We start from the raw sequence: 129,816 nt of genomic DNA on the forward strand, positions 1-129,816 counted from the left end.
ATCATTTCCGCCACATGGATCTGTGCAGATGGTCATCAATAGCAGTTACATCACTGCGTTCTGTCCAAAAACTATAAACTTTTAATACTGAATTCAATTGATTTGTCACATGAAATAATAAAAAATGTTTTCAGTGAAATGTAGCAGTTGTCAGTCAATTTTAAGTAGTTGTAACAATAAATAATAATACAATAATACAATCGAGGACACATGTTATGTTCTCTGTATGCTTTTCTGGAAATTTGGGGTTTGTCGCAACCCAGAGTGAGTTCTTATTCTGCCGTTAAACCTATAAATGATGAGTGTCATCATGGTGTTAACTCATGCCCTATAAGAGAAGGTTGCACACCACACAACCAATTTCTTTCACCATCCAACAATAACATAGATTTGTTGTTGTCGATAGAGTTGTAGTACTTGTTGTTAGGCAAGGTTGGAATAAATTGGACATCCATCATTTGGCCAGTCCTCGCAGTGGGTGTTCGTTTGGATGATTTGAGTAGTTTAAGACTCAGTAAATTTGACTACTTTTAGGCCAACAAAAACAAAATAAATAAATCATGAAGGACTGAGAATCTTTTCACCAGAGCTTTAGTCTTGGCAAGGGTGGAAACAGCATTTAGACCTTCGTGTTGAGAAATGAAAGGTACAGAAAATACAACTGAGAAGTTTACTGAATAAATAAAATGTGAAGAACACTAAGAGTGTTGTGGAATGAGCCCTCGCAGACTTCAGTCGTTTGCACTGTGAAGTGTTCACCATGATCACATCAATTTTGCAAGTGTGGGGTGCCCAGTAGCTCAGTGGGTAAAGCAGGCATCCCAAGTACAAGGGCAATGTCATTGTCGCAGCGGCCGTGGGCTCGGCTCCAACCTGTGGCCCTTTGTCTCTCTCCCCCTTTCACGCTTAAAGCTGTCCTGTCAAACTAAGGCAAAGAAACCTAAAAAAAGAAGCCTTGCGAGGCTGCAAGGCTATAAAAGCCGCTAATAGACAGGCCTCAAGGCAACTACAATCATAAACATAGTGATGGCTGCAGTATTGGCCTTATGTGATTGTCATACTCCTCACATGAGACCCAAGGCTGAGGATTGTTTTACCTGAGACAATCATTCAGACAGTTTTCCTAACCTGTATATATTTGGCATTACACGACACTGATTTATAGGGTTAACTGCAATGATAAAAATGTAGTCTATACCTCTGAATATTTCTGTATAATAATGTAGTCGAACATTATTTCTGACTTACATGATTCAACTAGCATTTTAACACAGTAATTGTTTTACACATTCATAATACGTTTTGGGTTTTTTGGGTCCACAGTTGGAGAAACTACAACATCATGTCTGTATCACACTGAATTGTGGGTAATTCAATCAGTGAAGTTTGGTGAAGTCTCAGAAAGCCCCTTGTGGACTGGATGAGTTGTGGATTTGGACAGCTCTCAGCACGCGTAGACTTCTATGGGAATGCACCCGCAAAGTCCAAGAGTCTGCAAGTGCAGTGAAGTCCAGACATTTGCATTCCCCCTCAGTGCTGTAGTCAAGACCACCTAAACCAAGACCAGATCAGTGTGAGTCCCACACAACATGACACACTTATGATAAACATGGAACATGAAGGCACTCCTCAAATTGAGCTGAATGCTCCACATGCATAGAAACACCCACAGAAAACAAATGAAGCCTCTTTATTCATCTCCTTTATTGCCATATGCTGAATATATGTGTGAATAAGTGTACCATGAGATATGTCTTGATAAAATAATCAAAAGGCATTTTACGGGTGAATTCTATGTGCTGGAATTGTCCTTTGTTTTATATGAGCAAACAAATAGAAACAAACCCTAAGGATCTGAAATCAACTTATCCATCTTTATTCAACGCTTGTTTTTGCACAGGCAATTTAGTGAGATCCACATAGTTGTGGTCTTGACTGGTCTTAAAAATTAAATCCAGAGTCCTTTTTGTCTACGACCGAGACAAGGCTGAGTAAAAATGCAGTCAAGTCTGAGTCAGAGACCTTCAAAAAGTGGTCTTGGGACAGATCTCTAGACCAAAACCAATCAATCAAGACCAAATGAGTACTACAATACTGTCCCTGGGGGACCATGAATATCTGCTACAATTTTCATGGCTATCAATCCAGTAATTGTTTTTTAATATATGGACTCATAAGTCCATATATTAAAAAATGGGTGGGGTGTCTGCTTGGGAGAAATTGGCCCTCTGAAAATCATGGCTACAGCTCTAATACTCTGGATCTTGCTGGGGGGCAATTCTGCTTTTATTTATTTACTCATTTCTTTTACTTAAAGCTACAATTGTTAACTATTATGAAATAACTTTTTGTCCGATTTGTTTAAACTGTCATTTCCGTAACTGCTTATCCTGTTAGGGGTCGCGGGGGGCTGGAGCCTATCCCAGCTGAACCTGGGCGGGAGGTGGAGTACATCCCAGACAGGTCGCCAGACTATCGCAGGGCTAACTGTTGAAACTATCAATATATTCTAAAAGGGGAGTAAAAAAAATCATGTTCCTCCTCCTCCTCCTATTGCTTCTAATGGCAATCGCTAGAATCATCAACAACCAATCCGAGCCAAAGAGCCTCTAACGCAGCTGTCAATCTTGTCAATCACTTCTCGTGAACTGCGAGTCAAACTAGGCAGCGTTAAGCAAATATGAATCAGGATTCTGTTACTACATTGCCTATTTCTCACCTCACATGTTTTCAGAGACATGTTTTAGTGTACTGTTTAGCTGTAAAATGAGAAAGTGTCTGACCCAGCAGCCAGACCAGCTCTCTCTCTTTTTACATCTTAACAGTACACTAAAAGATGTTTCTGAAAAAACATCTAAGGCAAAAAAAATAGACAGTGCAATTACAGAAACATGATTCATATTTGATAATCGCTGCCTAGTTTGACAGTTTGGCTGCAGTTCATGAGCAGTGATTGACATGACTGACAGCTGCGTTAGACACTCCTCAGCTCTGATTAGTTGTTTTTGTTAAGGTGTGGAAAGGTACAATACGAGGGGGGAGAGGAGCATGATTTTTTCTTCGTCATCTAACCTGCTTCTGTGTAGACACAATGACAGTTTCAGCAAATATGACAGTTATTTTTTTAAAAGTTCCCAACTACAGCTTTAAGAGTTGGCATGCATGAATACCGTGGAGGTGAGTCTGCATGTACTGATTCACAACTCCCCTACAAAATGTTAGTGCAAGCTTATATGGGCATAGTATGTATTGGTAAAAGCAGACAAAAAGGGAACAGTCTACTGACTAGAGTTTCATTTTATTTTCAGTTATAAAACAATACATATTTGATTACAAAAAATGACACATATTTAACCCTCTAGTTAAAATCCGGGGGCACGAACAAAAGCTGAGACAATGGCTGTTCAATGAAGTTACTACTGAGCATGTGAGAAGACCAAACAACACCACAAGAACACTGGGCTGCATGTAAGCTGTCCACCTTCTCGCCGCCTAACAATAACGGTGTCGGTGCAGCTTGGCACTTTAATTAGCATTCATTTCTCGGAGACTGACAGGCGACGTTGTATGTGTTTATGAGAGAGACAGAGTGAATGTGTGAAAAACAGGCTGAACACAGTCAGACTGTTCCCGTGGGCAGGAAAGAATGAATGCTGTGAAAGAGGCTGTTGTGATTCACTCTATCTCGCTCAATCTGTGAATAGTATGTAAGAGCTGCTATCTGGTGCATGACGCTCCTGGCACACCATGTTCAGACCAAATTTGTCTGCCGTTTCCTGTAAGACGAAAGGAGAATCCCCAGGAAACTCCATCCCCCATTGGATGTATGAAGCATTACAGAGGAGGAAGCACTGCCATGTATGTATGCTCCCCGTGACACTGATTTCCATATCCATGGCTGCACTGCCGGCTGAAGAGTTGACTCTGTGTCGTAATCTTGTAGTATAATCTCTAAATAGAAACACTGGCTCCTTTTCAATGACTGTAAAAGCGCATTCAAGCAGATGACTTGCTGCATTTCATCAAGAGTGGCCTTCATGTGGTGTGGTTTGTGAGTCAACAACATTATGTGGGACTGTGAGATATTTTTAAATATCTTATTCTATTCATCTTAAACATCATCCCCAGTTTCCTCTCTTGTCTTTAAATGATCTTCCTGGTTAGGGACTGTACAGAATTAATAGGGGGGGGGAGTCAGAAAAGAGGATTTATGTATGTATTTTGGGAGAGCGGGAAGGGATCTTTTGTTGTCTTTATTTTCTTGGCCAAGATTTTTTTAATTTCATCTTTTTCTTGTGGGTTTTACTGAAAAGATCATAAAGGTGCATTTTAAAGGCCAACTATCTAAAGCCCTTTTTCCCACTGGACAAAAACCTATTAAGACTCACTGACATCTAGCTTTTGTCTGTAGCGGGAAAGGTTACAATTGACATTTGCTTGCGGGACAAATGACTCTGTAGTAGTCAGGTATTTATCGGCTCTAGCACCAATTGACTCCGATCAGCAGGGATGGAAATGTGGCTTCCCAGCCTGTTCTTATTCCCAACTCATCAGATACTACTGCTTTGTCAGTGATTTCAGCATCAGACACCAACACAAAAAGGCATCTTTCGCAACGGTATAATGAGGCATGGTACATATCATACAGCTGGATATCATACCGCAACAAGTGGTGCGTCAATTATTAACACCACAGGACAGTGTCAGTTTGAAAAATCGCAAGATATCAACACAACTAAAGGAGCTGGAAAGTCCCTATACTGCTGGCAGGAAGGGTAGTGGATGGGTCCAACAAAACTGGACTTTCACCCAGGAGTCTGGTGTTCGCTTTCTGTACGAATGTTGAGCTAAATCATATTTTTTTCTAAATCTAACCATGTGTGTTTGTTGCACAAGGAAATAAACATAAATACAAGGTGTTTTACCAACATTGTAACTTTACTTTGAAAAAGATTTTATATATCTAACGAGAAGAAACTCTACACCCCCTGTGAAAACTGAAGAGTATTTTGAGAAGACACAACGCATGTAACAAGTGTAAATTCACACAGTGTCCCAGAACATCAACAGCAGACACATGATTACACGTATCATGTCATATGTAGACATGAAAGTCCCCTGACCAAGCGGTGATTTGTGACGAGTTGGGATGAGAACGAGAAAGTGTTGGACTTCCAGATCAAGATGCTAGTTTTAGCCCCCATTTCAGAGCAATGCTATGAAGCATATCGCCTCTGTTGGTAACCTCTCAGCCACAAATTCTACCCATCTCCATCTGAGTAGCGCTCGAACATCATTGCACATTGGTCAGCACCAAGTTTGAAAGAGAGATTGGCATGACATGGTATGACAGATATGAAAAAGAAGTAACCACCCTTTTTACTGGACTCCAGGCAGCTTTCTGCTGTTACTAATCGTGACACACCAGGAAAACAACGAGAGAGCCATACTTGTCTGCATGGCTATGGTCTACTGACAAAGGGAAAGGTGTCTGTTGTCTAAAAAAACAACAACACACATACACACGGATTTTGGTGGAAAAACGGGTATAACTATAATTATACTGCACAACTGCAAAACAATCTGTATAATTAACAGGGATTAAACGTTAACTATATACACTGTGTCATTTCTTCAATACCCAACAGTCATCTTTGCTTTATTCTGCATCTACCAGAACCGTGATGAACTTAAATGTATCATGTAGAGTTAATGTATCCAATGATATAACGCATGTTTAGCACAATCAAACCTGTTCTGCTAATGAGTGAGCTAGTACTAAGTGTTCATTTGATAGCTGTTGGTTCAGCGATAGCGAGCAGCTTGAGTGTTCTGCCAACAGACAACACATTTGTTGTGTTTTGAGGAATCTGGGGAATAATTCCACTTCTGATGTGTGACTTGGGCTGTGTAAAGATTATTGTTCCATGCACATATTTCTAACAGGGCCAAGTTACTGAGAGAAGGGTTTTGTTTTAATCATTTTTGTACAATCCCTTATTATGGACTCATCAGACTCTAGAATGATCATAAAGAAATAGTGTATTATGTGTCTCATAAATCTTTCATTTGTGTATGGATATGTAGTTAACTTGTGAAGCATCAGTGCCCTTAGCACTTGGCATGTTTTGTGTTGAGAGCGTAGATTGTATAAAATAATGGACATAGTCAGATGGACGATGTCACCTATTGGTTGTTTTGAAGCCTCATGTTTGGCATTTTGGCCATCGCCATCTTGGATTTTCGGGGCCAGAAGTGACCATATCTGGACAAGAGGGTGGAGATAATGTTAATGCTAGCTGCTATAAAGCTTGGTTAGCATGACTATGGTTTTAAAACTGTGTAAGTCCTAAAACCCAGAAATGAGTTAGCATTTTAGCACTCCCTGTCTCCTTGTCTCAAAGTCAATGGATTTTTTTAAATTAGTTTTTGATTAGATGGCTAAAAATAAGGTATGTGGTTAACACAAGGCTGAAGAGACTTACATGTTCTGTTCTACAACAGAAAACATGTCAGTAAATACACTACTTGTGAATTCTGAAGCTTTTTCGTGTCGTTAAAGGCGGTTGCTAACAAGTGGCTAAATGAGACTACTGAAATTCAACAACACAGAGGCTTTACAGCCTCATTGTGGTGGCGATGTTGGTTTGTTTATGTTAGCTTTTTACCTCAGGATATTGCATTTGTTTGAGTTATATAAAAACCCATCCCAGTACAGTTGTCATGAATGTTGAAATTATGGGGGTCTATGAGAACTGACTCGCTCTTGGAGCAGGCCTCAAGTGGCCATTAGAGGAACTGCAGTTTTCAGCACTTACGTGTTGGCTTCTTTTTTTTAGCCCCTGAGGTTGCCACTTGGTTGAGAGGCTCCTGAGCTGTCTGGAAGACAAAAGGTCCACCTTGATTGAATGATGTGGGATGGAAACTGTACAAGGCTGAAATGATTGCTCTGTACTTTGAGTTCTATCTCTGTCCGTGCACATGTGCTGTGCCAAAGGCTTCTCTGATATCAGATTTATATTGTCATAAAACTTATATTTTCAAGTAACAGGAACTCAGTCTCTTTGAGTTTATTTGTACTTTTTATCAAAACGAAGATTGACAGTACAAATTCTTCCACATCAATTACTGTTTCTGGCAAGGCAATCAGCATCCTTCAGGCAGTCAACATGATTTTAAGGTGATATCTCGAATCTTTCGCAGGAGCAAGATATGTGAACACTCACCAAACAACACAAGGTTTTTAACACATTTCAATTACATAACTGTAAGCTGCCATTTTCTTCCACAGCTGTTGGATATTAAATGGCTCATTTGCATTGGTTTGCATCTATTGTCTGTAGCACTATACATAATTGCTATGCAGAACTGCGGGGGTGGACACATTTACATGCACACCTGCACAACATAATGGATACAGAAACCATTCAATAAATACAGCCTCTGTAAAGCGCATTGAACTTTCCAGCAAAACTCCATTAACAGAACAGTTTGAGTCCAAATAATTTCCAGCTTCAGAAAATAAACCTTAACACATTCGGAGTGTCAATCAGTGGTATTTGTTTAGGGTTATAATTGGCTGCACTTTTGTTTTGAATTCTGTTGAATAACAAGCACATTTTCTTCTCCCCCACCCCTAGAATACAATGCAATCCAATACAACACTACAACAAAACAGGGGCCTCAAAAAAAGATCTTAACTCATCTTTTCCTGTGCTACTCAGTGGTGGAAAGTAACTGTACAGGAGTATGTTATGTTACTTCGTACTTCTACTACACATTTCAGAGGGTAATATTGTATATTTTACGCCACAACATTTATCTGACAGATACAGTTGTTAGTTACTGTCAAGAGTAAGATTTAACACTAAAAATCACATATTGAGCTTATATAATAATCTGTGTTGTTGAAGATTAAACCTTCCCAACATTTTTGGCTTGTGACCCTCTTAGAAAAACAGTAGTTGGGGTCCCTTGACACAATTCAGATATAAGTTGATAGCAGTTCCACCAAAATGAAAATTCCTCCCTTTCAAATGGTAAAGCAGGACTTTGTTTTTTGTTTTGTCATTGTAGACACCAAGGATAGCTGCTGCAATGATGTAGCTATTAGGGATCCTAATAAACTACACTAAACTAATTCTTTCAAACAACACCTTATCAACACCTTATCTCAACACCTGTCAGATTTATCTTGAAGGGGGCCCAATCCTTAGGTTGGGGGCCACTGGACTAAAATACTGAGATGTGAGGTAGCCTACTTAAAACAACTGCCATCATAGGTGGATTAATGTACTGGCCTATCGGGCACAGGCCCAGGGGCCCAAAATGTCACCTCTGATAATGGTTTATTCATTTAAAAACACATTGTGCTCATTTAGCACACTATTTCATGTAGTTTTTATCTGCTGGAGGGTCGCGTAGGGGAGCGTAGCGCGACAAAAATATTAGAGCCGCGTAAAATAGAGAGTTGTCGCGCCGCTCCCGTTGCCGGCTGTAATTAGGGACTTTAAGCAATGGCAGATTTTGCCACGGCTCCGGCTCCCGGAAATAAATCTCTCCTGGCACTGGTACCGTAGCCGTCAAATCCACAGTAGTCATTAGTGTTGCACGGTATACCGGTACTAAAATAGTACCGTGGTACTAGAGTATTCCAAACGGTACTATACTGCATTTGGAAAATACCGGTACTTTTTAAATTGATTCAATTCATTAATTTATTTAATTCATTTATGCACACAAACGCCTTCCTTGTTCCTATTGGACCACATATTGCGCAAGTGGTGTGTATGACAACACCTGTATCAACATTCGCAGCTGGCACACATGAAAAAAGACAAGACAAAGTCTGCCTCGCAAAGGGAGACAACACGAGACAACACAAACTTGGTGAAACATTTGAGCAACCAAACCGTGACGTCCGTATCGAGGTACTTACCGAACCATGATTTTTTGGTACCGTTACACCCCTACTATTTATTGTTCTAAAGGTTTGTATCCAAAAGGACTTTTCCTTAGGAAAAGTACCGAAAAGTATCGAAAAGTATCGAAATTCATATTGGTATGGGTACCGAAACAAAGATTTTGGTATCGTGACAACACTAGTAGTCATTAAGCAGGTTGCTGCAGTAGCTGTCAGGTCGGAACAGCTGATCACGCACCACGTGACAGGGGTGAGGGTAAAAACACAGCTCAAGTGAGCTATCTCAGTTCGGTCAAAATGTCTTTCAAAAGGGCCAGAAAGGAGTTGTTCTATGCATTAGATGACAAGTTAATATCAGAGGAAGAGTTTTTGTTATAATATGACGTGAACAAATCTAAGAACTTAGATTTACCATATCAACACTATATGTGCGTTTTCACCTGGATGAAATGGAGGAGGATGAATGTCTGGCGGAGCTCAGAGTGAGAAAGTGCGACCTTCCAGTGTTGGCAGATGTGCTCGGGATTCCAGACAAGTTCATCTGTGATCAGAGAAGTGTCGTGGGAGGGATGGAGGGCTTATGTATGCTCCTAAAGAGGCTGGCATGAAGGAATGGAATAAAGACTAATGTACATAGTATTTATAGGGTATACTGAGAAATTATATAGGCTACCATATGCAATGCAAGGATGAGGGGAGAATATAGCCTATAGCAGAAAATAATGCACTATGGTTTTTATACAGTGAAATATACATAGTATCCTGCGTCTGTGGGAAAGGATCGCTGAAACATGTAATATATAGTGTGTCACTATCAATTGTAGAACACATTTCATTTCAGAAATATAATGAAAACCATTTAACCACGCATTGTAGCGACTACTTGAGATGCTTTGTTTTCTCGTAGTGAGTCAGCAGGCTATGGCAGGCAACACGGGCACTACGACTTAAGTCTCGATCAGCAGAGCGCAGATCTATTTCCGGGAGCCGTAGCCGTGGCAAAATCCACCGCTGCCTAAAGTCCCTATTGATTAACAGGGGGGCGAGCTGCTACGAGATTCGCGCTGCAGACGTGTCGCGCCGCTGACGTGCCCGGTGGAGCCCGGCCGTAAGTTTGCGTTTCTTTCTTCTATGCAAGCGAGGTGGTGGGGCCCTTTGCATAATTTTGCCCAGGGCCCCATTTTCTCATGGTGAGCATATGGCAGCCAAATCTAGTGTTTTTTACAAAAGTGCGTTAACTGTAGCAGCTAGCCCTGGACTCACCAATCAGAAGAGCTGCAGGTGATGCGTCTTTCCTCAGGACCCTGTCCCTCCTTCATTCGGGTGTGAGGTCCCTTTCTAATGCCAACTGCTCCAACTGGACGGCGCATGGATAAACGCCGCTCAGTGAAGACGTCCCTCAAGATTGACGGTGAATTTTCTCTCACTTCGTAGATCATTTTGGGGGCTGAAGTCGTGGTCCACTGACAGTATCAACCTATCCCCCGGACAGCGATGCAAGGCGATGCTCCAGCCGCAGGGCTAACGTTACAACTCGGCCTCCTTTCGTGAGTTCGCCCCCTCCTTCTAACACAACGGGTCTTCCTCCAGTTCAGTTCCAAGCCGGGCGTCGGCCATCTTAATTTTTTGTCGGTTTAATGTTCTTTCACTTAAAGCCACTATCTTATATCCATGGTCGCCAACTATACATTACTGTTGGCTAACGCTAGTTCCTTTGCGCTGCACGGTTCACCCTTGACCTTTGATCCTGTGGGTCATCCTGAATCTCGCGGTTATGTGCGAGATTTGATGCTTGACTGCCTAACTCCTGAATTAGACTGCTAAATCCATACCTAAAGTATCCCTCAAACTACTCTAACATGCACTTTCTTTTCTTTTTATTAGGAAATGTTGTCAGATGGAGGCAGTGGCGTAGTGGTAGTTGATGAGGTGAGTGTTCTACTGGGTAGATGGGGAGGTTACAGAGGAGGAAGTAGGCAGGTCTGTACTCTTCTATATTTTCCAGTGGCTTTTTGGCTGATAGGTGGGTATACTGGTAACAGCCAAAAAAAAGAGGTGGCTATACCCTGTATACCTGCCTATGTCCTCTACTACACCAGAGGAGGGAGGGGTGCAACATGGCACAGGTGGATGGGTAGGCTACAGTTGTGGGGCACATACCCAAGGGGACCAGTGCATCCTTAATAACAATCTGATAATGTCATATGTGATGATTACAGTTACAGGGCCATGTCCCTGCCTACTTTTGATTGATCAAGTACTTTTTGTGGATTATATTAGGCTACAGTGCTTTTTGGATGCAGGACTTCACCTTAAATCTTTTAAATAAAAGATCTGAATAGCCCACTCCTTCCAGCACTGCTGGTGCTATTTTTGATTTATTTGCATTAAGCTGTATAGGCGTTTGTTTCATTGTGTCAACCTCATGACTAAACCTGAGTGTGGTCCTTCACATAAGAGTGTTTGTGTCACTGCAGATCTATTGGCTACTTAAAATAGCTGTCCTGAAATACCCCCACTAAAATGAGAGACATTTGTTCAATCATCTGCATCCTCTCACCCACAGCAAAATTATATAGCATTAATATTTCAGACGCATGGGCTCAGACAAAATGGACATAAAAAGTCATCTGAGGACAGGGGCTCCATCAGTGAGCAGGTGACTGTCTGGACTGAGTCTGGGCAGACAGCAGGATGTTTTAACTGCATGTCTGGTTGTTCTGTTCAGTCTGTGAAGAGACAAAGAAAAAAAAAGCACTCTCTGTACTGAGTCGTGACTGTCTGCTCGGCTCTGCTTTCAAGAACTCCGGAAGCAAGTCTAGAGATGGAGAAGGAGGCTGCAACATCCGCGTGATCATCGCCCGAGCACCAATGGCGTTGCACCGTGCAATCTGAGGACACCGGCATCCCCTGCCGCGCGTGAGGAAATGGGCGGATCCGGGGAAAGCTCGCTCACCGCTGCGTGGGTGGGTGAGTGGATAGTAACGGAGCTGCCGCGGTGGTATTTAACAGAGAGCCGAGGAGAGCTCAGACAGGACGAAGCAGTAGCTCGACAAACCGGCGCGGTTTCAGCACCTGGACAGCGACACTTGTAGCCCTAAAGCAAACTACTTTTTACCAGCCATCATGGTTCTCATCTGGACTCAGTTCGGTGTGAAGCACAAAAATGTCAATGTCAAGTGCAAAGTGCGGGTTATGCACAGAGGTGACAGCTCAGGCTCATCATCATCAGCGGTGAGTACCTTTTTTATTAATGTATTTTTTAAAATGTTTGTCTTTTCACTAAGTAAATCATCAGATATTCAAATGATAGTATGTTAAATACACTGCTAGAATTATTAAATTTCATACAGTGTAGACCTGCATTATATTAGAAAATATTTGGTTTTAAAAAATCTTTCATGTAGTGGACATCCCTCAGTATCACTGACTTTATGTCTGTTGCTGTGGATCCATTCAAAATGCAATAGTCGCCGATTCACGCTCAGCCAATCGCTGCAGAGCATCTCGGTCGTTGGGGGAAATCTTTTGCCCCTCACGACTCCCCTCCTCTCTCTCTCTCTCTCTCTCTCTCACGTTGTATTGTGCACCAGCCTGTAAAATCTATGGATATGCAGCTGCACAGCAACACAGAGATAAGGGTGTTTTCCCAGAGAGTGTCTTTGCTGGAGGGGTAATTTTCTTGCATATTAATAGATATGTGCAGCAGCTAGTGTGGAGCATGTCCAATACATGAACCTTCCTGCTTTGTAGTGTAGTGTGGTGGATAAATATTTAAATTTACACCCTCATGACTTATTCATCATCAGCCTTCTTGCAGCATGCACCATTCGAGTTCATAAAAAGTGCATTCTTTGAAGAGGTTTTTTTTTTTTGGAGTGGAGATATGATAAGTAAATGATCTAATGTCTGATTGTCCTTGTGTCCACAGGAAGGCACCAAGTCCGAGCAGGACACGCCCTGCCTGGCCATCAAACCCACAGGCAAGGACTTCTACAAAGTCCTGGGTGTCTCCCCTGATTCCAACGAAGACGAGATCAAGAAGGCCTACAGGAAGATGGCTCTCAAGTTCCACCCAGACAAGAACAGTGATGCGGACGCAGAGGACAAGTTCAAAGAGATTGCAGAGGCCTACGAGATCCTGACCGACCCCAAAAAGAGAAGCATCTACGACCAGTTTGGAGAAGAAGGTGAGATTTTAATGACAGGAGTTAAATGGCGCAAACTGTGACTGACATCTGGTTAATTACTGTCGCACAGGCGGGTGCATTGACTATTCATGTCTTCATTAAGGCTAAATACTGATGTGCAGTGGGAGGATCATGACTGAAACACTTCCACACTTATTAAAGCTGCTAAATATGTGCAGCATAGACAGCTGCAGGGCTGATGAATTATTCAGCAACCTTAGAGTTTTCCTGAAAACTCCTAAATAGCAGATGTTTGGGAAACCTTCTGGAGAGAGAGGCAGACTTTGCATGAAACAAGCACCAATATTAGAATAAGAATGAATCACTGTGTAAAGCTGCGGGTTTTAATGAATTTAAATGAACTTTTTCTGTTTCTGTCTGTGTTTTTAGGTCTTAAAAATGGAATGTCAATGGCCGGCCAAGGCAGCGTGTTTCGCAATAACTTCCACACTGACCCCCACGCCACCTTCTCCTCCTTCTTCCACGGCTCCGACCACTTCGACATCTTCTTCGGCAACGACAACGACGCCGAAGATGACCTCTTCAACCCCTTTAGAAGGTTCCCCTTCAGCCACGTGGGCGGGTTCTCCGGCGGCGAGGGTGGGCTGCGAAGGGGCCAGCGGCGGCTGCAGGGCGACGAGGTGGTGCACGATCTGCTGGTGACCCTAGAGGAGGTGATGCAAGGCTGCACGAAGCACGTGAAGATCACCCGCAGCCGCCTCAACCCTGACGGCCGCAGCGTGCGAACCGAGGAGAAAGTGCTAAATGTGGTGGTGAAGAAGGGCTGGAAAGCGGGGACCAAGATCACCTTCCCCAGGGAGGGAGACGAGACGCCCAACAACACCCCCGCAGACATCACCTTCATTCTCAGGGACCAGGAGCACTCGCAGTACAAGAGAGAAGGCTCCAACATCGTCTTCACGGCCCAGATCACCCTCAAGGAGGTGAGTTCAGTGCACTGATGTCAGGCTCAAAGGTCTGGTGTTTGACTCCTACTGAGGCCATCACACCTAAACTTATTATGAAACACGTCACAGGTTTATAAGTAGATATACTATGTAATTGCCAACACCTCACACCTACTCAGAGAAAGGCGTTCATCCATCCACCACTTCTTATCCTTTATGTAACCGTAGAATGATGCATCTTCTGAAATACCAAAAACAATTGATTACAGAAGGGCATCAATAAGACAGAAGGTTCGATCTCTGCCAAATCCAGAGAAGGTGATATTTTTGATTTTAGTGTCAGGACAGAACACGGTGTTCTGCTGCAGGCATCTGAGCCCCCAGCTTACAATGGGCTGACAGACCCCCGCTAACAGAACAGCAGCAGCAGCCTGCCAACGCCTTCGTTACCTCATCGGCCCCTGCAGAGCGAGAGAGAGCAGGAGCTAAATTTAGCCACAGTGCTGACTGCCCCCACGAATCACACTTCACTCTGCTTCTCTCAGCTACGATGTGTGCCGCAGACTCCTCTGCCTCTACATGGCAGGCAGAGAGGCCGCTTTTTTGGCAGGCTCCGTCTCTGGCTCTCACTTCTACCGACCCACGCACAGATTAGCAGGGTAGCAGTCACAGAGAGTGGCATTTCAAAGAGCCCCCTCCATCTTCCTATGGCTCCCTTCAGTCACTGAAGCATTTAACTCCCACACAGTGCCTGCAAATAGGGCAGCGATTATAACATCTGTAACACCGGCTTGTTGCATAACACAGAGAATCTTTATGCTTTTTGAAAGACAGACACTCTATATTTATCTGTTATGCAACTTGACACATTTAAACATCAGGCATTTAATTGATTTTTTTCTTATGATCCAAATGTGCTTCACACCAGTCATAACAAGGCCACTCAGGAAGCATTATGAAACATGCTCTAAATATAACAAGTCAACAAAACTAACTTTTCTCTTCCTTTTGTCTCACCAGGCTCTCTGTGGCTGCACAGTTAATGTCCCAACACTTGACAACCGGATGATGCCTCTACCATGCAGCGATGTTATCAAGCCAGGTGCTGTCCGGCGGCTGAGGGGCGAAGGCCTGCCCCTGCCCAAGAGCCCATCTCAGCGAGGCGACTTGGTGGTGGAGTTCCAGGTGCTCTTCCCTGACAGGATCCCACCGCAGTCCCGCGAGATCATCAAGCACAGCCTGGCTCAGTGCTAGTCTGCTTTCATTCACTGACCTGATTTGACACAGCTTCACCATGTGTGTATGTTGTTATCAATTCACAAACACAGCCTTGCCTGAGGTGCTAATTATCACAACCAATCACAACCTCTTATTGTGTTTGGGAACGGCAAGTAGCGCTTAAGTGAGTTGTTGTTCAGCGAGGAGGTGACTTTCTGCAGGCACGACGCACAACACCTACGATGCCATCTGAGCAGTGAGTGTAGAAGTGATGAATGGGGTCTTTGGTATCTGAGGGCGTCCATTGACTCAATAGCCTTTATCTTGAATAAAAGCGTTATCTGTACTGTTATACTTGCAAGCCTTTAGCAGGATATCAGTGTGCTATTCAAGTCTGTATAGACTTCCTTAAACCTGAATGGTAGAAGAAGAAAAAACTTTATTATAGTTATATGGTGCTCATATGACCGATCTTTTGCATTGATTTATTACAATAGCATATATACTTGTGTACAAGGATCTACTTTGTGTACAAAATGCAAACATATTGTCTCTAAGAGAGACTCATCTGTCAAATGTTCTATTGAATTATTTGAAAATGATTGTATATATTCTGCGAGGAGCCAGCAGTTGGTGTATGATTATTACCTGATATAGAAATGTTTGGAAGCATGAAAAATAAATTAAAAAAAAAACACAATTTGACTTCTGTTCTCTGCTCTTCTTTATGACAAATGTCCAGTGTGCCTGTATAAGTGGACTGCAAGAGTCCTCAGCAACACTGAAGTCCATAAAATCACAGTTCAGAGCATGAATATGATCACTGCAGCACTTTCAGATGCAGTGAAGCAGGAGTCCACCTCGTGCTGCCATCTAGCGGCCAATCTTTGCCATGACAGCGCCAAGCATCCTGCACATAATAGGGCACACCTGTTGATCTGTAATTCATGTGGCTGCCAACTGAGAGTGGGTTGCATAGTCGTCTCAGATCAAGCCTTTGCTTTGTTAACACTTGACAGCGTTAGTCTATAATGATGAAGACAAGAGAGATGAAACACTTCGTTCCCACTTGGAGACTGCATGCATTTGAGAAGAAGGCTGGCATGTTGCTGCTGGATCAAAAATACTTTCAAACAGTCCACATTGATTGACACACCAAACCACCTGTGCGTTCAGAGACGACGTGCAATCTCAGTTGAGATCAGCGATTTCTGTAAAATTCACCCTTCATGTCCTCTGGAATGAAATGTCGCAAACAAGTCAGACCACACCTTCAAACCTGACAGAAGGTTACCCCGTGACAAATCTGACCTTAGTGGTCCTTTTGCTCATACCCTGTGTGGTCATTCTGCTCCTGCTGAACTGTTTCTTCCTGGTTTACAAGTTACTGATCCTGTCAAAGAAGAAGAGCAACAGACAGGAGCGAGAGGACGCAGAGGAGATGCTTTTGCAGTCCACCCTGCAGAGAGTCAGAAGAGTATCCGATGTGGTTTTCCCCTCGCTGCAGGACGGGAGGAGAGCTTACATGTCTGTATCGGAGCCCGTCCTGCCCCATCCTGTCACCTCCTCCAGGGCTTCATCCAGGGAGAGGGCCGGGGTGGATCACAGGAACCGGCTCCTGAGGCCAGATGGCGCCACCGGCTTAGGGTCCCTGAGGGCGCCGAGCACCATCCGGGCCACCCCCTCTGCGGCTGGGTTCACCTCGAGACTCGACCTGCCCTCCGGGTCACGGACATGCAGCATTAGTAAAACGGGATGGTGTAAAAGCGCACCAGTTTTACCGCAGTCCAGTGAGTCAGAGGCTGAAATCAGGGTGAACCTTGTTCCGCCAAATTCTCCAACGGTGAGTGGTCCACTGTGGGTGTACATAACTCTAAATAAGGCAGGGGCCCAATGAGTCCTGAGACATTGGGAAGTTATTATAAAGTAGTAGAGATTGACTAATTAGTGGATATTAATTCAAGAACATCTGCAGGAAACATGGACTAAACATACACCTTATCCAATAACACCAATATTCACATTTTAACGATGCCTTAGGCCAGTGATGCCAGATTCTAGTGATTCTACTCAAACAGCATGGCCGGATTAACTTGCCTTGGGGCCCCAGGGCAAAAATGAGCCACTGGGCCCCTCTTAAACACCCTGTTATCGCTCATTTATCCTCCCTTTGCTTACTAAACTATGTACCTCTTTTTCAAACGTTGTAAACATCACTTCACTCATACTTCCAGGCATCCTTTATGATGTCATAAATACAGCTTATAGATGGCACTAGAAGTGAGAGTCAAAAGTTCCTGGTGACGATAGACCTGGTCTAATATCGTACCTTTCAGTGGAGGCATTGTTGTAGACGATGGTGGTCTGTGAGGCCATTATACATCACGGCATGTGGACGAAGAATTCTTTTCACTACATTACAGATTTGTTCTGTTTCACCGAATTTTAAATGTTTTCGTTGTCTGCTACGGTCGTATCTTGCTTGAAATAACCTACACTGCGCCCGGGATCTCTGGCGGTACCGCTGTATTTCATCTGTATCCATAAACCTTCAGAAAACAACATGCAAATATCGACGGAATATGAAGGAATCCAGAGTACGAACAGAATGCTTCATTCATCTCCGTAAACATATCTAATACTGAGCATTTTGTCTTCAGTATTCCTGGAATAATATCTGGCCCCAGGTTTCCTGTGTGGTAATTTGAGGTAGATTTGAGGTAAAATAGTAAAAGTGTTACAAGTAGATTTTGTCATCGGGCCTTAAAATCAGCTAATAAAGCAGAACCCACCTTTAGGGCCTTATTGTGTCAGGTAATATTTGCTTTAGTGCCGCATGTTCCCATATTACCAAACAAAGTCAGAGTCCATAAAACTACCACAATTGCCACACAGTAACGTTGGGATTTTTGAGGGCCTCTGGAGGTCTGCTGTTGGCTGTCATTACTTATACTAACTCCCCCACCCATCTTATTTGGTTTATTCCAGACAAACAGGACAGATTAAAGCAACATCGTGTTACAATAATCAGCAAAAAGAATAGTGAGCAAGAAATCTGTACAAAATTGTAAGATGATTACTTTAAAAATAACACAAATGCATGTCCATCCAGCTGGGTTCCCATAGTCATCACATTTTCCAGGCCTGGGAAAGTCATTGAATGGGTCTAATTTATTGAAAGTTTTGGAAAAGGCATGGAATTTTGTTGTTTAATGAAATCGTTACAGTAATCTTCTATGGATAACCTTCAATGTAATGTAACATAAGGGGAAATTAATTTTCTGTAGCTTTGGACATAACATAGCTCTAATACTGTATGTGTCAATCTGTGATGCTTTGTTTACCATTGCATACATTTTGTCATTTTCTCCCTGGGTTCATCTCTCCCTTCCTGTATGCCAGCTAGCTGAAATTATATATGAATAGAGTTTGAATCTGGTATGTTTCTAAAATGCTGGGCAAGTGACGCAAGAAACAGAAAATGCTACATTATGGATCCTTGAAAAGTCATGGAAAAGTTTGGAAATTTTGTCCATGAAAATGTGTGGGAACCCTGAGCTAAGATCCAACATCCAGTATGAAGCAGAAACTCTGCTCCTAATTCAAAGAGTGAAGTCTGTATTTCTTTCCTCTGTTCTCAGCAGGAGACAGAACATGTGGGCCATCTTCATCGCAGCAGCACTTATGATATGCTGACAGATGTGAGCCCAGGTGCTGCAGTGCACGTGTTTGACAAAGTACACACAGAGTGTGAGTGCATCAATCCACCCTTAGAGGCGTCCTGCCTGAACACATCTGCAGTGGGTCCTGGACTTGACAGCGATTTTGGTGCAAGTGCAGGTACGCTTTGGTCTCCTTCAGCTGCACTGTAATCAATATGACTGTCATCAATAACTAATACTACCACTGCATCAAGACAAGTAGACTGGGGGAACAGTATGAAGAAAAAACTTCTCTTAATGGGTCATCTTTTGTTGGTTTAAATTAATGGAAATGTCATTTATTTTTCTTTTCAGGTGTCTCCCTGCGGATTCTGTCGGACAGTGACGGTCTGTCCAATGGTGTTCTGGCTTCAGCCCTGGAGTGGGATTATTATGACCCCTGCTATGTCAAGCAGAATAATGTGCCCAAACATAAACACCACAGACCTGCAGTGCACACCAAACAGTACTGGGTGTAACATGTTCCAGCTGTCAGTGGTTTTAATGTTTATTTATTTTTATTACTTATTTATTTAATTTAAATTATATGTGCATGTTTTACTTTTTGGAAAGACACAGAGTTGTCATTTATTTAGTTTGTCTCACTAATGATCACTAGTTTAAATTCACTCAATTTTTTTTTATACAAATGCACTCTGCCACTGAACTTGTTCAAATTGTGAAATATTTACTGTGCACCTTCACTTATGCCATCATGAAGTATATATTATGCACTTCTTCACTTATGTTCATCTAAATTATAGTCACTGTTTCATGTCAACGGAGGCTGTTCAGCCAGTTCTGGATTTCATAAACATTCACATTGATTAACATTCACTGCTGCTTGATTTAAATGTTTTGATTCACCGTGAATAATAAAGTCTAATTTATAATTTAGTTAAGTGCCTCTTGGTTATCTTTCCATTAAAATGAATAATTGTCACACAGGAAAATTGAAATTTGCAGACATATTAAAAGTAGTAGTAATCAGTATGGGGAAAAAAACATATTTATGGGGTTTGAGCAAGATTAATTTTGTTTGTACTGGCCTGTCCAACCCTATCAAACATATTTTTAAATTACAAACAAATCTTATTAGGATTTTTCAATTTGGACATCTACCATGTGCTTCTTCACCAGCAGAGGGCATGATAGTTTTAGTGTTTGTGGGTTTCACGTTACAATTTTCCCCCAGTGCAAATAGAGATGCAGGAGATTACTGATGATACTGAGCCTTAGCTGCAGGCTTAGACTACATAGTGGTGGATTAAGAGAGATACACTGATTCAGTGCTTGTCATATATAAACTAGAAGTGAAGAAAGCACTGTGGCTCCAGCTGGATATAGAATAAACCACTGGATCCCAACCTTTTTATTTAAGTGATCACTTTTATATCATTGAATAAACCTATGGCCCCAAACTAAGTGACATACTCTCAGAATACTTAATATTATATTTAATGCGTAACAATAACAGTAGAGAGCAACAAATAAACTGTACAATTAAACAAAATAGTGACACAAGTTGTGTAAGACTAACACTTTTTTTTTTTTAAATTTCATACAATACTCACGCATTTATTTTTGAATTTTTAATTATCAGACATACTAGGCCTCTCTTTGGACAAATTCAGTATTTCCTTTCCCTGTCACTTGGCTATGGTTCTAGCTTTTTGGTTGTTTTAACTGCGTACTTTTCTAATGCAGGACAAGGCTGTTCAGCAGAGAATGAAGGCTCTAAATATAACACGTTATAGCATGTTCAGGTCTTCACCGTGCCCTTATCCCGTGAGATTACTTTTAAGTTTATACCTTGAATTATAATCTAAACCTATTTGGAATTTCATTTAATTTTGTTCACAGAAATAAATGAAATCCTGAGATATAGGCCTACTGTTTATTCTTCTAAAAGTTTTCTTACACCATTTTAAATCAAGAAGGCCTTGCAACCCCCTGTGAAGCTTTGGCGACCCCTAATGGCAGTTGGGCCCCTAGGTTGAGAACTGGTGGAATAGATTGCCCTTTGTTGGTCAAGTAAGTGGTCACCGAATTGATTTGGCCCTTAATAATGCTGAGACAATTCTTTGGATTTGTTGTTGGAGCACACCATCATCTGCTCCCATTGTTTTGCTCAATAACTAAGATGCAGGATTTTGAAAGAATAGTTCACAGGTATGGCTGTGCACCATATCAGCACTGGTTTCAGTATGTGTTATAGTAGGAAACTTCAAAGTGTGTTCCATCGAGATATTAAAACAGAAAGTGACCCAACAACAGTGCCCCAATAACAAAAACAAGCAATCAAGTCAACTCGTTGGAATATTTTATTCTCTGTTAAGAGTTATCTGTACATTAAAGTTCAAGTGCCACTTTTTTTTTTAAGTTCATAGAAAGTATAACTCACGTTGCACTATGTGAACATGAAAACAACCAGATCAGAAAGCATCACTTTACTCAAAGCTGGAGAGGAAAGTCAACACAATTTGCTTGAGTTTAGCGTCTGATGCCTCAGAGATTTTGCCATCAGCCCTGCAATCAAGAACAGATTGGTTACAACGTATGTTCCAAACATTCATTTCTATGCAAAAGTCTAAATGTCGAGAAGCTGTTACACTTACCTAATAGCTGCCAGCAGGTCTTGGTGCTGACTCAGTATGTGCTGCAGGAAGGCCTTCTCGAACTTGGTGATCTTGCTAGGCTCCATTTTGTCCAGGTGTCCCCTCACACCAGCATAAATGACTGTTACCTGTTCTTCAATGGCCATTGGAGCTGAAATATAAAAGCACACAGTCACCATACATAAACACAACTGCAGAATGGATGCATTTTCTGAAAGAGAGAGAGCTAATACGAGGAATTTGATACTGAATGTAAATACTCACAGTACTGTCCCTGTTTAAGGAGCTCAGTCAGACGGACACCACGGTTCAGCAGCTGCTGGGTGGCAGCATCCAGATCAGAACCAAACTGAGCGAAGGCAGCCACCTCACGGTACTGGGCCAGCTCCAGCTTCATGGTACCGGCCACCTGGTGATGAACAAAGATCAATTGGTCAGAATCAAAGACATTAGTTGCAATAAAAGCTGAGAGATGGGTATTTACAAGGAAGGCTAACCTGCTTCATGGCCCTAGTCTGGGCAGCAGATCCGACACGTGACACAGACAGACCGACGTTGATGGCTGGACGAATACCTTTGTAGAACAGCTCAGTCTCCAAGAAGATCTGAGTGAGAAGAGTGCATTTAGTGGCTGGTTCAGGATTTCAACTGTGATGCAAACAGTCAAGGAGTCACACGCTCACCTGTCCGTCTGTGATGGAGATGACATTAGTGGGAATGTAGGCTGACACATCACCAGCCTGTGTCTCGATGACGGGAAGAGCTGTGAGGGAGCCGCCGCCAAAGTTGTCGTTCATCTTGGCAGCTCTCTCCAGCAGACGGGAATGCAAGTAGAAGACGTCTCCTGGGTAAGCCTCACGACCGGGGGGACGACGGAGCAGCAGGGACATCTGGCGGTAGGCGACGGCCTGCCGAAACATAACACAAGGTTGTTGGGTATCTGCAAACTCGATTTGTTAAAATTCTCAACAGCAACTGGTTTCTCTGTGATAACTATCAAATTAAATGAAACTCACCTGCTTGGACAGATCGTCATAGATGATCAGGGCGTGCTTGCCGTTGTCTCTGAAGTACTCTCCCATGGAGCAGCCAGAGTAGGGAGCCAGGTACTGCAGCGGAGCAGCATCAGAGGCAGTGGCAGACACCACGATGGTGTACTTCATGGCGTCGGCATCAGTCAGCCTCTTCACCAGCTGAGCCACAGTGGACCTCTTCTGGCCGATAGCCACGTAGATGCAATACAGCTTCTTCTTCTCATCAGTGCCGTCGTTGAAGCGCTTCTGGTTGATGATTGTGTCGATGGCGATTGCGGTTTTGCTGCAGCACAAATTTAAAGACTGAGCACCGTGGATACACCGACAGAGCCATAAGTGAATCTTAATCTTGTGCTTTGGGGCTCAATATTCTCCAGGTTTAACTCATTCAAATCCCTACACCACCTTCAAGCGCATATTAAAACCTTTAAATAATTACACGCACAGTTTAAAGCAATCAGTGAGATTACTGCACTATGAATAAGTATCAGACAGGCGGCAGTCGTGATGAAACATCATGCAACACACCTCAATAAGTATGATTTTTACTTTCAAATATGCACAATGTGTCCATATTAAAATAAGCCAGTAAAAACGGCTATGAACGTACAAAAGGCTGAACATCCAGAAATCAGAAGGATTAACCCTTGAAAGAACACATTGCTATAAGCTATAGTCATGATATACTGCATATTTGGCCCCAGCCCTTATCAGCATTAGCACTTCCAAAGCTGCAAAAGCATTTCAATGGCACTGGGAATAACATCAAATGCTACCATGTGTTAAAGTATTCACTTTGAGCAGGACCCTCTTACCCAGTCTGTCTGTCTCCTATGATAAGCTCACGCTGTCCACGACCGATGGGGACCAAACTGTCCACGGCTTTGATGCCAGTCTGCATTGGCTCCCTCACAGAGATGCGGGGGATGATGCCAGGGGCCTTCAGACCCACACGCCTGCGGGTGCTGGAGCCAAGGGGACCCTGTGGGGAACAAAAAGATCAGCCATCAGCGAGTGCAACTGGTAGTGCTTGTATATAGCCCGATTAAGTGCTTTTATGTATAGCGTTTTATGCATTAATCCTGCTATAGAAATACAGTTTATCAATATTATCATTTACCTTTCCATCGATAGCATTTCCCAGAGCATCGACGACACGGCCCAGGAGCTCCTCACCTACAGGCACGTCTACAATAGCACCTGTTCTCTTGACAATGTCGCCTTCCTTGATCAGCTTGTCGTTACCAAACACCACAACACCAACATTGTCGGGCTCCAAGTTCAGAGACATGCCCTGGGTAAGAAAAGATATAACAGTTATCACATTTCCCTTTAGTGGAAACAGGCCAAATTACTGATAGCATGACATAACTGCCAAGTACATACATGAAACCAGAGCAAGTTCATATGCTGTACTAATAGTCCAACAGTCTTTAATACAGTATATCTACACATCGATTCTAACTTGCCAGTTACCTCTGACGACTCATAATTTAAAGGCTGGATAAGTGAATGCAATCTTCTCAAAAATTCAAGTTTTCAGCATTAAACCATTCAGTAAAAGGTCATCTTCTAAGGTTTACATCATCAGTCTTACCTTCAGACCAGAGGAGAATTCCACCATCTCCTCAGCCTGCACGTTCCTCAGACCGTACACTCTGGCAATACCGTCACCAATGGACAGCACGCGACCAGTCTCCTCCAGGTCAGCACTGGTGTCAGCTCCCATGATCTTTTCCTCCAGAATGGATGATACCTCGGCTGTGCCTTTAATGTTAATAAAAGGTAAACTAATCAACAGCTTGAAAAGACTATTTTGGTAACTTTGACAATTAGATTATTTTCTTAAGCAGTGGATCAATTCAGGTCTCCCAAAATACAGACCTGTTTTCTGCAGCCATGGGCGGGTGGTGTGTAGATTCTTGACTCCTACACATGCTGCAGCGACGTTCTTGGATACCTTCAAGACAATGGGACAAGTACACAAATCAATTTTACTCAGAACAAATACCTGCAGAATTTTCAGTTTGAATAACTTTTTTTTTTTTATATCAGCCAAATCAAAAATAAAAACAGTCGCAAATTTATTAGGCCCAACCAGCTCAAATTAATGCAATCTAACAGCCCTGCAACAAATCTTTATTTCATGATGGCTATAAGGTTCAATTTATGTTGAAACTGTGAGTTTAACATGTCTGTGTCAACATTGACAACTGAAAAATGCTGAAACACAGCAAAGAGAAGAAAATATAACACGATAAAAATTTGTCACTAACTTTCCCAGTGATTTTGTCAAAGTGCTAAGAAAGCTAGCTCAATTATAACCCCCAATTTGGGCCTTTTGTGTATTACCAATACACTCACTCTGTACTCTGCCATGTTTAAAAAAGATCTGAGAATAGATCGGTTTCTTATTCTAAACAGAAATGGGAACCATAAATTATGTATTTGCCTAATCAACACAACATGGACCAAAATGTATTAGTAATATTATGACATATATTTGCCCAAATGGATGCTACTATTATTTCAAACTTTAATACAAAATAATGCAGAATTATTTAGGATACAAGTCATTACGGACTATCTGGATAGGAAACAGCTGCAACTTAGGGAAGAGGTTATAACATGTTTTCATTGTGCAGCTGACTTTTTCATTCAAATGAGTCTGAAGATTTTGGAAAGTCCTTTAGAACAGCAAATAATGTTGCTGAACAATGTTTTGGGTTTTTCAACATCACCCAAGTATTTATTTTTTTCAGAGAAACAGATATGCATGGCTCTGTTACTAGATGGAATTCAGTTCATGAGACGCACACTGCACTTAATCAAAATATAGAGTTGATATGAGTAATTACCACTCACATTTAATTGTAATTTACTATTAACAGCTAAAAATGCGATATATGAATACATTTGAGAAGGGCCCTTGGTCATACAGTCTGCAGGGTCACAGGCCAATCTACGCCAGTTACAGCTACTAGCCAGAGCAGTATTATGTCCAGCCTAATGTCACCCTGAATTACTCCAGCTTTGCAAACTATAGCCTGGTAAATGCATTTACAGTGAAAGCTAGCAGGCGCAACTGAAGCTAAAGTGAGACAAACCTGACCTTCAATACCAGATTACATCCGTCATTACTTCACTTTAGCTTAGTCATATCCATTGACAGTGTACAACAACCTAAGACAAAGCTAAGAAATTAATAATATCGGCTAGTCCGCCTTACTAATGTAATATTACAGCACTAGCTTGTGAGCAGCTTTGTGCTATGTCTCTGCCAGCTACTGAAGTTCACAGTGAGAACCAGCAAAGTGAAGGGCCCGGTGTCCTCCAGTGCAAAGACGTGTGCATGCACAACACCGCCATGACTTTTCTATCTGAATAAACTCGGGCTTTTCTGGAGGAAGTCGACACAAATCTCATCACAAATTAAGTTAGAGTTGCTTACAAATCCAGCCCGTCGAGGCAGAGTGCGGGCAAGAGCCGCTGCGACGCGTACTGACAGCATGTTGGTGTCCTGCGGGGTCTATCCTGCTCCCGGAGCGGAGAGAGAAGGATGGCGGACACGGCAACCGCTTTGTAGAAAGGTCACAGTGACCCGGAAGTACTTCAAAATAAACTTTGTTTCTCTTTTTATCTTCAGTTTTTAAAATAACATTTACTTTTAGTAAAAAATGACAAATACTTTGACTTTTAAAAAATATTTTATTAATATTTATATTTTAGCCTATATTTCAACGGGAACCACTATGACATTTTTTTCATACTCAATCCATGTCTTAAAGAAATATACTCATACATATTTTTTTTAAAGGACAAAACAAACAAAATATCTATATACATAGGGGTATCATTTAACAAGCAACAAAGACACTAAAGAAAAAACATTTAAGGCTTTACAAAATTCTGTTGTTTTCATTGCTTTAATATTCTTCAATTTATATGATGTTTCAATACACTCTTATTTCTATTTTCAGTTGTTTTATGTGGGGTATCGTTTTAGTTCATTTGCATTTGTGAATTTAATTTTTTTTTTATAAAAAAAACAAAATAAAGAGGTTCAGAATCAATTTTTTATTATGAAAAAATTTATTATTCGAAATAAATACTTGAACCTGTATATATGTCTATGCTTGAACCAATCAACGTCTTACAGAAATGTTTTAAATCTATCCAAAATAATTTTACACAGACATCAATAAAATAAGTGAGTTTCACTATCATAATTACAAAACATACATTTCCATCAACATCATCTCTGAATCAAATGTATGATTTTAACGAGACTTCTCTGATTTTGTTGGTGACACAAGATTTCTTATAGAAATTCCAGACAGATTTCAATTTAATATTCTTAAATTTAGAGTACCAAAATAGCTTGTCAGGAGGAGTCATGGACCACTGGCAAGTCTCCTGAGATGACTATTGGTATTTTTTTTCTTTCTTTTTTTAAACTGATATGCTATTCAGACCTTGTTAATACTTGATTTTCTTTTTTTCACAGATATTTAATCAACATTGTTGGATGGAGCCTGAGGCTAATTTTCATTGCTAATAATTGCTTTGCTTGAAGACCCTGCATTGGGTAAAAGGTATATTTCCCTCCGAAACATAATGGAGTAGGAAAAACACGGTAGCATAAAATTAAAATACTTAAGTTAAGTGACGTTTTCTCAGAGTTATTACTGTTATGTGGGGGAAATTATAGTGGCATTTCTGTGGGGACCTTGGTTTACATCCAAACCAGCTCTGTCCCTCTGTCCATGCTCGTCATGCCGTGTTTGGCCCTCCTGTAGTACTAATATCCGGCCCACAGGGGCGCTCGACGGAGTGGATGAGACCGGAAGTGGCGCATGTAGCTTTGTGAAAGACGGACGGCTGATGGAGACATTTTAAAATAAACACACAGCTAACCGCTAAAGGCTAACAGGGCTCGCGAAGGTGCGAGCGCACTGCGCCAAAACACGTTCAAATACTTCCAAGTTGTAAAGTAGTACAGTATATCTAGCAGTGCATCGTTTATGCATCGTAAATCAAAGACGCTACAAATTACCGAAGATGTTGAAAAGTCTGACACTGGGAAAAGAGGAATATAACTAACACCGCGGTAAGTTGTGCAGAGCGCAGCCGATTTTAAATGCTAGTTGGCTACCGCCTCGACTGAGATAACGTTAGCCCGTAGCTGCTGACATTATCCTGTCTGTTACGCCTCTGGATGGGTAGATACTGCTTCCATTTATAGGATCTTGTGAAGCAGCTGTCCTGCAACCGGAACATTTTCCCATGACTTGTGGTCTTGTTCTCGCCAAGTTTGCGTAGTGTAAGGTTATGACCGAGGTTAGCTTCACTACGCAGCTAAAAGTAGTATCTGGATCCGAGCCTGTGCTAGCTTCAGCTAGCTACAGACCCAACTAACTAAAGCCATTAACTCAAACCGCCAGTAAATGTTTCACTGGACGCAGACTTGGTGTAATGTGGCTGATGAGGTTTAATAGACATTGAAGAAATCATTTTCAGACAGAAGTCTGAGACGTAACGTTAAGGTAACACCAAAACCCAAGTAAAAGTAGCGTTCATCGCACTCATAAGCTAACTAACGTAAATTTCTGACCAGTTATATCGGTAGTGGGAATTTATGGCCAAATTGCTGCTAAAAATTACATTAGATTATTTGTTGTTTTTGGTATGTGAACAGTCAGTGGTTATGCAACATGTTAATCCAGTACAAAATGTACAGAATAAGTTTAAAGCTGCATTTTTATCCGAGTCATTGAAGGAGGAAAAGTACCTTGAATATGCTACTGTTGTAAACCAGTAAAGTTGAACAGGAGAGCTAACATTAAATGTTTAATGAGAAATATTTCATTTTGATGTCACTATAATAATATTACTGAATTTCCACAGTGTGTAAAATTGCCTTTAGTTATTGCCTATGCTGTCAGATACCCAGCCCTTTTGCACTGATGCACAGACTAAGCCTGTGAAATGGAATTAGTGATGTGTTTTTCTTCCAGCAGGTGAGCTCCTGTCCAGGCACATTGGTCCATGTTTGTTGGACCTTTGGGCTCTGGGCTCAACTAGCATGAAGATGGCTGACTCAGAGAAGGCAGAGGAATTAGTGTATGCTGAGTACCCCCCGGAGTGCCTTGATGAAGCACAATCAGCTACAGGCTCTGCTCAGGGAGAGCAGGATGAGCATCTGAAAACGGAGACCACCACCAGTACCAGCTCACCACCGAGGGAGAAGGAGGCAGACAGTCCCTTGAATACAGAGGGCGAGCAGAGTCTCCTCTCCATGCCATGCCTGATGAAGGAGCTCCGCCGAGACTCCCCAGAGTCCCAGCATGCCTCTACAGGGAGTGACAAGCCTGTATCTCGTCATATCTATGAGAGTGACTCCTCAAACCCCTGCATGCTTTCCCCATCATCCAGTGGCCACCTTGCTGACTCAGACACACTCTCCTCAGGGGAAGAAGGTGCTGCTCCTCCCACAGGAAAGGAGGAAGATGGCAACATGGAAGCCTCAAATGATCCTGGGCAGGCAGCAGGAAGGCAATCATCTGCCACCGCTACAGGGGGCAGAAAATCTCGGCGGTCACGATCGGAGAGTGAGATGCCGCCCAATGCAATGGCTGCAAAGAAAAACCGCTGTCAGCCCACCTTGGTAGCAGCTGGAGGGCAGGAGAAACAAACCAATGGCAAGCTGGCAAAAGTGAAAGGTCACCGGAGCCAGAAACACAAGGAGCGGATGCGTTTGCTGAGGCAAAAACGGGAGGCGGCAGCACGGAAGAAATATAACCTGCTGCAGGACAGCAGTACGAGTGACAGCGAGCTCACATGTGACTCCAGCACCAGCTCCTCTGAGGACGACGACGATGACACTTCAGGAGGTAGCAAGACAATCAAGACAGATATTTCAGGTAACATCCAATGTTCACAACACATGCCTATAGCACAATACTACTACCACTGTGTAGCAGTACAGGGTGACAGTAGCAGCCACTTAGATAACCCATGTAAAACACTGTCTCACATAGCAACAGAAAAACATAGGCCTGCAGTGTATGACTACCAAAGATGACTAGCCATCAGACTCAACCATAGAGCACTTGACAAGTAGAGGCTGCCTGCATAACTTAAAACTTTCAGGCAACCCAACCAAATTGTACACTTGCCACATATAGTAAGAACATGTAGGGCTGTACAAAGCCTTTGGAATATCAGATCAGTACAAGCACTGCTTTGTTTGTGTTTGTTTGATCGTCACATTCTCTTTTTTCTTTGGTTATTTTCTCACTCATCATCTGTCTTCATTCACCCTGTTTTTAGATACTTAGATTGTGTGTTTAGGAGGGCCTGTGTCCAGTCACTTGTAGTAATACAGTACATGTTTAGTTGGAGCTTTGTCTCATCGTTTGCATGCTGTGGAAGTCTAGTGGACATTCTTCAACTCATGTAACGATACAAACGGAGTTGTGTTAATCTAACCTATATTACAAGCTCTGCAATTCAACAAGTGAGCCATTTATATCCTCAGCCTTTGCTGTAAATAGACAATGAATGGTGTATGATCACACTGTGTTAGTCTGAGTTGCAGGACTCTGCAGTTTCTGCTCAGTGTTGGTGTGCTGGTAGGAATATAGACTCAAAATCATATTTTATGTGCCATTTTATTAGAATGCTCAAGAGTCAAGTTAAAAGATTTATATCTATAGCACCCAAAGACTACTAGACATTTAGTAGCCTATATCCTGCTTTCCTGCTGCTTTTGAATATTCCTTAGGTCTATCATACTTGTCACTCTACACAGGAAGCTTTTTAGAATTGCCAACAGGTGGTTCTCTTCTCTATAATGGGTGCTGTGGCACCTTGACAAGTCACATAACTCTTGTGTCCAGAAAACACTAAGGCATACAGCTCTGACTGAGGATGTCTGTATGCTGAAAACTTAACTCAGGCACAGAAGTGTCTAATACGAGTAAACACTGACATTATTGGCCCTGTGTTTGTTCCTTTAGTTAATCTAATGTTTCCTGATGGCTGTAGAAATCTCTCGGGTGAGTTGAGTAAGTAGTTACTAACTGGGTGGTATTCAAAGGCTCGCTGCTGCTGTTGAAGTCACTTTGTTAACTTTAGGCTGATCTTTTCACTGTGATTGCATTTCCTAGAACAAAACCTTTTGGGTTTGCTCTGGTAGGCAGTTTTTCTTTTCTGTGAACTTCAGAATTTAGCTGGTGGGGTGTCAAATGATCGTTTAGGTCACTTACTGTGTTTCCACACTGGAACTAGTTTATCTATTCTTAGATTTTTGTCAGGAGCACCATAGAGGTGTTTTACAAGGAGCCTATTTTGGCATATACTCTGACGCATATTTATTTCAAAGAAAATATTGTTAGACATGTACGTTGCCCTTCATGATAGGTTTGTAATGACTTTCCCTCCAATGGGTGTTTCTAACCTCAAAGTCTCTCCAGTTAACACATTTTCCAAACGGTCACTGAATGAGTCGCCTGAGACATCTAGCAGTTATTTTCCTTTAGGGATCCGTACTACATGAAATGTTTTCAACCATTTTTACATCCCGCACACAGATTTGAGTGCTTCAACTGCATGATGTAGTCCATCAGCATGAAAGAGTTGATCTGCACGTAACCAAAAACAAACTGTCATTTTTCTCTTTAATACAAAAGTCCACCTCCGAAGCATGAAAGTGCTACTGTATTTTCTTATGGCTTGGCCTCAATGTCTTTAAAGCTGGCTTCAGACGTGCATCGGAGAGATCCAGAGTGGGCGCCCAGATTCATGGGCTGCTGGACACCAGTTCGTGGGACAGGAACGGCATCGGCAGCGTTCTGGAGGAGGCCATGACGCGATTTGCCGTGATGCAGCGCCAGACTGAGGAGCGCTTCCGCATCTGGATGGAAAAGCTCGCACACCTCGACTCGGACAACGACTCGTCCAAACGCTCAAGTGATGCCGTAGAGGGGCAGCATCCCTCCCAGGGGGCACGCCCGTCCCCACCCAGCTCCTTTTTGCCATCATCAGAGTCTGCAGAGACTATGGCCGCCTACATGTTGGCACGGGAGAACAACAGTCTCACCTCCACCCCTATGAACAACAACAACATCCTACCTGAAGTGGTCACTCAGAATGGAAATCTAGGCGTTCCAGACCCTGGTCTCTTGAATGTTTAGATTTCACTTCTACTGGCCGTGATCTTACCAAGTGTAGAACTAGTTGATGCAGAAAGCATGGCAGTGGGTATTAACAGGTAAATGATGCGAGGTCACTAAACGGATACATCATCAACAGCAGCTGGGCCTGAGCTGGTGATTTGAACTTGACTGTGTGCAGACCCGAGGCCCGGTGCATCTGCTGGCACTGAATCACTGTGAGATTTGACATTCAGAATAATTCAACTCACCTGTTTGATTTCTGCAGCGTCTGTTGACACGGACACGGGGCATATCTCAATAGACTGTTGAGTCAGGGCTCTTATTGTATTGCTTATCGTATGGCTTGTTTGTTTTCGTGTACCAGCTGTACACACACACACACACACACACACACACACACACACACACACACACACACACACACAGAAGCCGATTATGTCATTCATACAGACTCTGCATTACAGCACCTGGGCAGCCATCATGACAATGCTAAGTGGGGTGCTGCTGCTTAATAGCATGTGCCTTGTCATTCTGAATTCACGCTGGGAATGATAACTAGAGCATCACAGTACTATTCCTTTAGGTTCAACACACTATCCTTTCTCCCGAACTATGTTTGCACTTTGCTTGTAAGTGGTTCAGGACTCTTAAAATCTTGTGACAACCTTTATTTTGGTGGTATAGCTTTACTAACATCAACACATTTACATAACAATATAGATTTGCCTATAAATATAAACACAATATACTAACACACACGGATTCCTTGCTTTTTAAAAACCCTATGACGTAATTAGATTAGATGTGTTTACATTTTGTAATGTTTGCCTTTCTGTTACATTTGCTGCTATCGCTGCCTTTGTGCAGTAACAAGAAACTAGTGAGGGGGGAATAACTCCCAATGTTTATTTTTAGTAGCCTATGTATAGATTATGGACATTAGATAAGGCATAAGGCTCCTATGTTGCGGCTATCAGCTGCAATGTCAAGAGCCTCAAATCCTCACTCGTTTAATATTTGCCTAGTTAACTTTTTATTTGCACTGGTCCTCCAGCTTGGCCTGTGTCTCCACAAAGGGGCCACATGTCCCGCAGCTCGACTTTAAACTAAAAAACCCAGGCATCAAACTAACAAGTATACAGCAGTAATACAGCTGCAGTATGGTGCATGGCAATGTTTACTGATTTCTTAAAAACGGACTGATCCAAGTGATCAAGTGGCCTTCTCTGGTTCAGATCCTGTGGTCTTTGAGGTGGAAACACTCCTCCTCAACACTCCTCAAACTACTTTTACTGATGTAGAGGACCATGGTGTCAGAGTTTTTAACACTGCTACCACTGTCTATCCATCACAGACACTGATGAAGGAATCTTTGGCCTAATCATATTTATAGTTAGGATGTTTAAAAAAAAAAGTGTTACATTTTCTGTATGTGTATATGTAGCCCTCTGACTGTCGGTTTTACAGAACGTAATGCTGGAGGCATCGTTTCCCCACCTGTTTGCATGTGTTTATATTAGTATATAGAATGTGCAAGGCCAAATTAGTTTCATTAGCAGCATGTGTGCAAGGTATAGCTTTGCTTATGCTGATAAATGGTGACTGACAGATCATTTTATCTATTTAGTTGTTTTCTCTTGGCCTAAAGATTTTGTTTCAAATTGTGTGAATATTGGTGTTTTCAGTTCACGGTGCATTCTTACTTACATTTGGGTTTAAATGGATCCAACAACTGCTGTTCTGCTTTTGTTCATGAATTACCTTTAAATCAACTGTTTTGTCGACATGGTAAAGGGAGCCTTATGCATACAGTCACAAACTGTGTGCATTATAACCAACACTAAGGACAGTCCATTGTTTACCAAAGAGACTATCCTGGTTTACATCAGTCCTTTTCTATCTTTAATAACATGGCCTTTACATTGGCAAGTCCTCGGGGTTGTCTGGTAACCCTGGTACCTGCCTGTTTCAGCCCAATCAGCTATTCATAGGCAGTGTTCTCTCATAGTACATGCTGTCCAGACGAACCCCCTCACACACACACACCCACAGACACGTCTGGATGATAGCTGTGTGTGTGCGTCTCTCCCAGGGACTCCTTTTACAGGGTAGAACAAACATACATGTTTCCGCTCTTCCACTGAGTTATTCTTGTTTGGCTTTTATTATCCCACTGCATTTCACTCACGGAATAAGATAATTTTGAAGTGTTTTGTAATGACTGTATTCTAGTGTAGTTTTTATGTGAATGGCTGTTATTTTAAAAGCAATAAATGGAGAGAGAGAAAAACATGCTGCTGCTAAAAGCTTATTTATTTACTCTTATAAAGGCCTCACTGGTGTGGCTTTGAAAAGTGATGATAACTTTATTCACAGTGGGACGTTTCTGTAAGTGTTGATGTTTCACAGCAGAACTAGTGCTATCAAATTGAATGAGCCTAAATATTTCATTTTATTTTTGGTTTTGGGGAAAATCGGATATGTTTCCTTGTGTATATTTTCGATGCTGCAGTCAGCAGGACTGTGGATGCAGTGTCCTGTCTCTTTTCCAAGCAGTCCTACAGTTCCAAAGCATGATTTGAATAATGAAGTGTTCTCTTTGTTTTCTGCAGACGGGCTTCCAGTAGTGGGTCACTATGATATTTCAGACACTGATTCTAACCAGGAGAGTATGAGTGTGGAGACAGTCCGGCCCACGGTGATAAAGCATGAGCTAAAAACACACAGAGGCCAGGATATGGCAGCTCACTCTGGGTGTATAAGAGCTCTGTGCTCTATCTCAGGTCAGTTACAAACCCGCTGAATCCAAACTGATAATTTCCACTCCTCTCAGTGAAGACAGGACATTTAGAGGCATGGGTGCAGCGTGCTATGTGGGGGAAACGGTCTTTTTAATCTCAGCAAGGTGCTTTTGAAATACTACTGCCTTCATCCCACACACTACTGGCTTGCATTGGGTGCTGTAAAAACTCTCTGCCTTGCTTCAAAACAAAAAAGATGACCTGTCGTGACTGACTAGCAGGCATTGTCAAAACATGAATCTAAAGTCCACAATTTATGTTTTGTCCAATGTGTCACTCCATGCTATCCAGTCAGCTTTTTTCAAACACAAGTGTCAGATTCATCATTGTTTTGTTCTTGTCTGTGTCAAAGCAGCTGCAGCCTTTATGTGTCAGCAAGGCCTGAAGCTCTCTACTGCTCTGGTCCTCCTCACAATGTGTGACTCTGTTCCTCTGATTTGTTTCAGGCAACGCGGAGGCAGAGCTGTCGCACAAGGAAAGTTCTCAACACAACAAGGGCCAGATTAACATTGCTTCCTCTGACAGCGAGGTAGAAATAGTCGGAGTGCAAGAGAAAGCACGGTAAAGACTTTGAGAAACTGTATCTTTTGAATTTTATTATTACTTCTGGTTTTACAGCTGAATTAAAATATTAAAAATGATTTGTTTCTAAATCCAGATGCGCCCACCCATGTGGAGGGGTGATAAAGAGTCTGTCCACCTGGAAGGAGAACTCAGTGGAGCAGTTAAACAGCACAAATCAACCCCAGCTCTGGACTACTGTTTCCCCTCAGCCCAACTGGGTGTCCCCACCCGAAGTGGTGGACCTCACACTGGACGAGGACACCGGACAAAAATACCTACTTTAAACAACCCGTACACTGAAGACTCCTTATCTCTGCCCCCTCACTCCTCCTCATCCCTCTTGCCTTGCCTCCATGTTACGGCTGAAATCCTTCCTATAGTTGCGGCCTCGCCTGTAACCGCTCCTGGACTCTTCCTGCTCCAGAGCACTGTTTTTGTTTTTTAACTTACTGTCAAACAATCATGTATCAAAGCCATTCTACTGACGTGATTCCCTCATCTTGGCTTGTCAGTTCTGAATTTAGTTGTAATAAAATGGCACAGCACTTCAAGTGCAGGTGGAAATGTACGCGAGAGTGATTTATCTGTTAATGATAGCAATATCCTACCTTCATTTAATACCTCAGTTTCCCCTTGACAACGGATGTAGGTTGTCATTTTGTGTTGTGTGCTTGCAAGCTGTATAGTGAAAACATCAAGTTGCTGCTTGAGAGCAGGTCAGTATCACGACAGGCTGTTGACCTGCTTCACTACAGACTCTGAACGGCATATTTTCAGATCCGGCATTTTTACATGTAGTCACCTGCAGTCGAGGCATGAACGGCAGCTGGTACACTTTAAGTTGTACAGTAGACCACAAAGTTCGCTTAGTAGTGGTCTAGGGTCAGTTTTGTTTTCAAGAGTCTCACCACTGGTTTCACATTTAGTTCAGTTTGCATCGATGGCTTTGCTTCTCTACACTCTGTCCGGCATGGGTCAGCCTGTGCTCTGGTGCTGCCGAGGAGGGTTTTGGTTTATTTTACAACAACAGTTTGACATTTTGGGATTACACTTATTCGCATTCTTCCTGAGAGTTAAAGCCTTTGCACACCAAGTCTGCTTTTTTCATATGTTTTTTTAATTCCGTCATACAGAGAAAATGTAATGCGGAGAGACCTTGCACATTGAGTTCAACATGATTTATTGTTTTATTCGTTGCCAAAATTGGCAACACAAGAATGTCCTCACTGTCTCCACGCCGTCACTCAGTCTGTCTGTGTGCGATCAACATCCCCCTCCTCCTCCTCGTCATCATTGTCCACGTGTATATTACTGTTTGACCTGTTGAAAGTAGGCTATCTGAGTTCTGAAATGATACTGTGCACCCCATTCCTCTCTCGTTTTCTTCACTGCGTCTTCGTTAAACTCTCTAAAGGTTTTTCACCGATGCGAAAACATGCATAAATGACAGATGAAAATTTCAGTCTGTGTACAAACATGAGTGACACAATGTGAAGTCGTATTTATTTTTAAAACTGCGACAATTTTGCATGAAAAATACGGACTTGGTGTGCAGCAGTCTTTAGAAGGGAAGAGTGATATCACCTTTATATCTCTCCTTAAATATAAAGCTACAGCCAGAAGCAGGTTAGCTTAGCTTAGCTTAGCTTAGCACAAAGACTGGGAACAGGGGGAAACCGCTAGCGTGGCTCTGTTCAAAGATAGCAAAACCCTGCTACCAGCATCTCTAAAGCTCACTAATTAACACTTTATATCTCGTTTGTTTATTCCACACAGAAACTGAACTGTAAAAATTACATTTCACTGTTTTTGGGGTGTTACATGACAGACTATTTCTTGGCCAAGAAATAGTAAGACAGAGTGAGGCTAGCTGTTACCCTGTCTCCAGTCTTTGTGCTAAGCTAAGCTAACCTGCTGCTTTGGGTAGACATGAGTGGTACCAACCTTCTCATCTAGCGTTAATTCTCTATCAAAAAGCGAATAAGCATATTTCCCAAAATGTCTTTTTATTTAATCACAGCTTTGTTTCTGTCACTACCATATTACAATATTTTTTCCTTTTTAATGTAAACATACAGAAAACCACAGGTTAAACTCGGACTCTGGTTGAAAAATACAAACACACTACAAAATACGACTCATTTCCACCACAGCACTACTGTATGTGGTGGCGTGTTGGCAATACAAAATATGTATGGTTTTATTAAGACACATTTTATGTTTGAAGCCACAGAGTCTGCTGTGTTGCTACAGAGTGAGTGTCCCAAGTGACGTAGTTATCAGTGAATGTATGACCCTGCAGTGCTGACTGGCTGCACCTATTGTTTGCATGCTTTTTCCTGAGTGGATGCAAACACCTTTAAACCTCTGGGGACCCCTTTATAACAACTGAAGAAATGTATCTTCCATTGAATACTGCAAAGCAAGATGGCCTGAATGCCTTGAAATGTGCACTATTTTCTTTTAGAATTGTATAAAGCTTATTCTTTTACCTTACAAAGCAGTGGATTTTGCTATCTCGACAATAAATATTTTAATAATAGATGTGAATTTAGCACACACACATAAAGTATACGTGGTGTTGAGTTTGTACCCACATGTTTGGGGCGTTTATAGAAGAAACTTTTACTGTATGAACTGTTTTTAACCCTGATCCTCAGGGCCTGCTTGCTCTCTTTCCCTGTGGTCTTATTTCTGTCTCCATGCAGTACTGCAGCCAAGCTGGTAAATTTTTTATCAATGATCCCACTTCACACACTGTTTTAACACGTATGATTTATTTTATTTAATATTGAATAACATCTACTTTTCTAAGTGATGTTTGAGAATTGTAGAAGCAAATTATTTGACTTCTGCTGGTCACAGAAGGGAAGGGAAAATCCTAAATATAAGGAACTAAACCAAAGTCTAAATGGGATTAATGTTTGAAGTTTTGTTTTATGGATTTTAAATTTGCTTCCAGTCTTTCTTTTTAATTTGCTCTGTAAGTCTAAATCTTTTAATTTGGAAGTCAATGCATTTGTTGTGAAATGAGGTGACTTGAATTCTGTCTCAAACTCAAGATACAGTTTAGTATAATGTGATATTTTTGTCTTTCCTTCGGCCAGTTCTTTCCACTATATGCAGCTACCACTGTAACGACAATTCTTTTTACCAGACCACTTCTGCTTGCAAAACCCATTTTGCTATTGTTCTTTAGAGTTATTATGACATGTTAGTGAGACTCATGTCTTTAGTGATAGAGGTTTGGTAGAAAATAAGGGCAGAGATGCTCGATTATGGTTGCACATAGCATGTTTGGTCACATCTTTAACCTCAAGTCAGATATTATCCTCATTACCAGTAATTTAGCTTTGCTCTTCTGTTTATTATTGTTTTCATTTTACTGTCAGTATTTTAAATTAACAAAAAAAGGTGTTTATTTTGTTGCTTCTGCAAGTCCTTGACTTCCTTGAAATTATGTCTGTAGAACAAAAAGAAACTATTTTAAAACTAAATAAATAGAGCGTTATTTAATGACCCTGTTGTACAGCAGTTTATTTCCTCGGCTTTAGAGAACGCTGAGTCATTTTACAAGCAGTCTGTGTTGTCTTTGTTCATGTGCTGTGACTGTTGGCATGTCAAATGTCTAATGTCAAGCTAAGGGAAGGAAAACTAAATTGGAGTATTTTCTTGTTTTATTTTAGTCTGATGAATCTGTGTTGCCAAATTAGCATGTCAACAGTTGTATGATTGGGACTGAAGACAATGACATTTGTCATATTTTTCATCTTCTCAGACAACTTTAATTCAACTTATGCAAACAATGTCCTTTAAAATCTGCCTCAAATTGTAAATATAACAATGGCAACACAAAGTCTTGTCAATCAAAAAGTGTTTCACACATCTAAATTCCTGTGTGTGCGAGTGAGAATAACTGCCATCATAGGTATAATACTTAACGACACGTCTCATTGTTGTCTTTTATCCTGGGGCCAAACAGTCTAGACAACTGCCTCGCAGTGAACAATACAACTTCACCGTCACCCACAAAAGTGGCATGCGGGGTCAGGGGTCACACCGTGACACCTGCCGCTAGGGGGACATATGGAGTTCACATGAAGAGGACAATGAGGGTGTGGAGCAATGCAGTCTGCGGGGCCCTCCTCTTGCAAACCAAAGCTCTTCAGCCAGCTCTTTTCACCCCTCGGGGCCAGAACATCAGCTGTATGCTAATTTTTACAGGCCAGTGGTGGCCTCACAGAGCAGCGAGTGTGCTGGCTCACTCTCAAAAGCCAGAAATAAGTATCCTTCCTCTTGCAGATGTCTTTTTAGTCTGAATGATGCAGCTTTAGATTCTGTGTTGTCCAAGTGCTGTTCTGGGTTTATTCAGACTGACAGCGCGCTTGTTAATGGCTGCTTCAGCCGCCACCAGAGGGCCTTACACCAACAAAATAATGCATGTGTCTCCCTCTAATTACCAGTGAGCACAACATAAATACCATAACTTTCTTCTTTCATAGATCTTGATCATTTCTGTTGTGGGAAGTTAAAGCTCTAATGAGCAAATGTTAAAAATATTTAGACCCTAATAGAATAATAAATTAGTCAACTATTTTGATGAATGATTATTTGCTGTTTTTCCTCAAGTAAAAATAGTGAAAAAAGCAGAATATTTTTTTGGTTATAGCTTCTCAAATAAGAGGATTTGCTTCTTTACTTTGTCATATATCACTGTAAACTGAACACGTTTGGGTTTTTTACTTTTAGTCAAACAAAGCAAGACACTTGAACATGTCTCCTTGGGCAGTGGAGAGTTGTGATGGGTATTATTTCACTACTTTTTTAAAAACATTTAATAGATTAAATGATAATTCTGAAAGAAATTCAATAATTAGAATAACTGTTAGCTGCCACAAAATATTGAATTTTTAACATGTGGCATTTTAATAGCAGGCAATGTGACTTGTGAACATAAGGACAGAAAGGAATTCATTTTTCAAGAAAATCAAACAGTGTACCACTTTCTTCACATTGTGTATGAAATAGTTTTGTAGTTTAAAGTTATAGGTCTGTTATTTGTGAATGAAGGGATCTGATGGCAGTAGTTTGACCTGCACCGATGGCAGAGCATTGTTAAAGGCTCTTTGTGTGGCACCGCAGGCTTAAAGCATTAGATGGTGGGAACTGGAGGAGGAGGACATATGGGACTAAGAGTTTTGTGACCCCCTCAGCCTCACCATGCCCATCTGTTCCTTCACCCTTCAGGCTTAACACTTAAGGCAGAGAGGTTTTCAGGACACAGACAGTTTTGAGCATAGCTGCTGCGCAGGAAAAATTATACAACACAGAGAGAGGCTGTTTTTCAAAGGAATTACGATGAGAATTAAATATTATTTAATGATCTGTAGCAGATTATTCAGCAACATTTCCCTGATCGCTGTTTTACTTCTCACTGAGCGGTTCTGGCTGTGACAATAGATTCACTTAAGAAAACTCTAATGTCTTTTCTTGTCATTAAAAAACCAGATTCTTATTACATCCTATGTAGTATTTGCTCATGTATTAAGACTGGAAAAGGAGTGTCAGGTGTCCAGTCTGTTCAGGGAGGGGAAATTAAACCAGTGAGGTTTTTTCCATGCAGTTACAATGAAGTCTGATGAATGAATAGAAACTTCTTGTAATGTCTCCAAAAATGTGGCTTTGAGTGTGGATTAAAACAACCCTGTGGTATGCAAGGCCTTTAATCTTACATAGTGAATCATATTATATAAAGTGATCATATGTTTTGTATGTAACATCAAAGTGGTGGGTATAGCAAATAAATGTAGTGGAGTGACAGCATGAAAAAACATAAATTGTAGCACCTCAAAGTTGTACTGAAGAACAGTACTTAAGTCTCCTGTTTTTGGGACCCAGTGGGTCATCTGTCCCAACTATGATTCCTCAGTGAGAAGTAACCAACACTACCATTAGGAAATATTGCTGAATAATGTGTTTCAGATTATTGGGTGATATTTGTTTTTCACTTTAATTCCTTTGAAAAGCAGGCCCCCTGAACAATACCTCACACAGCCACATTTACTAGCTCAGCTTTAGCTAATAATATCCATAGCTGTGCATGGACTTGTCATTTATTTGGCCCCAAGCATGTATCTAAATTGGGTAATATTTATTTTTTACTTTAATTCCTTTAAAAAGCAGGCCCCTACTTCTGATTTACACATGCTAATGCTAAATATGAGATTGGTGACAATGTTAATCCCAGCACATCTCTGTAAATATCCACAATAATCCACAATAATTGAAACCATCTGTGTAACATAAATGTACCATACTAATATATGAATTTGTTTTGTAATATAGCCTATGTAAAATCAAGGTAACTGTGTGCTATGGTTGGCAGTGGTGGATCTCCCAATAGGGGACGTAAGCAGCCACCCATGCATGTAAAAATAAATAAATAAATAAATGAATGAATAAATAATGTATGTATATATAGTTTTGACATTCAAAAAAATTATAAAAAATTATTTAAAAAAAAATCAAACATATGGTAAATGCCATTTGAGGCTCTGTACAAAAATAATGACAAGATGAAATCTGCAAATTTGCACATACCGTATTCTCTTATTGTTTATTTATTATAAGCATTTGTTACCAGTAAGTTGCTTATTTGTGTTGATTTCTCATTAGCTCTTGTTCTTGTTAGATTTAATACAATAACCATTAATATTTTTTAAATGAAAAAATATATATATTTGAGAGGGTTGGGGGGGTCGCCAGGGGAAGCTTGCCTTGGGCACCAGATGTGGTAGCTCCGGCACTGATGGCTAGTTAAATGTAGAACAATAAATTGCTAAATAATTTGTTACAGATTAATATGTCATTTTAATCCCTTTAAAAACACTTCAGTGATAGACATGCCAAAATCTTAATGAACAGCTGGGACAAAATCTTAGAGGGTCTCTCACAGGAAACCAGCACTACCAAGATTACCTTATGATGAGGACTGCTTGCTTCAGTCATGTAGGGGCAGGCTGTCCAAAACACAGACAGCCCCGCCCCGGGGCTCACCCCATTGGTGGAGCAGGGTGCCAAAGCTGGAGGGTCCTGATCGGAGGGGTCCAGTGATTGGCTGCTCGGGTCTGTGTGTGCTCGCAGCGCAGCCTGTCCGTTTGAATGTGCTCGGGACTGGAGAGGGTATCATTTCCATGGACCATCTGTCTCACTGGCTACACACACAACAAAGAAGGACCCAGGATGGTGTTAGTACATGTTGGATATCTGGTTCTCCCCGTCTTCGGCTCAGTTAGAAATAGAGGTATGACTAGCTCTATATATTTTCTTACCCTATCCCTAACAAATTTCTCGGCTTTTTCCTTCTTTTAAATGTCCTCAAATGATGTAAACAGAGCTGACACCTGCTAGCAAAAACCCGAGCCAGCATAATAGCGACAGCCGAGCGTAACGTTAGACAACATTTAGCTATCTTGCTAACTGTAGCGTCGCGTGAAATTAACGTTAGCCGTTAAAGACTGCTAGCGCGTGGCTAACGTGACTGAAGACGTTTAAAATGATATGAGAGCAACTGTCGTTTGTTTTAGGATGTTTCAGGGCCTGTTACCCGCATCAAATGACTGCAGCTGTCAAATGGCAGCCCCTCTTTTCTTTCATCCTCAGCTGTGCTAGCGCGGTCTGCTGTATCTCTCACCTCGCGCTGTTTACGTGCGTTTGCAGCGTTTTTTTGTGCAGTCACCTCTAAGCTAACGTTACTGAACAATACCAGTAGCTTCACACAGCCACATTTTACCAGCTCAGCTTTAGCTAATAATATCCACAGCTTTGCGTGGATTTGTCATTAATTTGGCCCCCAAGCATGTATCTGAACTGAAGCTGACAACTGACAACATGACAAGGGGATGTTTGTCCCTTTGTGTGCAGCTGGCATGGAGTCTGTTGATTTACTGAGCTCATTTTACCCCGAGTTAGTCTCAATTAAGGCTTCTCCCAGGTAGTGTAATGGCCGTAGCTCAGATTAGAGGCTATGGCTGGCTATTTAAAATGGTATCAAATGGTGGCATTTTGCCTCAAATCCTCAAAAAGCGTCAGATGAAACCTTGAAATCACGCTGCAGGTGCAGTGCAAATCTGAAGAGCATAAATATGAATGATGACACTCGCTGAATTGGCCATAATAACTATAATCACCCTCCATTGCAGCAGGCTATCTGTGTTGATTATGTAATAATAATAGTAATAATTTGACGTGCATTGTTAAAACTACATGCAGTAGCACCAATGATTTCATTGTGCTTTTATTTGTGTTCTTTTTTCCTGTTCCATAGTATCGAGGCTGGCTCTACATTCCGCATTTCTCAGACCTTTGTCCCCCTCCATTGTGTAGCTAACGATCATCTGCTGCTGTCTGCCGTAGCCTCTGCCTGTTCTCTGCATCTAGCTGTATTGTGAACCCCTTCTTCCTCATTTCCTCTTTCCATCTGAAGACGACATTGGCATTAAAACCGAGTTCCCACTCATACCGTATCCTTCTGTGTAACAGACTAAAGAATAACACCTTCTGTAGAAAACAGTTTGTCTTTATTTAAACTGTCATGTTGCTCTTCAGTGAATAACCCATTGTAGCATTAGACTTTACTACAAACTGTCATTGTGATTCTCCCATTCAGTGTGGATAGACTACATTCTGCTGTAAATTTCTGTAAAGTGGATACATTTTGATCCTCCCCGATTCGATTACAGCCAGGCTTGATCGAACTCTTTCAATTTTGTCTCCATCCCCCTATTTGCAAAGGTGCATTGTACCAGCTTTTGTAATCATTAAAGCCTTTGTATGATCACCTTTTTCTAAATAATCACCACCAATAATCCTTTTATCCTAACGTGCACCAATTGGCCGATACCTGTAGTGCTAAAATCATTTGTGTGATGCTATTTTCACTTTTGATGGTCCACTGCACCTGTTCTAGTGGCGTCCAAACGGCTGGTCATAATCCTATCCATGTGTGAAAGCCTTTGTTCCTGCTAGCTGAATTGATTTTGTCAGTCACAATAAATTGGCGAGACTCTCAGGTCTAACTCATCTTGCCATTTGAAAATCCCCCACTATCATGCACAGCCCCCCCAGTCAAGTCTTTTCCTCAGACACCTCCAGAATGCTATCCATTTTACAGGGATGTGTATATCCTGCACTGCTGTAGAACTCCTTTTAGAATGAAAATGTCTTTTATTCTTTGGTTGTGGTTTTCTACCTTATGTTCTTGTATTAGATCCTAATGCATGGTCATTTTATACTTTTGTTTTTCCACATTGAACAGCAGATTCCAATGTAAACTTTGTGTAGAGATGTCCCTGCTATACTGAAATGTGCTGTAAGCATACACATCTACTCATTGGATGCTGCTTCTGTTCTGTTAACCCTACAGAGAGCATGGTCGGGCCTTGCCTTTGGTCTTTATTTGCATGGTATTATTATGGTTATGTAGGATATATTACTCTTATTATTACTATTATCACACAGTGCCACACATAACTAATATTTTCCAATAAAGACTGTAGTTTTCTTTCTAACCTTCAGTGTGCTTTTTGCTGATTTCCATGTGGTCCTCCCCTCCTCCCTCCACACTGTGCTGTCACTGAGACGGTCCCCTCACTCTTAATGTGCTCTCATTTCTCAGCTGTCTTTGACAGAGTTTCTTCAAGTTGCTGCTCTGCTTACTTTGGAGTAGGGGCAACCAAATTTTCTATCCATATGAAAAAAAAAAAAGAAGCATGTTTATACTGAAACACACCAGCATTGATTTTTAATGTTACATGCTGTCATTCACTCCTTATCCAACAAAACACAGCCTCCCTCACATCCACTCATTGGTGTTCATTGGTGATGAGTTAACATTGAAACAACTTTGTGCGAAATGGATACAATTCTCTGTCTAGGTATACATTATTTTGTATTTTGATGAAAATATATATGGTGACACTCAATTTTCTGTTAAAAATCAACAACTACAATGTACGTCTTTGGCTAATCCAGCAAAAATCATATAAAAATCCATAAAGAACTTGATTTGCAGCATTGCCTAAAATGGCCTGATACACCCAAAGATATGAAACTGTACACAAGGGTATAAACACTATTGTAAATGGATGGTCTCATGGTAAATATCATGATATCATCCAACTCTGCCTCGAGCTATTGACTGCTTGGTATTTTAACACAAAGACCTTTGATATCTCTCCTCGTCCCTTAAGTACTGGATTACATACTTCAGTAGATTGCTTAGTTGTTTTATTAAAGGAAAAATTCAACATTTTGGGAAATACTCTTATTCTCTCACAAGCAGAGAATTAGTTGAGTAGATTGACACCTCTCATGTCTTAGGGTAGCAGGATAGCTTAGCTTAGCACAAAGATAGGAAACAGGAAGAAACAGCAAGACCAGCTCTGTCAAACGGTAACTAAATCCACCTACCAGCACCTCTAAAGCTCACTAATTTACTAATTTACAGTATTTTGTTTGTTTATTGCAATAACTGTCTATAAAGATGGACAACACGTCTCCACTTTCTCCCACTGTACAATAATGAAGTCAAAATATTCCACATATGGGCACTGCCATCTTGGAGCTTGAGTCTTGCGCAGTTGCGATCTCTGGGGTGTCGAGTTCTCGTCGTCCAACCAATCGCAAGCACACAGATTCGGTCAGCCATTCAGTCAGTCATGACTTCACATCCTCTTTTTATAGACCAAACTTACCAGAAAAGTGAACAGTTGAAAATACATTAGTGTGATAAGAACTACCTAAAAAGACAGAGACCATCTTTTTGGAAAACTTAATTTGATGCGTGCTGTCATTTTTAGTTTGGCCCATGTCCCATCCGCTAACGGGGCAGGTTTTATGACCTATACTACAGCCAGCCACCAGTCAAGATGTTTTGACTTCACTTTTGGGCAGACCCCCAAGATGCGCACTGGGCTTTAAAGGCAATTCATAGCAACCAAACAGTGGCATTACAATGTCTGGGATGCACTTGGGCCCAAAAAGACTGTCTCCCATAGACTTAATTGTGAAAGAGACATCTCTAAATCAGTGGGTAGCCTACTTTTTTTTTTTTTGAACGCCACAACCCCTGCGAAATGACTCTTCCTCTATCGGAATTTGATCCATTTGGTTCAATAACATCTTGAAAGTCTAGAAGAGCTGCATGGTTAAATACTTTGATCCCCATTCAAGTTAACAGAGGGCTTAACATGATGTTAGCAGCTTGGCTTGTGAAAGTCTGTTGTGCACTTGCTCTGTGGGCCCAATGATGCAGAAGATCTGGATAATTTCACATCTGGGAAGCTGAACTTTTTGGCTTCATGCGCCACTGAGCAACTTTCATACAAATGAACAGAGCCCAGCCATCAACACTGTATCAGTTCTCTTTATCCACCATATTTTGGGGAACTGTCATGTCGCCCATCTTCATTTTACAGTCTATGGTTTAGTTCTTTAAAAAAAGTAAATTAGCAGTTGTACAGAGGGGTTATGTGACAAACTATTTATTGGCTGTGAAATAGTCCTCAAGAAATAGTCTGGCACATAACCCACCATCATTTTTCTATTAATTTTACAAGGAGAGATAACCTGACAGATATAAGAGTGGTATCCATCTTCTCATCTAAATCTCTCTCATTAACAGTCTCCAAATATGAAGCATAATTAGAAATCAATTTGGCTCAATCACCGAATGGCAACTATGTCATCTTTAAAGTGTTTTATCTTTGTATGTAATGTTGTGAAAATACTGGCCTCTTACATAAAGTCCTCTTCTCATTATTAGTAGAACAGACCTTGACACAGTTATACACATAAAATCACAGAAAGAACACGTCACCACTCACGGTTTTAAAAATAAATTTCTACAGTTATACAGTCGTGCCTTTGTTGCTCATGATAACAGCACAAATGCAGACAAGGCTTCTGAATATTTATTGCAGGAAGTCAGTAATATTGTTAAATTGAAGGCCTTTTGTAAATGAATAATAGCAAGACACTTTTATAACAAAAGTTCTGGATGTTTCTATTGGATCTAGAAAATAATTAGCTTTTTAAATCCTTATTTTTCCTGTGTTTAAATGTGGTCTTGGTTTAAGAGTTGCTCTCACTCTTTAACTTTAAAAGTGGGTAAACTGGTCACAACACAGCGCAGGTGACGATGTCATTAATTGCGAGTATTACATTGCACATTTGAAATATAAACTCAGTCATTTAAATAGTTTCAGAGTCTGGGACTTCTTTCTGTCATGTTCCAACCACTTGAGCCTTACATCTGTTCACAGTGTCTGAAATAGTCAGAGTTATTTATGTGCTGACACAAGGTGTGTCTGAGACCCAGCCATATGCGCATGGCAACTTTCTCCAGCGACTCCAGCAACAGACCTTTAAATAACTCAACAGCTTTAATGCACAAGTTCTCTGACAGTAGCTGCACTGGTAAAGACCACATTAATATCAGATGCTTTGTCTTCCACCCTGTGCCCAACCTGTCCTTGTTTGACTCGTGTAGCATCAAGGTCAGTGTGTTGTGTGCAAGCATGTGCCATGTGGAGCCGGTTGTATGCAGACTTTCACTCCAGCTGTGAAACAAACAATCTGATTTCACTCATTAGTCCCTCATTCTGAGTGTGAGCGTGCCAATCACTGATATCAGCAGGTGTGGTGATGATGGGCTTCAATGAAAAACTGCATACACAAGACTCTCAGCGTCACATGACAGAAGACCACCACACCAGCATTGAGACAGGATTATGTTAGAGGGGAGGTGTGATTGTAAAGCTGCAGTGATGGAAGCAGGAGGGGTTGGAGAGAGGGAGAGAGAGACAGGTTCGATGTCAGACTGCTGCAGTCGCGGCTGGGCAGGGCTTACGGGCTGTCACTCACGCAGGGACACCATGCCGCAGCCACACCGTGGGGGAGGGGCTGCCTGTGCAGCAGCTCAGGGGTGAAAAGAGGTGGATGGGAGTGTATGAGCGTGTGTGCTTTATGCGTGTGTGAATGGGTGGGGGTCTGTTCTGCACCAATCAGGCATTTTATGTCTGCGAGTCAAAGTCGAAGCAGAGACGTAACAATAACAACATCAGGGCTGTTACTGCAATATGTCAAATATTAATGTCAGGGATTCATGCTGGGAAAGACAATTTTATATTTACTCTGAGCTTCACATCGAGTCCAGTCATGCCGGGTCACAGGCTTCATACAAAAGTGATGCACAGCCTTTAACCAATCCAAACCAGCGGTCTGCCATTTCTGCTCTACTTCCTCAGCCAAATGTTGTTTTCAGATTGCTCATGGCTCTCAAGGTTCACTGGCTTCCCATGTCCCGAGGCTATATGCAACGAAGCGAAACAGCAGCCATGCATGTATGTCATTTTAGCAATAATTGAGGAATAGTTTGACATTTTGGGAAATTTGGCTTCTAGTGGAGAGTGTGATGAGACGATTAATACCACTCTCACATTTCACAGTGAAGCTTAGCACAAAGACTAGAAACAGCCAGCATGGTTCTACATCACGAAGTTACAGCTTTGCTTTTCTTTTTTAATTACATACAAAAAAAATACCCAGACTACTTCCTGGCTTGGACCAGTAACTTCTTGGAGTCCCTGCTGGTAACTGCTCAAAGCCAAGAAATTGTCTGCCACAGAACGTCTGTGAAATGACAGATTATTGTTTTGACACTTTGGTTTTACATATTAAACAAACAAGTAAAACACGTTAAATAATAAGCTTTAAATGTGCTGGTCGGCATACTCTATAATCAAGGGGTGTTTCCAATCTTTATGCTAAGTTAAGCTAACCAGCTGCTGTCTACACCCGGCAGCCGGTTAGCTTAGCTGGTAAAATAGATTAGAGAGTGGTATTGCTGTCCTTCTCTCTTGCGTCAGCTCTGGACATTTCGGGGTGACATGTTAATTTACCCTTGTTAAATCCGTCATCTCTTTTCAAAATAAACTTCAGTTTTCACAGGAAACATACTGTTTTCTGCTCGTTGAATGCATACCATCTCTTTTCAACATTAACCTAGAACGTAGGTACAAAAGTTCAGTTTTAAATTTTACTTCCTTAAGTTAAGCAACAAAAGCATGTGGTTAAATTCAGAATAAAACATCGTAGTTTGACTTATAAATATGTGGGTTTGTTTCAAACATAATTTAGCATAACATGACATACATCATATATACGTCAAATAGCATAGTATAGCATATTATGGTACATATATATATATATATATATATGCGAACACACTATGTTAGAATAACTTGATTTTCGGTTTCACACAATGAACAAACAGCGGTCTCCTGAGTGAAAGTCCGGAGTTTGTTTGACCCTTTCACCTAACCTCCTACTAGCCCTATGCAAACCTTCTTGCTCTTTATATAACTGTTGATGCCCAGTGTCAAAAAATGCCGCTGCCCAGTGCATGTCATTCTGCCCCTGAAGGGTGTCTCAGTGCATCAATGTCTGACACCAAGAGCCACTGACCAAGCGTTGGTATTGGAGAAGTTGGGAATGAGACTACGTTGAAATCTCAACTCAGTGCAGACTATTTTAAACAATGTGCTATTTGGATGGAGACGGACAGTGTTTTGTGTATCGCTCCAGAAAAGGGGCAGAAGTTAGCATCTCCAGCTGGAGCTGATACATACCCATGACTATTGCAGAGTCATTTATCCCGGAGGGCTGCTGTTTTCAATCTTTCCAGTTAAATACAAAAGCCAGATGTTAGCAGGTGTTAATGGGTTATTTGTGCAGAGGGAAATGAGCTTCAGAGAGAGAAAGCAAACAAGCACATTCCCAAAATGTTGTACTATTCCTTTAGATTAATAAATATATTAAAACGTCATCCATTGAAAGTATATTGTGGGATTTTGCGTTCACATAAAATGTTGCAGACTTGAAAATTTGTAAATTAGATCTCAGCTCAGTGAACCATATAGTATTAATTAGATTTGTCAGCAATTGCTAAATATATCACAAACCATTAACTACATCCAAATCATCTCCTCTTCCTATTAGACATACTTTGTCACTCCATATCACTGTTTATCAAGTTTTAGTCTGCCTGACTCAGCTTGAAACCACTGACAGAGCAGTAGATGAGACAATTATGTCTTCCAACCATGCAAACGCGCAATACTCCGTTACTTAATTATACACAGTGCACAGTCCATCCTCCGGACCCCGCTGTCTGCTTCCTGTTCCAGAAGGCTAGAAAGCCGTAATGGGCAGTTGAAGAAGTAATTGTTTGTTCCCACCTCACCCTCCTCCCGGCCCTCCTCTCTCCGAGCACAGAGTAATTTGTATTGATTGTTTTGTGCAACCTGATACCGAGGTGATTCAGTGGGACTACCACACAATCTCATGCCTCCTCCATCTCTGATAGAATGGGTGGGGGAAGGTAGAAATGGAGGCAGATAATCTTTTGAGCCCACCTCAGTTGCTGTGCAGGGTTTTAATGAGAAATCTACAGTTGTGTATTTGCTCCATGGAACGGCAGACATAATACAGAGCCTGAATCTTTTAAATTGACTAGCAGTGGACCGCAGACATCCCTCAGTGCTGTAGATCTTCTTGGAAACACACCAGGCTGTTAGTGAAGATCCATCCTTCCTGCTGGCTGCACTGTGGCAAGTGGAGAGGCAGGCCATCGGGTGCAATCTGTGTGTGGGTTTAGATGGTGCTCCACAGGGGGTCTCAATGTCTGTGTCCTCCATCTGCTGTTTTGTCTGTCTTGTCTTGTCTCTTCCTGTGTCAAGTCTCTCCTATTTTCTAATTGTCTCTGTGTGATTGGTTGTTAAATGTGTTTGTGTGTGTGAGAAAGCCAAAAAGTGCTTGTTTCTGCAATTATGTGCGTCAGTATGTACTCTCCATTGGTTTGTCTGGGTCTCTCTGTGGTGCCTGCTTGGATGATGAGGCTCAGCCCTGATCACTTGTATTTCCTCTCCATAGGAGCACACTTCACCAGGCATCAACACAGCCATGCTACCTCCTGCCGACACTTTCACCTGGGCGCACCCCAAGCGCCCATCTCAGCAGAGTTCCCTCTAGGACACGCCAGCCAGCCGCCTCAGACCGGCTTGGCCACCCACCTGCCCCCGGCACACCACCCGCCCCTCACTGCCCTGCCTGCACCCCCTCAGTTCCAGGATGTGCCGGGTCCTCCATTCCTACCTCAGGCCTTACACCAGCAATACCTCATCCAGCAGCAGCTTCTTGAAGCGCAGCACCGCAGGATTCTCCCACACTCCAGGTATAATTGCTACCTGCATGCAAATACAGATACACACAAACTAATAAACCTTGTCAAACATTTTTAAAATCTCATCTTCGTCCTTCTGCAGAAGAACCCAGGAGCGTATACCCCTGAACCCTCACCGACTGCGCTCAGGCTATGAGTACTCCCCTCCCCTCCATGTTCCTCAGCCAATGACACAGCAGCAGCGGTACCTGGCCGAAGGCACCGACTGGTGAGTCGCTGTCGGAGATTAACGAGAGTCCTGTAGAGTCGTGAAATGATTCCGTCCTTTCATCTTTACGCCCATCTGTCTGTGTGTCACATTGCCTAGCATGGGTGATGATGTTGATTTAGTCTCTTGTCTGCCTGCCCGCAGGGATCTCAGCGTTGATGCTGGCCTCCCTCACCACCAGTACCAGCTCCAGCAGCTTCCGCAGCACTATCAGCATTACCTGGCCTCCCCTCGAATGCACCACTTCCCCAGGAACACATCCTCTGCACAAGTGGTATGTCGGTCACCCTGCTATTTTGTAATGCAAATTTACTTATCATCATTTTTAAATATATCTTGACCTTTAAATTAAGGTGTCTGCAGGTCCTTAAAATGTCTTAAATTCAAAAGTCTCAAATGCAACAAACATTTGATCTAATCTAAATCCATCTAGCCATCTTTTAATTTTTTTGTCAAAATGTGTCAAGCTCTTCTGCGTTAAAGTCCAGATTTCTGATGTTACAAATCTTCAAACCGCTAAACCTTATTTTACGCTTGCACTATGTTTCACTATCCCAGCTCACTCTAATAACCATAATCTTACATAAAACGTAGCTCTGCACGGTACTACATATACTATTTACCTTTATACTATAAGAAAAATATGATTTGTCCAAAGGCAGCCTTAAAATTTGTTTAAAAATGATCTTGAAAAAGTCTTAAAAAGCCTTAAATTTAAGCGTCTGATACCTGTAGACATCATGCATTGATCTGATGCACTTCTGGTCTCGCCTCTTGCTGTTTTGAAAAGAAAATCACAGTTTTGTTTTTTTTGGTTTGTATTACCTGTCAGTATTCTCAAAAATGTCTTGTATTTCCAAAGATGCATCAAAACAATGGAGAAAAACTGTGTTCGACTACTCTTATATTGCTGTAATATCACAAAGAGTTCTCTTTTGTTAGGTTGTACATGAAATCAGAAACTACCCGTACCCACAGCTGCACCTGTTGGCACTGCAAAGTCTGAATCCTTCGAGGCACGCCACCGCTGTGCGAGAAAGTTATGAGGTAAATCTTTCTCCAAATCAAGTTCATAGACTTTCTACCCATCCGTCTGTTAGAGCCTCAGACAATCTCACCTCAAGTTCCATTTAGTGCCTGTTCTGGTGCTTTCGATCATATCCCATGATCTCCTTCAGGCTCAGTTGTTGTGGAGTGATAGATGCTGCAAAAAAGTGCACGTTAAAGGGACTGCCAACACCAAAATCAAAAATACATATTTTTCCTCTTACCTGTAGTGTTTCTTATCCATCTAGATTGTTTTGGTTTGAGTTGCTGAGTGTTGGAGATATCGGCTGTTGAGATGTCTGCCTTCTTTCACTTATAATGGAACTAGATGGCACTCGGCTGGAGGTGCTCAAAGCTCCAAAAATTACATTTGAAAAACTCAACAGCAAGGTCTCTTTCCAGAAATCATGACCCGGGTACTCAAGATAATCCACAGACCTTGTTGTGAGCATGTGAGAACTATTTTCTCTTTACCAAACTACAGTCGCCAAACATATCACAGCGCAGAAGGAAGTGTGCATCTACTCATGGACAAGAGGCTCATGCTAGTGACAGTGCAAGTTGCCAACATTAATGGCGCCCTCCTTGTCTGAGCTGTAACATTAGCTAGCTCAGTGGTGCTAGGTGAGCTAGTAGTAGATGCACACTTCATTCTGCGCATTCATGCAGTTGTGGGTGTAGTGCAGTAAAGAGAAAATAGTTCCTACATGTAACTGCTCACACCTAGGTCTGTGGATTATCTTTTCAGTTCACTGTTGACCTTGAACAACCTGGTTTTACAACACCATTTAGTCCATTTAGTAGCTGTTCAAGTTTTATATTCTTTACTTATGTGGACTTCTCCTCAGGAGCTGTTGCAACTGGAGGACCGGCTGGGGAGTGTCAGCAGAGGAGCTGTTCAGACAACCATAGAGAGATTCACCTTTCCACATAAATACAAGAAGGTAGGACAGATAACAAAAATTACTGGATGTTGTTAACATACAGAGACATGCACTGTTGGATATACTCCCATTTTTTACAATCACTTTTCTGACCCTACCTTTTTACCTCTGTGTAATCTGACCTGCGAACAGAGAAAGCCCCTGCAGCTGAAGATTGGGGAGGAGGAGGAAACAGATGTGGATGAGAAATGTACCATCTGTTTGTCAATGCTGGAAGACGGAGAGGACGTCAGGTCAGAAATGATTAGTAGCCCCTAGAATTCTAGTTTTACCACAAAAAATTCACTTCTCTGAAAAGGAAATAAGCTGAAAATAAAAGTTTGACATTTTGGGAAATATGCTATTTGCTTGCTGGCACAGACATAGAGGAGAAGATTGATAAAGTAAGTGACTGAATGTTAATTACTGAGCTTTAAAGGTAGGCTGACTGTGTTACCTGTGGACAGAGCTGAGCTAGCTGTTTCCTCCGGTTTCCAGACTTTGTGCTAAGCTAAGCTAACTGGCTGCTGGCTGTAGTTTATATTCAGCAGGACATGAGAGTGATATTTACTTTCTCATCTAATGCTTCACTAAATGGTGGCCAGACATATTTTCCAAAAATGTAAGACTGCTCCTTTAATAACTTGTAAATAAGATCTCGACCCAGTGAACATCTACTGTTAACAGGAAATGCTAAATATATCAAGAACCATTAACTCACAGCCAATCCTCAAAATAAAGGCATATCTTAAAGATGATGATATGGATCAATGTTTTCACTTTACACTGATAATATTGATCATTGAATCCATAAATATCAAACCAGATCTGTATCATTACACCCATATAGGTTACACAATTAGTAGGTGGATTTTGTAACAGTCTGACGGAGCCAGGGTAGCTGTTTCCACCTGTTTTCAGTTTTATGCTAAGCTAAGCTAACTGGGTGTTGGCTCTAGGTTCATATTTAACAAACAGATGTGAGAGTGGTATTGATCTTCTCATTTAACAAGGCAAGTAAGCGTATTTTCCAAAAATGTTGAACTAGTTCTTAAATCAGTGACATGAGCATGTGCACCAACACGCGCATTTCAGACCAAGCTATGGTGTGAAATCCCCAGTGCCCTGGGATGAGGAAAGAGGGTCAGTTTACAGCATGTGGAGTCTCAGCTGTCTGAGAGGCGTGCAGGATTGATGACTCAACAGAAGTCGCCTCTACGTGCCTGAATGAACAAAATTAACTCCCTGCTGGTTTCAGAAGTTCTTTGCAAGCACATAACTCTATTGCACAGGGAGAGTCAGTGTTAATCAACATTGACCCTGTGTCTCTCTGTCTCTCTGTCCTCCAGGAGATTGCCCTGCATGCACCTCTTCCACCAGGGCTGCGTGGACCAGTGGCTGGCCACCAGCAGGAAGTGTCCGATCTGTCGGGTTGACATCGAAACACAGCTGAACCCTGACAGCTGATGAGATTTCAGCGCCCCTCTCCCCTCCTTGTCAATCACCCTCGTGTGGTTCCTGCTTTCTTCCACCCCGGCTTGCCGGCCCTCCTCCTCCTCCTCCCCCCTGTTGGGTGCTTTGCCAAATGTCTCCAGACTTCATGTGACATCACCACCCTTCTGACTCACGCTTTACTGAGCCAAGCCAGGATAACTAACTGCACGAGAGGCCGCAGAGGACTCTCTTTATATAGAAGCACATCCCTCTGGAGGCAAAAGACACGCAGACACACACACATACTCATGTACACAGGGTTTACTTGTAGCTTGCTGGTCGTAAGTGGGGTGTTGTTGCTGTTGTGGTGTTGTACTGTAGGTAGCCCCGGGCTGTGTAGCATGTCCTCAAAGCCATGACTTAATGTCCTGAGAGTGGAAAACACATAACCCCACACTGAGCTGGCTACTTTCTCTCTCTTCTTCTCTCTCTTTCTCTCTTTCTATATATATAAATATATATATTTCTCTCTTTACAAACACACTTCAATCAAAGTGAATATTCTGCCACACAAGAAAGCTTAACAAATGCTCTGATGCCATGTTTACCTAAAGATCATTTGTGGTCGTAGTAGAGTAGCAGTAACCAACAAGTGATATCTGGTGCGCTGTCGCCTCCTTGGGCGCACAAGCACCAGCTAGCTGAGTGTTTTAATTCTATCATGCAGCTTTGACATTTTGCAATACAGTTGTACATTTACCTTGGGTTGGTGTCATGTGAGATGGTGTTGTGTGAGTAGGTCTCTTTCACTGCCGTGGGAAAACCGAGCCCAGTGACTGAGTTGTTGTGTGTTTTAAAATCTACAAAAAAAAAAATAGGTAGAAAGTGTTTTTTACCAAAATGCATTTTTGTCACGGTGTAGCTTGAACCTGATGCGCAGGTTCACATGTGTGTGTGTGCTCTGCCCTGCTGTGTGTGACTTCAAGAATGTGTCTAACAAATGTGTGGATGTTCAAAGAGTGCAAATGTGAGTGTGTTTCAAGGGTTCGAGGCAACAACTAGACGTTAAATCGCTGTAGGTTAACAGCATGGCCACTGGAGCGCTTATACAACATGAAGCCAAAAAAAAATAGGGATGATAAAAGGAAACTATCATGCACTGCAGAGTGAGGTGGGAGGAAGACTTAGCTGCCCTCGTACCTGTATCTTCATCTGGCGCAGGGCCAGTGGCAGAACAGTGTGTACTAAACTTGCATGTTTCATCGTCAACTTGGGCTGTTAGCTCCGGTAGCGTTTCTTCAATATTAAAAGGTACAGAGATGGCTTTGCATGACTTAGTTAATCTGAGCTGTGACTATCTTCTCAACACAACAAACAAACAAAAAAAAGTGTCAGTGGCTGCTCCCCTGACTTGTAGCGTGTGTTCATCCTGTCCCCTTTGGTGGCAACGATGGGATCCTCTTCTTGATGTTTACCTTATTGCCTAAAGAACAAGCACATGTGACGATAGTTATAGCAACAAAAGGTTTTTTCCTTGGTATTGCATTTGCGTTGGTTTATATATAGGTATAGATTCATGCAGTGTTTCAGCAGAGAGAGGAGCTTGCGTATTGATCTTGTGTATTCGTGTGACAGACCTCCCCTCGTGGTTGCTATGCTGGTTGCTATGCTGTATTGCTAGAACATGTAGAACGTGGTGAGACGGAGGCAGCCTCCCTCTCGCAGTGCACACAGACATGAGACGACACAACAGCAGGAAAACATTCAGGCTGTTAACACTTGCTCTGACTGGTTTTCACTTCTTTATTTTCTTTTTTACCTTTTGTGTCGTTTCTGTTCAACAGGATGCCTTTAGGACCCTCTCTGTCCTACGCACTGTGATAGAAAAGGATAAGCCCAGAGACTCTTTAAGCCTCGTGGGTTGAGGATCAATTAACTCGGATTACTTTCTCCCTGTCTTGTGCACTGCCAGTGTCGACACTGCCTCCTCCTGTAGTGGAGTCATCCGTGATGAAGTTTTCATAGTTTACACAGGGTGTTGTCAGTTGAGATGCCTTAAGTATTTAACAATCATAATTTATTACTAACTGTAGATATTGTTGGTATGTATTTAATTTTATATAGTTTTTTTTTTGGGAGGGGGTGGGAGGGGGGTGACTGAATCATAATTTATTTATTTAGAAATAACACAAAAATGCTATGAAAAAAACTATTACCTCATTTTTGCATTGTTTTAAATGGGAATGCTTTGCATGCAGTTGTACTTTTTGGAACACTAAAGTCTATGAAAAAAAAGAGCCCTGCTGTTTGATCTCCACAAGCTGGCTGTGCGATGTTTACTGTCCAAGGCTGAGCTACTGAGCCCGCTCTCTGTCTTTCTCTTTCTCTTTCAGGCTCAATCCCAATACACCTCTTGCCCCGACCACTTAGCTCTACTCCTCCCTTTTGCTCGGTCACGTAAAGGGGTAGGGTGTCCTGTTTCTTGTTGAGATAGAGGGGTAAGGTAAAGTGTAAAAGGCCCAGACACACCAGACTGACGTCGGTAGTCTGTATTCATCATTCAAAAAGGGAACCCGAAAGACCAACAGGAGAGATTCAAGACGCTAATTAGCCAGTTAGCACATTAAAGACACTACCCCATGTCGAAAGAACAAATTATATTTACAATGCACCAGTGAAAAATAACACAAACAATTACGAATTGTATCTGCTAAAGAGCTCAATGGCTAAAAAAATATCTTACCTTACTTAACAAGTTGGTTTTGATCTCACACCCTCTTGACTTAAGTAATTTGTTTACTTTCCTCACTTCTGTTAAACTCTTCTTGTGCACTGAGTCTAACTGCCAATCAGAGTGATTTCATAAACCGATGGTCTTCGCTGTCTGTGACGCAGATTCAACATTCTGAATTGGCTGAAAAAGAAACTGACAAGGGCTGGCTAGTGCCAACAGTGTGGGGCACACCGCAAAAACAAGGGGGCAGATGCTCACCGACGGCCAGATGTTGCCCAACAGTGGACTGTCGGTTTGGTGTGTCGGGGCCCTAAGGGCTACATGGTCCTCCAAACGGAGGTTTTTCAGAAGCACACTCCAAACCGCGATATTACAAATCATTGGCAAAATGCCTGTATGAGCAACCAAACAAACTCACACATATATTTTCTTCGTTAATGAAGATTTGAAAATGACAGTAACTATTGTATTATCTTAGTTTAATGTTGCTTTGATGTATTATGGTCCTTTTCTGTATAACAAGCATAAAATAAGTCGTTAGTAGTACGCTGATGTGTCGGTAGCTGACTAGCTAGCTAGCTAATGTTACGTTGTTATTGCTGATTTGTGCATGACAGTCTTGCATTCTGACATATTTCCATGTCCCACCCCCCCCCCCCCTTGATAGCACATGATGCCATAAATTTAATGAAACTCCAGCAGTGAGGTTCCTGCACTTGTTACTGCTCCTCCTGTATTAATGCAGGCTGGCAGAATAGGAGCAAGGGTTGCTAACGTTAGCCTACAGGGCTCTGCTTGTGGCCTGGTAATGAAGCAGTGTTATTTTCTATTCGATTACTTCTTTAAACAATTGATAGCATGAAACTGAAGTTGTGAGCCAATTGCAAGCTTCCATGCTTTTCTGTCTTCATTTGATAAATGACAAAGGTCATTGTAATAAAACCGTTATTGCCATAGTCACATCTGTTTACTTAACTGCCATCAATGACGATGTTGACGGCCTATCAGGGTCTTTAATGGTTTTCCCATTATGATAGGGGAAGATTTCAACCATTACCCCTTGTGACTCTGTTCCGAGGGGCCAAGGGGCTCTTGAAAACAAGGTGTATGGGTAAAAATAAGACATGGGATTGGGCCTTAGTCTCTATCTCTCTCTTTCTCTCTCTCATGTGGTGCTGTGGATCTTGGTTACATTCCATTCAATGCAATTTCTCTGATCCCCCATGCTGTGATGTAGTGGACAAACTGCAATGAAGTGTTTTTTTTTTTTGTTTTGCACTCACTTGTTAAAATATGGGAACCCTCTCACTGGCAAAAAAAAGTTAGTTTAGATAATTTAATATGAACACTAAGGACTCTGGCTTTTATTTTGTATGCTCTGCTTCTCACAATGCACTATGGGTCTTAAAAACGATCATCTGTGAAGCATGTTCCTTCGCTTTAACTCTTTGTATCTTTTAATTTCCATTTTCTCTGGTGTTTCTCTTCAGTTTGTAGACATAACAAGTGCCTCGCTTTAAGTGTTAGGAGATATTTCCATGTTACTGAAACCATTAATAACAATCAATCCATGAAGCCACCATGCCTTATTGGTTGCACAATTAATTAAAGAGTGAGTTGTGAAGACAGCATTTGACAGGTGTCTGCAAAAGCCATTATACTCAAAATTGAAATCAAACTGTCCAGACTAGCTTTTGGTTTGTAGAACTGGAACAATACAGATTGTGGAAATAGTTCTGACTATAAAGAGGCATGTTTCACTGTGGGCTTTACAACTTCAGTAATCCTTCTTTAATTTTATCTTCTATCTCCAACTCTTCATTTGTTTTTTTATTTTACCGTCCATCTCTCCTCTCAGAATCTATCCTCTGTTTCCTTTCACAGTCTTAAAGGAAGGCAAGGATTTTAAAGCACAACCTTTTCTAAAAATGCATGTTTTCTCAGGTTTCAATATAGTCTCAATGGTTTAATAGTATATGGTGAAAATATATACAAAGAATATAACAGGAAAAAAAAATATTAATTTTGTCGCTGTTTGAAACTGAAAAACAAAACTGAAGAGAAAATATCCCAAAAAGTGCCAGTGAAAGGGCTGCCGCCATCCTCGTATGAAACTCTGCTGTTTAGCTGTGACTGCGCAATGTTTTTCAATATAGGATATTTTATCTGAAAATAGAACTATTTATCATTAATATTAAAGCAATAGCGCATTAATGGTGATGAGTGTGTTGATGAAGAAATGGATGAACATATTATGGATAAATGTTAGATTCACATGTGGTGGAATTTTGTACTTTATTTATTATTAATACTAATAATAATGATAATGATTTCAAAAGTTGCATTGCTAAACCCAAACTGTTCTGTTTTGTTTTTTTAATTTTAATTTTATTTCATGGCTTGTATATTATCCTTTTGTATGTGCTCTTTTTGTAATAAATTGGATAAAATCGACAAGTGCCTGTTTTTGTGTCTTCTATATTCTGGTATGATATGGCCTCAGCTTTCCTCCAGATGAAAACACGTGGTTATAATTTGAATCCATGACATGTAAGAAGCTGTTGTTAGGTAAAACAAGAAAAAGGTAAAAATGCAGCCATTTTCATGGTCTTTGTCACTATGAGTGACCCATTCTATATCACCAATAGTCTTTAGATCGCTGTTGAAGCTGGGGTAGGCAGTTTCATTTTGGCATTGTTGGGCAAAAATGCTATCATAAACTGAACAAATTGTAACTCAAGAGGCCTGAAATAAAACAAGTTTTTGCACCTTCTTTTGACTCTGTTTTCAGGCTTTAGAAAATCTAGCCCATGACAGGAGGCTAATCACAGGTCATTTGAGAGAGAGGGCGTGTATATTGACTTTTTTTGCAAATGCAGACACACATGCACATCCCTTTGGTGAAAGCCTGGCTCAATGGCAGAGAACCGTGCAGAGGAAGTTGCTGTTTCAGCATTAGCCACAATTGCCTACACTGCAAAGCCCAAAAAGGAAAACGGACTTTTCAAAAGAGAGTTATAGAGTCTGACAATAAACAAAACAACCCTTATTGCAATATCGCTAAAGAAATGTTGAGAAAATGCTTCTAATAGTTTGGCCTTCTGCTAGCCAAAGCAAAAGGCTAATTGCAGCAGCTTCAAGTTCACGTTTATGCAGTTAACGTTAGCTAGACCTTCAAATCACAGTGTTACCCCTGTCTCATGCCCTGCCACTACAGACCACCTCGCTGAGACAAGAGCTGGTCTGAAGATGGACCCCTAGTCAGCGGCCACAGCAACTTAACTCCAGCCAGCGCAAACCCCAGTTCCAGGGAACCGGACAGCTCTGACTCCCACTGGATCAGCTAACAGCTTAGACCTGGCGCTGTTGCTGGCTACCAGCCCACAATGGCAACCATTGTTGGGGTGTTCTGATGACTTATTTCGAGGTGCTACAGCCGCCAACTGCAGGTCCATCTCCTGAGCTGCTGCACTCTCCTCCCAGGGAAGCAGTCCACAGTGGCGTGGAGCGAGGCGAAGGGACGGTGTGGTGGCTAATGTTAACCTGCTAATTCTTGTCTCATTTGTGGTCTGATTAATAGAGAGAGAGTGGGGCAAAGAGCAGCTGACTGAATGCACTGCGTGCAACTCTGCAATTAAGTAAGATTTATTAAATCACTGTATGGAAAACACTGGGTTACTGTATGAAGCACATGCATACGTCCAGTCGTTCTGGTGGGAGGGGCTTAGGACAGTATTCATGCAGCTTTAAAATAAACTTCTGTAGGTTTGGATTTTGCTTGTATGATCAAGGAAAACAAAATTACTAAGTACTGTAAAAGAGTTTAATGTTTTAAAATAACTAAATTATAACAAAACAACTTAACAAACCATCCCTGACATACGAAACTTAAAAAGAATGGCACATTCAGTTTCCTGACCAAGAAGATGTTGTCACAGTATTTCATTGCAGGCTATGTTTCCAGGTAGCATTAAACATCTAACTATAATATAATAATAATATAAAACTTTGAATGTAAAAATCAGTCTCACTTCCTGAGATATAAAACTTGCCAGAGCAGAATATCTTTGGTCATTACTTTTAAACATCAGGGGAGATCTCTCTACATACATGTATAAATAAATAGTTTATCTAGTACTTCGGGTAAAGGACCCTGGCGATCTGCCCGTCAGCCCTCTTAGTGTCCAGCCACTTCCCACAGAGGAAGATGGTGGTGACACCATTAGCTGTGTTAGTGACTTCCACGCGATCCAGCAGCCAGCCGGGGCTCAGACCGGAGTTGTCATGCTGCACCCGAACCTTCTGTAGCTCTCCCATGTCCAGCATTTCCAGCAGGAAACGGTCCGTCTGCTCGCGTTCGAAAAGGTTCCGAAACTTCTGCCGCAGCTGCCGCTGGCCAGAGTCTCCATTGGAGCCATAGATTGTGATAAAAACATTGGCATCTGTACCCGCTCCCTTCTCATCGCCTGTGATGACGATGATCTCATATTTGACGGGAACCAGGCTTCGAGCTTTACTGGCGAAGCTCTCAATGGCCTTTGCACACTCAAAGTTCAAGAACTCATCTCTCTTTGGAGAGAGAGGGATGAGGGCATTGCAAGTGAAGATGTACCTGGAGGTGATGAGATGGAGCAAAATTATTTTTTTTACCAAGAAATGGTACGAGTAGAATGAATGACTTCTGGATGTAGATGTGGGTTACTGAGCAGTAACAGACGTCTTACTTATTTCCCAGTTCCCTTTCAGTGACAACGACCTCCTCCACGTGCCAGTAAACCTCCCCCTTTACTTTCTTTCCATCCTTGGGTGTGTGGCCGAGGCAGATACCAGCGATGTCCCCCAGGTTCTTCGATGAAAAGTCAAACCTGTCAACATTTCCCCTGTAAAGAAAGAAAAATAAATACGGATGTTAGAGCGAGTAGCTGTTCCCTTAAATTGACCCACACACTTTAAATTCATGTCACTGCTAATTTGTTCTGGATGGTGTAATGTCATCATAGTGGATTGCAGCACTGGTCTGAGCTCGAGTGCTTGGTGCTGGTGGGATTATCATAATAAGTGTAAAGGCAGAATTAGAGGGAGAGAAAGCACATTTCTTGAAGCTTTTTCATGTAAACAAGTTGCAGCTCATTAAGTTAATCTTGCACCGAGTACCTACCGCAAGAACCTCTTTTTCTTTGAGGAGTTCTCCATTACAAATTCTTTTGATCGGCCCTTCCTCCCCTCAAGTACAATCCAGGCATTTTCTTTGGTTTCAGTGTTTCCAGTTGTGATACAAATTTCGTATTCTTACAGAGAGAAAACAGGGACAGTTAAAGTGGAAAATAAACAGTCCTGCAACAACATAATACACAACCTAGTCCTTAGCACAGTAACATATGGGATAATTCAAAGTTGTAATCCCTAAGATTTTCATGAAATCAAACCCCATTTTTGACTATATTTGACAATTAATGGTCTGCATCTTTTCTTCAACAGCCATTTATGTTATACAGTATTTACATTCTGTATTTGTCTCTCTACATAGTAGTTATTATTGTTTGGCTGCACTATAAAAACAGACATATACTGTAGTAGCTAGTCATGAGAGTTTGCTGGACTCCAGAATTCTGGGACCTGTAGTTTTAGGGTACAATCACACGTGAGCAAAATGAACACTTGGGAATATTCGCCGCCGTTCACTTCCATTTAGTGCAAGAATAAAACCTTCGCCTCCAATGGCAAAGCAAAATTTGTGTCTTCACATTGCATGGAGTTCAACTTTGGTGAACTTTGACCGATGAAGTAGCAACCTCAACCAACAGCAAAGAAGTGATATGGTTGACCACGCTTGTTGCCGTGTCTAACCAGCTGACAACGTATGATATTGGCCATGAAAGATACAAACCATATGAGAGATGTTGTCTGGTTCGCAGTATGGCGGGAAAATGGAAATCGTACCAATAACATCATAATTCACTGTATTTACTAGCAAGCTAGCTTCCAAAGACAACCTTCACATCCAGTAGCCCCCACATTTAGCACAAATATCGCCCCAGCAGGCAATGGTCACTTGCCTGCATTCGCTCATATGTGACCATACCCTTAAACTGCACTTGCTGTTACCACGGTAACCATAGTTGTCATCAAATCAACCAGAACTGAAATCTCAAGGACTTTAAAATGTGTCCTTTGTGCTGGCCTTACTCGTCTTCTCGTTGAGGTCCAAGTAGTCGTTGTTAGCGCACGCCAGTTCTCTCATAATCTGTCCATCGTCATCATTCTTGGCAAGCCAGCGGTCACAGGGGAAACGAAATGTTTTGTCCATGATCTCATCCTTTACATCAATATACTCCAAGTGCCATCCTGGAGCAGGACCTGGGTGTAATGTGATCAGGAAGCAAAGACAAGACAGTAAGTAAAAATGTTGTCAAGAATGATGAAACAAGATGGATGCAGGGATCTTTCAGGCCAACGACTAAAAAGCTGCGTCATCACTTCAGGTTTCCTTAAAGCCAGACAGTGATTTGTCAGGTGTTAGTGTTTGACAGCAGCCCCATGAAGTCATCCACTGTTCAGGTTTCATCAATATCAGAGTGGTGACTCAGACATCTCCTGTGATGTCAGACTAACGTGTCTGTGTCCAGATTTATTTTCGGTTCAGTGATTGTAATTTAAGTTGTAGCTTAAATAAACTTCAGTTATATAGCACTTTTCACCATGCCAGTTATAAAGTGCAGATTTAATCAGCCCACTATGCAGAGTGACTGTTGATCTGAGGGCTGACCTGAGTTGTCGTGCCAGACTCGCACTTTAGAGAGGTCTCCCATGCTGAGGATATCTGAGAAACGGAATGTGTCCAACTGCTTGCGCTCGAACTTGTTGGACTTGTTGCAATCTTTCAATGCCAGCGTCCCCGTGTCTCCATTCTCTCCGAAAATGATGATCCACACGTTGGCATCGGTGCCCGCCCCTGAGGAGACAGGAGAGTCACCTCATTTAGAAAAGTGAATCTGAATTTCTGCTTCACTCGAACAAAAAACATGTCAGATTAAACAAACAAGTGTTAGCTGGGCTAGCTCAGTATAGTTTCATTTAAACGTTATCATTAAAATTACATTTCTACTCTTGACTTTTATTCTGACAGCATGAAACGCATAAAATTGTTAACTACAAAAATGCACTTGACCTCATCTGTGAACAAGAGTGTGCTGACTATAAATTCAAAAGCGCTTGCAATTTGTTGTCGAACTTTCAGACTGCATTGCTGCCCAACTAAAGCAGGGGTTTCTTGAGTTGCCAATAAATACTAAGATTGCAGAGCCCCAAGGAAAAAGATCAGCTAACAACCAGACACACTATGCAAAAAGGAAAATGAGCAGCAGAGAGAGGTGCGTACTATGACTCAGACAACACATCTATAATCCCTCTGTGCTTTATTATTTCATTACTGTGAGTTAGACACCGAATGAATGTGTATTAGGCGATGGTGAACACAAGCCTCGCTCAGTCTGCAGCATTTTTTCAGAGACATGTCTGTACACTAAACTAGGAATCTGATATTTTAATGAACAGCCCGTAGTTTTAATGAGCAGTAATAGAAATGTAGATAGTAAGAGTTGCATTTAATGTTGCTGTTACCTTTAAATGTCTTTTTATGTACCACCCTGTGCGCACATTTACATTCAATGCCTTGTCACATTAGACATGCAGATCATCCCACAATGGTCCCAAAGGAGAGCATTGCTATATGTTCAGCATTGCCTATGTAATGTTGTCTGCAAGAGTGTGCCTGTGTGTGTGTGTGTCTATCAGCCTGGCTCATTATTCCTCCAGAGCCTCAGTGGTGGTGCAGGGCTACATCTTAGCTTCCAGTAACAGCCAAGGGCAGAGCACTCCTTTGAAGTCGGCTCAGACTTCTCGCCACGCTATCGTATTGATCAGCAGCCCTACTGAGCTATAGAAAATACCGCATGAAGAAAAGAGGGAGCAAAGCCGTGTGGAGGGTTTCTGAAGAGGATTTCTTTCATTACCACGTTTGAGTCAGACATGAATAATTCCAGATTTGCTCCTCCTGGAAAACACAAACGTCTGCACAAGGACAGGTCAACTGATGCAGTTTTTAAATCTGTTTTTTCCTCCACTGCAATAATAACTCTGAAGACTTCTCATAAACCCTGATAGATGGACTGCACTTAAAACTCAATCTTATAAATCTTGTCTGTGAACTTGGTCCTGTGGTTACATGTGAATGATGTCTGTTTTGTTAGTCATGTGTCTAATGTGATGTTACTATATGTCTCTGTTTGATGTTACTGACACTTCTGTATTGAGCTTGCCCACCATGCTGTACCAAAAAGCAAATTCCACCAACCTCGGCTGTGTGTTCATAAGTAAACGACTGATGATTGATGAATAGCTATGTAACATATCCATGAACTCGGCCTTGAGCTTTGGATAGTGGTCAAAGGAATGACATTACAGACATAAATCACCCCCACAAGGTTGTAGCGCTAATTTGGTGTTACAGGGTGGGGAATACTCTCATCTGAGAAATATCAAGCCAGCCTTAACTTTGAACTTAGCCATTTAAGCACCAGCAGGTTACCCTCAGGTGTCTTATCTTGAAAGAGTTCAAGAAACAATCAACAGGGACGTGATGGCAAGGTGGACCCAGGACACACTTGACAGATGAAATCTCTCATCTGACATTTGAGTCCATCAGGATCCCCCAGGAAGAGCTGGAGGATGTCACTGATGAAAGAGGATGTGTGATCTGCTCTGCTCACTGTGGATCTGACCTGATACTGCCCCCCAGATGAAGGAATGGATGGATGAATGATGCCAGTTGGCCTAATAAGTGGACTTGAAATGGCCTCATCTGTTGAAGGTGTTTGAACCCATGCAGTAATTATAATATATATTGGTCAATGGTCAGTTTAGCCCCCAATGTTAAATAGATGATTATGATGCTAATTCAAACTCTTCGGTTCCTGTGCCTCACAGGTTTGATCCATATGTGAACCCAAAGGTGTTCCCCAAAGATCAATCCTTGGCCCCCTTCTCCTCCAAAAGGAAGCTAGATAATTAATGGTGTAGGAAAACAGAAAACTTTTTTTGCTGCACAAAAATTGTTTATATTTTCTGAGTGTTTTTCCTAATCTTTGCTCTCTGCTTATGAATTGAAACTGAATAATTTAACCTCTCCAGGGTGCTGAAAATAATAAAACTAAACAACAAACACTGACATATGCAACCTGTGATGATGAGTTGCAAGTAGAAAAAGCTTTTAAGCCAGAAAAGACTGCTTTACAGTATGTCTGATAATGCAAGCATATATTCATACATTCACAATTTTTGGTTGGCTATACCTGATAAACTTAACAAATCATTTTCATAAGAAAGCTGACAGCAGTTGGCATGTGTTGAGGAGTTACCTGCACAATCACTGGTCTTGACCTGGATTATATACGTGGTGAGCTCCACCATCATCTCTTCATCCACCACAGCAGCCATCTCGCAGCTCATGGTTCTCTTGGGTCCACGTGTCTTGGACAGCCAATCTTCATAGGTGAACACAGACACCTCCTCTGTGGTCAGGTTGCGCATGATCACCTGGTTTCACAGAGTTAGTTATTCAAATATAATATCACACTTAGTCTAAATGTCATCTAGAATCGTGACATTGTTTTTTCAAGCTCTACTATCACAGTCAAAGCAAAATAAAATCAGTGGAGAACTCAAGTGTAACCAAAAGTGTGTGAACGTACAATACAACCTAGACTTAAATATTACTATTATTATTAGTTATATTATTATGTGATATTATGACATATTAAGATTTAATCATGTCAGCGTTTGAAGAATAAATACGGATCCATTTCTAAAAGTCTACAGCCATGCTAGCAGCTCTGTGAGGTTTTACGTAGCCAAAATGAAGCTTGAATTAAATGCTAACATGCTTAAAATCAAAGTGTTAACACTCTGATTTTCAGCAGGTACAGTGTTTACCATGTTCATCAGAGAGTATTGTTCGTGTTGGCTTGCAAGCATTTACCAAATAGTACTAAAGTACACCTGAGTCTGATGGAAATGTTATTAGTTTTGCAGATGCTCTGCCATAACCAAAAGTATAAGTTAAAATTTTGACCAGTTGATGACACTGGAGGGAAAGCTAAGGATCAACCTGAACAATGTTAGCAAAGGTACTATAATTCATCCTGAGGGGGACATGACTGTCTGCACTAAATTTCAAGGCAATCCAATAACAGTAAATCTCATGGTGCTTTGGGATCACCAATAGGATTCATCCTCTGGGCACCATGACTGCACAACATTTTGGGATAGTTGTTGGGATATTTCAGTCTGAACCAAAGTGGTGAAACAAGATGATTATATGAATAAGCATTGTGTCATACATTGTCTTATTATGGACACTAGTGTGTATGAACACAAACCCTGCCTCTGATCACTCATCCTGGGAAACATTTTGTCACTAGACAAAGACCCAGCTCGGGCAGCCACACTCGTATTACCTCTCCACTCTGCATATTTATTTGGCCAGATTACTATGCTGGCAGTCTGCCTGGTGCACTGTTGTGTCCATTTCAATACATAGACCCAGCAATCCATAAAGGCAGCACATCTGCTTGTGATGCTGAACACACAAGGCTCTGTGCAGGGTCAAGTCAAGGAGATGTTTGCAGTCGCTGAGTCCCAGGCACGGACGGACAGGGCTCGGTATTGTTCCTGACTGCTCTGCTGCTCTGCAGGCATGGTGCCTTTACCAGAGAAGACATTTGCATAGGAAATGTGTTCTGTTTCATTTGGCCTCAGACATCAGACTGAATTTGGAGGTGAGCAGTGATGCTGTCCTCACAGGGTCAGCCAAAGGGAGAAAGTACTGAACCATTTTGGGAAGCTATGTATATTAATGCAGTCGATTATATCGCTGGGTTACACATTAAAATTGTGATTTTTGCACTAGCACACACGGAATCACACTAAAAGGAAATTTAAGATGATTTTTGTTTTCTTTTTGTGTTCTCCCTCTGCTCACTACAGAAACACACACAGCTCATTACCGGCGTATGTGTGTGTCTGTGATACAAGAAACAGCAGCATGGTGAATAAAATGGGTCAATATGCTCACTCCAGGAACTCTGGGTGCTACTGCGTATGTGTCTGTGTACGTGTGTGTGTCTTTGTGGGTGGGTGAATCATTGACCATTCTCCTGCAGGCATGGGTAGATGTGTGTGTGTGTGTGTGTGTGTGTGTGTGTGTGTGTGTGTGTGTGTGTGTGTGTATTTGTCTGTGCTGTGTGATATAATAGATTGAACGATCCTGTGACCTACAGCATACAGTGCCAGAGTAAAAACACAAACCTGTGACTGCTTTGTACTATTGATTTTTTGCAAAAGCCAACAGTTACTGCTCTGCTTTTTATGCTCCAGGTTTTATGTTTTATGGACGAGATGTGCAGTTTCCTCTTCCTAATCAATTAGCCCTTGACAAGAATAAAGGAAATCTGTGCATAGTACATGATCAGCTTATTCTGGAGCCTTAATTCTGCTTAAAGCTTTCCTTTTGCTGTAATCTTTGACAATTTTCTTGCATGCATATCCTGAACACATGTCTCCTGATGAACAGTTATAATAAGAGATATCATCCATCTTATTCCACGCATTGTTCCTCTGTGTCAGAACCTGGTGCTTACAGTAGCCACTCAGTCACTTAAAGTTCAATGTGTTATACTAGTGGTGGCTAATGTTGCCATAAGCTGCTAGCCTTTGTCAGAGGTAAGGAGTGGGCCACAGAGGTTTTGTAAGCTCACACCTCCATATTTCTTTTATTTGGAGCCACAAACGGCTATATGCAACCTTAGCCTTATATGCAGTGGTACACCCCAAAACCTCTAAACAGACATTGATGTGTCAAATTGGTGGAGTTCTTTTTTAAGGTGAACTGACCTGATCCAGAAACCAGTCAGGTCGACTTCCAGAGCCATCAATACGAAGCCTCATTTTCTTCAGTGGGGCAATGTCGTCGATCTCCATCTTGAAAGTGTCCTCCTGGCCGCGCTCAAACCTGTTATTTGGCACACAAACAACACAAAGTTTATATTCTGCAGTATAATGAAAAGATGTCTTTATTTTACATTGTGTGTGCTGGTGGCCACGTTTGGCTACCTGTCCTCGTTTTTCTGCAGCAGCATCTCCTCAGTGCTGCCGTTGGCTCCAAACACAGACATGAAGATCAGGGTGTCTGTTCCCGCGTTTTGGACGTCTCCTGTTACTACCGTCACCTCATAAATTATCTGACATGAAAATATGAGACATTTTATTAATTATTTTTCTTCACATGCTCACACAGGCAGTATTACCTCTAAAACTCCAATCGGATTTTATCTTCCAGGTACTAAACAATACACATAGTTATATTTTTAACATTTATAAGGCTGTAAATACCCATAAAATAATAGTGAATATGGAACATCGAAAGTATCTGTTTACAGTGACACAGCTGTCACAGGAACAGGACATGGAGAGGTACTCAAAAAAAGCCAAAGCTGTAAAGCAATGTTCTATTATTTCATATTTCCGTTGCTGACAGACATAAATATGGAGACGGGACACTCATCTTTTATAATCTTTCTTGACATTATGATTGTGCATAACTTTCACCCAATTTATCGAAGGACCACCAAAGTTAAAGGGCTCCACACAATCATGAACATAATGGTGTCATAACTGTTCTAAAAATCAGCCAGGATAAGCCCTCATTTTTTTTAAGAGATGTCTAATACCTTCACCAATTAATCACCCCTCAGTAAATCAATGAATCATGTTGTGCAGCTTCCAGCTTTTTTCCATGTGACTCTTGCTGTTCCCAGCAAAAATAGACAGTGAAAATAATCTGTTTATAGTCTTACTGACATCATATCAGCAACACTACACCTACCACTACAGTTTCAATGTCTGTATCTGTAAAATGTGTCACAGACCTGATAAAAATATAAGTAGTTATTTTAATTTCAACACCTCTAGCATTTCTGTGGGCAGAATTCCTTCATTCGTCAACACAAGACTTTTAATGTGGCTTTTATATGAGGCAAACTCAATGTAGAAAGACAGAGGTGGCACTAGTAGCGCCGCAGCAACACTATCTATGTGGACACAACATGTGTGCAAGCTGCAGCAGTTCAGCTAGGTAGCCATCATGCAAAGGTAGAGTTAGGCAGTGTGACCCGGGCGTTAGATTCATGAGTAATAGCACAATAATGTTCAAAATCTTTTCAATAAATCAAATGTTTGCGCCTACAGTGTGTATTAAAAGCAATGAGAATTATTTTTTCTCATCTCAAATGTACCTGAAATGAAGTGGAATGTGTTCTTTAAAGGGGCCATTCACCCCAAATCAAAAATACATATTTTTCCTCTTACCTTTTTCATACAAAGCTCAGTCTTTCAACTGGTTTTAGCCCATTTTCTATTGAGTTATAACAGTTATTACTTAGAAATAAGAAACTGCATGAAAAGCAAACTTTCATTCCAGGCTTTTTGAGAGACCCCCCCCCCACTGGGGCCCTGGGTAATTGGTCCCACTTTCCCCCCCACTACAATGCCTCTGCTCTTGAATATTATGAAACTAGATGGCACTTGGCCTGTGGTGCTCGAAGTGCCAGAAAAATACATTTGAGAAACTCAACAGCAATGTCTCTTTCCTGAAATCATGACCCGGTTACTTAAAATAACCCACAGACCTTGTTGTGAGCAGTTTCATGTAGGAACTATTTTCTTTCTACCGAATTACCATCCATACCAACGCGCAAAAAGAAGCATGCATTTACTGCTAGCTTGCGTAGCACCACTGAGCTAGCTAACGTTACAGCTCAGTCAAGGAGGACGCAATTAATATTTACATCTCACACTGTCGTAAGCTAGCTCAGTGGTGCTAGCTAGCTAGCTCAGTGGTGCTTGGTGAGTTAGCAGTAGATGCACACTTCCTTCTGCAAGGTGATACTGTTGGTGGGTGTAGTGTGGTAAAGAGATAATAGTTCCATATGAAATTATTTTGAAATCCCAATTAAGCCAATATATTTACCAGATTTAATTGTATTAATTGGAAATGAATGCTTTTTAAGGATAGAAACTGATAGAAAGATGATAGAAATTTACTCATTATCAGTGATTTGATATAACTGTGATGTTCTCTGCTATATTACTGTGCTTTTGTCCATTTGCTCACATTAACATACCTGCTGGGAGATTGAAATGGCCTCCGCATCCAGCACGTTGAATACTCTAGCAGTCAAACCATCTCCCCGATCTTTGGCCAGCCAGCACTTGCAAGCAAAGATGTATTTGACCCCTTTGGTTGGCACAGCAACAGACAGCTCATCAACCAGCCAGCAACTCTCAGGAGTGGCCCCATCATGACCGAGCTGCAGGGAGGGTGAGAAACAATCACTTCAAGCAACGTGGGTGTATTTTTCTGCGTGGTCATGTGTGTGTGCACGCGTGAAAGTACACAATCATCACTGAAACTCTAAAAGCCCCCTCCCTCACCTCGACCTTTTTGATCTCCCCCACATCTGAACCGTGGGACTGAAAGCTCTCCAGAGAGCCGGCCTCAAAGCCCTTCTTCCCGTCCGGCAGGTCCAGCCACAACCTCTCTGTCTGGGTGTGATTGGCCCCGATAATGATCACATAAGCCCTGCTGGTGGTGCTCGCATCCCGCTCAAGTCCAGTGCAGATGGTGATGTGGTATGGTATGACTGCACAGGAAGGGGACAACACTTATTCATTCATGAGCACAAGAGATTATGTAAAGATGTGTGTGTGTGTTAGAATATTCATGACAAATGTTCACAGAGCAAAGCTGAAGATTTTTCTTACTCGGGAGCTCAATTTCCTCCTCGTTCTTCTTTTTACTTTTTTTGTTCATGTTACTGTCGACACTCTTCACTGTCAGGGCTGAGTTCTTCTTGCTGTTTAGGCTCTCTCTAACTCCTTCGTAACCCTGAAAGAACACAACACACACACACACACACACACACACATGGTTATGCTATCAAACACACCAACACAGATCATGCTTGCATCTATAGAATCACACAAAGTCTACGGAACGTTGGTGGCTTGATCCCTGGCTCCTGCAGTCTACACTGAATCCCAAATTGCTCCCGATGGCTGTGTCACCAGTGTGTGAGTGTGTGTGAATGATTATCTGATGAGCAGGTGGCACCTTGTATGGTAGCCTTGACCACCAGTGTATGGACATGTGTGTGAATGGTGCCTGTAGTGTACAGCGCTTTATAAATGCACTCCATTTATCCATTTGCAGTCCATTTACCTTAACATAGAAGACTCTCTGAATACGTCTGTCCTCCCTCTTCCTGGACAGCCAGCGTTCACATAAGAAGAGAAAGACCTCTTCCGTATCCACGTCAACCACTTCCACCTGGTCCAAGTACCAGTCGGCACTCATCATACTGTTATCATGCCGGATTTTTATCTTGAAAACCTGTCCGAGGTCGACGGCCTCTATTGTAAACTTATCCACCTGGGGACACAAAACATGACCATTGCTGAAATGATAACACACTATAATCATGTATTACCTGATTTTTTTGGATGATACATTTGCTGGAGCTCAGTTTTTTTTTTTATAAAGCTGTTAACTGTGTCAGGATTATTTGTCTGTCCTCACTTCATTGGATAATACACAAAATGTATTCTTACAGATCCCCGTTCAAACTTGTTGCTGTTTGTCTCCGACTTGCTGAGCTTCCTCTCCCCAGTGTCCCCCAGGTCCCCGTAAATCGTGAGGAAGACGTTGGCGTCGGTGCCGCCTCCGTACACATCACCTGTCATCACTGATACTGTGTATGTGTGAGCTGTAGTGGGGACGACGATCACAGACAAGCACACGAGGGATCGGATACAGGCAATTGGCAGAAAACAGAGTAAAAGAAAGCAATTTTCAATCACTGCTTGATGCCACTGTCATAACGCAGACTCACTCAGGGATTAGAAAGGACCTGAAGGGAAAAGTGTCTTGTTTCCAAACTAATGCTCAGAAAGGTGCAAAAAGACAGGACCACAACAGGGAGATAAATCCTACACATATTTTTGCATGTTTGTGTGTATAATGTTTGCATACTCTCCAGGGCATCTTCCACCTCCACTTCTGTGACTTTCAGGCTTCCGTCTCGTGATAGTTTCTCAGTGATGATGTCAGAGGGCACCAGCTCTCTCACGGTTTCGCCATCATCCTCTGACTTGGCGAGCCAGCGCTCACACGGGAAGATGACAGTCTCTGAACCCTAGAGAGAACACAGTATTTTGTCTTTGTCTGAGCCGAGGCTCAGAATGTGGGATAAAGCATGAAATCACAGTGCTGGATTACCCTCATCTGTCTGTGAAGAGAACATCTCCACCTACTGACCAAAAATAGTGTTTAGGGCTGAGCAGCAGATGGGAGCACTAAGAGTCTTCTATTTGTCTGTCATGGCAAAGACAAATTTAAGTCCTCTACAACAAATATTTGAGATGTTTGCCAAGCATAAATGTACAAGTCCTGAAATCAGTACCAATAGTTGTTTGAGTTGTTTGCATTAAACGCTACTTTACCCTTACACTCCACTACAATGTCATCGCCTGCTGTTGGTCCTGGCTCTGATTGTGTCTCTGTGTATTACCTGATTCATTAGCGTTTGAGTCCACCTGTTGTGGTTTTCCCTGATGTGTGCCTGTGTGTGTTGTGTCTCGTAATGTGTGAGCTGTGTACCTAACAGTTATGTTGCCTCTCATGTATGTGTTTGTAGCGTTTTATTCCTTTTGTACAACACTTTGGTCAATGTGCTTTATGAATAGATATGAGTTGAGTTGAGTTGAGTTGACTGCAAATACTTTTTACTTCACTGGATTTATCTGATCTTTTATTAATAGTTATTTAACAGATTAAGATTTTCCTGCAATACATCATCATTTTATAAAATGGGAACATTATATAAATGTAATTAAAAATAGCCTCACCTTGACCTACAACTGTAAAATCCTACTTACACATTAGTGCCTCAGTAATAATCATCCAACAATATAATATATAGTATAATATAGTATATAGTATAACACTTACTTTTTTCTGAATTGTGATTACTTTAAGTACATTTTGCTAATATTACGTACATTAACTCAGGTCACATCCCAGTGCAGGTCTTTTACTTGTATAGAGTGTTTTTATTTTGCAGTACTACACTGGGTTGCACAAGTTCAAAGGTAGCCTACTTTGAACCTAATTTCCAACTTACATTGGAGTTGATGCAATATTAACATTTTAAGACTTGCAGCAGCTGAAATATTTCCAACATAGGCATAAGTTACAACTTCTTACACCTTCTTACAATCTTACACCTTGCCCTTTGTAAGTTTAAAGTCCTAAGTAAAACTTGGTTAACTTGGAAGAGGAGTGCATTATACCGGCTGTTTTGAACTGACAACAGTTCTTTGTGATAGATTATACCCACAGGTGATCTCCTGTCTTTTATACTCAAAACACAAATGCTTGAAATTAAATGGTCTGAAAGCATGCAAATGAGGTGCATACCACACTGGTCAGTAAATATATAGGGTTAGACAGCTCTATAATTAACAAATGCTCATTTCTGACAGGCTATCATTATGTGTTTGTCACAGTTTCATCTGCCCAATAATTGTTTAGCATTAAATCACTCTATGATGGTTTCACCACTCGATGTCACTGTTGTTACTCTGCATGAGCTGTAGGTTATGGTTACGTTACCTAATCATAATGCTTTGTCCTAGCTGACATACATTCTTGTTTTTGTTTTTTTTATGATTTGCTTTTTTTTTTTGCCATTAGACAGTACAGTGCTTTTACCTAATTGGCCACAGGAATTGAAAACATCCTTTACTGTGACAGTATTTCTTTTAGTGTGGACTTTATGCCAAAGTAGCTAAGATGAACCTTATGTCTCCTTGGTGCCACCAAACATCGACAAAGCTTTATGATCAAACGACCCAACTTAAGAGAGAATTTACATATAGCTGGTGCAACAGGCTGCTCCTACTTAAAAAAGGATCTGTCCACCATTGGCAGTACCTTTCCCTTCCTGAGCAGACGTCTGATCTCCACTCTGTCCAGATGCCAGCCTGGGTTGACCCCCCGGTTGTCATGGCCGATCCGGATTTTTTCAATCACATCTCCCAACTCCTCTAGCTGCACAGAAAGCAGAGCACATCACTATATGAACACTGCATTCAGTATTGTATTTACTGTAGTAAATACACTCATGGCCTTGCTGTTCTTCATTGGTCCTCTACTTCTACTTATGTATCTGTTTATCACTATACACTGTTATTGTACCTCAACAATAAACATGTCCTCAGCTCCTCTCTCAAAGTACATCCTCCTCTCCCTCTTGTTCACACACAGAGACTTCTGCTGGGTGCACACTGCATCTCGTCCATACAGCACAATGAAGACATCGGCATCCGTACCGGCTCCAAATATGTCACTTGTGAAGATTTTAATTTCATAAGGAACAACTACAAAATGAAAACAAATAGGAAAAATAACCAATTATGTCCATCAAATGACAAATATCTGCATTTTTGTGAGTGTGATGTAGACTGTCATGCAATGACATTTTACATGGTGTGTAAAGCTCCGTCTGAAGAGGATTAGGGAACAGGTCCCTGACGATAGCTCCGTCATCCTCCCCTTTATCCAACCAACGGCCGCAAGGGAAGCGCAGCTTCTGTCCAAGAGACGGGGCATCAATCTCCACCCAGTCAAGAAACCAGCCTGCTGATCCTCCTCCTTAAACATCGACACACATTATTGTGATAACACATGTAGACTCATTTGCATTATTCACTGCACAGGCTGGCCGTCTGTCCTACTGTACCACAGTTGTCATGTCCAACACGCAGCTTCTTCAGTGGTCCTATGTCCACAGCTTCCACGATGAACTCATCAATCATACCCCGCTCAAATTTATTCTTATGAGTCTTTGAAGCCTTCAGGTTAATTATCCCTGCAGACGCACATATTATAGAGCAGTTTAATCATTTATATAAAAATGCACACAGATATCAATGCGTAGTCTGGAGTTTTACCTGTGTCATCCTTGGTGCCGTACAGGGTCACAAAGACATTAGCATCAGTTCCTGCGTACTTTTTGTCACCAGTTTTTATCCTCATGTTGTAAGTTGTTGACATGGCTGTGATAACAAGAAATCAGAATGAATGAAACATAAGGCAATCTTGTTCTTAAATATTGTTCCTATATATTCATTTAAAAAAGACAAAATGTCTTCTTCAGAAGTCTCTTGTCTCGGGGCAGCCATTATGTTGCTCTCACCTTTCTGTTCCAGACCAAGTGTGGCCTCAGAGTCTTCCTCATCATCATCATCATCTCCTTTCCTCATAAAGGCCTCATCCACAGGAACAAGCTCCCTAGCAAGCTGTCCATCATCCTCATCAACAGCCAGCCAGCGTTTACAAGGGAAAAAGTACCTGAAACAAAACATATACCGAATGTATGTTCCGTGCAGTGTGCAGCCTGCATCGTACCAATACAATAATCTGTTTAGTCTATACTGTTAAATGTTTCCTTGACCAAAAAGACAATGGGCATCTCGAGCTACATGGATCCCAAGTCTCCACAGACAGGCCATCACTTAACCAGAATGTATCAGAGTACCATTTTACACCACACAGTGGAGCTCTACAGACATTTTATGTGCATAGGCTGTGTCTGCTGATTAGGATGATGTTGTTTTGTGAAACCTGTTGCAATGATCTGGTGTCTAGAATGATTCAACAGGGTGTAAATAATTTCTCATCTATGATATAAATGATTGATAAACCATATTTTGTAATTAAATGGTTAATTCAATTATTCATGGCTTTGTGTGAAGATGCAGTTGCACATCTATATCTGAATTTAAGTGCTGAGGGATCTTTTTTTTTCATTCTAATAGGGCTGCAACTAATGATTATCTTATTTGTCAATTAATCTGTCAATTGATTTACTGATTATTGGATTAGTTGTTTGGTCTATAAAATCTCGGAAAAAGGTAAAAATGGTGTCTGTGTTTCTCAAAGCCCAAGATCACATCTCAAATGTCTGTTGTTTTGACCACAAACTGTCACAGAAGGAAAAGGAACTAGAACATCATATTTAAGAAGCTGGAATCAAAGACTTTTGACTTTTTACTGTAAATTACTGTGTTTCATACTTTATTTATTTGTTTGTTTGTTTTCTTTTCTTTTAATTTCTTTCTGTCTTTCTTTCTTTGGGTTTGTTTGATGCTAGTTCCCCCACCTGTACTGTGTTGTGTCATGTGTTTTGTTTGTTTTTATGTTGATTACTTGTCCTGTACTCAAACCATTTAACTGATTAACATATTAGCTTGTGATTAAATTAGTTGGCAACTAATCAGTTAATCGTTGCAGCTCTACTTTCTAACGTTGTCATGACTTACGTTGTGTCATCTTTGTTGTCTACAATCTCCACTCTGTCCAAAAACCAGCCGGCACTGGCCTGACTATTGTCATGTCGAATCCTCAGCTTCTTCAAGACCCCTAAATCAACTGCTGTGATGTTGAAAATGTCCTCCTGGGTCACACGTGAACAAAACAGTGACAAAGGGTCAAGAAATGTCACAGGTCTCAGTGTAGCAGTCCACAAGAGTGTCATTACTTATTTATTTAATCTGTATTTAACCTGCAAGGCTCCTTAGATCCAACGATTCTTTGACAATAGAGGGTAATCCAGGAAAACAGAATCAGTGATCACAGTTGTGATCATGTAGAACACATCAGATCAAATAAATAAATCTATATTACATCATCTCATTAAGTAAAGTAAACACATATTCCAAAATGTTAGACTGTTTTTTCAACACATACTAACAGTCAGATTATCAAATAAAAAAGAGCACATCTAGAGCTGAAAGAAACCAAGCTTACTTTGCCTTTTTCAAATTTGTTCAGGTTGTTTCCCTTCCTGAGCCGTCGCTCCCCAGTGTCGCCAGTCTCTCCATAGATGTTGACGTAAACATTGGCATCAGTCCCCGCCCCCCACATGGTCCCAGTAAACACATGAACCTCATATGAGTTCACTGAGAGAGAAAACACAGTTAGACACAGTCAGAACATCACAATTAGTGGCATGGATACAGGTATTTTTGCAAACAGTGTTTTTCCTGCCCACACCCCAAAAATACCATCCAAACACACTTAATAACCTCCTAAGACCCAAACTATTGATTGGTATGCATTTTTAATTTCTCCTAGCTATCTGGGATCAGTACCCCATAGGTTTAAATACTAGATATTGTCAATGATAAAAGTCCCAATACCCTCAAATGAGACAATAATAAAGTTCCAATGTCCTCAAATCAGTACTTCCTCATTAACAGGGTCTTAGCTTGTTACAGTTGCTAAAATCAGTCAAATTTGTTGCCATATCAAACAACCAACATTTTTAGTCATAAATAAACTAAGTTTCAACCATTAAATTTAATCAGGTTTTGGACCTTGTCCACTTTTGTGTTGGGATCGGCTGCAGACTGACTTGGAAGAGATGGCTGCCATCTTGTTTTTACATGGATCAGTGTACTAGGCTCTTACTACCACTAGATGGCACAAAAAGTGTCCAAGAACAAGGACAACAGGTCTAAGTTAAGTAGGAGGAAGTATAAGGACAAGTAAACTCAAAATGTAATGTCCTTATATGAGGACACAGGGTCTCAGGAGGTTAAAAAAAATCTCTGTCCAAATAATAAGCGCAAAAACACAAGTGAAGCGCTGTATACAGTGTGTCAAACCAACAACCATGAAGTAACTCTAACCCTAAAGCCATGCAAAAGGAGAAGAACAATATGGCCTCTGTTGCTCAGTATTGCAGAAGCGTAACTGTACATTTATGTGAAAACATGTAAAAAGTCCTGTAAGCAAGGTGAGAACTACATCTGCCATTACACTAATTGCCACTTTTGTGACCTATAACGCATTTTGTGTGTGGACAAAAGGCCAAAACGCATAAAAGTTTTCAAAAAACTCATGTGGACAAGGCCTGAAACTATCTATCTAGCATTTGGAAGCAAATACCAGTGGATCAACACATTACATTCACACTCTGATTACCCTCCAGGTCTTCATTGTCGTCAGTCAGCAGCTCAACCACAATCTCCCCATCCTCCTCATCCCTGGCCAGCCAGCGGTTACACGAGAATGTAAATGCCTCCACCACTTCCTGCAGCTCCTCAACAATCTCCACCTCCTCCTCCTCTTCTTTCTTCTTCTTTTTCTTATCCTTCTTCTTGTCTTTCTTGGTCTCCTCTTTCTTCACCTCAACCTGCACCATAGCCATCGTCAGCCTCTTGATGTCCACTGTCTCCAGGAACCAGCCATCTCCGATACCCTTCCCATCATGGTAGATACGCATCTTGTAGATCTTACCGACATCCAGAGCCTCAATCTAGGTTGTGTGTATGAAACAGTGGTCAAACCAAGGACTTAAATCTTCCATATACATTGACATAACATGACAAAGGCTTTATACAGACCTTGAAGATCTCCGTGGTGCCACGCTCAAAATTGTTGGAGCGGCTTTTGAGAGCGATGACTTCGGTTTTTCCTTCATCTCCGTAGATCTGACAGAAGACATTGGCATTGGTGCCACCTGCACGCACATCCCCTGTGACCACTGTTACTTCATAGTTGATCACTGTTATGACAGGAGGAAAGATTATGTAGAGCAGAGCAGTATGTTTCAACTCATAACCACTGATTTAATTCTGACTGTACAGTACTTTTAATATTGTTGTTATTTACATTGCTCAATTTCCAAGACCTCACTGGGATAGATCTCAACTTCCACTTTCCCATCAGCCTCGTCTTTACAGAGCCACCGGTGGCTCGGGAACATGTACTCCAGCCCGTGAACTGGTACAGAGATCTGTACACTGTCCAGAAACCACCCAGCCCGCAAACCCTCATTAGTGTGACCAATCAGGAGACGGTTGATCTGTAAGCAGAGAGGACGAGATAGGAAGAAACAGAATCAGGAAACACGGATATAGTTCGAACTGTAAACTCTCTGTGACATGTATTCATGGCTTAAGAACTTGCCTTTCCGATATCAAAAGTGTCAATAGTAAAGATGTCAGTTTGTCCCGTCTCAAAGTAGTTCCTGAGGTCGTTGTCAGAAACTGCCAGTATCATCTTGCTGGTATCACCCTTCTCCCCATACAGCTTGACAAACACCCTGGAGTCCGAGCTGGCCCCATTCACACTGCCCGTCTTGATTGCTATATGGTAGCTGACATCTTGGGAGGACAGATGGATGGAAATTAATGTCATTTATATAAGCATTGAAAAGATATGTTGTCCTTTTTCAATTTGCTGAACCTATCCTTGATTGAAAATGTTATTTATGCACTCACTGAAGAGACGCAGGCCTTCTCCAGCTGGGACTAACTCCCGGACAATCTGTCCATCATCTTCATTACGATCCAACCACCTAAAGAAAAACACACAGATAGGAACAAACTGTATCCGGCAGCAGACCTCACACCATGTTATTTATTAATTTAAAACTTTTAATCTACAGATATGGAAACATATTCATTTTACACAATGAATAGGGTAGAAAGGGTAAGACCCGGATGTTCAAATACACTGGCTGGAGCTACACATTATAACAATTATATTTGCCAAGTCTAAGTTTTTACATAATGCACGACCTTCCATTTAAAATCTATACATTTTAAGTAGCCTAAGACAGAGTCCTGCATGGGTCTGATTTTCAAACCAGCACCACGACACACAATACCGCAACAGCCCCACCAGCCACAAGTAAGACCAATTAGTTCCGCAACCTGACCCGAGGACATAAGATCCGCGGCCCGATCCGAAACCACAAATCCTGTAATAGCCGTTTAAAGTGATCATTTTGGTACATTTCATACATGTTAAGCAAAAAAAAATTTTTTAAATAAACAAAGGTTATTCATGATATATAATCCAAATAAACATTTTTTGCCTGTTCTCATAACCTCCAGAATTAGCATGCCTGTTCTGCACCTGAAGGGGATTTTTGGAGGGGAGGTTTTTCCTTATCCGCTGTGAGGGTCAAAGGACAGAGGAATGTCATATGCTGTAAAGTCTTCTGAGGCAAATTATGATTTGTGATATTGGGCTTTATAAACGAAACTGAATTGAACTGAAGTGATTGAATCTCATATTCCAGCTGGCGCAGAAGACAGAACTGGCACATAACGTCAACAGCCAGAAGATAAAAAAACGTTAAAATGTTGTATTAAATTGTTATTATTTTCACTTTACTATCATTTATAGTATTATTTAACAGTGATAATCAACCTGCATGTTTTTTGTTTAACCCAGAACTGAAATAAAATTAAGACAAAATACCACCAGCAGATTTTTTGTGACAGGTACCTGGAACTGATACAGGACTCTGGCCTATGATTATTGATTATCATGAGGAATTTAAATCTCCTAAAAATAATGTGATTCATTTGAAAATAATCACATAACAGTACAAGCAACACAAAACACTCAAACAACTGTTCCACATTGTTTTGCATGGGAAGCTACCACACCTCTCCCTTTTAACAGTACAAACAGACGGACAGACAGGAAAAGCCTCTTTCAAGATGCAACACTGCACCTTAGCCTTGCGGTTTGGCTCCAGTTACAGAAGAAGAGAGTTGGCTGACCAATGTGCATTTAGTACCTATTTGTAGTGGCAAACTCATCCATCAGCTGCCTAACTACTTAAACACACGTCACGGGAGTACTAGTAAAGGTAAGCATGGCCGGTTTATGAGGTTTTTAGGGCTGTTTGGATGATTTTGTTCAGCTGTTTGATGTTTTAGTGGGTTACAGGCTAAATAATTAATAAGAAAATTTAACATACACTTATTTGCTTTCTTGCCAAGAGTTAAATGAGAAGATCAATACCAATCTCAGATAGGAGTGGTATTGATTTTGTAACACAGCTCGCTGCAGACAGCGTATAACTGTTTTCCCCAAAATACCAATCTATTCCTTTGAGTCCTTTAAGTCCTTCCTTTAAGTCATGTGGAAAGTATTACTGTCTTGCCTGAAACAGGGGAACTCAATGGCCATACTCTCCGGCTGGCCCTCCTCCCTGACCATCACCTTATCAAGGTACCAACCACAGCCTCCACCACGCCCATCATGACCCACACGCACTCTGTGCACCTGGCCCAAGGACACCGCCTCAATGAGAAACTCATCGTGCTGAAGGAAAGACAGAGAGAAAATGGGTTAAAGATGTTTGCAGTCTTTTCCCGACTGTCGCTTTCTGCTGTGTGTATTAATGTTGCACTCACGTTGCCCTTTTCAAATTTGTTGACATTGTTTTTGCTCATAAACATAAGTCTCTCCCCTGTGTCACCATGGTCACCGATAATGTTGAGGAAGACGCTGGCGTCAGTGCCACTGCCACTGACGTTACCGGTGCAGATGGTGACACGATACTTTATCACTGAATAAAACAAAGGGACAAGGACACTCACATTATATTACATAAAACACCTGCATTCACACAGAGTTTGAATATCTGCATGTCCTGTCCTCTGTGTGTTTCTTACAGGGCAGTGGCTCATCGATGAGTGCTCCGGTAGCTGGAAGCTCTCTGACAATCTCATTGTCGTCTTCATTGATATCCAACCAACGGCCACATTCAAAAGAATATTCCTCCATCGTCAGGGTCTTGAGCAAAGTGACCTGCAGAAAGTCACAGCCTCACGTGTCATCATACACGTCTTCATCTCTGGTTCATGACCTGACCCTCAGACAAATACAGACTGAAGCAGTGACATTAACATGCATTTTCCAAACAATTAATACATTTCTGAGATCAAGTGCAAGATTAAACTGTAATTCAGTCTATAATTATGTGCTAAGAAGGGACGCGATACAACAGACTTAACAGCTTACACTGACAGGTCAGACAGACGGCCTCACCTTCGCTAAATGCCAGCCAGCGAATGGATGTCTCTTCTCATGCCAGATGCGCAGTTTCAGCAGTCTTCCAATGTCTGGCATTTCAACCTACAGTGATCAAAAATCTTAGGAGTGTAGACCAGTGTAAGAACTTAACAGTGGAAGACAATGTGATGCCCTCAGTTTAACAGATGATCCAAGGCCTACCATGAATTTATCAAGCTGGGCCTGTTCAAAACTGTCCGAGTTGTTTTCCAGTTTGATCTCATCAGACTTGCCCCTCTCTCCATAGATCTGCAGAAACACCTGGGCATCTGTCCCTGCCCCCTTCACATCTGATGTCAAAATCCACAGGGACCATGGGTACTCTGGAGTAGAAGAAGAGTAGATCTGACAGTCGGCTAGTCTGTTTTTTTTTTAAGAATTAAAAATGCTCTTAAAGGTTCAGTGTGTAAGATTTAGGGCGATTTAGTGGCATCTAGTGGTGAGGATTGCAGATTGCAACCAGCTGAAACTTCTCCCAGTTAGAATTTGGTCAGTGTTCATTGTTCAGGAGGTTTTTTATTGTGAACCGAATCATCCACAGAGGTGTAAAAACCAGTAGACCAGGTGATTAAAACCAGTAAAAACACCAAATAAAGCAGACGCGAAAACGCAAATAGTGTTTGGTTTTTCCATCCTGGGCCACTGTAGAAACATGGTAGTGAACATGGCAATCTCCAGAAACAAGAACCCACTCCCTTTGTAGATATAAACTGCTCTATCTAAGGTAAGTCAAAACTCAATGATTCTTATTTTCGGTTGATTGAAAACTTACTTAGAATATTTTATTCAACTTCTGCCAATATATCCCCCTAAATCCTACAAATGGACCTAAAATCTATGGGGTCAGATCAGTCTCATAATGAATGAACTCACGCAGGGTTTTTCACGAATGCACATGCTCTGGTTCACAGTTGTATTTCGGACTCACTAATGCACATGATCTGTTTCGCAAATGCACACGCTCTGGTTCACAAATATAATGTTTATGCAAACTTGTAACATAAATTCGGAAATGCACACGATCTGTTTCGCAAATGCACACGCTCTGGTTCACAAATATAATTTTTATGCAAACTTGTAATATAAATTCGGAAATGCACACGCTCTGCTTCACAAATATTATTTTGAGGCACACTTGTAATATAAATTCACAGATCATGCGAATCGCTGAATGTGCATTTACAAACTGCTTCTCATTTGTGAACCTCTCTACATTTGTGAGAGAAATCTGTGTGGTGAATTTTGAGACTCCCCTGACGTCGCAGGTCAACGAACGTCACCATTGGCTGATAAATCTGTCAATCAAATTTATGATTCTGATTGACAGATTCATCAGTTAATCAGGTGTGTTCGCTTTCAGCCAATCGTATGGCTCCTTACATTTTCTCCACACTTTTAAACCAATCGCAGAGCTACTGAGCTACTGTTTGCAGTGTTCAAACAAGACGCGCTAGACTGAAACGGTGGAAGAGACATGGATCAATCTCAACCTGTAAGTAACACATTTATCTTATTATCCCCTCGTTGTAAATCATGCAATGTTATTGAATTATAATGAGTTGAAGCGTTCTGTTTAGCCAAGTAACATGTTTGAATGAACATAAACTATGAATACACCCTATGTAAGAAGCCATAGAATTGGCTGAAAGTGAACACACCTGATTAACTGATGAATCTGTCAATCAGAATCATAAATTTGATTGACAGATTTATCAGCCAATGGTGACGTTCGTTGACCTGCGATGTCAGGGGAGTCTTAAAATTCACCACACAGATTTCTCTCACAAATGTAGAGAGGTTCACAAATGAGAAGCAGTTTGTAAATGCACATTCAGCGATTCGCATGATCTGTGAATTGATATTACAAGTGTGCCTCAAAATAATGTTTGTGAAGCAGAGCGTGTGCATTTCCGAATTTATATTACAAGTTTGCATGAAATTTTTTATTTGTGAACCAGAGCGTGTGCATTTGCGAAACAGATCATGTGCATTAGTGAGTCCGAAATACAACTGTGAAACAGAGCATGTGTATTCGTGAGAAACCCTGCGTGAGTTCATTCATTATGAGACTGATCTGACCCCATAAAAATCAGAAGCCAACGTGTTTTCAAATCAGATTTAATTCAATAAAATACTATTTAAAATCTTTTTTTGGTAAAGAGAATATGAATGATGTGTTTTTCTTTCAATGATCAGAGATCTGTGAGTTGACTAAAGACACCTACTCTTCTGTTTTTTCTGCCTTAGAGAGACCATCTCATACAGCTCCCTCTCAATCAGTCCGTCCGCCTCGTCCTCGTCCAGCCACTTCCCGCAAGGAAATGTCTGCTCGATGCCCGTAAACGGACAGTATATTACCACCTGGAGGGGAAATGGGAGCTTGGTGGGTGAATGACACTTTGAGAATCACTCTGTCATCAAAAGCAGAGGTGTAGTACCTTTTCACAGTACCATCCAGCACCAACAGCCCCATTGTCATGCCCGATGGTGACTCTGCTGAGCGGGCTGATGAGTTCACAAATCTCCACGTTGAAAATGTCAATAAGACCACGCTCGAAAGCGCCACCCTCCAGGAATACTTTGCCGCTGTTCTTTAAACCCTTGGAGCCGTGCATGACCATGTGGATCTTAGAGTTGGTGCCTGCACCCCTCACATCTCCAGTCATCACTTGCACATTGTATACGATTCCTAAGTAGATGCAGGAATATACACAAAAAAATGCAATTTTATGAATGAACTCTGATGGAATGAGATGTAATAATAGCGTTTGACCTTATATAAAGCTGATCAGTGGCTTGTGTTGCTCTCACCCATTGGCTGCACGGACCCAACCAACACATCTCTCTGTATTTTGCCATCACATTCATCCATGGCAAACCAGCGATTAACTGGAAACTCATACACTTCTTTATTCCCCATGTCATCAATCACTACCTGGAGAGACACATTACGCACCATCATGAGTGTTTTTATGCATGTGTACATGTCAGTAAAGACAATCTGTGCACATGTAGACTGAACATACCTTATCTAGAAACCATCCAGCTGATGAACCTTTGTTGTTGTGGCCGATGGTGATTTTCCTCAGCCGACCCAGGTTTGGCGCCTCTATCGTAAACTTGTCCTCTGACCCGCGTTCAAAGTTGTCTTTGTCACTGTCCAGTCGTCTCTCTCCTTTCATAATAGACAAAGCATTTTGAAACAGGAGTCACACTGAAATCTTTGTCATAGCTATTGGTGATGTTAAATAAGAATCACCTGCGCCCAGCCTTGAAATGATTAGCCAATTGATAGATTACTTGACCAACAGGAACTGATTCCCCTACTATTTTGATGCTCAAGTGATTGTTTAAATGAGCTGTATGCAACATTCAGAGCGGTATGGCAGCAAACCACTTCTTGTTAAGTAAAGATAACTTGGAGTAATGGCATCCTGAGAATAAAGTCACACTCCCTCTGTGTGTGTTGTAATCTGAGCTTTTCTGTTTTTTGCTGTGGTAGACAGTCTGGCTGAGTCTCTGTGTGTGTATCCCATTAGCTAGCTCATTGCTTCTGCTCTGTACTGAGCTAATATGGCCGTTACTGCTGTTATCATGACTGTGTCATTGCTGAAGTGCAGCAGCGCCCACCCTCCAGTATCCCCCCAAGTAACAATGTTAGGTCTTGCAGCACTTTTGCTGTTGTTAGTGCTGTTTATTGAGTTAGCACTGTTAGCTGCTAGCTGCCGGCTCAGCCACCTCCATGTTGAATGTCATATACAGCTCCTTTATGTCACTTATGAAGTAAGAAATTATACTATGCCAAAATGTGAGGGTTTACCGGTTCCCTGCTTAGATCATTGTAAAAGTAATATCTTTTTTGGTCTGAAAATCAGAAAAATATGCCAATTGAAGATGTCTTATTAAGTTTGGGGATATTGTTCAAAATGTGGTTAATCAGTTACTAAAAAAATGATCAACAGAACACTCAATAATGAACAATTATCATTAGTTGCAGTCCTACCTGTGTCACCATTCTCTCCAAAGATGTTTAGGAAGACATCAGCATCAGTTCCACTTCCCTTCATGTCAGCAGTGAACACACTCACTATGTATTTATTTACTGAAAAACATGAAATACGAAACAGGAAATACCGTGATTTATATAAACAATGCATCAGAGAGGCAAACAGTGCAGTAAATGTTGATTATCAGTATCCTCCAGGATCAATTTCCTGCCAAGTAGCACAATTTAATCATAATTAAATGGACTTTTCTGTTGTCATTGGCAGGTGCCTTGTTAATCCACCCTCGGATGATTTCCAGGTTAAATATTCATAACACCGTGCGTGTGTGTGTGTGTGTGTGTGTGTGTGTGTGTGTGTGTGTGTGTGTGAGTAACAGCCATATTGCTCTGACCACTCCCTCGCAGCACTGTGCCCTCACGTCTTTATCTGAGCCTTGGCTTCACAACGCTCTGCTTGACTGACTGCAGGTACTGAGATGTTAGATCACATTGCAGCAGAGGACACATGGGCTGGTTTACCTGAGGATTATACTCTGATGGAATTCAATTACAAAATGAAACAGTAGGAAGATCTGTTGGCTATCAGGCGCCTTTGTGTCCCTCTGGCCAGACACATGGTTATACATTTCTTATTGCAAAAAATACAACCCATCTGACATTAGTGTCAAATTTATTCTGAGGAGATAGTGTCATTAACATAAGTATTAGAGCTCTTGGACTGTCTCATTAGTTGTCAGCTGACAAGGCTTATTTTATTTTATCTTAAAACTGGTCTTTCTGGTGAAATTTTCAAACTCATTGGTTTCTCTGCAATGTGTTGGAGGTATTTGGAATTTTAATCAAATGTTATCCCTTTAAACCTTTGAGAACCTTTGTGTCTGCTTTGTGTTATGCGTTTGTCCCAGAGTGACCTACATTTCGGGACGTCCATGGGGTTCAGGCTGCCCAGCAGGTCCCTAACAAACAGGTTGTCTCCCTCCTCCCGACTCAGCCAGTTGTTGCAGGCGAAATAGAAGCGCAGATGGGGCCGGTTCATGTCGGTCACCACCACTCTGTCCAAGAACCAGCTGGCGTTCATCCCTGTGTTGTCGTGCTCGATCCTGGGGAGTCAACCGTCATAGTGTGACATGAATTCACCCTGTAGGTAATCACAAATGAGTTTTCCACATCAAATGCACCAATGCCTTTGTTCTGTTTTTCAGTTTGCTTGAATTTCTGGTAAATACCACACAATAGAGATAATGGATTGTTTGAGGAGTGAATAAGATGGGGTAGAATAACACAATGAAATATATCAGCAAGCAAGATCCAGGCACATTGTTTTGCCATAATAGATGAATTAAATAACCTTTAAAGCACAAGAATCGACATGTGTGAACTGAGTTCACCACAGACAGTAGGGAGAAACATGAGGACTTGCACACAAAGGTTCCTGAGCTGTATTCAAACCTGCTTTCATATTCATTAGATTTTTGTTGCACCAATCATTTGGGAGTAGTTTGATGCCAATAATCATCTTCTGCCAGCACTCACACAATAAAGACAAAAAAAAACAAACAGGAGAACAAAAGCAATGCCAGCTCTCGCATTTGCTTGGACATGTAATATTGCACTCAGTTCTCGGGTAGCTGCTCCAAATGTCAACAGATGAGTGTATAGTATAATAATACAACTCAAGACCTATGGCTAATTTTGTTTCAAGGTTACTGCATCGGAAAATGAGTTGAAAATTCTCCACTCTCCAGCGTTAAAAGCTGTCAGTTTCTAGGTTAGTGGTCTAAAACACTTTGGTATCCCCGTTTATTTTCATGTGCTATTACTACAGTCCTGAATAGAATTTGAGTGAATGGATGGATTTGCTCTCCTTTGTCAATGTCGACAGCAATATTGTAGAAGCATTCCTAATCTTTGAAGTAGTAGTTTGACAATACAATTGCAACTGAAGGTCCTCCTACCAGTCCTTTATAGAGCTCTCAAACATATCACACAAATGTTATCAGTGGATGGAGTTTGCTCAGTTATTATTCGGATGGATTCAACATGTGAGATAACAAAAATAGGTAATTATTTTGATCCCGTATGGTGCCTTCATTGATAAGATCATAACATATCAGGTATGGAATTAATCTGCAAATGCTCCGGTTCAAACTCTTCGATGAATGTCAGTTTTTGATCCACGACAGAGGCCAAAACGTGGCCTGCAACAGCAGGTAAGGCTCTTTGTTTTTATCCTAGACAATTGGTAAAAATGCTTTTTGCTCTATGTGTTTGCTACATGATTGTGTTGATGACTCATGGCTCCTGCCAGCCAGTTAAGAGGAGTGAGGAGCAGTCTACTACAGTACAAATAGTCAATTGTGAATCATCACAACCATGAGAGGTTCTTGAGCATGGATCAGGTCGTACATGTGTACACAGCTGCAAACAGACAATTACACACACCCACACATGCACACACACACATACATCAGGGATAGAATTGCATCTCCGTGGACATTGTGTTGGGACTGTTTTGTCAAGAAACTGTAGAACATGCTGAGGGAAATCAACACTTTCATAGTTCTTAATTTTCTTTCTGTAATCTGACTCATGTTTCCTGCTGCCTCGTTTCACTGCTTATGTGCGGCGGCTATGATGTAACCCAGCCTCCTCTGGAGTAAGACCCTAACTCCCAACAACAGATGGAGCTTAACCTTCTGTCACTGGACGGGATCCTTTGATGGCCAGCAACACAGCTGGAAAATAAGTGAGAAATGTGTCTGTGTGATCCGCTCTGTAAGCCGCTCTTACCCTGTGTGAGGTAAACGTGAACTGTGATGTTGTCAGTGACCTGTAGCTGCATTTTGCAGCCATGCAAAAAGCAAAATAAGTATTAAAGTATATATTATTCATAAGTTAGCAGAAATCACAGTCAGCAGCACAGTGTGGTTTTCTGTCACATGAACTTTGTTGTAAAGTACCTCAGCTTCTTCACAGGCCCCACGTTGTGTGTTTTAATACGGAAAACATCGGTCTTATTCTTCTCAAATGCAGTTCGGCTTCTGTGAATTGGAGACACACAGAAAATGTCAGAATTTGGGAGACAGATAAGTTGTGTGTGTGTGTGTGTGTGTGTGTGTGTGTGAGAGAGAGAGACAGAGAGTGATGCTCTATTTGATCAAAAGAGATTACACGAGTTGAAGAAACACAGTCCAGACAGACAACTGAAGTGAACTCTGGAACAGTAAATTACATCTCCTGACTGATCCGGCTTAGGGTACCCTGGTGGTCTCATGGCAGTTGTATAATCTGAAACCTCCTGAGGCTCGGCCACTTCAGTGCTCCCGCCTCCTCCTCCTCACATACTCTTACCCCTCACAGAGATGAGCCGAGCCTGCGTGCACAGAGGACCCCCCTTGCCAACCACAGCGAATCAGACACCCTCTTTTCCATTAACAGAGAACACATGCCTTTGTCTCTGACCCACATTTCCATCTGTTCTCATCTCTCTGCAATATTCAACTCAAAGACAGAGCCAAGGCTGGCATAATTAAAGTGCACGGTGTCATGTACTGTAAAAACAAAACTGCCAAGAGTGAAATACTGTCCAGCACACATGAATACATGCCCTCGTTCTGCGTTTCCGCATAAATCACCTGTAAGACAATGATGGGGGCACATTGACTGATGTGAAAAAGCAAACCCAATGCAAACTTTGGCATTCATGCAATTTGAAATTGTTATAATCACAATGAATTTCCAAAGAGTTGCATTTCTTAATCTGCCTCGATTGTTCAATCGGGCAAATATGCTTGGAGACATAGCAACCCTCCCTTACCTGTATTATGTTATAAAGTTTGAATTTGTCATTACACAATACAGGCAGGACCTAATATATATCGGAGTAAGGTGAAACTCCTTACTATGCTGTATGTTCATTATATGACAAAAGTGACTCATCAACGTCCATGTATGGTATTTCATCAGCTGAGCAGCAGTACAGCCACACAGCATGGAGATACTGAATACATAGCATGTTGATGCAGTCCGAGGTGGATGAATGGGACCACCACAAGGTGTGGGTGACATGTTTCAGTGTGGCTTACAATACGTTGGTATATCCTATACGCTGCACAGGTAACCCTATCTGTCAATCAATGTGTGCAGAGATAAAGGGAGCCTGCTGCTGATAAGATCCCCTGAGAGTCATTTGATCATCCACAGAAATGACATCGTGGTCTTCTTTCATTTGCCTCTGAATGAAAAGAAGACCGGCCATGTCACATAGTTCCTCCTTACTCCAGATATTCTGTGTCCGACATTATAAACCACTGTATAGAGGAGAGATTCCTGCGCCACAGCCAAACCTTTTTGAACTTGCGCTGCTTCTTTGACATCAAATGACTTTTCAAGTTTCAGATTTTAACAAATAGGTTAAAGAGATGCTCAGATCGCAAATAGATCTTGTCTTTATTCATGGGCTCCACAGGTACCAGGTAAATGTTGAGCAGGAATGCTCCTCCATACAGTGTTATGCACAATATAACTCAACACAAGGACAGAATCATAACCATCCTTTAGCAGACTGATTAGAAAATACCTCTTTTCTGTGCTGAAGGATCAAAGAAGAATAGACAAGGTTAGAAGTTAGCAGCTGGCATTGAAAAAGTATTGAACTAGCTAAGCTTACTCATTATATAAACTGAAACCAAATTGACTCGAAGCAACACGTAAACAGTGGCGTCCCCAATGGAGGGCACGGGAGGGCCATGGCCTCCCTGATACATTTGTTGGCCCCCCACCCAGTGAAAAGAATTGGAGGTCGACATGACTGTTTTTAAGAGATTGTGGCGTACTTTTTTTTTCCAACCTTGCCTGGCACCAACTATGTTGGCATACCTTGTTGGGAGGGGGGCCAAAATAACGCTCAAACATTATGCTAAATTTTGGCAAGGGAACAGCTGGCATGGCCATTTTCAAAGGGGTCCACTGAACTCTCACTTCAAGATATCTTAATGAAAATGGGTCCGATGAGTACACTAAGTTGCACCTAAACCTGAGTGGTCTTGTTCCTGGTAAATATTGTGGTCCTCCTAATCAATGTACCGCTTCAAATTAAAGTTGTATACTTGTTTTTTGAAGAGCAATCAATAGCCTAACATGTTATATTAATGATAACACATTGAAACAGGATTGGTGTGGAACTCAAAATGTTAACTGTACCTGTATTAGTGTGTGTACATCAGATAATTAGTAATATTAAGTGTGAAATAAGAAACCAAGTATATCAGTATGTGATTCCTTAACTTTTCATATTATAATAGTTTTCAGTTAGCCTATATATTTCAACAGCATGATAGAAATCCTGAAATTCATTCATGGTTGTTGGTTTTGTTGTGCAACCCAAGATTTTCAGTGGCCCCATCTGGTCACCCTTATGAAAACTTTCTGGGGGCGCCACTGTACATAAAACCTGATATAATAAGTGCAAACAAATCAGAGCCAAGTGAGTCATTGAGACCTGATTTAGAGTTGTAAAGGCAATATAATAACCAAAGTGTACTATAATTCAATGACATCAGCATAAACTTTTTTAAACTCACTTGCTTGCCAGGTGGACTTTGGGCGTGACTCCAAACTCTCCAAAAAGGGTGACAAACACATTAGCATCTGTCCCAGCTCCCTTTACATCACCAGTGATAGTGACCACCTCATACACTGAAAGAGAGAGGAGAGTGGAGATTAGACAGAGAAGAAAATGTCGACTCTGTTGTTTATGTCGCATTGGATTATGATTCTGAAATAATGACAGCACGTGTACGGAATAATTAGGTCTGACAAAGACTTAATAATTCAAAAAGTAAAAGGTTGAATAAAAGGACAAACAAAAAGTCACATCCTCAGACAGTGTCCAATAATCTATAAACATTAGGGAGCATTAAGTTTCCTTCCATGCACGGTTGCCAGGGAATTCAATGCGGCGAATCTGCAGCGAATCCATGTCTGGTGTGATACGCCAGCCAAGCCTCTCTCACATTTCACAAATGTGTCTCTTTGTCTGACCAAGCCACTGAGTTGATGGAGAGGTAAACAGGATGAAAACTCAGCAGTCTGTAGAATCTGCTTCAGTGTGTGTCATTTAAGGATGTTGTATGGAGGAGGGGGAGAGAGGAGCGGGCACACACATCTGAAGTCACCATGTGTTTACATTTTTGGATGGCAAAGGTGGTCTGATGGTCCACCACTTTGATCCAGACTGAAATGTCTTTGGCACAGACTTTCATGTGCCTCTCTAAATGAACTGTAATCACTTTAATGATATCCAAAATTTATATCTGCATCAGGCATGTTAGCATTCCTAAGTTAGCATTAGGCTAAAAGCACCACTGTGCCTTTGTACACCCTCGGAGCTGCTAGCATGGCTGTAGATTGTTCGTCTTGTAAGATGATGTAGCTCATGCTTGTGTCTATTGTTTACCTACAAACATACGTCATGGTCTACATAATCACTCTACTTATTTTGTGTGAGTCACTTTTCACTCAGCTTTTGTCACCGTGAATCCAATGAGATGATAATGACTCATCAAAGTACTTGTAATGGTCAACACCCACACAAAGAGTGTATTTTTTGGAGAGGATTTTAAAAGTCACACCTGTAAAGCCGCCTGTGTTAGGGTTACGGGAACAACATTAACTCTTCAGTAGGAGCTTAGTCTGTGATTGGCTGTTGCCTGTGACTCAATAGCTGGGCCTATACAGGGGGTAATTCTATAGTCCTGCTGCATTACTGAACGTAAACGTAAACTCCTGTGGTTATGTAAGAGAGATTGGAAGGTATGGGACACTGTCTGGGACATTGGGTCCAATTGAATCAGAGAGAAACAACAGAGGATAAAGTGCCCAGTCTGAACAGAGGTAGAGTGTGCTTTTAAGGGCTGGTGGACTTGGTTCTCTATCAGATATCCTGGGTACATGTTAAAAAATTGAGAGGACTGTGGGAGTAAATATGTTGAAAGTATTTAAGATGCATTAAAAACACCCATCAAAGAATGCATAAAGCAGCTAGAAGAAAAGGATCAATTGTCAAAGGGAGACATGCAGAAGAAGCTTTGGTAGGAGACACAGACAGATTACCAACAAACATCTAGGAGAGGAGGAAAGGAGAGGAGACTTGATAAAGAGCAATTTGACCAAAGTCCGATAGGGACATGGATATCTAATTAACAGTGAGCAGAGCTATTAAAGTCAGATTAAAGAGAAAGAGAGACACCTGATAAAATCAGATAGACAGTGGACTGGTAAAACTGAGCCCTGATAAACTCCTCGGAGTGTCAGAGGCCTGAGTGAGCCAGTGAGGTAAGAAAGACATATACACAAACATGTATCACTGCTGCTGATGCTAAATAATGATACCTGCTGCTCCTTTCATAATCTGCACAAAGATCAGGAGCTATACAGGCACATTCCAAGCAGCTACTTGTGTTAGCAATTACATGGGTGTGAAAATGCTAAAAAAAATCACAGATATGTCACAGTTTCTGCACTCAGAGTCAACATGATGGGGGAAAAGATATGGAAAGCTTTTAAGTTCAGATGCGTTTATGTGCAATTTCCTCATTCAAAACAGCTTTCAATACAGCTGAGTGCCTCACTTTCCAAACGCTCCTTTAAGGCAACCCTGTCTCCTAAATGTTGCAACTAATTTGTTTTGCCAGTAAAACAAATTGATGCCTGAGACCATGCCTGTGCAAGACTGGCAGCCCAGTCACCAAAAGAAAACGTTGGCATTATCCAGCCATCCATTTTCGTAACTGCTTATCCTCTTGAGGGTTGTGGGGGGGCTGGAGCCTATCCCAGCTGACATTGGGCGAGAGGCAGGGTACATCCTGGACAGGTCACCAGACCATTGCAGGGCTAACACAGAGACAGACAACCATTCATGCTGACATTCACACCTACGGGCAATTTAGAGTCACCAGTTAACCTGCATGTCTTTGGTCTGTGGGAGGAAGCTGGAGTACCTAGAGAAAACCTACACTGACACGGGGAGAACATGCAAACTCCGCACAGAAGGGCTCCCTCCTGGGATTGAACCAGGAACCCTCTTGCTGTGAAGCTGCCCTTGTTGGCATTATACGTTTCTGAAAAGTATGAATATGTTGAATTTGTTTCATACGTATCATATTGTTTATGACATGACGTGACATAATATATGAGCTAACTTTGTCATGAGCGGTAGAAGGGATGGTGTATGGCGTGCCACCTAGCCAAGATGCCGGCCAAGCCTCAGACTGCCACAGAATACTGCAGACAGCTGTTAGGGACCAACAAACAGCAAAACCTGTTGTGATTTAGTGAGTCATTGCTGTGTTGCTATCGGCTTCTTCGGCCCCAATCGTGGGTGTCAATGGACACAATACCACGAAAAGCCATGGTTTTTTTTTTGTGTTGTTTTTTTTTTTACCAAGAAATGCCTTTGCTGCTTTTCTTGCCTGGATTGTGCGCTCCAAATGGGGTACTCAAAGCCAAAACGTGATCTTTTTCTAACCATAACCCGGTGTTTTTCATGCCTAAACCCCACGTAGACCACAGCATTGTTGAAATGTAACGTTTCAGTGAATCCGCTACATAATACTGTGCAAATGCATCAGATTGTATAAGCAAATTTAGTCTTAGTCTATTGACACATAGAAATTTCCTGTCAATATTTCCATCGCTTAGGTAGCTACATCTGTGTTTGTACCTATTCCATAAATCACCCTGCCGCCACCTTTCCCCCAACTAACCAAACAAAATACTATTTTGAAGTCTCCTGGGGGATCTTGTTCCCCCATTCGAGAACCTCTGTGCTTTAAGAAAGCTCCCCTGGCTCCCGGCCCTGCCTCTAGCCCTAGTGGTTTTCCCAGCCCCGGTGACTGGGACGGCACCCAGCGCCTGTCTGCTCCCGAGCTTCTGTTTGGCTCCATTCATGTGGAACATAACTGAGCTTTCACCCAAGAACAATCACAGAGGGAGTCCCCGGGGTGCTCCTGCTCAGAGCTGAGGGAACTGGAGGAAACCTGTCGTCGAGATCTGACCAGTCGGGACAATCCAACAGGTAGATATATATGTCTTGTAACTGACTGAGACTTACCTGAAATACATGTGTGGCTTCTCTGCTTGCTCTATGATGTCAAATCCTTACCTTTCTTTTTGTAGTACTCGTCCTCGTATCCATCGGATGAGTCTGTGTGGTAGTTCAGCAGCTCGCTCTGGTACATCGCACCATAGTCCACCTGTTTATTTTTGGATTTTTTCCCCTTTTTCTTCTTGTCTTCGTCACTGTCAGCCGATCCCTTCTTTGCCTTCTTCTTTTTCTTTTTCTTTGAGTCCTCCTCCTCTTCCTGCTCCTTGATCAAGGGCTCCTCATCATCATCATTGTGAGACTTCTTCTTCTTCTTTCCATCTTTCGACTTCTTGTCCTTGGATCCCATCTCCTCCTCTCCCTCTGGATTCTCTGCGGAGGATTTCTTCTTCTTTTTCTTCTTTTCCTCCTTGGCTCCCTCAGTCACTTCCTCTTTGAGCTTCTCTGATTTCTCCTTTTTGGAATTGGTAGTGGGGTCATTATTGTTCTGCTCTCCCTCCTCAGCTTCATTTTCAATCACAGCACCGGCTTCAGCATCCTCATCTGGTTTCTTTTTCTTCTTTTTCTCTTTTACTTTGTCACCTTCTTTTTTCTTCCTCTGTTTCTCCGGGGCCTCCTGATTCTCAGAGCTCTCAGCGTTCTTGTGTTTCTTCCGACTAGTCTCCCCTTTTGTGGTGTCCCCACGGGTCACACTGTTGCTCCTCTCCTTTAAATTTGGCTCACTTTCCTCCACTTCGTCATCGACCTCTTCGGTTTCTTCTGAAGCTGTGGATTTTTTCTGTTTCGACGGCATCTTTTATTCATCCACTTCCCTGGCCTTTAGTTTCGTAAGTGCTGCCTTGAGTTTCTAATGGTGAAAGACAATTCATTTGACCCTTGGCTGCAGAGAGGTGCTGGAATCGTGGGGTTCACAGCAGCGTGGGCCTGTGTGTGGCTGCAGGTCTACAGACTCAGGACATGCAGAGGGTGCATTGGCTGCATGGGCGTCCCCTACCTTTGCAGTATATGGCCATATGACTAACACACACTACTCATGAAAAATTACCGTCACCTCAACACTCACGTGACCCATGGGAGAAAGCCCTGTGAAAAAGGAGCCTTGCACAGAGAACTTATCCTCTCTGCCACGGCATGCTCCATTATTCATGGTGTTAGGATCGCTTTACGGGCCGGGGGCGTCTCGCTTTTACCTGCAGTCACACGTACACAGACAGATAGACACACATAAACACACACGCACACACACTCACACAAACTCTCCCTTACAACTACTCCTCTTTGTTTATCCTGACATAACAAAGTGTAGCAATGTGTACAAATCACATGATGTACAAAGAAGCACCTGACTTGCAATATATTGACTCTTAAGATTTATCACAGATGGGTAAATATCCATGCAGCAATGATTTATTTTTGCCATGGCTGCTTTTAGCATATATCACTGTCCAGTTAAAGGAGGGTTAATATGCTTTTAGTTTGAGTTGGAGATTGATACTACTCTCATATATGTGCACTTAACATGCAGCTCGAGCCAGCCAGTGGTTAGCTTATAGCTTAACTTAACAAAACACCTGGAAACAGGAGGAAACAGCTCTGGTTCTGACCAATGCAACTAGTCCTTACAATTATAACACCTCCCATTGATTGCAGAGCTAGAATATTGTCTGGAGAAGTAACTGTATTAAACTCTATACATTTAAGTATTTAGTATCTGTTTCTGTAAGAGCTCGAGTGTAAGATAGAAGCTGCACTGTCCTTTCTCATCTGCACAATGACACTTTAATATTTTGGCTCCGAAAATATGATTCAACCAAATTTACTGAGACAAGGTTAATCTTATATCATAGTTCAGTAAATTGCTAATTGAAGTAACTTTAATATCTTGGAAATTTAATTCCCATTGTGGATTTTCAAGACAACTTAACTGTAAGACTAGTCAAGGTGCCAAGTAGAAATATGCATCACATTTTCCTTCCATTATTTGTTCAGAGAGGATAAAATGCTTTGAAATTATGGACAATCAATTAATTTAGTAAAACCTAAAATCATAAAAACAATGTTGAGTTGTTTACCCAGCACAGTTGTAGGCCTACCTATTACATGAACTAATCAAGTGTATATCAGCTTTAAAACTAAGAAAAACACAGAAAAGGTTTTGCAGGACTTCAGTCTTTAGCAACACTGTTTGTATAATAGCACACATTTCTCTATGCAATTTTTGGTTGCAGTTCCATCACATTGGCGTACACATCTGCACCCAGGAGCCAAATCATCCCATTAGTGTTATTGCTGCCACCTGACACCAGATAATGTAGGCATCAAGGTGAAGGGCAGAGTTTGGTCATATTGATCTTTCAACATCAGATTACCCAACACACAGATGACAGCAGAGAGTCAAACCTCATTTGACCCAGTTCAGTGCGGAATCATCCCCGTAATACAAAGGACCAAATGCTACACCATTCCTTTCTAATTACATTTATAACATTCATGTAATAAAAATGTATCATTCTTATTGTCCTGCAGACCAGCAACCTGGGCCAGCATGTTCTTTTTTTCTTACTTTCCCCTTGTGTTCAAATAAGATAGAACTGCATGTAATGTCATGAAACTAAACTCACCTGAACTTGCTTGTGGCAAATTGTTTTTCCAAGAGTCAAGTCATAGCTTTTCCATGCATATTTTTGTTTGTTTTGGTCTGCGTCTTTTTGGGTCTTTTTGTGTCTGTCGATGTTCTATCTCTCTTTGGGATAATCTTGTGTCTGTTGTCCGTCTCTTTGTGATCATTTCTGTCATTCTTGGTAATTTTGTGTCTCTCCCTGTAGTCATTTTGTGTTTTGTGGGGCTTTTTAGGTAATTTTGTGCCCTTTTTTGTCATTTTGTGCTTCTTTGTAGTCGTTTTGTGTGTCTTTGTGATCATTTTTGTGTCTTTTTTCGTAATTTTGTGTCTCTTTGTAGCCATTTTGTGTCTGTTTTATGCGTGGGAATACTCTGCTGCTGTAAGTGTTGATGATGTGAATGTGCAAACTTGACCAGCATCAAATCCTGGACCCAGGTGTTCAGAAATAATCTGATCAGATTTCAGCTATTGGATTGGATCAAATCTCACAAATGGGTTGTTCAAAGGAAAAAAAATGATTCTGAAATCGGATTAGATTTTTGACCGTCAGTGTGTATTGTTCAAAACCTTCAAGTAGGACTGGGATATCTTTCATCCAAAAAAATTGGGATTTTCTCGTTCCAGCAGAAGGGTGGGCTCATGGTGAATTTCAGGAACAAATGCACTAAAACTTTTAAATTGGTCAAATATATGCACATTTAGTTATATTTTGAACTTTGCTAACTATTATAATCATTGACAAAGCCAATAGTTAGGGCTGGCTCAGGCTTGTTTTGGACCAGCCCCTAGTTATCCTGACATAGGCCTAGTCTGAAGGGGGACCTTCTGTAATACACTGAGCCCCTTCTCTCCTTCTCTCCCTCTCCTCAGTTTCTGAAATGTTGGTTCTTCTTCATTTGCTGACATCCCCGCCCTGTTTCTTTAGCATATCACTAACTCAGCTTCTCCGGAAACTTTGTGCTCCACTGTCTGCAGGTTAGCTTGTATCGCAGCTATGCCTGGATCATGTGTCGTGGTTGTGCTGTTGCTGTGGTCCTGCCTGATGCCTGCTTGATGATACAGTTATTATTACAATATTATTTCTGAAATCAGTGTTATTGTAGCTATTGTCATTACTGTCTGCCCTGCATCTCTCTTTGTCTCTGTCTCTGTCTTTCTTGGTCTCTCTTGGTCTCTCTCTGTCTCAATTTCTCTGTCTCCATTTATGTATCATTTTGTGACATGGATCACTACACATTTATGTTGATCTGTTCTGTATGACATCTATTGCATATCTGTCCATCCTGGAAGAGGGATCCCTCCTCAGTTGCTCTTCCTGAGGTTTCTATCAGTTTTTTTTTCCCCATTTAAGTGGTTTTTACTCATCCGCTGTGAGGGTCCAAGGACAGAGGGATGTCGTATGCTGCAAAGCCCTTTGAAGGAAATTGTGATTTGTGATATTGGACTTTATAAATAAAATAAAATTAAAAATGTTTATGTTACTTTTAGCTGATTCAGCTTCTTTGCTGGCTTACTATAAAACTTAATATTTCCATAGTGTGATTATTACCTTGTGATTGAGTGGTGAGTGCTCAGGTGTTGAGGGTCTCCATGTGGTTAACCATAACAAAGCCCAATGACTATCAGAGCATGTATGATATATGGTTCTGATATCCTCCTGAGTCAATGTGTGAACATACATAAATATACTTTTTTAAAAGATTTGGGAAGATGTCAGTGTAGAGACAGATTGGACATGGCCATAGAAGGGGAAAGAGAGAGGAATAAAGTCAAAAATTACAAATTAATTGAGCAAGTCCACCATCTTCCACCATACCCTAAGTGCAGAAGTTCAGTTGAGTATAACTGTCTTTAATATTAAGCTATAGCTGCCATTATAAAACTTAAATTGCTTAACTTCTGCATCTTTATCTTTCTGTCTAAATTCTAACGGGATTCATTCACTCTTGTTATGCTTGCCGACAGGGTAGAAATTGAAGACCTCAACAGCTACAGTACAACTCAGATATGATCTGCTATATTCCCCACCACCCTCTGCTGAGTGAGTCAGTGAGAGGACACTGACACCACTGCTTAATAATTGAGGCGTTGACAGTAGCTTTGCAGAAGAGCTAATTGGAGAAGACAAAGCAGAGGTTAACTGGCCTGAAATGAGACAGTTAAATTAGCATTGTGTGTGCTCTGTGGCCCTTCTAAATCGGGCAGCATATTAATGACTCATGTTATGTGGCAAATGTATCTATTATTAAATAAAAACGATTGGATACCTTTGGTACACACACAAAAATAATTCAGCCATAAACATGCAAGTGAGAAAATCCAAACAAGTTTATTTACAAACACAATACCAGTATAAAGAATGATCTAGAGTCAGTTAAGAAGCACTGTGTTATATATATAACCTCCATAAAGTACACAGACCAGTTCCCTTCCTTTTCCATTCTTGATTCAGTTGTGTCTGTGCAACAATTTAGTGGTGGAGCCAAAACATTTTTGGTGTTTATATTTGCTGAACTCATATCTCTTGTGCATAAACACACAGAGTCTGTATAAATGATCAAAGAAACAACATAAATCTTATCAGCAAAGATGTCCTTCAAATACAACAGAAATAATGGACACAGCAGAGCATGAACGGAGGAGTGACAAAAAATTAATTTACAGTCTCTTAAAACCTTTTGCAGTGTACAACAGCATAAACAGCAGCTTTCCAATGTGTCAATGCACACTGCCTTCGAGAGTGTTAACTAAATGTTCACAGTTTAAAGGGGAAGGTGAAAGAATACAGTGGTAACAAACGCACTTCACAAAAAGGGCAGCAACTGTCTTCATACGTGCATCGTCATTCAATGGGGACTGCATCCACTATTATACAATTCAACAAATCCATTCGTCTCTCTGTGAAAAGGTTTGTGTATTTATCTCCAAAAGCACTGTGAGCTCCAGAGGAGGCTTAAGTGTAAACATATTTCAGTGATCATTGAAGCAGGCACACACAAAGCCAAGTATAGAGTAAAGTCATGCAGAGCGTTACATGATTATGAATGGAGTTTACAGGGAGTAAGACTTCGCTAATTCCAATAGAATACAAGCTGAGAACCGCACATGAATTCCTACACCTTAGAGAGTCTTAAGTGTCCTTTGATTCGAGAGACAAACTAAGATTTAGTTTGAAATTAATGTATTTGTAGATAAGCAAAACACATTGGTGCATTGCATATCATATCGAGGGGTTTTATTATCTCATAAGGCAGCATGGCTTAAGACATGAATGACAACGAGAGGCTGGGTGGCTCAACAGTACTCTGAGTACTGTGTCGCTTTACAAATTGGACGGCCTTGAAAGCCAAAGTTTTGCTCAGGTGGTGTCATTTTAAAATATTTATCTGGCTTTTGTCCAAAATCATGACAAGCCAAAAAAGCAAATGAAAAAGAAAACATCCTTGCCTCGCCTCATACTTTAGGACTTTTAGACGGGAGAAAGTAGGCCACTAAAAACAGGCCATTTCAATGGTGTTTTTAAAATATTCACCCAGTGAATCTGGTGAATAAGAAGTTAATTACAAAAGTAGACAATTGGATGTTACAATTTTTTTCTCCTTTTTTTTCTTAATAACAAGGTTCAGGTTTTGTTTTACACAAACATTAAAAGCTGCCACACCCACAGAGTGTCAAAGATAAAGAGAGAAGAGAGTGGGAATGAGGGGGCACAAAGACACCCACTGCGGCCCGTTTCAGCATAAATATCTGTGCAACGTTGAGTAGAAAACAACACCTCTGTACAGCAGAGCCACTAGAAAACTTCACAGAAACAACATCACTATGAAGACCACTTTTCACATTAAAAACAAGCATCCTATGGTTAAAGAGTGGGAGATAACCACAGTGATCTGATTGGCTAAGTGAACAAATTAAGGTACACATCGAAAAAAGAAGTATGTTGGCAGTCAAAGCAAGCAACCTTCACTGTGACGTGGAATAAGTGAGAGCAAAGACGTGTGCGCTCTGAAGGCCAACTCTCTTTTTAAATAGGGAGGAAATATTGTTTCATTGACTGAAATAAAACAGGCAAACCTGATTTTAAATAAACTAAAAGATAAACTACACTAAAGCAAAGGAGTGAGGGATCACGTGCACTGCCCCGTGTGTACGTTGATGATCCCACGAGTATGCATGTGAATGAAGTTGAAAATTTCGTGAGGCATTGCATGGAAGCCCGGCCGTGGCTTGACGTTGTCATAGTAATGGTGAGTGATGAAGATGCCAGAGGGGTTCATGGGAAACGCCCAGAAACCATAGAGGTGGACTTCCTCACACATCTCTAAGGCGGCGGTGACGAGCATTAGGCCGCTGCTGACCCGTTTGGCCCTGACGCCCTGCACTGCCCAGAAACGCTGCACGTTGAGAAGGTACTGCGGGTGGAAGAAGAACACGCCTCTCTGGGAGTCAAAGTCATCCAGCATGTACTTGACTCTGAAAGATACATCGGTGTTGCGGGTGTTGTAAAAGGCGGGAAGCACCACTGAGGAGTTCTCGTAATTCTGGAGGACTTCGTAAAATGGCCGCCGCCATTTCTCCAGCTTCTGAAATCTGCAGAGGAAGCGAAACATGAGATCCTACAGTACGAGCCAAAGAGATGGAGACATTGACAGATAAAGAAAGAAAGAGATAGGCCTGATTTCTCGATCAGACCCATATTTACAGTACCTCTCTGTAATGATGCTCGGATTTATTGTCACCAGATCTGTTTTAGTGCCAACATCAGCTGAGTACTTCTCATTGATGGGTGGTATGTTGCACCTGCAAAAAAGAAAGCACAAGTTCACTGATAAGGCATGCTGGTCCGCTGCATAATTGCTCATTCAATGGTTGTGATGAGGAGTTAAGTATCTACAATAAATCAACATTAACTGACTCCTGAACAGCAATTTTCCGATCATAGTTTAGCATCTGTGCCAGAATAGAAAGCTTGGCAGGCATAACAACACTTAGTGGGTTGGGGTTTTGCAACAACCTATTCAGTGCAACACTTGGGTCTCTTTGTGCAAATTAAGTGCTCTCTATTCACATATAAAATGTTGCCCAATCACAGACCAGAGCATTTTAACTACACTGGCTATCCAACTGCCAGATAAATGTTGGCATTGTACGTTTATGTAAACCATGAGTATGTAACATTTGTAGTGGATATGTTGAAATTTTACTTTTCTACAACACTGTGGTCAACGTGTGGTTATGTTTAGGTACAAAACACACTTGGTTATGGTTAGGCAAATTTGTATTTTGGCTTGAAATACTCGGTTTTGGTGGCACAATGACATCTGGAAATGCCGCAGAACACATACACTGCTTTAGCACATGTATGCTTTTTTAAACACGGGAAAACTTTTTAAAAGTAGGTGATGGACTTCTTTCCCATTGCCAGTAGACCAGAGCTGTGTAGACAAGTATACCTTTTTTTTCATTTCTGGTGTGTCTCGTTCGACATCATAGACAGGCCGAAAACAGGTTAGTAAACGATAAAAAGCAGCATGGAGGCTACTGAAATTGTTACAGCAGTTAATTCTTTTTTTTATATTTCTTACTTATTGAGTTTCTCTCTCAAAATCACTGCCAACTTAAGCTGGACAATGTTTGAGTGCTGCTTGGTAGGAGATGGACAGTATTTCATGGTGGCCCTTATTGTATCACACTGGCAAAGGGGCCAAAATGAGTGCATCCACCCAAATGTTGTATTTCCATGGCTGCTGACTGGGGCTAATTGGAGCTAGAGCCAAAAAATACCTGACTACTGCAGTCATTTGTCCAGGGAATGAATGCCAATTGTATCCTTTACCATTAACTATAAAAATCAAATTTTTGTAGGTGTTAATGGGTTTTCATCCAGTGGGTAAGGGGCTAAAATCAGCTTACATACATGTAATCAGAACTACGTACTTTAAAAATGTTAATGTGATACGAACGACATGTACAAATGCCCTGTATCTGCTTTTCGCAGAGACGTACAATACCAACATCTTCCTCTGGTGACAGGTCTGAGGAGTAAGTCTTTTTATGTGACTGCATGCTTGGTTGCCATTGACACTAAGTCCAACTTGTATTCGTAGACAACAATAATTAACACTGAATGATTATATCCTGTATATACCTAAACACAAAATCTGCTGAGTCAATTTCCTTTCCACATTTGGTGTTCTTGATGATGCCGCCATTTCCAATAACAGCACATTTCTTGTACTGTGATTTGGAATACGGCATATCCTAGATGACACAGACACATTTTGTTAGATTCACACAGACAGCATTGCAGGCTTTTGAAATCAAATGGCTGTTATCACCAGGTTAAGCAGCATCAAACCAGTGGTAGCATAACAAAAAACAGTATGGAGGAACACTCGTGAAGAGGTTATGAACTCACATCTGGGAACATCTTGAAGACTTCAGTGGTGATGGGAAGAATACCACTGGTGTCCACCTCATACCTCAGCTTGGTCCCTGCAGGAGTGTTCCTCTTGGTGGTGAACAGAAAGGAAGGAGCATTACAGCAGCGAGACAGAGACATCCTTCAGGAGGACACCAAAGAAAGGAAGGAGTTAGTTTCCTTGTAAAAGACTGCATGCCAGAGTCAAAACCATAATTAGCTTTTCCCTTGTGTTGATATTGGCTTTACCTCCTCATTGTTTGGGGTCCCACAGACCCTGCTTCTGTATGTGTAAAAATAGCAATTGCAAAATCAAACATTTTTTTGTGTGAATACATTTTTAATCTTTTCTTGCGATCTTTTTAAAACCAAAACTACAAAGAAGTGTTGTAAAAAAGACCTTTGCCACAAACTGGGCTTTCACATTTAATGAAGTGACAAAAAGCGGAAATGACCATAAAGCATCGTTATTGTACCTAATAAAGAAAATATTTCATGTTTAATATGTTAGAGGGCTGTACATGAGCAAGTGCAGATTCATTTGTTTGACAAGACATGTGCAGTATGTCATTGCATAATAATGCTACTTGGGGTGCTTGGGGTGACCCCAGGGGTCTAACTTCCTGTTCAGCTGAGTTGCTATAATACAATATTGGCATTGTACATTTCTGCAAACCATGGATATGTAACATTTGTATGTTCCATACATATCATATCACAATCCTAAAGTGATGTTCAAGAAGTGGAGAGTTTTCCAGCTGTGTTTGTAGCAACAAAAGCAAGTATTTTTAAGGAGAGTTTGGGACATTTCCAGCCATGCTTGTAACAAAAAAAGTGGGCATTTTTTAATAAGAGTTCATGGCATTACCATCAGTGTTTAAAGCAACAACAACCGCCTATTTTTTTAAGGTGTCATTGGAGCATCCTTAGCAGGGGTTGTGCTGGTTGTGATGTCGGCACATATTCATTAGCGTTTGTGGCATCAACAACCAGGTACTATAAGCTGAAACATGTTTTCCTAACCCTGACTAAAGCCCTTTTTAGATAGGAATTGTGCAAATTTGCAGGAAAGCCCAATCAGTCTTTTTTCAGCATTGGCAGTATAAAAACAAAATCAGCGAGTGCAGCAAAATGCCGCCTACCTACTTTTGTTTATACAGAATGCGCCTTTTTCGGGGCCATGGGGGGCGTGAGCAAGTAACAAAATATATAGCTCAGCGTGTGACGTAAACAGTGACGTGGAAGGGAAGCCGCGACTGGTCAGTCCTTTGGTGATTCTCTCTTAAGTCGGTCCGCCCTTCACTGTTCCCGTCATCTGACGGTTAATGGCCTCTTCGTTTGCGAGGGCAAGGAGGGCGCGCAGTTCCTTGTCTCCCCAGTTGCTCATCTTTACAGTGTCTGTCAGGTTTGTGTTTCCCTCTTGCTACTAGCTGTGCACTAATTCCTGCTATCAGCTGTTTCGTGTTTATCCACCGCCAGTGGCTCGCATGTGCAGCGTCATCAACAGCTCCTCCCACAAGTCATCAACAGCCCCTCCTGTTGTGGAAGGGCGCCTCGGTCTGTTTAAACTAAAAGGGTTCCGCAAATATGTCTACCCTACGAGGCGGAAAATTGGGCACCTCAGATCAACTCGCCAATCCGGCTCTGTGTGTCTAAACGCTCGCAGCTTGCCGGCAAAACGGCCCAACATTCGCGGAAAATCTGGCAGTGTAAAAGGGGCTTAAGTGTTTTTATGCCTAAACCACATCCATGGTAAACGTACAATGCCACTGAACTGCTCTTCTTGACCTCTGAACAAACTGTTAAAGAACTCTGTTACAGAAATCCAAATAGACTTATACAAGATGTGGTGGGATAGTCTTGCATATGAGGTTCTGTCAACACTAATCACAGATATATAGAGAATATGAAAACTCAAGGTTTTACAGCTGTTTCTGACACCGCTGAAAAACCGCTGAAACATATCCATGTTAAAAATCAAGCAATTCTTAATAACTAAAAAAATCTAAAAGTGATAAGTCTATATTAAGTGTATTTTTGAGCTGTCAAGAATCCCAATGAGTACACAGGTTTAAAGCACCAAAAAACAGAGGCAGTGGGAAAAAAGGGAAATGTTCAATGTGCAGACTGAGAAGTAGTGAAGTCATGTACAAGATTTTTAAAAAAATCTAGTCATTCATAAGTATATTTCCTCTGCTGAGACTGAGTAATGCTTACTTAAAGTTGCTGGTCTCCTCCTTGTTCTGCTCCCACCTACACACCTGCAGGTTTCTCCATCTCTCAAACAGGTCTGAGGTTTTCACCCTGGCAGACAGGCAGAGAGACTTGTGGAATGAGGAAGGATACCCATGGCCATGTATTTTCCGATTAATGTCTCTACAAGGGTAGTAAATTGAAGAAACATCATAAAAAAGACTCAAAAAGACAAGCAAAGGGGGGGCAGAAAATTGCAGTGGTTACTGTGTGATGGCTCTACTGATGCTACTGGATCTAGACTTCTTAATACGAAGGCAGAGGCTTCATCAAGGATGTCTGTGAATAGCTGTCCTTGAACTGACATTTCCTTTGAGATGATTGGGAGATGGGATTTGCTCTGGGAGGCAGGGTGGCACCATTAGTTTCACTGTCTGGCAGAGTGACAGCAGCTGCTCTCTGCCTCATGGGCCTTCATCAAGCGCCCAGAATGCATTTGACATTAAAGTTTGGCAGCCTGAGGGACACGCACAAAAGGTCACTGGACAATGTTCACATTCATACAGTACAGGAAATGTGCTGCTCAAATTGCAGTGAACACAGCAGGCTCATTGAGGAGGGAAGGCTAATGAATCCATGCATTGGTCTACTCCATAATGTGTCATATATAATGTAATATATATAGGGTGCTGCAGTTAGACTGACAATAAAAGCACTTTCAGCTGTAAAATATTGGCGATAAAATGGATGTCATGTGGCAAGACTTAGGCATTGTTCTCGCCTTCAGTTTGACTTTTGCAGTGGCTGTTTGTTGTTTATTAGATAATCACAGAGTCTCTGCCACTTGATTACTCAGTGATTATGATAAAAAGCAGAGTGAAATGATGTTCAAGAGTCATCAAATCCATTCATGGTCACCAATTGAGATGAATCTGCCCAATCTATCTCAATAGCTCTTCAACAGACCTTTTTAACAGGGAGGTCGTTATTGATAAAAATGCATGGAAAATGTTTGCACTGAAGAGGGGACTCTAGAAATGATAAACAATAAATTGTGCATCACAAATATTTGTGAGCAGAATGTTTGCTATTACATCAAATCACACTGGATGCTATCGTGTGAAAGTGGAGGGGTAATGGCCCCTTCCCCACTTCCTAATCCCTACATGCCCCCTTGCTCAGACTACACCCATCTTTGAACCTTGCCTTCATTTTGATCTCAAGTTTTGTCAGCAAATCTTTCACGATTGCAACGCTATCGTGTTGACAAAATCTGTCCACAGACAGATAGAAAGACAGACAGACAGACATATAAACAAACATATAAACACCTGGCAAAACACATTACTCAAATTGACTTTTGTGGTAGGTTCTCCAGGACCACAATTCAACATGATGACACACACACAGACTCATGAGGTGAAAACAATACAGTCTATCACCACTGGTAAACATCTCTTTTTAGGTTTGCAATTGCCATACGTCACCTCAAGAGGTTCGTAGGATAAATTGTAATAACGTTGGTGAGTTTTCACCATCAGGTCAAACGTCAGGTCAAATTTTTAAGCTGTCCAGTAAACTGCTTGTTTCTTGACCAAATACCTGCCAAACAAATGCCATTCCCATCAGCCTCAACTGCACTCTGTTTTGTGCAAATTAGCAAACGTTAGCATGCTAACATGCTAAAATGCATGTTTGCACTGTCATGTGAACATGTTAGCATTCTGACATTAGCATTTAACTCAAGCCTCATAGAGCCAATGGTGAAGCTGTCCTCAGTTGACCCTGCTATATTCTTTATTTTAGTCCTTTCTGGACGTTGGAAGAAAATCCTGCAACCTCAAAGTGAACTTAAAAATGTCAACAAGCTAAAACTAAAACGGTGTTTTACAGTTCTCACTGAACACAGACAGTTCACTGTTTCCACAAATCAAGTGGGGGATGTCTCCCTAACTTCTTGACAGGTACTTGAGGATCGCCTGAGGGGGAAAAAGATGTTACTCTAAATAAGGTCGTCCACCGCAGGTGTGGGCTACATCACAAAGAACACTCACATTGTCAAGACTTTGACGTCCATAATCTCCTGTCTGAGCTCCCTGCAAGCAGTGGAGTTGTATTCATATGAGCCATCGTAGTTTTCCAGATACCTGGAGGGATAGACACAGTCATCCTCGGCCTAAACTTCTCCACACACACAAGAGAATCAACACAATTACCAAAAAAAAAAACTGTGGAGATAAGAAGCAGTATATAAAACAGTGTGTTGAAAGGACACCATAAAGGAAAAAAGCTCACATTTACTACAAAATGTCTTCATGAATACTAGTATATCAGTGTAGCGTTGTGGGATGACAAATGACAGAAGTGATGTAACTGATTTAAGGCGTCACAAACGTGATACTAACATAAGGTTTACTGGACACTTGCACCAGATTCTATTACATCTTAGTCTAAACCAACTAATACACTTACTGAGGAAAAATAATACCTCTCATATTTTCACTTATTTAATGGGTAACGATGAGAACTTGCATGGTTTAAAACCAGTTTGACACTGGCGTTGTGATTAAAATGTGTATATATGCTGTGTATTAATTCAGAAGAGAAAAAGAGAACAATCAGAATAAGATCAGATAGCAGCATCTGGTTGATGTGAGTGTCTTCTTTGATGTGAAGCAGTACAATTATTTATATATTTATATACTTAACTGCATAAAAGTAATAATGTGTGTCAGCTGGGCTGGAAATAACGATGTGTCAATACATTGTGCACATAAACACATAACACAGATATTCATGCAAACTTGTAATCATAACATGGAGCCAATTACCAATAGGGTTTTTGTAATTTAATATTTTCAACTAGAGTTAAAGAATCTCATACATCTATCTTACACATATAAAACAATCATTACACTGAAATGGCAACATTAACCAAACAAAAATAATGTCTTCAGCATGGTGGTGTGACTGTGTTTTTGGTGGATTTGTCAAAATGCGTCTGCAGAGACAGCTGGAAGGATTCATACTTGATGTTAAATTCAAATCAAGGTGTCACTATGTTGCCATTTATCCGTGCACTGATGCCTCATTTCTTGCAGCATGTTGTATTTACGTGCAATCAGACTGCAGTCTGGATAAAATGTGTGTGTTTCTGTTTTGGGACAGGATGGAGGTGGTGGTTACGATGGAGTTTGAAAGGGGAGAAGGAGGAAACCACCAGTGTAACATTCTTTGTTTCTATGTTTACAAGATGTGAAAATCATGTTGGGCAGAGGAGATATATGATTTTTCTTATGCTGAAAAGATGAACAAAAAAAGAACAAATCTAATTTTCATAACTGCACTTTGAAGAAACAAGCGTAGATGAGATGTAAGTACTTTGTGCACAGAGGGATATTAGTAAGTTAGTTGTTAATGGAGTGGTTCTGAAATTTGGAATTTCCTTGTGCTTTCAGAGTATTTTAAAGCGAGACTATGTGACTATGTGAAAGAAGAAAGAACTCATTGTTCCTCTTACTTATGAAAAGTTGAATTCATAAAATATAAAAGACATTCTCCACTTTCTCTAAAATGATCACCTAATGTTGGTTATTGTATGCAAATTAGCATTAACAAGTTTGTTTGCTGACTTTATGACTCCTGTCATTAATTTCCTTCAAGGTCGACGTCGGCTACGTCCTTTGAAGGCAGCATCAGCCAAACCAAATGGTCTCCAAAATGGGACGGTTTGTAGAGAATTTCTCACGTATTTCCGTTATGGCACTGCTCATCTGCCTGACTCATTGATCTGTTATCTGTCTGAGGTTTGTGCAAGTTAGAATCTATGGCCCTGACCATGGCTCTGAAATATCAGTAGTCTGTGTATTGATAAATCAAAGGCGCTGTATCTGGTGCTAAAGTAGCAGATGGATTTGTAATTTGAGTCCCGCACTTCCATCAGTTTTGCCTTGGATCTATATATATATATTACAATATTCTCTAATGAACTATATAGATGTTAAAAAAATCAACAAATCGCCTACTGTGTTCTGTTATCTTGTAATCACCACTTGGGACCACAGTGGCCACTTTTCAGCATGAGTCACATCGTCTCGCTATGTGTTGATCGATTTAAATTAAATATCTTTCTTTTGGTAGATACTACAGATCAAAAGGTCGTTGGATTTTGTCCAAATTCTGAACACAGTTAAAACTGTTGCATTTATTTTCACCATTTTGTTTCACCAATTGCTTCAACAAAGTGTTTACTTTAAGGGGAATTACACACAAGGGTAAAATAACCACAGAAAGGTACAAGATAAAGTTAAAGCATTACACTAAATAGAAGATAAAATTTAATTACTGTGACCAAAAGTCTTGAAAATGCCTTTGAAATGTTTTTAACTTGCATGGAAATACAACGTTTCAGCTGTTTATTTCTGCCACACAGGCATGAGGCAATGAACAGGCACTAGAATGTGAGAAACGTGCATTATGTTTTCACATCAGCCAAATGCTTTTGTCCAACGTGTCAATAGTCTCACCCCCAAAGGGTTTCTCTCTTTAGCCCTGATCTATAATTTTCCTTTTAGGTTTGGGCAGAGGGCCACAGGCTGCATTTAAATAAACTTGTTTATATAAATAAAGATATTGATCCATGCAGCTAATTTTACTTTTAAAGTTTCAAAATATAACCCTTCTGAGGTACATCTGAATCTTGTAAAGCTCTAAATGTCGTGATATGTTTTCAGATTGACATGTAAAATGCTTCACGGATATTGACGCGCTTTGATGCCAAAATGGCAGCGACTGCTGTGTTTGTTAGAATGAATGTTGTTTTTTTGTCTCATCAGATAGAAAGATGGAGTGTGGTGTTTTGGAGGATGGATAATATTGCAGAATATTACCTGTGGAGGTAAATGAGGCGAGTTTAGAAAGAAATAATAGTAATAAAAGAACACAACAAGCAAATACAATGGAGGGATGCATTAAAGGAACAAGATGCTGGGATGAAATCGTACAAATAAGGAACAATGAAACTGGTTGTCTACATCCACCTGATGATGCAGTGTATTTCTGAGGTTTGACTGAGAGGAGCATCTGTTGAATAGAAAATACCTGACACTTCTGAAAAGGGCTATTCATACTTGTTTTAGCTAAGATGATGAAACCTTTGCAAGTGTTCTCTGTTCAGATCTCAAAAGCAAGACATGTAATTCACTTAATGAGATGAATTTCATCTCATGTGGCATTTTAGGGGTTCATCGTACAATGCTGGTGCAAAAACCAATCCAGAATGAAAAAGACTTGCCAGCATTTTACCACAGATACTAACATCTACTGCTCAGTGTGATGAGGATTTGGAGCTTTGGGGAACTAAATCTGGCACGTTCCTGTCTAATTGCAACAAGGAAAGTAAAGTGGAAAAGGGGGTAAGTCCAGGTCGCAGAGAGAGACAATGCAGATGTGAGAAGGGGCGATAGGGGGGAGCAGAGAGAAGTGTCCACACTATGTACATGGCATACACACAGAGCTGTGCAGAACATATGAGACACAGATTGAGGAGGACAAGGCATTCGGAGATGGGTGCTGGATGGGACACAGACGTACGAGGAGAAGCCAGTACATCAACAGGAGACCGTGGTTCAACCAGCTTCTGAAGGGGGGGATGGGGATCTGGGGTCGAGGTGGACGGGATCAGACAACATGCAAGAGCAAATCTGAAGTGCAACCACCACTGAAAAAATATGAGAGTTTATACCTTTCAGAGTAATGAAAAAGAAAGAGGCATTCTTGGGTTTCTGTGAAAGTACTAAAAATGCCTTCAAACTGGCCTACCTTTTTTTTTTCTTCTTAATATCGGCTAGGCAGGGTGTGACTATTACGGAGATCTGTGAATCTGGCTGAAAATTCTGACGGAAACATCTGTCAACATGCAGACAGGTTAAGTTAGAGTTAAATATGTGTCCTGTGACATCACCACCCCCGCTACCTTCCCTAAACCTGCAGATTACAAAACAAGTAGAGCATAAAAAAGTGTACATGTGCTGCAGCTTTGTGTTCTCTCTAAAGCATCTGAGGAGACTGCTGTGCTGTATCAGCGGCCCAGTCCACACATGCAGGGCTGGGTCGTCACTAGGATGGATTTGAAAACTGTTGTGTTCTCTTTCACTCTATCTCTCTCTCGCTCTCTCTCTCACGCACACTCTCTTTTCTCAGAGGTGTTGTGCAGTCAGTCACGCTGGAAAAGTACCTTTTCCTTCCATTTCTGGCAGGCTTCAGAGATCCATCATCCGAGAAATTAACGGGACCGGTCCAATTTCCTGTCTCGTCCCCTTTGAGTCGGCTAAACTGTTGCGCACTAGTAAGAAAATGAATCAGTTTATTTTGGGATTTATTGTCCTTACTGTGCAGATGTCAAACACATACAACCAAGCCCATGTGTTCACTCATAAAACTCAACTGCGCACACACACACACACACACACACACACACACACACACACACACACACACACATACATTAAAGGGGGACCAGCTTTTTGGCTCAAGAAAAACAAGTCAAAGTATGACACCAAACATGGTTAGAATGAATTTTCGGTTAATAATGATATCATGGTTTGAATGGTTCATTTATGCCCTGCTGGGCTTTTGCCACTATCCCGAGTGTGATTCAAGCATTCACACTCTGCAATATTTGGCCTGCAGGAGTGGTAGACTTTTAGTTCAATGTATTAAAGTCACAGTGATTTAAGGGAGGAACAACAATCATTGCCAGCGCTGCTGTGAATGTCAAATTACTTCTGAGGAAGAGATGCCAACTGAGTTGCCAAGAGCAGATTTCCACGATTTAGACCATATTTTGAGCCAGATATTACTTTTAAAGGCGATTTCTTCAGGGATTATCTTGATTTGCTTTTCAAGACTACAAATTTGCAACACAAATGTGTCCGTGTCTAATAAAAAGGCACTACTGGCTGCATTATCAGATATTTTCACTAAAAATATTACAGTGAATTCATCAGAGGAGGCCATTTGGTGCAGGTGCTTCATAGTGCTCTCATAATTAGGATGCTGTGCATTCTGAATACACCAACTAATCTTAGGGAACAGGGGGGAGCTTGTTTACAGTAATCTACAAAGAGTCTTTTTTTGGATTTAATCCCCTCACGGGAGAACAAGTGAAGACTTACAATACCAAGGCCTAAAACATATTTTGTATTTAACAATATCGCTGGGTATATTCTATGCTGTTGACAACAAATCCCATAAAAAGACAAAAACCATGAATGCATAACTTTCAAATCTCCAGCCTGTCTGTGGCTCTCAGATCCAAGTCCATTAGTTCCTAGTAGACATAAATATATATACTTTTACTCTTTAAAAAACAATCAGCAATTTGCTAAAACAGCTGGATGCTGCACAAAAGCTAACTCAGCTAGCTCACTCAGACGGGACCAAATTGTGTATTTGTTGCAGCCCAGTTGCCAGAAATTAATTGTTGGCATTGTATCTTTCTGCAAACCACAAATGTGTAACATTTGTGTCATCTATACATATCATATGAATGTTTCTAAAGTGACATAGTTCTGATTACATGTGAGTTGAATTTGTCATTGGGAGGAGGAGGGAATGGCATGACCCCTGGGCAAGATGGCTGCCAAGCAGCAGCCCACTGCTTGAGACCAACAAACAACTAATCCAGTTGTTTTTAGCCATACATCTGTGAAACCTATTGTTTTTAGTGAGCCATAAGCGGCATTTCCTGCTGAAATTGTGCCACCAAAAGCAGGTGTTTTTGACAAATCATGGGAGGCTTTTCCAGCAGTGATTATGTATTTGGGTATTTCAAACCCAACAGTCTCTTTCTAATCATAACCAAGTGGTTTCTGTGCGTAAACATAACCACACGCTGATCACAGCATTGTTAAAATGTTAAGTTTCAACATATCCACTACATAATAACAGACAAACATTAAATATGCATGGTTTGCAGGAATGTAAAATGCCAACATTTACTCTGCTGATTGTGTGGTTTATTGGGACTATTTTAGCCAGAGATTTTGTGCATTAGCTAGTATCTAAAGCACCAGGATTCGACTCAAATAAAAGTCATCGTAATGAGGAAAAATGTCACCATGCACAACAGTGTGGCTCATTTTGTGTATTTTTACCCATTTTTTGGACAACAGTGGAGGTCTATGGATCAGAGTTAGAAAGAAATAATAGTAGAGTTTTCATGTTATTTGTTGATGATAAATATCCTTTGAAATTCCGCAGTTCTTTAATTATGAACAGATTATTCACATACCATACATCCAAACATCAGTGGGTGTATAATTTCTCCTATCACCAACTGATTATTATGCAAGTATTCATGTGTGACTCATTTCTGAGAGTGCTCCGTGGGTGTTGTGCTAAATTCAGCAGGGAAACTGAACCCAAAGAGCCTTTCTGGGTGCATTATGTGATTGAGCGTTCATCATCGGGAACTCATGTCAGTACTGATCTGCAGGCGCATTCTCTTAGTGCCACTTCAACTCCTCAGTAACACTCTGTAACCGGCTGCAGAGAAAGAACACGCTGAAATCAGAAACATGTCTGTGCCTAAAAGAGGACAGCTGTTATGCAGAAAAGCGGATCAAACCAGCACAATGTAGTCACATATACCATGAATCATAATCATCAACAAAACTTTACGTAGCCTGTTCAACCTTGACTTGATCAGTATCACATATACAGTACTGATATTTTTTAATATGCTGTCACCAATAAAACCCAATCAATCTTATGTGACCACCTCTTACTCACTGGTCAATCCAGTGCCTTCAGTCCAAACATTAAGAGTCCATTTATCTCCCATTAACTCAATTATGAGAACAGACAGTAATCTAAGCATCGGACGAACAACAAGCACAAGTTGTTCTGTGGCACTAATGTGCTCTGATTCTGCCCTTGAGCATCGATAATGGGACTTGAAAGCAGGAAGGACTTTTATACTATTGGATTTTGTGACTTGGCTGGCTTTTAGGCAAGGCCTGGCACAATGACTGAGATGACCATTTATTATGTCCTTGGGTATTTCCTGTAACGACTTAGGGCTCCTTAAGGTGGGTACTTAATTGTCTTTGGCAAAACAGGAAACTTAATGCTGTTATTTATGAAAGCAGATGTGATGTCCTCTGGATCTCTGTCTTGTTTCCTCTCTGCACTTTTAACAGGGAACCAATCTTGTAAATGGTGTAGGAGCTGTGTCCTCTAAATTATGAACTAGCAGTTCTAGGTGCTGCTATGTGTTAGAATCAATAAATTCTCATATAGCTCTGCAAAAACACAGAAAGCTGCTCAGAATCAGGGGGATACAATGCAAACACATAATACATCAAGAAGGGCTCATAAACAGAGTCAGTATTTGCTGTAAACAGGCTTGTAGCACAAAATTCTGGACCTTGTACATATTCATTCTCTATGGGCCTCTCCGTGCATCTGCAGCTATTCATCTGAGTATGTTATTTATCAAATACCAAATATTTGCTGGTTTCAGCATCTAAAAACGTTAAGATTTCTGCTTTTCTTTGTTTTGTAAAGCCCAGTTCAGACCAAAGATTGGCAATGAGATGAAACTGTTGTAGAACGTTGCGGGAAAAAGTTGCAGCGATGTGGACTGGCTCAGCTCGACTCAAGCTGGCTGAAGGTGTCCCCTGCGACTCAACTTGTCAAGTTGTCCTGGCTTGATTTAGAACATAAAACACGTCACCTGTTTCAACAACCATTTAGCTTGTGGCGAAGTCAGCTGGTCAAGTCAGGTACAAACTGTCAGAAAATGGCGTGTTCGCTTGCTGTGGCATTCTCTAACAACAGCTTTCTGTCCCCGCTGAGTCCGTCTCACTTAGATCAGCAGCATCCCCGACCTCACGGTGTAGTGGTGATGCTGCTGGCTGTATGTACACATTTCAAACTCAAAAAGAACTCTTACAGAGTACAGGAAGTCAATTCTATGTAGATGATAGGCCGTCTTGTCCAGTTTCATTGGTGCAAAGTTTTCAGAATGTTGCAGACCGATACATTGCAAGTACTTGCGAGTTTCAACACATCTTGTTATGAATCTTTGGTCTGAACTGGGCTTTAAGGTGTAGTGTGTAGGATTCAGTGGCATCTAGCAGTGAGGTTGCAGAGCTAAAACCTCTCCCATGTGCCAAGGGTGTAGGAGAACTACGGTGGCCACCACACAAACACAAATGGCCCTATGTAGAGGCAGTGTTTGATTTGTCCGTTCGGGCTACTGTAGAACAACAGGCGTTCTCCGTGAAAGAGGACCTGCTACATAGCTAGTTACAAACGGCTCATTCTAGGTTAACAAAAACACAACAATTCTCAGTTTCTCAGGTGATTAAATATAGTTATCATATGCCATATCTGCCAATAGATGCCCCTAAATCCTACACACTGAACCTTTAATGTTGTAAATTTATATTTTTGTTTGGTTTAGTTTTTGTGCAGTCACCTTGACCTGTGGGAAAGCTGTGATGGACATTTAAACCTATTTTTCTAATGTTTTAGAGATATAGAATTAACTGACAGTCTAGATACCTATTTGTTGCAGTTGCAAAGCCACTAATTTTCGGATGGTTACTAACCAGCCTGGGGCCTTTGGTGCTGCTCCTTCTAGCTGAGAGTATTTTTAGAGATTGCCCTCTTCAAGTCAAATAGAGTTGAAAGTTAATATGTCTTCCTTCACAGAAGTGTGTCACTCACTGAGATCATTTAATGAGCTTCCCTCTTGAATCTGCACTGCCATTTTACAATCCTGCATTCACCGCTTCTTCATCTTAATGTGAGTGAAGGCGGGCAGCGAGCTGATTCATGTGACTCAATGGCCAGAATTATTAAGTACAAGAATGTTCATGACTTAGTTTGACATTAACGGATGTCTTCATACATTTAGAGGAGAGCCCGTTGCCCTTTGGTCATGTGTGGCGAGCTGGTTAAGGTTGATAAAGCTGTCACTCCCAATTTAAGCACCCAAATGTCTCCTCTGCTGCGGTTCGAGCCTATAGATGCCTCTGGTAATTTACAGAGATATTTTTGTCTGTGATGCCCTGAAACACAAGTGCAAGACAAACACCCTGCCAGCATGTTGTCATGCTTGGTTTTCACAGGAAACCAGGCTGGGTGTGGTCGAACCCATGTGGACAACAACTTCTGGTTGTTTACGCTTGGAGAGATGTCATAAGATGACGTCTTCTCCCTCTCTCTCTCTGCATCATCCCCCACACACATCCATGCAAACACAGCCATCGCATCACTCCCTCTCAGTCTCTCACTTTCATCGTCTCCTTCCTCTCCCCCCCTCCCCACACTTGCACTGAGGTGTGTGTGCAGACAGACTGTAGCAAAATGGCTGCCGCTGCATGAGCCCACTGGTTTCTGTTGTGTGGCTTGTTCCCCTCTATCTCCTAAGAGGGGGACAGGTGAAGAAAAGGTGTGTGTGTCTGGTCTGAATTCATGCATCTCACACCGCAGAGGTCGGGATGCCATGAATCCACATTGAGCATCATCAGACCAGCCCAGCAGGGTGGCGGGGAAGGCGGGTTAGCTGTGGGGTGGGGGGGCGTTCAGATTGCAGCACATGCTGTATATGTTTGCTTTAACATACAGTATATGTGCTGTCTGTTAAATATCTGGAGGTGGGGATAAAGTTTTCAGATTGTTCCTTCTGTTTGGAGTGAGATTTGGTGTTCTTTGTGAGATTTTCTTTTACCACCTTAAGATAAAACATCCCGGCTTCTCAGCATCTGCTCGTCTCACACTGAAATTTGTCTCAGAATCTAAAGATAAGGGGCCTGCAATTTGGTAGATAAATTGGTCTTTAAATGGGGGTGGATGAGTGCAAAAGTGGGACTTCCAACCAGCTCAAGAACCTTATGAAGGAGACATATACTGTTGCAGAGGTATTATAAAACATGGCTCTGCAGTGGCTGTGTGTGCACCGAATGCAGTCTGGTACAAATGATTTATTTAACAGGGACCAATAAGAAATACACATCATCTTTATCATGTTAATATCTGTAATCATCATCATCAGCTCCAATAGCTTTCAGTTGCATTCTGATAATCTGATGCCGCTGTAAGATGTAGGCTACGACCAGTCAAGAAGGCTGAAGCGTAAAAATCAAATAAAGATCTTTGGAAGAAAAAAAAAGAAAGGGAAAACATTACCATACACAGCTGGAGCACTGTGTATGGTATGAATGTGATGCTTCGTTCTCAGAAAATATATAAAAAATAAATCCAATGGAAATTGTTTCTATGCCACTGGGAAAAAAGATGGATGGTTAATTGCTTTTGTTCTTTTCAGCCATGAAAGCTTGTTTTCCCCCATGCGCCCCTGACATGTAGTTCATCCAGGCTACTCCCATTTACACTGAACAATTTATCATTTTTATCATTCATTACTTATGGTTTTCATCATTCAATTCATCACTGAGCATTAACACAAAGCAGCTATGAAGGCACGCTTTTTAAAGCTGGGTGTTATCCTTACAGTGTTGTTATTAACAGCAAGGCCTGCGCTCTAATTGCCTTTGGGTAACGACGACCAAACAGAGATAATCCACACTTACCTCTTAATGTAGTTTTTCCCATAGAGAATCTGTTGCAATAGTGTGACGAGTCCAAATGCGCAAATAAATATAAAGCAAAGAGATCTATTGCCGAGTATATCTTTACCCGACGATGGGTCGGCGTATCCCATTCTTCGGCGCAGCATCCAGGGCTGACAGTGACACCCGGTTAGGTGTCTCTCTCCGCTGCATTCAGGACCAGGAGCTCAGGGGTCTTGTACCCACTGGACAGGACATTGTCCATCACCTTTCTAGTCTATCTTACTGCTCTCATACCGCAGCATCATTGCTGTTGGATGATAAGCATCTCAATGTACCGCTAGTTGCGACCTCAATTGTGTCCAATTCGACAAAAAAAAATCTCTATATTTGTATATTTTGCAAATGGACGGGTGTAAAGACATTAAATCTTATCTTGATTTGTATCGGGTACCGTGCGCAAACTGGTCTCGACGAGGTGCAGTCGCTCGGTCGGATGTGAGCAATGCAGATGATCCAAAAACGCGCTCAAAAGGTTATTTGTCTGGAATTAATCCCGAAATGATAAATCAAATAATGCAAATGCGTCGATGCCAAGCGCGATTTTTCTCGCTTTAGCTTACTGATGCGAGCAGGGGAAAGAAAAAACATCCTCCATGCTTCATCTCAAATCTGAGCGTGACTGAAATGTTAAAGGAGGAGGATGCGCCTTTTCTCAGTCCGGTAGCCGGGGGCGCGCCGCGTTACATTCAGATGCTCCTCGCTCACAACCCAAGGTCATGGTCTCCTTTACACGGATGCACCTGTGCTCTCAGAATAGCCTAAATATAAATCCACCTCATTCACCTGACCCCCATTAGGCTGTTAAAATGTACCTGCCACTAAACTGTACATCATCTAAAATTACATTTTATTATCATGTCTTTCAGGCTGATGCTGCTGCAGCACTACTGTAGGGGAGAGCGGTGTCGGCTGGGACAGGAGGGCAGTTTGGACAGGGTCTTCTTAGCAAGTTAGAAAGCAACTATGCCCATGCTCAGCCACACCCTATTTACTTTCAACCTCAGTGGAGTGGAGACCTTTTACAATTCCTATTTATTTACAATGTGAAAGCGTGTAAATAAATTTGTGGTTCTTTGTTATTTTCATCCACAATACTGTTTTTAGTAATGTCACACACACACACAAAGATATTGTTAGAATGCTGATTTTTGGGGGGGCTGATCAGTTGATGCTTGTGTTTGCTGTCTGAATTTTTGTTGGTAGCCAGCACTGGAGTCCAAAGTGTGTCTGCTCTCTCCCTACATCCTCTATGTGGGTGCAGTTGGGACAGTATTGGTTATAGTTCCTACCTTGTTACAAATCAATAAAAAAGTAGATGAAAACAAGACAAAGGCTTGTCACTGAGTGTAAAAAAAATGCAAAGACTTCATTTAGGCCCACATTTCAACCCCTGAGCATATTTTCATGTGCTGGATTCATCTATTAAACTCTCAGCTAAATAACATATCTCAGTAATTTATCTTTAATATTTTTGTTTTTCTCAAAGAAACACCTTGTTAATATAATGTGTTCAAACTTAAAATTTAGGCTGCTTTTTTTCCGAATTACATGTCATCCCAACCATCCCGGGAAGGTGGAATTTGGGGAAAATGCAATGGTAAAACAAATGTGCCTTTCTCATTTGTGTTGGGCTGTGATAACTGATAGATTGTTAGTAGAAACCTGTATCTGTTCGGGGATCAAACTATTTTCCATTTCTGTTCAAGAAGTCTGTGAGCAATGGAGGGTTATTTTGTGTCGATATAAAAACTTCCCACTCTCCCCTATATATTACCCTTGATTCTATATGCTTATATAAGTGAAAGGCAAGACAAACAATTTTCTTAATGATACCTCTTCTCTTTCTAATCTAATGGCTATTTGAGTTTCACTGTCTCCTGCCCACTGTTTTAGGGCCCTTAAAGCTTGACAGCAACAATGTGGCTAAACCCTGGCACCATGACAGCAGCACCTCCTCAGGGCCAAACTCCTGACAGAAGTCAGAGGATCTTTACAGCACTGCTGCTGATAATTGTGTTAGTCCCATTGATTTCTGCCAGTGTCCACTATGACAGCTGTTTGAATGTGTCATCAAAGTCCATCTGGTGCAGTCTGGGCTGCTTCAGCAGTGTGCATTAACACCGTTACAAGCAGCAGAGTCGTAGGTGTGTGTGAAAGAAGAAATACCTGATAAAGATTTATTCAGTCTTAATGGTGTCAGACTCTTCAAAATGGGGAATGTGGGAGGATTTCTGCCCCGCACTTTAAGGAGTTATCAGTGAGTGCTTTTGCAAATCTGTTAAGTCTGCTACTTATAAGGACACATACTGTACAAGGGACACACCACTTTACTTTCAGTAATCCACATCACTGAACCATCTAGAGATCAGATGACAACACTAAAATTTGAATTCCTATAAATATATATTTTTTTACATTTAACCATTAAATTAATTTATTTATCTGGGTCGAAGTCATGGAGGCAGCAGGCTATAAGCAAAGAAGGCAGACATACTTCTGTGAAGCCACGGCCCTCAGGACCTGAGGCAGTCCCAGGCCAGACTGTCGTCCCTCCAGCATGTTCTGGCTCTGCCCGAGGGCTCCTCCTAGTTGGATATGCAGAGAATATCTCTAAAAGGAAGCATGCAAGAGACTTCCACCCACTCCTCTCAACACAAATTAGAGCGATCCCAGACACCCCGCTGAGGAAGCTAATCTATATTCTGTCTTGTATTCACAGTCTTATTCTGTATGTCACTGTGATCTAGTCATCACAGATTTGGAACATATCCATGGCTGAATTAACCTGCCAGGCAATGGGGGGCAATGGGGGGTGCACTATGCTGCCTAATATAGTAAGTTAGTTTCAAATACAGTCAAGTGCAGTTCACAAAGCTGACAACACATTGCAGCATTGACCTAACACAAAAGCTTCATACAGGTTATATGATGGCAACTGAGCCATCTCCATGACAATTACTTAAGATGTGAAATACAACTTAAAGCCCCAGAAAAAGCTAGACTTTGAGTTAAGATCATTTTGTCTGACTCAATTATATTTTGCCCAATGCCATAGAAGTAGCCTACTCTTATAGGCCTATGCTAGAACTCCCTACCACCTGGGTTCCAGTTTGTTGCGTCAGTTAGTTTGTTTTATTTGATTTAACAAAGATTTCAATTATGCAAAAAAAAGCACACTATCAAATAAAACAAAACTATTTTGACATCAAGAGTACATGATACTGTGGGCCCATACTTAGCTGCACAACATTAATCCACCTTTAAATCATATGCTCCATTTTACACTAATGAACAAACCAGTGTACTTGAACCCATTCAATTGGGTCAGCAACGTTATGCAAGAATGACAGCGGCAATCAACCATATTCTTGGTAAGCCTTCCATGGCTTGACCCTTGACCTTTATTAGGGCATACCTGTTCACAAATGATCAACTACCTTTTAAAATATTTTTAATATATGAAGTTTTACACTAAGTTGTTCATATCTGTTTTTAGTTTTGTTCAACATATGTGGTGAGTTTCAGTGTAGCAGTATTTTTCTTTTTTTCTTCTTCTTTTATTTCTGTTTGTATTAATTGCCTGCCTCATGAGCAACAAATGCCCTAACATAAATTATTGGGCGTTTTGATAACATTGTATTATAAAGTTTTTTTGTTTTTGTTTAAATACGTCAAAAATAGGCTCGGGCAGGTAAAAAATAACGTTTATTTTAGCTTGTTAGCCAAATGCTACATGGGGTCACATTTCTGTGTTACACAGGAAGCAGCGCGGATGTGATTTGATGCCGCACAGGCTCCTCTTCCGGTCTCTTTTCCCTTAGCCACCGGACGAAAATGGTAAGCTGAAATGCTGGCAGACAAAAATCTTTGAACATCTGTTCATTGTGCCGTTTATCTGACACGGGCTGTTGTTGTTTCGATGTCGGATAAATAACCTAACAGTTTGGGTAAAGTATTTTTGAGATGAGGTTTCATTTTAATAAAATTATCGCTGTTTCTGTCGCACTTCTCCAGCATTTCTTTGCTGCTCATAGCATTGAGGTTCAGGGTTCAGAATGGGCCTAATTTAACCGAGAGGACACCAGAGAGCCGTAAAACTACGCCGAATATCTTCGGTTATACCCCTTAGTTTACCATGAATTCAGCAGTGTTATTATTCATCTTGTAAAGGTAATGGAAGAAAGCTATATGGCTTACTAGCTTCTCCATTGCGGTTAGCATAACCGGCTAGTCACTTCGGGTAGCAATGAATGTGCTTCATGTACACACTGTCAGCATTAGACTCAAAAGAAAGATATGTAAACGCCATGTTGTAGCTCAACATGGAGAACCGAACGAGATTCTAGCTTTTGAGGCTTTATATTAATTTGTTTGTAGTATTGCCAATACTGAGGCTGCGTTTGAGTGTTGTTGCGGCCATTACAATCAGCATCAGGTGTGATTGCTGCCACATGAGTCTTGTCAGTGATGTTTTCAAACACAAATGTCTGAACATATGAATTACTGTGATTCTTATTTCTGTGCTGAGACAAGACTGCCTGAGCATTAACCTGCCTGGAAGTCTTTGAGAACTGTGCCTGACTCCCTAATGTTCTTATCTCTCAGACGAAGGGAACTTCATCTTTCGGTAAGCGCCGGAACAAGACGCACACCCTGTGCCGTCGTTGTGGGTCCAAGGCCTACCATCTGCAGAAGTCCTCCTGTGGCAAGTGTGGCTACCCAGAGAAGCGCAAAAGAAAGTGTAAGTCATCTTATGTGTTTAATATTGAGACAATTCTTTTACTCATAACACAGTGTGCTGCTGATTCCAAAATGGGCAGGTAAACATGCAGGGGACTGTCTTTGGTACTTATGTAATAAAGGGACACGTCATGTTTTGATTATGGTTGTGTCAGAACCCACCCTTGGTTATGATATGGTGCCCCCCACATATTACATTTTGCATTTGGAGCTTTTACTTAATAAATAATTCTTACAGTGTTGCTTGATATGTGCACCTTGAGAAATCATTGTTGTTCTCTTCAGAGAGAATGTCCAGACAGCAGCAGTCATTCATTGTTCATTGTCATCGAGAGGAACATACTTAATAAGAAATATCATTTCACCAGGGATAGATGCTGATATTTTTAAGCATTGCTTCTATAGTTTGGGTCAAAGTACATTTTTATCAGCTTTGATGTAAACTTATGTAAGTAGATACAGCCTACAGAATGGGCATTTTAATGCATCTGAGCATTGATGCATACTTCTGTTTGTTTTTATAGACAACTGGAGCGCTAAGGCCAAGAGGAGGAACACCACTGGAACTGGCCGTCTGAGACACCTGAAGGTCGTCTACCGCAGATTCAGGTAAGATCTGAAGATGTGTGTGTGTGTGTGTATATATATATATATATATATATATATATATATATATATATATATATATATATATATAATATACTCCACTACTATAACACAGAGCAGAACTTAAAGTGTTTCTTGAGGAGTTGATGATAGTGTTGGTTCTGCTGTCTGTGCTACAGTTCAGTGTTGTGCTTTTATGTCTGAAAGGCATCAGTAATAAAAATGTAATGGCATCTTGATGGCCTGTACTCCCTTCTTGGAATATGTCAGCACAGCTCAATAGTAGAGCGTTTATCACGTTTACTTGAGTGCAGACAGTGTTTATGGTGTCTTAACAATTATAGGAGTGATTAAATGCAAACACATTTTCAATGGCCCTTGAGTTAATTCAGTGTTTTCAAACTCTTAGCAAGATTCCAGCATCTTACTTTTCACTGTGAAGAGGAAGCTGATGTTGGCTAGTTTTAATATTGATTTCAAGCAGTGATGTGAAATAGTAAATGTTAGATAGGCATGCTTATAAGAAATGACACATATCACCATATTTTGATCAGTGTTGTTGACATTGCATCATGAAAAGTGTTGTATCTGCAAACAAACATTAATGTAAACAATTTTAAACAAATGTTTACAAAAGCCACAAGACCCATTTCATGGCTGAGCTGTTGTGATAGTTGAACTGAATGTACCTAACAGCTTTCACTGGGAGACTATAAACATGAAGCTGTAAACTAAATATCTGTGGTAACGTGTCCTGTCAACATTTTAAGTGTGCCAAAAACAGACTTTTTTTCCCTTTCAATTTTCCTTATTTTTGCAGCAGGAAACTGAAAAGTGTAGACTCCCACAGATTCATTCCCACCTCCACTCAGCAGAAAGCGAGAGAAAAAGACTATCTGTAATGTTCCTCCAGTGGCAGGGGGTGTGCTGTACTTTGTGAACAGTATAGTTTTTTCACAGCATGTTATTTGCTGGCTGTGTTGTCACATCAGGCACACCACAAAATAGAGAACATTTGGCAGAGAAATGTTGCCCTCAGTGAGTCTGTTGGCAACCTGTCTTTGGTCCTGTTACAAGACTTGTCAGTGGTGCTTACCAGTGATGGTGAAAAAAAAAATGTCTGAACAAATGAATTCAGTATGATATCAGTGTTTTCTCTGAGGTAAGCATCATTGGCAAAACGAGATCAGAGACATTAGAGTGATTTCTTTGTGAGCCCAGATGTTGTTTCTTAAAGTTGAGCATTGAAGGTTCCAGGTGTCTCAAGCAAAGCAAACAACCTTTAAAATATAAATCATGTTAATCACCTTTTTAGTAGTTTAATTGGTTGTCATACTGTAGGTTTTACTTTGATGGCAAATATCCCCTCATGCAAAACAAACCTATATAGTTTAGTCTTTGTTAATATTAATACTGCCCCCGTTTTCATTTAGCCTAGCTGTGCCAGTTCCAGCAGCCTGGTGTTTATGCGGGCTTGCTGCTTAACTGGGACGCTTCAGTGGAACTGAGCCATCGTTATTAGTTACACCTGTGCTCCCCCTGAGACGACAGTGATTTATCAGCACAGCGTGGGCTGTTAACTACATTAATTTTGTGAAAGGTGACTCATTTCTTTTTAGTTCTTAACCAAAATGACAGTTTGTTTACCAAACGTGACTGTCACTTGTGCATCAGACTTCCTGTTTATCCTTCTGTTTTCAACAAGTCACTGAGAATTAAATATTTTTTGTTGGGAATTAATCATCAGCTCTCAACAGCTGTGTTTTTTTAGCAGGTTACGTTGCTAGTTAGTTTAACAGCCTGTAACTACTGTCAGTAGACAAACTGTGGCATTAAGTAAAGTTTTGAGCACATTTTTTAAAAGGGTTTTTTTTTTTTAGGAATATTACTGTGACTTGTGACTCTCGACCAGGGTTTACCTCCATGTTATATCACTTTACTTTAATGGTATTTTCCCGCATCGACCTCACCTTTTTGTTTTTCTGTTTTCCAGGAATGGTTTCAGGGAAGGCACCACCCCCAAACCCAGACGTGCTGCAGTGGCCGCCTCCAGCTCATCTTAAAAGACACATTTTTGGTTAAATAAATGTGATGTTAAACATAAGTCTCAGCCTTGTCTCTTGATCTTTGAGCCTTATTGTCTCACCAGTGATGGCTAAAGTCAGGTCAAGATTGATGTCAACAGATTAAATACACGCACGGTGTTAAGACTTTGTCACTTGGTTCATTTTGTGCAAATCTTTAGTAAAGTTTAATTTTTGTCCAAACCAAACACAAACCTGAAATAAATGTTTTCAAATCACTGAACTCCTGTTTTAATGTTGGAGGTTTTGTAGCTTCTGGGCTGTTTGAGTTAAAAATTCAAGGTACTTCATCTGGAATGAATGCGTGAACAAATGTGCAAAATTAAGATTTAAATGTTGAACCAGTCACATTCAGCTGCACACATGAGGCTGTGAAACTAGACAAATATTTTAATTTGCGTGATGCCTTTTCAAAAGTCAAATCAATTGGTTTGAATAGTAGCGAACATGCTGAAAAATCTGTTAATCAAAGCGTGCACAATGACAGGCTTCAGGTGTCAAACGGAAACACCTTGCCTTTTTAATACTGGAACAAGAATTATTTGGATCCATTCAAAATCAACCATCCAACAAACGGCACAAATCACCTGTTCTTACGTCAGAGTTTAGTCAAATGTTCATATGTTATCAAATATCTTGCTCATTAAATAAAGTAATGGATGCAAGAAAATTTTGTATCTGTGAATGGCACATTTCACAAATTGCAAAGACTTCCTCAGTGATATCACACAATGTATTTGACGAAACAGTTTACAGTCATCTTTGTTAATCAAATATATTGTTTAATGACTAAAATGGCTCTTTGCTTTTGTCTCCTGCTACTGGCAAACCCTGGTAAAATAACATCCTTAGAGATATATTTTTGCAGTCTAGAGTTTTTGGAGTAAATGTGTAAAACCAAATTTACTTGATGACCAAAAAAATGGTTTTAGCACCAGACTTGAGACCTGAACATCTTATTCACATGCTGACGAATGATTTAGACCAAGCCATATATTGAGAGAAAGATCATCGAAACACGCTATATTTTATTTATTTTTTATTTGATAGGGATGATGCCGTTAAACACAATTCCAATACAGAGTATGGGACTGATGTGGTACACAGAGAGTTTATAGCTATTGCTTATTTTAAATTCTTGTCCTTGGGCTTTTACATGTAGACCTAAAATGATATTAAAAATATACAGTTTAAAACATCATGCAAACATGATACAGTAAGTATGGAAGGCACAATAAAATACATAAACTGTTCTTGGCCCCAAACAACTCAGAGACTCTTTATCTGATTACATAGTTTCTCTAGATGGCATTGCTCTGGCCTCTACCACTACCGTAAGAAACCTTGGAGTAATACTCGATCAAGATTTGTCTTTTAATTCTCATTTAAAACAAACCTCACGGACTGCATTTTTTCATCTGCGTAATATTGCGAAAATTAGGCCTATCCTGACCCGAAAAGATGCAGAAAAATTGGTCCACGCTTTTGTTACCTCAAGGCTGGATTACTGTAACTCTCTATTATCAGGTAGCTCTAATAAATCCTTAAAAAC

The 129,816-nt window shown here is 41.2% G+C and overlaps 8 protein-coding genes and 2 non-coding genes across 18 annotated transcripts; 7 read left to right on the top strand and 3 right to left on the bottom strand.

Moving 5' to 3' along the window:
- Positions 1-11,895: 11,895 nt before the first annotated feature.
- zgc:122979 (uncharacterized protein LOC641576 homolog) lies at positions 11,896-15,903 on the top strand. Its single transcript, XM_050053184.1, has 4 exons — positions 11,896-12,157; positions 12,855-13,113; positions 13,504-14,057; positions 15,042-15,903. Exons 1-4 carry the CDS (start codon positions 12,050-12,052, stop codon positions 15,273-15,275), a joined length of 1,155 nt encoding a protein of 384 aa, XP_049909141.1. The 5' UTR covers positions 11,896-12,049; the 3' UTR covers positions 15,276-15,903.
- Positions 15,904-16,485: 582 nt separating this feature from the next.
- hwa (huluwa) lies at positions 16,486-19,853 on the top strand. The gene is made up of 3 exons (XM_050053186.1): positions 16,486-17,082; positions 18,881-19,079; positions 19,256-19,853. The coding sequence occupies exons 1-3, from the start codon at positions 16,486-16,488 to the stop codon at positions 19,417-19,419; spliced, it is 960 nt and encodes a 319-aa protein (XP_049909143.1). The 3' UTR covers positions 19,420-19,853.
- A 1,393-nt stretch (positions 19,854-21,246) lies between these two features.
- Positions 21,247-26,184, bottom strand: atp5fa1 (ATP synthase F1 subunit alpha). Its single transcript, XM_050053409.1, has 11 exons — positions 26,044-26,184; positions 24,477-24,552; positions 24,190-24,359; positions 23,713-23,886; positions 23,408-23,574; positions 22,575-22,875; positions 22,242-22,466; positions 22,056-22,163; positions 21,823-21,967; positions 21,559-21,709; positions 21,247-21,469 (listed from the first exon to the last, which is right to left on the bottom strand). The coding sequence occupies exons 1-11, from the start codon at positions 26,101-26,103 to the stop codon at positions 21,391-21,393; spliced, it is 1,656 nt and encodes a 551-aa protein (XP_049909366.1). The 5' UTR covers positions 26,104-26,184; the 3' UTR covers positions 21,247-21,390.
- A 1,280-nt stretch (positions 26,185-27,464) lies between these two features.
- On the top strand, positions 27,465-38,655 carry ark2n (arkadia (RNF111) N-terminal like PKA signaling regulator 2N). 4 transcript variants are annotated; one of them, XM_050052908.1, is made up of 5 exons: positions 27,466-27,702; positions 28,610-29,515; positions 34,384-34,554; positions 35,019-35,133; positions 35,231-38,655. In XM_050052908.1, exons 2-5 carry the CDS (start codon positions 28,678-28,680, stop codon positions 35,418-35,420), a joined length of 1,314 nt encoding a protein of 437 aa, XP_049908865.1. In that variant the 5' UTR covers positions 27,466-27,702; positions 28,610-28,677; the 3' UTR covers positions 35,421-38,655. The 4 variants fall into 4 exon arrangements, with proteins under 4 accessions (XP_049908867.1, XP_049908865.1, XP_049908866.1 ...); XM_050052909.1 differs by having other exon boundaries at positions 28,613-29,515; XM_050052911.1 differs by lacking the exon at positions 34,384-34,554.
- Positions 38,656-42,174: 3,519 nt separating this feature from the next.
- On the top strand, positions 42,175-59,058 carry rnf165a (ring finger protein 165a). 3 transcript variants are annotated; one of them, XM_050052959.1, is made up of 10 exons: positions 42,177-42,439; positions 43,463-43,658; positions 44,984-45,071; positions 51,130-51,430; positions 51,522-51,647; positions 51,792-51,921; positions 52,590-52,694; positions 53,543-53,638; positions 53,771-53,871; positions 54,967-59,058. In XM_050052959.1, the coding sequence occupies exons 3-10, from the start codon at positions 45,050-45,052 to the stop codon at positions 55,082-55,084; spliced, it is 999 nt and encodes a 332-aa protein (XP_049908916.1). In that variant the 5' UTR covers positions 42,177-42,439; positions 43,463-43,658; positions 44,984-45,049; the 3' UTR covers positions 55,085-59,058. The 3 variants fall into 3 exon arrangements, with proteins under 3 accessions (XP_049908915.1, XP_049908916.1, XP_049908914.1); XM_050052958.1 differs by lacking the exons at positions 43,463-43,658; positions 44,984-45,071 and having other exon boundaries at positions 42,175-42,439; positions 53,546-53,638; XM_050052957.1 differs by lacking the exons at positions 43,463-43,658; positions 44,984-45,071 and having other exon boundaries at positions 42,182-42,439.
- Positions 59,059-61,648: 2,590 nt separating this feature from the next.
- On the bottom strand, positions 61,649-97,746 carry LOC126395658 (lipoxygenase homology domain-containing protein 1). The gene is made up of 41 exons (XM_050053286.1): positions 97,014-97,746; positions 93,433-93,547; positions 90,811-90,891; positions 88,766-88,950; positions 87,848-87,946; positions 86,871-87,019; positions 86,656-86,779; positions 86,283-86,533; positions 86,070-86,205; positions 84,007-84,167; positions 83,821-83,907; positions 83,445-83,580; positions 83,184-83,338; positions 82,931-83,091; positions 81,249-81,325; positions 80,935-81,131; positions 80,638-80,830; positions 80,370-80,530; positions 79,948-80,281; positions 78,769-78,920; positions 78,282-78,415; positions 77,156-77,310; positions 76,911-77,015; positions 76,700-76,828; positions 76,444-76,611; positions 76,156-76,337; positions 75,892-76,008; positions 73,930-74,092; positions 73,509-73,663; positions 73,120-73,329; positions 72,663-72,786; positions 72,333-72,541; positions 72,023-72,208; positions 69,954-70,081; positions 69,735-69,852; positions 67,202-67,379; positions 64,552-64,737; positions 63,972-64,142; positions 62,944-63,073; positions 62,510-62,665; positions 61,649-62,397 (listed from the first exon to the last, which is right to left on the bottom strand). The coding sequence occupies exons 1-41, from the start codon at positions 97,744-97,746 to the stop codon at positions 61,917-61,919; spliced, it is 7,272 nt and encodes a 2,423-aa protein (XP_049909243.1). The 3' UTR covers positions 61,649-61,916.
- A 4,137-nt stretch (positions 97,747-101,883) lies between these two features.
- Positions 101,884-121,487, bottom strand: st8sia5 (ST8 alpha-N-acetyl-neuraminide alpha-2,8-sialyltransferase 5). 4 transcript variants are annotated; one of them, XM_050053618.1, is made up of 9 exons: positions 120,793-121,487; positions 114,423-114,530; positions 114,008-114,094; positions 110,242-110,334; positions 108,212-108,298; positions 105,992-106,136; positions 105,722-105,834; positions 104,281-104,373; positions 101,884-104,163 (listed from the first exon to the last, which is right to left on the bottom strand). In XM_050053618.1, exons 1-9 carry the CDS (start codon positions 120,936-120,938, stop codon positions 103,701-103,703), a joined length of 1,335 nt encoding a protein of 444 aa, XP_049909575.1. In that variant the 5' UTR covers positions 120,939-121,487; the 3' UTR covers positions 101,884-103,700. The 4 variants fall into 4 exon arrangements, with proteins under 4 accessions (XP_049909575.1, XP_049909574.1, XP_049909577.1 ...); XM_050053617.1 differs by having other exon boundaries at positions 108,212-108,370; XM_050053620.1 differs by lacking the exon at positions 114,008-114,094 and having other exon boundaries at positions 120,793-121,486.
- A 3,091-nt stretch (positions 121,488-124,578) lies between these two features.
- On the top strand, positions 124,579-128,284 carry rpl37 (ribosomal protein L37). The gene is made up of 4 exons (XM_050053548.1): positions 124,579-124,671; positions 125,440-125,575; positions 126,099-126,183; positions 128,174-128,284. Exons 1-4 carry the CDS (start codon positions 124,669-124,671, stop codon positions 128,241-128,243), a joined length of 294 nt encoding a protein of 97 aa, XP_049909505.1. The 5' UTR covers positions 124,579-124,668; the 3' UTR covers positions 128,244-128,284.
- Positions 125,290-125,369, top strand: LOC126396116 (small nucleolar RNA SNORD72). Its single transcript, XR_007570528.1, has one exon. It is a non-coding gene; the product is annotated as a small nucleolar RNA SNORD72 (small nucleolar RNA).
- On the top strand, positions 127,270-127,349 carry LOC126396115 (small nucleolar RNA SNORD72). The gene has a single exon (XR_007570527.1). It is a non-coding gene; the product is annotated as a small nucleolar RNA SNORD72 (small nucleolar RNA).
- Positions 128,285-129,816: the final 1,532 nt, after the last annotated feature.

Source organism: Epinephelus moara, chromosome 9, assembly GCF_006386435.1.
Source record: "Epinephelus moara isolate mb chromosome 9, YSFRI_EMoa_1.0, whole genome shotgun sequence".
Taxonomy (NCBI): domain Eukaryota; kingdom Metazoa; phylum Chordata; class Actinopteri; order Perciformes; family Serranidae; genus Epinephelus; species Epinephelus moara.

Excerpts from the sequence above, each read along its gene's own strand:
- rnf165a (XM_050052957.1), top strand. The coding sequence starts at position 42,298 with ATGTGCTCGGGACTGGAGAGGGTATCATTTCCATGGACCATCTGTCTC. Across the intron at positions 52,695-53,542 it reads CTGTGCGAGAAAGTTATGAG|GAGCTGTTGCAACTGGAGGA; the intron begins GTAAATCTTTCT and ends ACTTCTCCTCAG. Across the intron at positions 53,639-53,770 it reads TTCCACATAAATACAAGAAG|AGAAAGCCCCTGCAGCTGAA; the intron begins GTAGGACAGATA and ends ACCTGCGAACAG.
- rpl37 (XM_050053548.1), top strand. Across the intron at positions 125,576-126,098 it reads AGAGAAGCGCAAAAGAAAGT|ACAACTGGAGCGCTAAGGCC; the intron begins GTAAGTCATCTT and ends TTGTTTTTATAG. Across the intron at positions 126,184-128,173 it reads GTCGTCTACCGCAGATTCAG|GAATGGTTTCAGGGAAGGCA; the intron begins GTAAGATCTGAA and ends TCTGTTTTCCAG.
- zgc:122979 (XM_050053184.1), top strand. The coding sequence starts at position 12,050 with ATGGTTCTCATCTGGACTCAGTTCGGTGTGAAGCACAAAAATGTCAAT. Across the intron at positions 12,158-12,854 it reads CAGGCTCATCATCATCAGCG|GAAGGCACCAAGTCCGAGCA; the intron begins GTGAGTACCTTT and ends TTGTGTCCACAG. Across the intron at positions 13,114-13,503 it reads CGACCAGTTTGGAGAAGAAG|GTCTTAAAAATGGAATGTCA; the intron begins GTGAGATTTTAA and ends CTGTGTTTTTAG.
- LOC126395658 (XM_050053286.1), bottom strand. The coding sequence starts at position 97,746 with ATGCCGTCGAAACAGAAAAAATCCACAGCTTCAGAAGAAACCGAAGAG. Across the intron at positions 86,780-86,870 it reads CTGGATGGTTTCTAGATAAG|GTAGTGATTGATGACATGGG; the intron begins GTATGTTCAGTC and ends GTGTCTCTCCAG. Across the intron at positions 72,787-73,119 it reads AGAGAGTCTTCTATGTTAAG|GGTTACGAAGGAGTTAGAGA; the intron begins GTAAATGGACTG and ends GTGTTCTTTCAG.
- atp5fa1 (XM_050053409.1), bottom strand. The coding sequence starts at position 26,103 with ATGCTGTCAGTACGCGTCGCAGCGGCTCTTGCCCGCACTCTGCCTCGA. Across the intron at positions 23,575-23,712 it reads GAAATGCTATCGATGGAAAG|GGTCCCCTTGGCTCCAGCAC; the intron begins GTAAATGATAAT and ends TGTTCCCCACAG. Across the intron at positions 21,710-21,822 it reads CCTTAAACAGGGACAGTACT|CTCCAATGGCCATTGAAGAA; the intron begins GTGAGTATTTAC and ends TTTATATTTCAG.
- hwa (XM_050053186.1), top strand. The coding sequence starts at position 16,486 with ATGTCGCAAACAAGTCAGACCACACCTTCAAACCTGACAGAAGGTTAC. Across the intron at positions 17,083-18,880 it reads TTCCGCCAAATTCTCCAACG|CAGGAGACAGAACATGTGGG; the intron begins GTGAGTGGTCCA and ends CTCTGTTCTCAG. Across the intron at positions 19,080-19,255 it reads CGATTTTGGTGCAAGTGCAG|GTGTCTCCCTGCGGATTCTG; the intron begins GTACGCTTTGGT and ends TTTTCTTTTCAG.
- st8sia5 (XM_050053617.1), bottom strand. The coding sequence starts at position 120,938 with ATGCTGCGCCGAAGAATGGGATACGCCGACCCATCGTCGGGTAAAGAT. Across the intron at positions 114,095-114,422 it reads GCCAGAAATGGAAGGAAAAG|ATGTTTCCGTCAGAATTTTC; the intron begins GTACTTTTCCAG and ends GCATGTTGACAG. Across the intron at positions 104,374-105,721 it reads TCAGCAGATTTTGTGTTTAG|GTGCAACATACCACCCATCA; the intron begins GTATATACAGGA and ends TCTTTTTTGCAG.
- ark2n (XM_050052908.1), top strand. The coding sequence starts at position 28,678 with ATGAAGATGGCTGACTCAGAGAAGGCAGAGGAATTAGTGTATGCTGAG. Across the intron at positions 34,555-35,018 it reads AGCTCTGTGCTCTATCTCAG|GCAACGCGGAGGCAGAGCTG; the intron begins GTCAGTTACAAA and ends GATTTGTTTCAG. Across the intron at positions 35,134-35,230 it reads GGAGTGCAAGAGAAAGCACG|ATGCGCCCACCCATGTGGAG; the intron begins GTAAAGACTTTG and ends TTCTAAATCCAG.